Here is a 138,799-nt window from a genome sequence, read left to right as displayed (position 1 = left end):
CAATACTTACTAAGGGTGTATCACTTTGTTTCCCTTTGCAGAATAAGTTACTGGTATACAGACAAATAATTCAGACACACTTGCCTCAGATTCAAATTCATGCCTCTGCAAAATTAGATTACCTTCAGGCCACCCCCCAGAATTCTACATCCAATGATAAACAGCTACACAGTGTTGCCTGTCACTGGTATATTCTTGCCTTGATAATTCTTTCAAAAAAAGAAGTCACTCTTCCCATGAAGTCTTACTAGAAACTTAACTATTTACCAGCCAAATAGTTGGAAAGAATTATCAGTTTAAGAAAAAAAGTCTCAAATCAATACAAGGCTTTTATTGTACATCTTTATAGTTTGACAAATGTGGCAAACCATTCGGCATCTCGGTGTTTCTATAGCTGGACAACTGTAAAAAGAAATAAAAATGTCTGTAAATCTTCATCAAAATCCTTGCCCAGAAAGTTCTACTCTAAATATAAAACATAGATTCACATTTTAAAATGTGAATGCAATTTCATTTATTATCTGCCAAATTTACTGTTTCAGATTGCAACTCATTTCTGCCAGTGTAACTCATTAAGTCTTAGTAAATTAAGATACCCCCCAAGTAAAGCAGTAATAAAACCTCAGACACTGTAAGAACCTACCTTAGATCTTATTCATCAGCCTGCTGAACTGTTCCTTTTTCAGAAACATAGATACCATCCAAAAATTTCCTGATATCCTTGTTTTTAACTGTTGTGGCTTGCTGAATCAAAGCAGCTGTAAGAGATAAGGCAATTACTTTACCAGCCAAACCCATTTAAAACCTGAGTATTTTGAGGAAAGCTTTTAATTTCCACAATTAAAAAAAGCTCACCAAATGAACAGAAAACCACATATTCAACAATAATAATATTCAAGTAGAAAAAAATTATAGGCATAATAAACATACAAACCTGAATTTGATACAAGTTCAATGTCATTTCCTTCAAGAATCAACTCATCTTTCTGGGCTTGAGATACTGAACAAGCAACGCCTAAAAGGGGAGAAGGTATTTGCATAGTGTCAACGTATAATCAGATGTGCAGAGAAAATATTTAATTTAAAAATATTTAAATCAAGTAGCAATTTATTCCATTTAAAATCTTGTTTGTGTATCTGCTTGAATGAATCTCTCCCATAGTAGTTACACACTGATTCAATTACGGAGTAGAGAAGATGACATTCAGCTAGTACATTTTAGCTATAGAAAACTTGTATTCCCATCCCTCCAGACCCCAATGGAATAAAAAGTACCGAGAGCTTATAAGCTTTAAAATTTTCTACACCCTATCCAGTGTGACTCAGTGGTTAGAGTGTGGATCCTGAACAATAATGTGGGGTTTCCCAGTCAAGGGCACAAGGGAATGTACCTGGTTTGCTGCAGGTTCGATCCCTGGCCAAGTCTAGTCAATTCAGGAAGCAAGCAATCAATAGTTTTCTCTCTCTCTCCCTTCCACTCTCTTCAAAAATCAATAGAAAAATTATCTTTGGGTAAGAATTAACACACAATTCTCTAATGCTTCAGTGTTTATGTATCAGGCAAGAACTGCTCTAAATGCACTTCAAATTTAGCTAATGAGATGTTCCCAATTTTACAGATAAGGAAAACGAGCTACAGAGACAACTGGCCCAAGGTTGATTGTGAGGCCTCAGAATTGAACCTAGGCATTCTATGTTATTAACTGCTATCCAAATAGTCTTTTTTAGGATTTCAGTTTGCAAAGCGAATTAAACACAACTACCATGCCCTGCAAACTACTCCAATGCAAAAGCCTTCAGGAATTGCAATTGGTATAAAGCCTTTAATTAGCACCAAGAGTTATTATAAGCATCATCAAAACAGACAATTCTGAAATATATTTGGTTGTATTCATAGCTAACCCAAACTACCAGCCTTCACAAGTACAAAGGAAATATTTCTGAACCATCAGAAGGTATGCACATACCTGACCTCATCCGAACTCTGCGGATGTATTTTTCGCCCAAGAAATTTCTAATTTCAACAAGAGAACCATTCTCCTGAATAACGACGTTGATGGGGAAGTGAGCGTACACAGACCTCATCTTGTAGCGGAAGCCCTACATTAAGTAAACAATTAGCAATGCTGAGAAATTTGAAAGACAAGAAACCGTTTTAAAAATTTGTAGGATACTTATAATTTAAAAATAAAACAGTCCTCACATAGCATTCGTCAAGGTTTTATAACTGTCACCTGAGCCAAGCCTTACAAAAATTTGATACACAAACATCTGTTTCAGTGTCTCCTCACTGGACTGTAAAGCTCCTTAGGGAAGCATTATGTATTTTTTCACTTGGAGTTTACATACATATTATTTTGTCTTAGTTTCACGTGGACAACATAGTGGTTAGACAAACATATACTTTACAAAGGGTCCCCCAATATTTCCAGTACCCACCTGGCATAGTTACCACATTACTGACTACATTAAGGAAGCATTATTTTACTACCGCCTGTGCCCACAGCAATCAATGCTAGCTTCTTTTAATAAGAAACCCCAAGTCCTTTCTTTACCTTGGACATAAGACTAACATTTACTGAGTCACTAAGGTAGGATAGATGGCAAGAACTGAGGATATTAAGACAAGCACTCTGCCCTCAAGGAACTTATTGGGTTGGGAGCAAGGGGTAAACAAAGGGAGACATGGTAAGATAGGCTTATAATGGAGTCCAGTACAAGTTGCCATTATCAGGTGTACTCCAGGACAGACTTTTAATTAAAAGAAAAGCATTTCAGCAAAGACAGAAGCATCAATTTTATTTTAAAGGCCAGGGAGAGGGATTTGGAAGGAGAATAGTGATATCAAATATGCCTTTAGGGAAATGAACAGGGAGCTCAGAAATCAGATCCATCTTTTCCTATCCCTATCAAGAGGCCTTGGTGATGTGAGGCACACCATAAATGAATCAAAACCTACCCGATGTGCTACAATTTGCAATAAAAGCAAAACAAAACACACCCTCAGCCCCACTAAGACCATCGGGTCTTTCCTTGCATCGATCACTTAATGCTAAACACTTAAAGGAGACCCTAAGCAAACACTTTTACTAAGATCACCTGTTCCCACATTCTAGAGCTCAGACATTTCAGTAAATCACATGCATAATTTATTCCCTACAGTAGACACTTCCGCTGCCTAAACTACAGCCACCCCTTAAAGAGTTGTCTGAGGGATTTGCTTACCAGTGTAACGCCCTTGATCATGTTCTGTACATGACTGCAGATGGTGCGAACTGTGGCCAGTTCCTTTCTATTTCCCCACCATTTGTCAACCCGGAGCTGTAACAGAATAAAAACTTTAGCAGATTCTTTCCAGTAATAAGTAACTTGGAAGAAAAGTCCATGTACCTAGAGAATTACACTACATTCTAACATGAGGCCTAATTAAAGCACATGCTTTTCAACTGGAAACATGTAACCACATGTAAAGCCCCCAGTAATGAACAGCTATCACTGTTCATCACAGGTACACAGTTTTACAAAGGAACGACAACCCACTTCACTCCTAGAAAGCTAAAATGCTAAGTGTGAAGAAGCCTACTGCCCGATTCCGAAGACTCTTACAAAAACAATCCCGAGGAACTTGCAACAGTTAAGACCTGCCACTACCGAGGGCTACAGCATGGAGCTTTGTTGATAGTCCCCTCTTCCGGAATTTGGTTCTCCAACTTCGCTAAAACTACCTACAGTTTTTCACACCAAATTTTCAGCTAAAACGTTAAACCTCAGTTCTGTCCTTTTTAAAGCAGCCAAATACGATGTTATTAAAGCACAACCTTCCAAACAAGCAATGAAGGTGTCACACACACACACACACACACACACACACACACACACACACACACACACAACCTTACCCGCTTCTTCTTCTTCCCGAGGAGACTGAGCTCTACATTGATGTGGTTGAAGTCCCTCCGCAGGGTGCCCCTGGGGCCCTTCACGATCACCGTGCGCCCCTTCAGAGTGATGTCCACTAGGAAAGAACGCATTGGTGAGGCGGCGGAGCCGGGGGCAGCGCGCGCAGGAAAGGCGTAAGAAAAAGACTAACGTCAAGTCCCCTACCATTTTCGGGGATGTCCACAGTCTGATTGCTGAGAATGGTCTTCATTCTGAAACACAAACACTCGGGATAACCAGAGACCCGAGCAGGGCCACTTTCCGCCCAAACTACCCTGCCCCGGGTGTCACATCTACCGGAGACCGGCAGGCAAAAATCCCGGGGAGCTCACGGGTGGACCCGTCGGGAGAGCGGCGCCCCGTGCGTGCCGGCCTGCGAGCAGCCAGCCGGTGTCCCGAGGCCCAGCGGACTAACTCCGACCCGGCGCCACCCTGGGAGCCCTATCAGCGAGGCGCCATCCCGGCAGCGCTGCGGGGCGGGGGTAGGCCCAACAGCCCGGACAGAGCTCGAATCCCAGTGCCGCCAAACCCAGATAGGGCCCGCCGCGCGGGGGAACGGCCAGGATAAAGCCTCCGAGCGCCATACCGGCGCCGCTGGCTTTCCCAGAGCCGATGGCTTCAGATTCCCAAGGCCCACCGAAATCAGACATAACCTCACCTCGCAGTAGATGCGGCAAAGAGGAAGCGTCTTTCGTCATCACGTTCTTGTAGCCGTAAGGGCGCTGCGTATGACGTCACGAGTGCGCGCCGCCACTCGGCTAAAGCAGCCAATCGGGAGCCAGCTTGAAGTTCCACCGGTTCAGTGGTATTTAAGGTCAGCTGTCATAAATACCAAGAGGATTTTCTACCTGTTTTTTCCTGGTAACTGGATCCCGGGACCCTGCTGGAAGACGGAAGAGGGAGATGTCTCTACGATGCGGGGTAGTGGTCCGCACCGTGAGACCCCAGGTGAGCGGCGGGACTTCAGGGTGCGGGCGTGGGGTGGGGGGCTCCATTCTCTTCAGTGCGCCCAATAATAAGGCCAACAATTTCTGATCATTTACTTCTACCCAGGCACTGTTCTAATCTTTTTTCTTTTTTTTTTAATGGAAGCAACAAATTGCTCTATTCTCGTGGCCTCGGGGTAACGTGTGCTGCTTTTTTTTTTAAAAAAAATTATTTTTATTGATTTCAGAGAGGAAAGGAGAGGGAGAGAGAATCATTGACTGGCTGCTTCCTGCACCACCCTCCCCTGGGGGTCTAGCGGAAAGCCCTGCTGGTGCCGTAACCGGGAATGGGCCCGCCCCACCACTGACTGAGCCCTGCCCGCGGGGCTCTAACCTTTTTTCACGTGGTGTCATTTAATGCTCCCAACTCCCCTGTGTGGTACAGTCTCTGGTATTGGTTTCTTTGTAGGTTCTCTGGCCCACGCTGAGAGCTTTTCTCTCTGTTTATCACTGAGTTGAACCCTGCACTTTTTGGAGCATTTATAGGAGCACTGTGTTGAGCACCCCTTATTATTTACTACTATAGGCCCAGTGTGCGAGATTCTTGCACTGGGGTGGGAGGTCCCTCAGTCCAGATTGTAAGAGGGCACAGGCCAGGCCAAGGGGTGCACATTGGGGCCAGGGAGGAATCGGGAGGTTGGCCAGCTGGGGAGGGATTTGGGAGGGCTCCAGGGCCTGGCAGGCTTATCCCTGATTGGCTGGACCCCAGCAGCAAGCTGTGCTACAGGTTGGAGCGTCTGCCCCCTGGTGGTCCGTGCACCTCGTAGTGAGTGGTTGAGCGGCTTTAGCATATCATTAGCATATTAGGCTTTGATTGAACAGATGACCGGACACTTAGCCTATTAGGCTTTTATTATATAGGAAGCATATCAGGCTTTTATTACATAGGATAGGATGTACTAGACACCACTCTGGAGGCTGAACACACAAACCTGTGCTGTAGGCTTTCCCGGAGACAAGGACAAGTGCTGTAGCAATCGTGCAGCACCATTAACAGAGGCTCTTCTTAAATTGTTGAAGATTCTTTTGCGGTAGATGTACTGACTAACGACTTTTGCAGTGTTTGGGCTATCTCCTCACCTTCGTATTCACATCTAGAAGCTAGGGGTTTCTTATGGTCAACAAATGTGCAGTTGACCCTTGAACGACAAGGGTCTGAGCTGCAAAAGCCCACTAATGAGGTGTGTTGTTGTTTTCCCCCCTGTCTGCATTTGGGAGTCCCGATGGGAAGGTAGGATTGTACGCGTTGATCCAGTTCGTTTTATACAGGGGATGTGAGCATCCTCAAATTTTGGTATCTGCAGGCAGGTGGGGAGAGGGGGGTATTAAATGGTAAGTAAATTATTCCAAACCCCACTAAATAAATGTCATAACGAACTCTTTAGGTATTTGGAAAATATTTGTGCAGTCCAGTCAGAGCAGTCAGTTCCTTGCCAGATAAAAAAAAGGAATTTTTACAAAATGGACCAGACCTTCAAGATTTTGTGTCTGGTGATCTTGCCGACAAGAGAACCTGGGATGAATATAAAGGAAACTTAAAGCGCCAGAAAGGAGAAAGGTAATTGAAATTTTGAGATCATTTTAATGTCCAATTCCTTCATCTTGCATTATTCTAAGATATAACCAAACCTTAGCGCATATTTTTAATCAGACTTGTTAAATTTAGCTTAAAATCATTAAAAGGAAGTGATAACAGACATAGAATAGGTAAGTAGGTGAAATTGTTGAAATGCTTTTCTCTGTGCTCTTCGATAATTTTCCTTCAACCTTTCTAGGGTGAACCGTCCTACACCTCCATCTCCTTTTTTCTATTCATCATCAAATTTCTTCAGAAAGTGAAGGTTATTACCTTACTACTAATCTATTAGACCTTGTTAAGTTTTTCATTGTAATTGGTTGTTTATGATCTAACTTGTGCTTCTCGAAGTCTATGTACATATGACCTATGGATATCTTGACTTAATTTAAAAGAAGGGTGAGAGGATTTCATGCAGAGGACAAATTGTTTTGCTGATACTTTACCCAACAACTTCTAGATCCCAAGTGGGTGGAAGTCAAGAGGAACCTGAGGATACATAGTCTTCACTCCAAATTTCAGATTTTTCTCATTTAATAATCAATAGAAAAATCGAGAATATAAAGTACAGCAGAAAATCCTCCTTAATCTGAAAAAATGTAGAATTTTTTCATTGGGAAATGAGATGTTCAAAACTTCCTCACTCTTTTTTGTTAGGATGGTGTTATTCTGTGCCTTTGAAAATGATAGGCATGAGTATAGTGCCCTGTTAGACACAAATATCAGTGTTTCCTAAAGTGTTTGAGCAAGCCTAAATTTGAATCTCTGTTCTTTCTTCTATGGCAAAAATTACAAGTTAATTCAGAATAATGGGGGGGAAAACCTCTTAATCAGGAATTAATAGATCAACATTTTATTAGATGAATTAATAGATCAAAGCTGTATGATTATTTGGGGATAAATTTGTTAATGGATAGTTTTCATTTTCCTCAGGTTAAGACTACCTCCATGGCTAAAGACAGAGATTCCCATGGGGAAAAATTACAATAAGCTGAAAAATACTTTGCGGAATTTAAATCTCCATACAGTAAGTTGTCAAAGTGTTAAATATGTCTCTTAACCAAAAGCCATACATTTTCTACATGTGTAACTTAAAAATTAATAAACTACATAGCAATAACAGTAAGTAAAGTGTTTAGGATGCATTACTATTAATAATGGAAATAAATTTTAAAATTATTTTCCTTACAAAAGAAACAAAAAGTAATTGAAGCCCTAGCTGGTTTGGCTCAGTGGATAGAGCATCAGCCTGTGGACCAAAGGGTCCCGGATTCGATTCCAGTCAAGGGCATGTACCTCAGTTGCAGGCTCCCCAGCCCGGGCCATGGTCAGGCTCATGCAGGAGGCAACCAATCAATGTGTTTCTCTCACATCAATATTTCTCTTTGCCTTTCCCTCTCTCTTCCACTCTCCCTAAAAATCAATGGGAAAATATCCTCAGGTGAGAATTAAGCAAAAAAAAAGTAATTGAATTTCTTAGCTTCTCATTTAATAGTAGGGGGAAAAAAGATTTTCCTGCATCTTAGGAAATGAGGGTTTGTTTGTTTTATATGACAAGTTAAGAGCTTGCTTGTAGGAAAGAGTATAAAGATAAATGTGAAACCTCATTTACATAATCCCAAATGTTAACTATACCACTTTGGTAACTGTTCAATATATATCCTTACAAACCTTTTCTTTGCACATATAAAATGTATACATTCATACAGTTTTTAACTTAATAAAGATACAGTTTGGCAACTTAACAGCATTTTTAAATAGTGAATTTCTTCATAAATATGTTGTAAAGATGTACAGGTAAAATGCCTAGTCACTCATTTGTTCAATTGGTAAATATTTTCAACCTGGTTGTACTCAGTTCCCTTTTGCTCACAGGTGTGTGAGGAAGCTCGATGTCCCAATATTGGAGAGTGTTGGGGAGGTGGAGAATATGCTACTGCTACAGCCACAATCATGGTAAGGCCAGTCTCAAATTCTAAAGCTTTAGTCTAGAAATTGAAAGGAAATGTTTTATGTCTTTCTCCTAAAAATATGCATTATGTGCCTCTGATCAGATTTTTCATTTCACATGGATTTTTTCGAAATGCATAAAAAAAACACCTGACAAAATAAACCAGCCTGTTATGATCTCTCCCTTCTCTGAATAAATCTCTGAATATATTATTGATTTTTCCATCTGTCTGACAATTAATCATGTGTTGTCTTGAGCTATATCTTCTATTAAGTTTTGGAACTGTTACTTATGGTACTGAACTTCTTTTTCCCCCTAAACAACAAGAATTTATTTTTCTCATGGGCTTTTGGTTGGCTGGGGTTCCACTGACCTTGACTGAGCTAAGCTGAACTCCAGGAAGTAGGTTGGGTTCAGGTCTGCTCTACAGAGCTTTATTTACCTTGGACCAGCAGCTCTCCAGGGCATATTCTTATGGAGAATGGAAGGAGTACAAGAGGGCAAGCCAACCACCTATGCACATTTGAGCTTTCTGCTTGGTCATGCCTGCTATCATTCTATTGGTCAAATTAAGTCATATGGCCAAGCCAAACATCAGTTGGGATTGAACATAAACTCCTCATCCAGTGTGTGGGGATTGCGGGGGGGGGGGGGGGGGGGTGTTGGGGGGGGGCCTGAAAGTTACATGGCAAATGGTGAGATGTATAACCTTAATTTGGTTGCCTAAAAATTTGGATTAACAGTGCAGTCTACCATATTTATCCAGAGGAGTGTGGATATAGAGGTATTGAGGTTAACCTGTATTATGTGCAACTGAGAATTCATGCTTGTCTGGAAAGGTCTGATAAACCATTGCATTGTACCAGCTGGAGGCTATTCACTTGAGGAAGTGGGGATTCTTATGAGATAGAGCTCCTTCTTACAATGCAGAGCCAACCAGGAGCTTATCCAAGTCACACAACCTCAGTTCTTGGAGGAGTCATTCTGAATACTCCATGATGGGGATCTCTGGTTCCACCCCTTACCAGGTCCCCTTTCCCACTGTTGACTCATAACTGGTTCCTGGGGAGAGTTCATTGTTTCATTAAAACTGTGAGACATTGGGCCAAAGCATCGTTGCTGTGAGTCCCCTCTGAGAGGGTTAAAGGGGGAGAGGAGCTCTCTCCTCAAACTACAACCCCTACAGAACATCTGCAATGGCTGTGCTTGCAGGGGGTAGACATGGTGGTGACCTGTGGCAGCAGCAGCAATGTCCTGGAGAAAGCGATACCCACAGAGAGCAGATTATTAACTTTTTATATGTTTTCTGTTTCATCTATTTAACAAGAAGGAGCTGTGCCTTCTATTTAATTTCCAGAGACCTGCATATTGATGTTCATTAAATATTTTATTTCTTTTAAATCATTTTATTAATATTAAATAGATACAAAAGAATCTCTATAACTTATGTGTAAGAATATCAATATAGCAATTAACCTAATAGCTCCAGTTTGAGAGTAGAACATTAGCATTATCTTTGAACCCGCCTATGCATTCCTTGCGGATCGCATCTGTTGGCGTCCAGCCCCAGCAGGTCCAGGGGTTCCCAAAGGTGTGGATGGAGGCAGAGTTCAGTATGATCATCATAGCTAGGTTCTCTTTTTATTGTCCTGTTACATCTGTATTTATATCATTTGATCCTATAAGCATATAATCACATCATGGTATGTTTTGGGTAATCTTCTACAGTTCCTTGTTTCATTTCCATAGTTTCTTCTCTGATCTTTACCAAAAATCCTGTTTCTATCTAGTTCTGTTGATTTTAATCTTGTCTAGGTTAACCTCTGTGTTCCATTATAAGGGCTATTCCAAGGTCGCTGCTCTACTGATAAGCTACAAGGAAGTGACAGAAGGAGATTATCCTACCCAGTAAAGGTTATGTCCTCCCAGCCTCGATGCTTGCCTTCCCTGGGACTGCCCTGTGTCGGTGGATCTCCAGGGGTATAGGCTTTGGTGCTTTCCCTGGTGGGCAGACCCCTGGGGATGTGGGCCCAACAAATCCCAAATTTATTGCCAACAGTCTTAGTCCAAGTTCTTCATAAGTAGTACATGGTATTTCTGTAACACTAGGGGGATTTACTGATTTATTCTCTTCCTTAGTCCTGTTAATCCCTAACCTGGGGAAACAACCTTTCTCGGGAGGTGGTCCTGTTTAAAACACATAGCGCTAAGAGGGGGAGCAAACCATATGCCATATACGCCAGGTCCCTTGAAACATAAGCTGTGCAGATGTTTCTTCCTTGCAGCGACTGTGTCAAGCAGCAAGGTTGGACCGGCTTCCGGCACGCATCCCCTTTCTTTTTCCCTTAACACCATTCTTAATCCTGAGTTTATCACTTTCTGTTTTTTTCTCCTTTTACCACATTATATTTGTGTCCCTTAACTATATTGCTTAGCTTTGAATGGTTCAAATTTCTTATAAACAGAGTCAAATTGTATTCATTCTTTGTAACTTTATCCTCTCAATATTATATTCTTGAGGGTCATCTGTCTACTTGATTGAAATGGTAACATCTCTATTTTAGTTGATGGGTGATACATGTACAAGAGGTTGCAGATTTTGTTCCGTTAAGACTGCAAGAAAGCCACCTCCGCTGGATGCCAATGAGCCCTACAATACTGCGAAGGCAGTAGCAGAGTGGGGTCTGGATTATGTTGTCCTGACGTCTGTGGATCGAGATGGTTAGTGTCATTATTACCTCTTCTGGAAATTGGCTCTTACTAATTTGTGGCATCACCTTGAGCAGTGGGCTCTCTTGTTTCTAGATTTGCCTGATGGAGGAGCTGAACACTTTGCAAAGACTGTATCATACTTAAAGGAAAGGTACTTGTGTAATTTAAGGACTTTTTTGGTCTCATATAAGTTCAGTATGGTCTTTACTTCAAAGCAGTGGTATTAACCTTTTTTTAAGGGGGGGAGGGGTGTTATAAATCCCTCTGATAATCTGCTGGAAATTATCTGCCATAAAAAAGCATATGTAAACATACAGATACATATTTGCAGAGATTTTAGGGATTTGGAGACACGAGCTTATCCACGAACCTTTGGTGCCCCTGCTTTGTATTTGAGTGCTAGTCTAAACTTCCTTTGAGTAATTTTAAAAGAAGTATAAAGCTGCAGTCTCCCTAGCACTGATTTTGAATAAATCATCATCTAGAAGGAATAAGGATGAGATAAGCTCCCACATTGTAAAAATATGTAAGTCTTGATGTAGATTTTATCTGTATTTATATGTCCTTGGAATTTTACCCATAAACCACATTTTGCAATTTTAACCTCATCCATTTAAAAAGATTTAAAAAGGGAGTTATGCCTATTTCCTATAGCTCAGTGCTAGTCTAGCACCTACATACTTAGTAAATGTTTCTTCAATGATTCTTGTAATATTTTCTACTTAATATATTTTATAATTCATTAAAAAAAATTTTGTTTGCAACCCACTAAATTGATTTCACAAACTACTAATGGGTTTCAACTTGCAGTTAACAAACAGTGAGTTACAGGATGTGTTCTTTCAATATCTTTTATATCCATGAAAGGGCATATTTTTCTTTACATCTGTTCTCTTAGGAAACAGCTCCCAAAACTTTACAGTTTGTGGAAAAATTTGTCAGCTGTCCTGGTTATTTCTGCTGCTGTCAGAGAAAGCAGCTCTATGAGCTAGTTCACATTTCAATGCTTGAATGTATAGATATAGCCAATATAAATAGAAAGATTAATATTTAGCTTACATTCTATTTAAGCAAAGCTCAACTTGATTCAGCAACTCAGAATAGCTTTTAAAGCCCATAACACTTGTGAAATATTTGCAAGGACAGTCCTATTTGATGAATTTTAAAAGAAATAAAAATCAAAGCAATCAAATAATGTTTACATTCACATAGAGATATCCCAATTTACTTTCTAAAAAATAAAAAATATATTTAACGTTGTAATACTTATATTTTAATTCCTAAAAAAATACATATTTTTTATATGCCTTCTTAGTAATGCTTAAAAATCTGCACAGTCTCAAAATGTATCCTGGTTGTCCTTGGCTTACAGATGTGTTTTAGCCACTGTGTACATATTATTTGATGTTCTGGATTTATTTTTTCATTAAACAGTTCAGTTATAAACATTTGTATGTTCATGCTTTTTGGGGCAGGATTCTAAAGATTACTGTGTTGAAACTGATACAGAATGTGTAGGGTGATTTCTGTTTTGAGCAGCAGTTATGTCAGTTCTTCTCAGTTTAATGCTTATCTTTTTTTCCTTTAGGAATCCAAAAATTCTTGTGGAATGTCTCACTCCTGATTTCCGAGGAGATCTTAAAGCAATAGAAAAAGTCGCTCTGTCAGGATTAGATGTATATGCACATAATGTAGAAACAGTTCCAGAATTACAGAGGTGATTACACATACAGAGTAATGTTGGAATGTTTTCTCACTTTTTTCAAAGGAGAATTTTGTAATAGACTTTTATAAAGTGAATTTTTTTAAACAAAAGCAACGTAAATAAGCCTGTTACAGAAAAATTAAGATAATATTGCCAACGAAAGAATGTGATCATCACCCATAATATTTCTACCCAGTATCAGTTTCCAACATCCAAGTATAAATATCATATTTATGCATGTGTATGTTTTGTTATACACACATAATGAGCATCATTTTTTCTTTTTTTGATACTATCTTATTACAAGTGCCAATGAGTTATTTTTTCAAAGAACAGTGTTAAAAAAATTACACAAGAGCAAATACTTTATAATTCTAAAAAAACAAACAAAAAAGACTATAAAATACATTTGGCATTAAGATATGCAATAAATGCCGAAACTGGTTTGGCTCAGTGGATAGAGCATCAGCCTGCAGACTGAACGGTCCCAGGTTTGATTCCGGTCAAGGGCATGTACCTGGGTTGCGGGCATATTCCCAGTAGGACATGTGCGGGAGGCGGCTGATCGATGTTTCTAACTCTCTGTCTCTCTCCTTTTCTCTCTGTAAAAAATCAATAAAATATATTTAAAAAAAAAAAGATATGCAATAAATGATGCCAAAGAAAAACTGGTATTCCGATGTATTTTAAAACCTCTTTTAAAAAGTAGACACTATATTTCTTTACTTTTTCAAAAAATTTTAGTGGGTAGGAATAATTATAGATTGTTATTCCACATTATGACTATGCTCATATTTCAAAAAAATAAAAATTATTTTAACCTTTAACATTCATTTTTATTAATCTTAGTAAAGTTTTTAATAATGGTCTTGTTAGTTTATAGACATTATACTGTGTTATAGAATTTGAAAGAAATATGATAAAGAATAACCATTTCCACTAAATCATAAACATTAGGGAGCATAATTTAAATTCAGTGGAGAAGTACTTTCAGAAAATAATGACTTTCTGTATTACCAGTTTTGGGGTTATTTTTTAACTCATTAATTGGTTTCCTCTCTTCTCAGTGAACTGGTCTCTGGTTAAAAATAACCACAACAACAAATCAATTACCCAAAAATAAAGGTTGCTTTTGATTTCAAATGAACGCTGGTTTAACATCAGCAATTTAAGAAATATATATTTTTATTGATTTCAGAGAGGAAGGAAGAGGAATATATAAACATTAATGATGAGAGAGAATCATTGATCAGCTACCTCCTGCATGCCTCCCACTGGGGATTGAGCCTGCACCTGGAGCATGTGCCCTGACCAGGAATTGAACTGACTTCCTGGTTCATAGAGCCACACCAGCCAGGCTAACATCAGCAATTTCTATCCATTGGGCCTTGTCCCAATTTAAACCATGGTTTGGCCCCTGTTGAAGTCTGGCACACAGCCTGTTCCAACCCTGCCCTATCTCATCATACCACCACCGGTGGGTGCCAATTTCCCTGTTTTCACTTAAGAAACATATCCTTTCCAGTGAAAATTCCAGAATCCTGCATTTTTTTAAACTAGGAGATGTCAATGTTGTATACTCACCAGCAGAGGGCAGCTCAGTCTTTTGAAAAGAAATTATCATAAAAGTTTCAGCCCTGAAATGCGGGTTTAAGTTAAACAGTTTTTTCTTTGTTCAATATGAAGATTTTCTTCCACGCTTTTTCCTTTGTTTCTTGACTACCTCTTATAATCACTCACTCTCAGCTTCAAAATTCTAGCTTCTCAAGTACTTCATAAATTGAATTACTTTTCTTTGCCCCAGACTTGAAAGGCCTTAACAGTCAACAGCTAGGGCGCCCGGCAAAGCCTTATTTTCTATCCTAAAGTAACAGTTAGACATCGGTGCACAAATTCTACCACTGAACCATAAGATGTGACGTAATGTCCAGAATGTACTTTTCTGGTCTTTCATGTTGCTTCCATAATTATGTGCTTAGTTGAACTTGTGGTTATTCTTGCTGACAACAGCCCTGCTGTTTTCAAGGAAAGTTCGTGATCCCAGGGCCAACTTTGACCAATCTCTGCGGGTCCTGAAGCACGCCAAGGAGGTTCAGCCTGATGTCATTTCTAAAACATCCATAATGTTGGGTTTAGGCGAGGATGACGAGCAAGTATATGCAACAATGAAAGGTAAAGGAATTGAAAATTAAAACTCTTTCCCATTTCATTTGAATAATAGCAGGAACCTCACTTTTTTATTGATTTTAAAGAGGAAGGGAGAGAGAGATACAAGCATCAATGATGAGAGAGAAGCATTGATCGGCTGTCTCCTGCACACCCCCTACTGGGGATCGAACCCACAACCTGGGCACGTGCATTAACTGGGAATAGAATCGTGACCTGCTGGTTCATGGGCCGATGCTCTACCACTGAGCCACAGTGGCTGGACAGGATCGCCACTTTGAAGGCCCCATTATGATTCCCTCCATAATCTCAGCGAAAGTTCCAAGAATTAAGTACAGTATATGTTTAGAAATAGTAACATAAAAAGGGAAGGATGTATGTTCTCTTAGAATTTTGTGGAATGATATGCAGGAAGGTCAAGATATGAAATTTGCATCCCATTTTATTTTCTACCCTTGTATCAAGTAAAAACATGATTTTGTCCACTTTTCTTGTTCAGTTAGACAATTTTTGAGAGCCATCTAGGTGTCAGGAGCTCTGGCCAGCACTGACAGTTCAAAGATGAGTAAGATGAATCCAGGCCTCTGAGAAAGAGCTTACTGGCAACATTGTCACATAACGTGATATATTTTGGACTTTGCTAACCTTAGTCCCGTAAGCCCATTTGCTTTGTGATTCTTAGGCTTTTTAAATTTTTAAACATAACAGCTTTTATTTTACCTGAAAGCCCTTGGCCTTCTTGTAGCTATTTATTGTTTCAAAGAGTAATGAGTTCAAATAGTAATTAAAAGCTTCTCTTTTCCACAGTTCATAATCTTTTACTAGAAAGATTCCAAAGTCAAAGATCAAATCACATCCCCAGTGCATATCTTGTACATTTACCTAAAGCCTTATATAGCATGTCTGGTCTACAGTGTGGGTGTTTTGGGGCCTTTGATATACTGTTCTCTTCATCTTTTCTGCCTAACAGACTCCTTCTCTAGACACTTTCCAACCCTATTTTAGCATTTATTCCATAGTACTGGAGTCATTCATCTTTATTTTTTTTAAATATATTTTATGGATTTTTTACAGAGAGGAAGGGAGAGGGAAAGGGAGTTAGAAACATCAAGAGAGAAATATGGATCAGCTGCCTCCTGCACACCCCCTACTGGAGATGTGTCGGCAACCAAGGTACATGCCCTTGGCCAGAGTCAAACCTGGGACCCTTTGGTCCACAGGCCAACGCTCTATTCACTGAGCCAAACGGGTTAGGGCTGGAGTCATTCATCTTTATATCAGCCCCCATGATTGTCTTAATCATTCCTATGTTTTCAGTCCTTACTATATCTCCTGGCACATAAATACCTTTGAATGAATAGGTACAGTCTTACTTTCCAACATCAGGATTATAGGCCAGGATAAAGTTCACACTGTTCTATAGTGAAATTACTTTCTGAAAAATTATCCTTAAATGTATAATTTTAGCATCACAGAAGCATCTGCTAATGTGTTTTTGTTTTTTTTCTCTAGCACTTCGTGAGGCAGATGTGGACTGTTTGACTTTAGGACAGTATATGCAGCCAACAAAGCGCCACCTCAAGGTACAGCTACCATGAATTGCCAAATGTTGGTAATTTTAATTAAATTTTTATTTTCCACAGGTAAAATTACAAAGCTGCTGGCTTTTCTTTAAAAATATTATTTTATTGATTTCAGAGAGAGAGGAGAGAGAGAGAGAGAGAGAGAGAGAGAGAGAGAGAGAGAGAGAGAGAGAGAGAAACAACAATGATGACAGAGAATCATTGACTGGCTGCCTCCTACACACCCCAAACTGGGGATCAAGTCCACAACCATTTATATAAAGCTCTAGAAAATACAAACTAATTTATAGTGACAAAGCAGTAAGTGGGGAGGGGTGGGAAGGAGGGATTGAGAAAACTTTTAAAGGTGATAAATACGTCCATTATACTGATTGAGTTGATGGTGTTTCACAGGTGCATACATATGTCAAAACTTCATTTAAACTTGTGTAGTTTATTACCAGTTATACTTCAGTAAAGCTCCTAAAAAGCACCAATATTTTCAGAATCACTTAAGAATGAGATATATCACAAGAAACAAAAGTTTGTAACTATGTATGGTGACGGATGTTAACTAGACTTACTGTGGCGATCATTTTGTAATATATATGAATATCAAATCATTATGTTGTGCACCGAAACTAATATAATGTTTAATGTTTTATGTCAATTATACTTCAAAAAAAAAAAAAAAAAAAGGACGAGACAGATAAGTACTGCCTTATTGACAGGCCACTACACTTTGAGTTCTTACTTCAAAGTGCCTGTGGCATAGTGGAAAGAGTACATTTCCCACTTGCTTGTCCAAGTTCCACCTCTGTCACAAACCTAAGTGACCTCAGTCGTCAGTGTCCGCATCTCTAAAACGTCCCTGCTTATTTTGTGTAGTTAATGAGGTGAGTGCCATCAGGCTTTATAATGTTAGGTGTCATGCAAACGTACTGTATTCAATATTATTAAATTAGCACAAAGATTGATATTTTCAACTTATAAAGTCTCTCTATGGCAATAAGCATGCTTTAAGACCTGCTCTTTTTAATAAACAATTTAATGAGAGAAAATGGAAATAGTGAATCATTGTTCTTCTCATGTGGAAAACAACACTTTTTCTACCAACTTTACTGAATGTAGAGACTGAGCAAGATAACAGGTATGAAATGCTTTGAAAAATCTTTGAAAACGTTTTGACAAATATTAGATGCTATTACTGTAACTATGCTTTATGTCCATGTGGCTAACATAATACTTAGAGGTACAGGGTAATGGTGGTTCAAAGGACCAAAACACTGGTCCTCAGTATTCCTTTAATTTTAATACTTACTAAATGCCTAACTAAACGTAGGCACTGGAAATCTAAAGTTGAATGAGGTATCTTATATTCGTCATCAAATTAAGTCCTTAAAGCATCCAGATAAGGAAAATGAGACTTCGAGGGGTTAAAGAGCAACAATCAAGTAAAAGAACAAATATCGCCCTAACAGATCTGGCTCAGTGGATAGAGTGTCGGCCTGTGGACTGAATGGTCCTGGGTTCGATTCTGGTCAAGGGCATGTACCTTGGTTGCGGGCTCAACTCCCAGTAGGGGGCATGTAGGAGGTAGCTGATGGATGTTTCTCTCTCATCGATATTTCTAACTCTCCTTTCTAAAATCAATAAAATATATTTAAGAAATACAATAAAAATCTACCTATAAGTTAAAAAAACACCCTGATATTTAAATCCATATATTCTACACTCAATAGTTTGCCCTTTTTACTGTACTCTCAAAATTGCTTATAATCACAAAAGCACTCAATACTAACAAATCATGCCACCTATGTGCTCTACATATATTTACTTATGTCTATTATATAATATGTAATATATGTAATATATAATATGTATGTAATATATAATAAATACAGGTGTCCCAAAAATATGTATACATACTTTAAGATCTGATAGCTCAGTTGTAAAAATGAAATGTATTTTAATAAACACTGCCTTTATAATTATTCAAAGTGTGTGTGTATAGTTTTCAGGACACACTATATGTATATACATATAAAATATATTACAAAGTAAAAACTAGAAATTGCCCTGTGCTCTATATTAAAGAAGACAGTACGTACATCTGTGCCGTAGATGAGGAAGTCACCAGTTAAGGCATGACATAAAATCCGGCACTTATCATCCACTGCTGGGAAGAGTCGAGTCTCACGCTCTTCTTGAGTATCCAAGAGTTCACTTTCTATCTAAAACAAAGAATAGCAGTGGCTCGTAGGGGAGGATCTTTTCCTTAGGTTCAGTTAAACATTCAGACTCAGCAGACTGCATAGGCCAGGTTACTCAGAAAGGCGTCAGACAGGAAGCACGGCTTACGAGCAGGGCAGCATTAGACCCCCCTCTTTAGCGGGAACACAGGCTCTGAAGTTGTCTAGTGGCTAAGCCCTGGCTTCCCAGAAGCAAAGAGCCAAGAACAGATGTGGCAGATGCCCTGGTTTGGAAGCCCCACATTCCAGGGCCAGTATCTCTTGGACAACTCAAGAGGCCTAGTTTCAAGGACCCCCACAAGCAATGTGCCTAACTGTACGAGTCAGTGCACTCCAGGGGGCCCAGATGTGTGGCATTCCCATCAGCGTTTATAGTTCATTTACGGTTTCTCCATGCAGTTACCAACAGGGTCGTTTTTACCATGAGCACTGTTGGAAGCAGCACAGTTGATAAACTGGCAGGTTTCTTGCCAGAGCTAGAAAACTAACTGACTATCTCCTGCAGAAGGGTAAAGGTTTTTGTCAATCCTTTATCCAGACCTGGCTTTCTAGCTAGTCTGTACAAGGTTGCTTCCAGAACGAAGTTTTTAATAAGACACTAAGTTAACTGAGCAGGCCTCCAGGACCTCAAAGTTATACTTACCAAGTGTAACTGGACTTTGCCTTCAAAAAGAGCAGCAGCGTAGTCTGAATGAAGGCAAACACTGGCTACTGTCCCCAGATACTCCACATCTTTCAATTTTTTCACACCTGTAGCAATTAAAACAAACAACACATTAAAATATGAATAAAATTATATAAAGATTTGCAAATAATGTTAACCTTTGCAAGGATGTTCTGAGCCTAAAATTTTTATTTTGGCCATGCTAAAGGAAATAGTTGCCATATAAATTTGCCTTTCAGAATTCTATAATGGTTCCCATGAAACAGAGTAATCGAAAATAAAATTACATGCAAAACAAATATTAAACCTTAGTGACAATAAGCTTAATGGTGTCTTCTATCTGAGAATAATTCTCAGGCTTGTTCTATTGCTGAGGGATATCTGACCTCCAGTGAGGGAAGGGACTGGATAGGGTGGGGAAAGAAGGAGGGGGAAAGCAAGGCTCCTTCAGATGCTAATAGTCATTATCCAAACAATAAAATCAGGGAGGAAACCAGACCAAGGAGTCACTGTGCAAAGGTAGATCCCACTTTTTATTATTTGTGTATTTGTTTGTTTGTTAATCCTCATCTGAGGATACTTTTCCATGGATTTTAGAGAGAGTGGAAGGAAGAGGGAGTCAGAGAGAGAGAGAGAGAGAGAGAGAGAGAGAGAGAGAGAGAGAGACATGCTCTTGACCAGAATCAAACCTGCACAATTTACAACAGTTAAAGTCCCAAGTGCCCATCAGTAGACGAGCGGATAAAAGAGCTGTGGTACATTTATACCTTGGGATTCTATGCAGCAGTAAAAAAGAAGGATCTCTTACCCTTTGAGGCAGCATGGAGGGGCCTGGAGAGTATTATGCTAAGTGAAATAAGCCAGATAGAGAAAGGTAAGTATCACATGATCTCACTCATATGTGGAATCTAATGAACAAAATAAACTGATAAACAAAACAGATCCAGAGACACAGAACCATAGAATGGACTGCGGAATCTCGGAAGGAGGGGAGGGTCGGTGAGTGGGAAGAGATCAACCAAAGAACTTGTTTGCATCTATGTATCATCTATGGACACAGACAATAGGGTGGTGGCTGGCGGTGGGGGCAGGCTAGAAGAGGTCAATGGGGGAGACGAGGGGATATATATAATACTTTCAACAATAAATAATTTTTTATGAAACCACCTTGAATGCATGGGTATCAATTTTCTGTAGAATCAAAATGATTTATGGAAATTCTAGAATCAAAATTAATTCTTTAAATCTAGGTTGAAGAATACATTACTCCTGAAAAGTTCAAATACTGGGAAAAAGTAGGAAATGACCTTGGATTTCATTATACGGCAAGTGGCCCTCTGGTGCGTTCTTCATATAAAGCAGGTGAGGTAGACTGTGGGATGGTTTCATGTAGGCCATAACTTTCCACATTTACATTTTAATAGTTGTGGTTGTCTTTTGTGAAGAAGAAAAAAAGTGGGGAGGGTTTGGGGGAACTTCCTTAGGAGATTTGTTTCATAAGGGTCATATTGAGGGAACATTTACTCTTAGTTGTTCATTTGTTAAATAAAGAATCCTTCCCTTCCCTACCTTAATATGTAATAGCTCAGCTACTCTGATGAAAGCAGAAGTAATCAGTTTATTCTATGCTTGGATATCAATAGTAGGTTACTCAGAAATGACAAAGATCCATCAAGCATATAACATGGTTTTTTGGAAAACGTAGTTATTTGACAATGATGCCAGTTGTTTCTTCAAACTCCAAATTTTAGATCAAACTAAACCCTTAAAAGTGTTTGACAGCATTGCTGCCTGCAACATTAATAGCTTTGTGTTTTTCCTCCCAGAGGCAACAGAAAAAAATTCTTAAGATTATTTTCCCTATAAACATTTTTTGTTTTTACTTGCTACATGCAATTTTTCACCTTTGTAATTTTAGCTCTTATTTTGATCCATAGTTTGAGCTGACTAGTGAAAATAAAAGCCTTTTCCAAGAGATTAAAAATCATGATAATGGCCATTAAAAGGTTTGTGAGAACATATCTGAAAATTTAATTTAATCCAAGAGATCTTTATGGTGTTTGCCCTGTCGGTTAGACTTAATTATAATTTTTTGAAGAATAAACAGCTAGTTATTTTTTGGATGTGTCTGAGCCATGTTGTTACTGTTAGTGATCTTTTCTTTTTATTTCATTTTATTTTTTAAATACTTTTATCTGCTCTATCCCTTTTATTTTTTTTTTTATTTTTAAATCCTCATCCAAGGATATTTTTCCATTGATTTTAGAGAGAATGGAATAGAGAGGGAAAGACAGAGAGAGACATCAATGTGAGAGAAACACATCAGTTGGTTGCCTCCTGCAGGAGCCCTGACCAAGGCCCGGGGCTGGGAAGAAGCTAAATTTGGCATGAATTATATTTATAAAAATTATACAAAGTATAAGTAATATTTATTGTGTTCCTGTAAAGAAATTAAATGAAGTAATAATAGCTTATCCTAGTTACAAAACCCAAGAGTTTGATTGACTGCATTGACAGAATGTGGGGACTTTGGAAACTTATAATTACAAGTGATTTATTCTTCAGGCAGTGCTAGCAAGCTAACACTATATGTAAAGAATAGAAAAATACCAGCTTCCAAAGTGGTTACAGTAGAGTACTGTCATTTGAAAGGAGTTTTTATTTTGTTGTTTTTGGTTTTGTGTATGTGTGTATGTTTTTAAGGAAATTTTCTAACATAAGGAAATTAATTACAAATATTTTAATGCTTTTTAAATTACCAGTAAAAGATCAAATTCTGGTTATAGAGCATTAGATTCAGACCATGCATTAGGATCTGATAATAACATTTGTTTCGCTCCTATCAGATTTAGATAGAGGTATGGAGCAGCAAGGATTGTTTTCTCCATTACTTGGCTAGTTTATGAGCTTTGGGATTCTTTGTGATTGTATACGGAAGGTTGCAATTCTAGTATACGGAAGGTTGCAATTCTACTCGTATATTTGGATGACAAAGAGACTTGATCAGACTCCTCATAAAATCAGACCTGCAGCTCTGAGCTCTGCCAATAAGCATTGAGCTGTGCTGTCACAGTGACAGACACACCTTAGGGGGTGGAGAAGAAGCCATTATAAAGGAAGAGCTCTTGCTTCCCTAGAGGGGAATGAGCTAAAGAGATTCCATCAGATGAGTCTGCTCAACTGAAACGAGGTCTGTTTTATAAACATCACATCTAGGCTAATAATGTAGCAGAATTGCTCTCTGAAAGGAATTGTGCCAACAGCAATACCTTTGTCAGTGATGAGGAATAGATAGTACACATAGTGTGGAATAAATGTACAGAAGACCCATAGATACAATAGGGTCATCCTTTTTAATACTGAGTTACTAGAAAGAATAATAGTAAATTATTTCATTCATATGTGGAATTTAATGAACAAACGGAACTAACAAGCAAAATAGAGACAGACTCATAGTGAGAGAGCAGGCAGACAGCTTTGGTGGTGGTGGGGGGGGTTGTGGGGGATGGAGGGATTGAACAAAAAAGAAAAAACTCATGGATACAGGCAACAGTATGGTGACTGCAGGGGAGCGGAAGGTGGGTGGAGGTGGGAGAGTGGTGATGGAAAAAATATAATAAAGAGGAAAAAAAACAAGAATAATAGTAGAGATTGTAGTGATCATAAAAAAATTATTTTAAGAATAATGACTAATCATTGTTGGGGAAAGAGCCAAAGATATAGGAGATATTGCCATTGAGAAGCGAGAAATGCCAACAAACACAAAAATCTTCTTTAAAGGGAAACACTGAAGTATAATTATTCTGACATTGACTTTAAATTGATACTAATCTATTTTCATTTTTCCTAAATAGGTGAATTTTTCCTGAAAAATTTAGTGGCTAAAAGAAAAACAAAAGCCCTGTAACACTTAACAAGACATTCAAGATCACAGGAATTCTAGAATTGGATTCCATTTGCTAACAGAGGTGGTGGCAGAATGCCTATGCTTCACTGGATGAACCCAATTTTTGTTTTAAGAAAAATGTCAATAAGTTGTGCATATTTTAATTATAGCAATTTATTTGCCTTTTAACATATCTTTTTTGTCCCCCAATAGACAGTTGCTTGCTGTGATGTAATCATAAAACATCCTGTAAGAGCTTACTGTTTTATAGTATAATTTAAAAATACATTGAAAACTTATAGCAAACCTTAAGCCTCTCTTACTTGTGCATCATTGATGCATTGCATTTCTGATAAATAACATACTGTGATGAAACAGGCAATATAGCTGGAGACTCTGATCAGATTACGTGTAATTAGATTTGTTCTTCACATAACAGTATAACATCATTGGGATGATTTAGAAAGGCTTAAGAGCTTGCATGTTGACTTTTACATTGGTGTGACCACTTTAGTTGGGCAAAATAGTTTTGCATCGGTTACTTGTTTAGGGCCTCTGTGAAACCAAGACCACGATGTTGTCCGAGACAGGGAAATGTGATCTAAGGGTAGTTTGCTATCACCATGCACTGTCCCTTTTATTCCTCACATTGCTCTGAGGAGGCGGTTGTATGCATAATAGTAGTGATCTGAGTAAGGAATTTATTTCCTAAGTACCAGGAACTTTTGACTGAATCTTGTCTTTCTTCTACATCTCACAAAGGAAGTCTTTAGGTGGCTATATTGTAAAATATGTAATGTGGATAGCCAGTTCTGTTTTGAGTTTTAAAATGTGTGAACTAGTATTTTTAATAAAAATAATGCATAACTTTGAAAATTAGTACATTTTAATTTCACTCACGGGAATCAAACATACTTTGATTCACTTTCTTTAGAGATCCTAGTAAATTTTGCCGTGTAAAATTAACTCCATCACTTTAAATGTAAACATCTCTGACAACCATCCTCCCTAGAATCTATTCTTTCACGGGAATAATAGATTAGATTTTAATGTTTCCTAATTTTGCACTATGGATGCGAATGGGAATGAAACATTTTAGCAGAAGAATCTTTTTGTCAAATGAAATTTAATGGAATCCAGTGTAAAATAATTAAAATGGCATAACTAACCATTATACCATGACTAAAATCCATGACCTAATGCCTGGGTCTTGCTGGACATTTGGATGTGATGAACATATACTGTAAAGGTATACTCCCTTGCACACCTGTAACAGACATACAGGCTTGAATTTTTAAGAGGCCAGGGCAGAGCTTTGACCTTCCTAAACAATGATGCATTAATAAGAAGTACATTTCGCCCCAGCCAGCTTGGCTCAGTGGATAGAACGTCAGCCCAAGGACTGTAGGGTCCCAGGTTCGATTCCGGTCAAGGGCATATACCTTGGTCGCAGGCTCGACCCCAGGTCCTGGTCAGGGCAAGTCCGGGAGATAACCAATCGATGTGTTTCTCTCACATTGGTGTTTCTCTCTGTGTTTTCCCCCCTCCCTTCCACTCTCTAAAAATCGATAGAAGAGTATCCTCCGGTGACAACAACAAAAAAGTACGTTTAAATGCAGAGGCACGGCAGGAGGTCTCTACAAAAATTCTTGATTGGGCAGCACAAGTTAATAAATACATCAGTGTTCTCCCATGTGTTACAGTGTGTTATGTGCCCATTTCAGTATGTCTGCTCTTTTTATTTATGTAGTACAGATGGTGTTTTTAATAAAGTGGAAATGATAAATGCACATTGTTGTTTTTTTAAGAAAACTAGCCCCTTTCCATCTGAGAAACCACCTCCTGTAACCCACTTCCTGTTTGGCGAGATAATAAATGTCTTTATTAATGAAACTGGTTTACTAGTAAATAGGAATTTCTCTTCCCTGAAGCTGGAAGCATTGTAACTTTAGAGGTATTATTACGTTAAGAAATGTGAGCACCAGTGGCCATAGGCAGAAAAATGGGGAAAACACCACAAAGAAAAATTCAGAATGTAAGTAGAGCAAAATAGCAGGAGCAGCAGCTGAGAGGGGTGTGAGTGGTCCTTCACCCCCTGGGGATTCCCGGCCAGTGCTCAGAGCCACACCTCCACACTGTAACATACATTTATGCTAATGATATACCATTGTAATGTATTTTACATTGGGCTTCCATGGAGATTTCATATGCCCAGGGTTCTCTTGCTAAAATTGTGTCCACCACATTTAAATTTTCAAGAGCTCTTTGATTATCCAATATTTTAAAAATAGCATCCTGTTCTTGTTTCCTAGCTGCAGTTTCTACCAATTTTCTCTCTAAAGATAGCTAGTGTTTTTTAAGTTGGAGTTTTCTGCATTGAGCATTGTCTGCTTCCTTTGTCTTGGTCTCTGCCCCTTGGGTTGAAGGCTCCCCTCAAATGCCTGTTGATCCTTGGCTCTCCATGCATACTAAGGGCTAAGACACTCTACAGCTAGCTGGAAGCTGGGGTGGGGGGAGCTATCAGCCAGTCAGAAAGACAATACCATATGATCTCACTTATATGTGGAATCTAATGAATGAAATAAACTGACCAACAAAATAGAAACAGGCATGGACACAGAGAACAGACTGACAGATCTCAGAGCGAAGGGGGGACTGGATGAATGAAGGTGAAGGGATTAGCCAAAAAACGTATACATAACATATAGACAGACAAAAGTGTAGTGATAGCCAGAGGGAAAGGAGAGTGGGGACTAGGTGGAGGCGGGCAAAGTGAGGGCAAATGGGGATGGAAAGAGACTGCTTGGAGCACTGAGCCCATGATGCAGTGTGCAGATGATGTTTTACTGAGTTGTACACTTGAAACCTGTATGGTTTTGCAAACCAATGTCACTCCAATAAATTAAATTTAAAAATAAAACTTTACTATAGGGTGCTGTGTGGGGGAGGGTTTGAGCTGGATTTTTTTTTTTTTTAAATCTTCACCCAAGGATATTTTTTTGTTTTGATTTAGATTGAGGAAGGGAGAGAGACAGAGACAAATATCAATCAGTTGCCTCCAGCACATGCTCCAACCGGGGATAGAACCCCCAACCTAGGTATGTGCCCTGACCAGCAATCGAATCTGCCACCTGTCTGTATAGGTTGATGCTCCAATCAGCTGAGCCACACAGGCCAGGGCAATGAACTGGTTTTTTCAATGAAGAACTCCCAAATGTCAGGATTATTCCTCTAAAACCAATCAAGTTATCTTTCCTTGAGGGTTATAAACGTGGGTTATAAACGTGATTTGTGTTGAGGGACCCCACTGGTGCACAAGTCCATGCACCAGGGCTCCAACACTCCTGAGGGGTCCCGGATTGTGAGCGGGCACAATCTGTGCCCCGGGCCTCTAGTCCTATCTAATAATAGACAAACATGGTAATTGACCATACCTTCGCTACACCTCCCATTGGCTAATCAGCATGATATGCAAATTAACTGCCAACAAAGATGGCGGTTAATTTGCATACATAGGCTCCAAGCGGTGGAGCGAAGCCTGACGTTTCTGGGGCTGGTGGAGCAGCGAGGCCTCACGGCCCCGGGGCCGGCGGAGCAGCAAGGCCTGACATTTCCGGGGCCGGCTCCGGCCAGAGCGAAGGCCTGGGCCCCAGGTGCTGGAGGAAAACCGGTGCCAGCAGCCAGGGGAAAGGAAGGCCTATTGCACGAATCTCTTCATGCAACAGTCCTCTAGTATACATATAAGATCTTTGGTTAATCTCTTCCCACACTCCACCCTTTCCTCTGAGATTCATCAGTCTGTTCCATGTTTCCATGCCTGTGGTTTCCGCTCCCGTGTTGAGCATCTGCCCTCTGGTGGTCATTGTGCATCATAGCTACTGGATGGTTGCCCGGTCGGCCATTCGCTTATGCTTTTTTTTTTTTTTTTTAATATATTTTATTGATTTTTCACAGAGAGGAAGGGAGAAAGCTAGAAACATCGATGAGAGAGAAACATCGATCAGCTGCCTCAGCTGCCTCCTGCACATCTCCCACTGGGGATGTGCCCGCAACCCAGGTACATGCCCTTGACTGGAATCGAACCTGGGACCTTTCAGTCCGCAGGCCGACGCTCTATCCACTGAGCCAAACCGGTTTCAGCCGCTTATGCTTTTATATATATAGATTTTGCCTAAGGCCATAGGTACTCATATTAGTACCTCTAAAATTAGGATGCTTTCAACTAAGAAAAGCTCCTATTCAAACAGTTCTGACTTGAGCAAGTTATTAATCTTTCTAGCCTTCTGCCCTTCATCTGAAAATGAGGATAGGACTTATATCTTAAAGGAATTATGTGAGAAATGGATGAGAAAATGCACCCAATGGGCTTAGCACAGTGACTGTCCTGTAATGCTCAGTGTTACTGTTCTTAAGGATTCCAGAACCTAAATGTGGTTCTGGTTCAGTGGGACCAGCTCATCATGGGTTTAACAGGAGTGCCCATCACCTGCCAGCTACTATGCTAAGATCTTTGTGTGAACATTTATCTCATGAAATCCTTATAACAATTTTTTGTTTTGTTTTTTAATTATTTTTTTATTGATTTCAGAGGGAGAGAGAGATGGAAACATCAATGATTAGAGAGAATCATTGATCAGCTGCCTCCTGCACACCCCTTACTGGGAATCAAGCCGGCAACCCGGACATGTGCCCTTGACTGGAATTGAACCCGGAGCCCTTCAATTCACAGGCTGACGCTCTATCCCCTGAGTCAAACCAGCTAGGGCTTATCACAATTTTTTTGAGTTAGAGATGAATTACCTTTATTTTACAGATGAGGAAAATAAGGTCTGCAGGTAACTTAGCCAAGGTATTACATGCTAGTAGATAATGCATTAAAAATGTAAAGCCGAGCCGAAACCGGTTTGGCTCAGTGGATAGAGCGTCGGCCTGCGGACTGAAAGGTCCCGGGTTCGATTCCGGTCAAGGGCATGTACCTGGGTTGCAGGCACATCCCCAGTAGGAGATGTGCAGGAGGCAGCTGATCAATGTTTCTCTCTCATCGATGTTTCTAACTCTCTATCTCTCTCCCTTCCTCTCTGTAAAAAATCAATAAAATATATTAAAAAAAAAAAAAAAAAAAAAAGTAAAGCCGGGCCGAAACCGGTTTGGCTCAGTGGATAGAGCGTCGGCCTGCGGACTGAAGGGTCCCGGGTTCAATTCCGGTCAAGGGCATGTACCTGGGTTGCGGGCACATCCCCAGTAGATGTGCAGGAGGCAGCTGATCGATGTTTCTCTCTATCTCTCTCCCTTCCTCTCTGTAAAAAATCAATAAAATATATTAAAAAAAAAATTTAAAGCCGGAAATCTTTTTAAAACGTATTTTTATTGATTTCAGCTTTGTGCAGTGGCAATATTGTAGCCAATGAGTTTTATCCGAGGCATGATTATTGCTAATTGAAAAAAGCATATATGTGTGTGTGTGTGTGTGTGTGTGTGTGTGTATTGATTTCAGAGAGGAAAGGAGAAAGGAGAGGGAGAGAGATAGAAACATCAATGAGAGATAATCATTGATCGGCTGCCTCCTGCACACCCCCTACTGGGGATCAAGCCCGCAACCTGGGCATGTGCTCGAACCGTGATCTCCTCGTTCATAGGTTGATGCTCAACCACTGAGCCACCCCGGCCAGGTTAAAGTTTAAAGTCTTAAGTGGAATAATAGATAATTTCTAGAGAGTACACTGTGGGAGAGAGATTTTACTTTTTAAAATATTCTTCTGTATCTATTTGATTTTTTAAAACCATTTTTATGTATGATTTTCTGTTTTAATTATTGGCTAATCATCTCACCAATATACACTGGCCCCACCAAAAATACTAGCTAAGAAAAATAGAAACCACGTATCACATTTTTTTTAGTGGTCTTTAATTTTATTAGGGGAAGAAAAGGCTAACCGCATTCTTGCAACTTTTCACACAAAGTTCTCAAATAGCTGTGCTAAGTTACCTCCCCAGTTGCTTTGTTTTTTTTTCCTCCCACAACAAACATCAAGTTTACAAGGCTCTATAAGCCATCTATTGCCCATTTTCCTCCACTTACCAATTCTCTTACCTTTTGATCAGTATTTTACACTTTTTTGTTTTGTTAATCCTCACCTATTTTTTTCCATTGATTTTTAGAGAGAGTGGAAGAGTGGGGGGGAAACAAACATCTGTGCTAGAGAGACACATTGATTTGTTCCCTCCCACACCCCAACTGGGCAGGGATTGAGCCTGCAACTGACCTGAATCAAACCCAAGACCCCTCAGTCGCAGGCTGATGCTCCAATCACTGAGCCAAACCAACTAAGGCAGTATTTACACACATTTTAAAAAACCAATTCTAGGCATTGAAGCATGCTACAAGTAAAAACGAGTACCTAATTCTATCTGCTTTAGCAAGACGTTTTTGGGTTATAATCCCTTAACTAGAATATAAAATTATTAAACAGAATACAATATTTTCAAGCAAAAATGTAAAGCAAATTCTAATAAATAAGCTCATCCTCACTTTCAAGTCTTGTGAGGGCTCATCTTTTTTATTTTTTTGAGAAAGAGAGAGTGCAAGGGATTGGGGGGGGGGGGGCGAAGAGAGAGATTGATTGGTTGCCTCCTGCACATGCCCCAACCAGGGAATAGATCTGCAACTGAGGTATGTGCCCTCTTCAGTCTACAAACCAACGCTCTATCCACTGAGCCAATCAGCTAGGGCAGGCTCATTTTATGTTCAAACACTCTGCTGTTTGTTTCTTTCAGGAGTCTACAAACTTTTTATTGAAGAGCCAAATAGCAAATATTTTAGGCTTCTCGAACTAAGGGGAAAAATTGGAGACTTATATAACCATTCTAAATGGAATTACGTAAAAATGTAAAGAACATTCTTAGCTCACAAGCGGCTGGCCAAATTTGGCTCATGAGCTAGTTTGCTGATAGCTGGTCTATTTGCTACATTCCCTCCATTTCTTGCATCATCTGCAAGAATGATGTAATGGCTTTTTCTCAAAAAAGAAGTGATATTTTCCCTTTCTAATGTCAGACTGTCATAACTCATTAGTTACTTGCACTGTGACAAAAATACACCTACACAGTTGTTTATGCAGAATATTTTATTTATGTATGTGATATCTGTACAGATATCTCTGTCCTTATCTCTATATTTGTCTCTGTGTTCTTACTGACCAGCATTAATTCCTCAGGGATAAGACCTGTATCTGTTGAGCTCTGTACCCCCTTAGCAGAACATAAGCATCAAATGGACATCTGACACATTTCAATAATAAAGCAGAAAACAATCAAACATAAGTCAACAAGAGATAAAAAAAAAGCATGTGGAAACATACAAAAATTCTTATGTTAGAATTAAACTATCCATAATTTGTAAAATCTACGTCTTTAAGTTTATACATGAGATTATATCCATTTTCCTACTTAAAGAAAAAGTAGGAAAATTGCAACAAATCATAAAAATAAAAATGCAAAGTCAAGGTAACAAATATTTTTGGCTCTCGAACTAAAAAAAGAATCATCAGTGAGGAAAAACGAGAAGTGAAGAGAAATTATATAGATCATACCACTGATGTTCTCTTCATGTTAAAAAAAAAAGGCTTTTTAATCTTATTTGGATTGATTGGAAATAAGCAGTGATGACCTTTTCATATATATATATATATATATATATTTTTTATTATTGATTTTTTTTTACAGAGAGGAAGGGAGAGGGATAGAGAGCTAGAAATATCGATGAGAGAGAAACATCGATAAGCTGCCTCCTGCACACCCTCTACCGGGGATGTGCCCGCAACCAAGGTACATGCCCTTGACCGGAATCAAACCTGGGACCCTTCAGTCCGTAGGCCGACGCTCTAGCCACTGAGCCAAACCAGTTAGGGCAGTGATGACCTTTTGGGGCTTAAAAATCAATGACACAGCTCATTAGACAAAAGGATTATTTCTAACACAGAAGCACAGGAAAAATATTAGAAGCATAATAAAAAGAAAAAGCACAAAAGGCCCCATTCTGCCCATTTTATACACCCTCCTCCTAAGAAACGGTCATCGAGACAAACGGTCTGGAAAGCACTTTCCCCAGTGAAGCCAGAACCTCTAAGTCTCCACAACACTGTCGGAAAGGTTAACCGGGTTGCCCAGTAATTAGCATAGCAATTTTATGATTTAAAATACATATTTAATGACAGGTCATCAAACCAATAATCAGAAAAACTGAAGAGTGCTTTCCCTTTATAATACGACATTAAAATGCTGCCTATGGGTATTTTGTAAAGTAAAAAGTGTTTGAAGTTTAATTTTTGTTTTACAAAAACCAACACCATTAAAGCCAACATGATCATTTGCCACTCATCCAACCACTGAGGTAACAATATTATAAAAATATGTAAAAAATATTCTAGATTCATAATTACTAGATATGCTGATTCCCACAGAGCTAATATAAATTGATTATTAAAAAAATAGTTTTCTTTCCTTAAAAACACTTGGTTCATTTACCATTAAATATCAGGTAGATATTTGCTATCCTGAAGTACCAAAAAATTACAAATAAAAATGACAATGTTTAGACTCTGGGTTTCTTGTTAGGTGGATCCTGAAGACTAAACTTTGGGATTTCACCAGAAGGAGCATATGGAATTCTCTTTGAAGACACCTTTTTCCCAATTGTTTCAATCTAGAAAAAACAAGGTGGGGGGGGAGATTTTAGAAAGAAAACTAGCAAGTATAACACATAAATGTAAAAACTCTGTATTGAAGTATAATAAGGAGAAAGCAGAAAATGTTTTCCAAGTTGTCTGAGTTGCTATGAAAGATCTTTGGTTCCTTGCCTATTTTTTATGTTTCTCAATCCCATGTATACTCCACTTTCATAGTCATATCTAGATACTCCATTATCTAGATACTCCAGCCAGTCCCAACAGCAGACATCCCCCCTCTCTCCTCCCCCCGCCTCAAACAGAGCAGAGAATCATATGCTGCTTTTGTTATGGTAGCACATATGGAAGCAATTAAGACACTAGACTCCAGTTAATTCAAATTCTCTCTCATACTCTGTTTTCATGCTCACTTCCCTTATTCTAAAAATCTTGCAGAAGCTCTATTAGCATTGTTTTTGGGAGTTCAGGCTCTAGAGTTTGGAGGGCCCAGTTGGAATCCTACTACGTTACCTAAGCTCTCTAGGTTTTTCTGCGTTATTTATAAATGTTACTACTACCACCTGCCTCAAAGGGTTGTGGTAAGACTTAGATTAAGTGCTCAACAGTGTTTGGCATACAAGTCAACCTTCAATGAATAAAGTCAAATTGTATTTTGGATATTACATTTTAAACTCTTTTCCATATATTCAAAATCATCAATCTTAACTTTAAAGACATTGCTTCTTTAATAGTCATAAGTTTGCCCAGCCAGTGTGCCTCAATGGTTGAGTGTCGACCTATGAACCAGGAGGTCATGGTGTGATTCCCGGTCAGGAATAAAAGACCTGGCCTCTGAGGGGTAAGTGTATGTTTTTATTAGGAGCCCCGGCTGGTTTGGCTCGGTGTATAGAGCATCAGCCTGCAGACTGAAGACTCCCAGATTTGATCCCAGTCGGGGGCACATGCCCGAGTTGCTGGCTCAATCCCCAGTGGGGGGCGTGCAGGAGGCAGCTGATCGATAAGTCGATAAGTCTCTCTTATCATTGATGTTTCTGTCTCTCTCTCCCTCTCCCTTCCTCTCTGAAATCAATAAAAATATATTTAAAAATAAGTAAATAAAATAAAATGCTTACTAGGAAAAGTTAACTTATAAGAACTAAAACTCATTTGAAACAGATACCCTTTACACATCTTCTCCCTTACATGAGTTCAACAGGAATGAGAGAAAGTCTGTCTACTCTATGCCTTGCAAATAATCTTTAAAAAATAACACTGCTGAGTTCAGTAAGGACTGGGAAGTCATGTTGTTACTCAGTAAGGAGGGGTGGGAGAGAAGAATCCCAAGGTCCTTGATGAAATGTTAACAGACGAGGCTGCCATCTGATTCTTGCTGCAAGTGAATCTCTCATGAATGAGAAACGAACACAATTCTAAATAAGAAAGAGCTTCAACAATTCGGTGAAGGTTAGGACCAGATCTGATATTTTAACAGGAGATGAGGCCTTCTCAGCACACAGCCAGCTCTGAACTCTGTCCGCTTCCACTCTGCTAGGGGCCTATGCTGGCAGCAATCTCCTGGCACATTTCTTTATGCGCCCCACCCCTGGCCTCCCGCCCCCTATACACTGCTGTGAGGAAACAGAAAGTGGCTCCTTCTTACTAATCTTAGGGCGCCTGGTAGAACTGAAATCAACATATGGACGTTCTGTTCTGGGCAGAGGTTTCTGTCAGCTCTCTAAGCATTCCACAGTTAAGTGACAAACTGAAGAAGCAGAGGGCCAGGACCACTGAAGCTCCCTCGTCTCCTGCAGGCCTCTCTCAGCACTAGGACAGTTTCAGAATTCAGATGGCATAGATCCTATACCAACACGGGGCAACTTCATTGCATTCTGCGGTTTTCCAGTCATTTGTGCAGGAATGAAAGACCTGGCCTCTGAGGAGTCAGTGTGCTGCAGACAGTTTAGCAAAACAGCCTTGGCAGTTACAGGAAAAATTTTTTTATATCTTTTCATGATCTTTATGATACAAGGTCAGGCAGGGCATATTTTGTCCCTATATGATAGGCAACTAATGACTTTATCTAGCTACTATGTAAGGGAGACCAAGACTGAATGACCTTTAGATCATAAACTTTTTTAAAATATATTTTTATTGATTTCAGAGAGGAAGGGAGAGGGAAACACAGACAGAAACATCAATGATGAGAGAGAATCATTGATTGGCTGCCTTCTGCATGCCCCCCACTGGGGATCAAGCCCGCAACCCAGGCATGTGCCCTTGACTGGAATCAAACCCAGGACCCTTCAGTCCTCAGGCTGATGCTCTATCCATTGAGCCAAACCGGCTAAGGCTAGATCAGAAATTTAAGGAAGGTACAGAATAGTTACAAAAACCCCATAGAGACTTCCCGGAGAACTGCCCTAGAGTCATGTTATTGTAAATGAGAAAATATTAAAATACTAAAACGCAACACCATTGGAAAGCAAATGGCCAAACAACGTAACACCAGTCTAGGCCATGATTACCTGGAAGCCAATGGTTTGCAGTTCATGGTGGAGCCCATCCAGGACACGCCGTCCGTCGAAGATGAAGGCTGGCTTCAGCATTTTTTTGTGAATACGTTCATAATCTAATTCCTATAGAGACAACCAAAGGAGCAGTCAGAATACACGCATGAGCACACGTTCAACCCCAACTGGTCCTAGAACACCTCTAAAATTTTCCCCATGCCATTTCGCCACCTCACCTTAAACATGTCCCACTCGGTGCAAATAACGACAGCATGGGCACCATCACACGCTTCATATGGATCCTTAGAAATGGTCACAAGTTGAGACACTATAACAACAAAAAATTGGCAATAGGAAAGGAGTTATTTAAAACTGTGCATTTTAACACTAGGATTGCAGGAGGAGTTGAGGGCCTGAAAGAAATGGAATGGTCTGGTTGAAGTGTGAGTGAGGGGAATGAGGTGGTCATGAAGCATCTCCTTGGAGCCTCTGGGCTTTTTAGAATATGTAGGAAAAATCATTAGAGTAACCCACAACTCACTACTTCAAACTGCAGTTGACAAAACTACCTAAGGTTTCTTTTTATTTTTCCATTGATTTTTAGAGAGAGTGTAAGGGAGGAGGGAGGGAAGAGGGAGGGAGGAAGGGAGAGGGAGAGATAGAGATAGAGACATCGACGTGAGAGAGACACATCAAATGCCTCCTGCAGGAGCCCCCGACCAGGGATGGGGATCAAACCTGCAACCAAGGAACACACCCTTGACCAGGAATAGAACCTGCTCTAACCATTTAGCAAACTGGCCAGGGCCTAAGGGTTTCATTAGAGAAATGACGGTGAAACAGGCCTACCAATGATAGAACCTGAACAAAGGTTTCTGGAGAACAAACAAATTTTGGGACCATACTCAAAGTGATACATGAGACTCAAAGCCTTACCTTGGTCATCCTCTGAAACTCCTGGATGAGACAGATCCACCACTATTTGTTCCCTTGGCACTTTTGGGTCATATATATGGAGGTGTGCACCTTCGTCCATCAGATATTTGCTAATATATATACTAGAAGATTCTCTGATAAAAAAAAAACAGTGTTGTTAAGCTTTTTAAATGGCATATATTCTCATACCTTAGGCATTTAATATACAGAGCGGGGCAAAAGTTTACAATTTTGAGTATAAGAAACAGAGCTTATTCTTATATTTTTTCCTTTTTAATGAATTTATTGGGGCAACAACTGGTTAACAAAATTATATGGTTTCAAGTGCACAATTCTACAACACATTACTGTACACTGTATTCTGTGTTTACCACCCCAAGTCAAGTCTTTGTCTATCATTTACGCCCCCTAAACTGTTATGCACGTCTCTCCACTGCCTTTCCCTCTGGCAATTACCACACTGCTGTCTGTGTTCATGAGTTGTTTTTTCTGTTTTACTCAATTCCCCTACCCTCCATATTATATTTATTAATTATTGTATTATTTTCCATATGAACAACTGTAAACCTACTTTTGCCCACTCTGTACAGGTAAGATTCTATATTTTGTGAAGATATGGATGTTCACTTTATTTTTATTCTTTTTTTTTTTTATTGCTTAAAGTATTACATACACAGGTGTTTTACACACTCATCCACCAAACACCAGGATAAGATAAGGAGTTAACACTCTCAAAGGGATTGAAATATTTTAAAGAACTAATAATACCTTGTATCACCAGTGTCCTTTTTGAATGCAAACCCCAAAATAGCTATCTTCTTATCAGTCACTGTATTAAACAGACCATCTATAATTCGGGAAGCAAACCTCCTCCTCTGGTAGTCATTTATATCTATGACCTGGAATTACATGTACAATTATGCAACAACTGAAGAGGTACCGCTTGTGCCAAACATTGCTTAGTTTTATGATGCTAACTGTTGTATGAATCCAAGGCTTATTATAAATTAACAGGAGACAAAGATTAGCCAACCGCTTTAGTATCTACAGATTAAAAAAACAAAAACCCCCGCCCCCTCTTTAAAGCCATACTAAAATTTGTATTTTTCGCCCTGACTGGTTTGGCTCAGTGGATAGAGCGTCGTCCTGCGGACCAAGAGGTCCCGGGTTCGATTCTGGTCAGGGGCATGTGCCTTGGTTGCGGGCACATCCCCGGTGGGGGGTGAGCGGGAGGCAGCTGATCGATGTTTCTCTCACATCGATGTTCCTGGCTCTCTATCCCTCTCCCTTCCTCTCTGTAAAAAATGGATAAAATATATTAAAAAAAAAAATTTGTATTTTTCATTTGGCTTATCTTTCCATGCATCAGGCTGGGATGGATGTAAAGGTGGAGAACACAGCATTTGAGGTCCAGCTATGAGGCCAGCCTAAATAAGCACATAGCAGCAGTGTTCTCGTTAGCTAACTTCTCCAAACCCTGTGGAAGGAGGGCTGTAAGCAATCAAACCCCAAAGTACTTCCTCATATGCTTACTCCCACCCCTCACCACAATTGAGTGTGAATAGAAAGTGGACAGAGGACTGTCAAACATTGTGCAGGGTTACAGCTGTCTCTGGATGAACTATAACACCACGAGCATTTGGCAGTTTTTAACTAAATGTTATGGGTCAAAGTCTCTGATCACCTAATTGTTTCTCTCCTAAAAGTTTATAAACAAGACTTCGACCAAATGAAGGTAAGGAAAGTGTGTGTGGTTTTTTTGTTTTGTTTTGTTTTGTTTTTAAGGCTCTAAGCTTCAAGGGGCTGTATCCTGAGAACGAGAAATGAGCCCAAAGTGTTGGAAAAGCAAGCCTTTATCTGCATTTGCCCCCCAATGGACAGTAAGATAAAGCTATCATGTGGGATCGAGTATACATTTCCATTTTTTAAAATGTGTATTTCCTTACATTCCTACCCACTGCTGAAATCTGAAAAACTACAAACTTGGGGGGAAAATATCTGGGAAAGGTACATATACTGGCTGGTATCTTGGATAAATTACTTAACATCTGTAAGTTTCAATTTCCTCATTATAAATGAAGGATAATATTAGGACTAGGCAAAGCACTTATAAATATAGGCGGAGCACTATAAATGAGGACTAGGCAAAGCACTTAAAAAAGAGTCTGGCCCAGCTGGTGTGGCTCAGTGGTTGAGCATTGACCTATGAACCACGAGGTCACAGGTTCAATTCCTGGTCAGGGCACATGCCTGGGGCTGCAGGCTAGATCCCCAGTGTGGGGTGTGCAGGAGGCAGCCGATCAATGGTTCTCGCTCATCATTAATGTTTCTATCTCTCTCTCCTTCTCCCTTCCTCTCTAAAATAAATATATGTTTGTTTGTTTTTTTAAAAAGAGAGAGTCTGGCACAGAGTAAGGACTCAATAAATATTAACTCTATTTCCAATTTGAGAAGGTCTCCAATTTTAGCTCAAAGGGACAGGACAAATATCAGCCTATGCAAACCACATGAAATCATTATAATACAGATCCTTCCTTTATTTTGATTTTATGCATTTAATGATAATTACAATTTAGAGTAAACAAAAACTTTGAGCAAGTTCTTGCTTTACTCTAGGAGCAAATTTAGTTATAAAATTAGAAGAAATAGTCCTTTATCAGAAACTTCTATCACAGTTGATTAGCAAGAGACAAAAACACCGAAACCCAGTAAATAAACCTAAAATTTAAAAACTGAATATAGTAATAGTTGAGTTCCTGGAATAAATAAATCCTATCAAAAACATTTCACAAAGGGTGACATTTTTAATTAGAAGTTAATCATAAGTTGTTGACTATAAAGATCAATACCTGTTGCCAATAATGAGCTACTTCAGGCAGATTCAGAGCCTCACAAAGATAAACCAAATTCAGAACATCCTTTTGAAAGCAGCTCCCACCAAAACCTAGAGAAAGAAAAAAGAAAATGACAATATTTTCATTTAGGATACCACAAAACTGAATCGTGACAAATTTGTCATACTAAATCAGAGGACCTATGCTGGGATTTTATGAGACTGACGCGCTACCTACTGCGCTAACGAGGCACCTTTTGCTGGGATTTTAAATACTAAAATTTGAATACTGGAAAATTAGTGGGTTTACAAATTGTGTAAAACTTGCTGGCAACTAATCAATTCTATAAATAAACCCCAAATAATTTTCTAGCTAAAGTTTTATTATTTTCATATTTTCTTTTTTTCTCTCAGTCGTCTAACTGCCCCGTATAATCTAACTTTAGCACAGACAGAGCGGCAAACTTTTATGAGCCAGTAGCAAATATTTAAATCTTTGTAGGCCATACAGTCTCTGGCACAACTTTCTTTTGTTGTTAATCCTCACCCGACAATATTATTTCCATTGATTTTTAGAGAGAATGGAAGGAAGAGGGAGAGACAGAGAGAGAGAAATATCAAAGTGAGAGAGACATATGGCTTGGCTACCTCCCACACATGCCATTGAACAGGAATGGAACTCATGACTCTTCAGTCCGCAGGCTGATGCTCTAACCACTGAGAGTACCACCCAGTGCTCTGACATAACTCTTCAACTCTGCCTTTGTAGCTCAGAAACAATCATAGACTATATGTAATAAAATGGTTGGGGCTATGTTCCAATAAAACTTTATTTACAAAATAAACTGGGCCGGATTTGGCCTGAAGGCCATATTTTGCCCACCCCTATTCTAGTGCAATGCCGTATACAGTGAGGGATGGCATGAGCTCTGGAGTCAGAAACATCTAGCCACTCAGTAGCTGTATGACTTTGAGCAAGTTGCAAAATGTCCCTGAACCTCAATTACCTCTATAAAGAAAATACCAGCACCTTTGTAACAGGTTGTAAGGATTAATAATGAGATATATAAAGTGCTGGTTCTGAAGTTGGTGCACAATATGGCTTCAGTAAATTGCAGTTATTTTTATTAAATGGTAGCTAGAAGAAAATATCAGAAAGATACAAAAAGCCAGGGAAACCAATATTGGAAAATGGCATAAGGTCCCGGAAATACAAGAAAGGCTGCCCTATGGACCAATGTGTAAAAGGCTCTGTTTACGCCCTGGCCAGTGGGGCTACAGGTAGTGGGTTCAATTCCCAGTCAAGGGCACATACCTGGTTGCAGGTTTGATCCCCGGCCCTCATGCAGAAGGCAGCTGGTCAATGTGTCTTTCTCACATCGATCTTTCTCTCTCCCCCAACATCCCCTCTCTCCCTCTTCCTTCCATTCTCTCTAAAAATCATTGGAAAAAATATCCTTAGGTGAGGATTACAAAAAAAAAATTTTTTTAAAGAGGCTCTGTTTACTTTTACATCAACCTTATTTACTTATATCCAAAAATACAATCAAATCAGTTCTCATTTTACTTGGTAGTTATGTTCTATCGATTGCTGAATTAGCAAATACTATAGCACTGCTCCTAAATGAAATACAGGTTAGGTTCCTATGAGCTTCTGGTCACATTTTCATCAACCAACCAATCAATAATCTTGTTTTATGTGTTTCTGTTTAGAGACACCTTATTTAATACATATTATTGATTCATTAACATTGAACTCATAGCCATCAGCACTATTACGCATGCAGGAATGAAGCTTAACCACATGCATTTTCTCCTGGATGCATTTTAAACAGTGAAACCATAACCAAAAACCACAAAAATGCAAAACCCTTGGAACTTAATAAACCACAGAAACAGTGCATGTTTGCAGTATGAAAGCTGAAACAGGAAGGCAAGAGCACTGCCTTATTCAGCTCTAGCTGGGAATGTATGTCAGGTGACTCAAATTTTTTGCTCCTCTGTTCATTTCTGCAAAGGACCACAAAGCACCCGGAGGATTGATTAGGAGGTTAGAAATAAACTGTAGTGAGTAAGCTAACTCACAAATATGGAATCTGGAAATAATGAAGATCAAAGCCAGATTTCTAAAAGTATATTCCTAAGAAGAGCAAATGATAGCAAATTTTTGCTACTTGCTTTGGATATTACTTGAGGTTTTTTTTTATGTGGTCTCCCAAACTTATTCTTCTTAAATGTTCTTACTGAATACCAATTTATTCCTTCTAAAACACTGAAGTATGTTTATATCCTACAAATCGGTCAATAATTATTAAACAACATAAGTAACTGTTACCTCACTTAAAAAGTCCCTCATAGCCCTGGCTGGTTTGGCTTAGTGGATAGTGTTGGCCTGCAGACTGAAGGGTCCTGGGTTTGATTCCGGTCAAGGGCACATGCCTGGGTTGTGGGCTCGATCCCCAGCCAAGGGGTGTGCGGAGGCAGCTGATCAATGATTCTCTCTCATCATCAATGTTTCTATCTCTCTCTCCCTTCCTCTTTGAAATCAATAAAAATACTTTATATAAAAAAAAATTCCTGATAGGCTGAAGGCTACATGTATAATGGAATGATTATTTTAAGGGCATTAATTTAAAGACTTCCTTAAATGTATTTTTTTTAAAGTAGATTTTTATTGATTTCGGAGAGGGAGAGGGAGAGGGAGAGAGAGACACCAATGATGAGAATCCTCGATCGGCTGCCTCCTGCACGCCCTCTACTGGGGATTGAGCCAGCAACCGAGGCATGTGCTCTGACTGGGAATCGAACCATGACCTCCTGGTTCATAGGTCGACGCTCAACCCTGAGCCACACCAGCTGGGCGAGACTTCCTTAAATTTAGAGACCCAGCTAAATGAACCCACTTTATGTGCTGAAATTTTCAGCTTACCAACACTGGCTTTCAGAAACTTATTTCCAATTCTCTGGTCCATTCCAATGGCTGTTGCCACCTCTTCTACATCAGCTCCTGTTGCTTCACAGAGGGCACTTATAGAGTTAATGCTGCTGATTCTCTGGGCAAGAAACGCATTTGCTGCCTTAAAAAATAAAAGGAAAACTATGATAAGCTAAAATAGCAATTTTATACATCTGGATTATATTTCATTGTGTTGATGCAAATTACTGAGGGAGATATAAAAGTTACTGATGGGCTCAATTTGAGGAGTCAATAGATAGGTTGGTAAGGGAAAATGTCTTAATTAGAAAAAGAAGATTGTGAAAAAGGGTAAAAGAAGGGAATGACTTTAAAAAATACTTTTATTCTACCCTCCATTTTCTTAAATTTTATTAAAATTATAGAATTTTCCAGAAAATTTTATATAAGGGGGAATATTTAATCCCCCTTGTGAAAATTATTTCATAATGTGTAAGAATATTATCTTCAAAACGATACCTTTTGTTAATATTAAGAAAGTAGCTGTGTAACCTAACAGTTTATAAGAGAAATAAATCTTTGGCCTTAAATTAATGGAGAGTTGAATGCTATGTACCAACCAGTTTGGAAAGTTCTGAAGACCAAGTGTTAGTGGTGAGGATCTTTTCTTTTGGAACCCAGTGCTGATACACAGCGCAGAGTGCCTGCACAGCTCTCTGGCCCTCTGGGGTTTCATCCCCTCCAATCAGTACTCTGTCTGGGTTCTTTAGGTCCTTGATGGCCGTTCCTTCTGCCAAGAACTCAGGGTTGGACAGAACCTAGAATCCCAATGCAAAGGAAGTTTTAAGCTAGAGTTCACTGTGAACAAATTTAAGACATCAATATTTACATATGAAAAACCAGATTCTAATGCTTCCTCTTTTTTATACCTGTAGATTCAAGTTGGGTTTTGTGTTTGCATCAAATATTTGCCGAATACTTTCTGCTGCCCTCACAGGAACCGTGCTTTTCTCCGTCACAATTTTGTACCCATGTGAGTTTTGTACAATGCGTCTAGCACAGGCTTCAATGTACTTCAGATCTGCTGCACGGCCCTTCCCCATTCCGAAGGTTTTTGTCGGAGTGTTCACCTGGTGAAAAGTATCCGGGATTAAGAACAGATTATCTGTGAGATACTCAGCGATTTCAAGATAGGCCATGGACCATCAATTAGCTAGTCAAGTGGGAAGTTACCCTGACTTTAAAACTCATATGCTCCTCAAAAACAATACATTTTATAAATATAATCACCAGAAGAAATAGCTTGAAGCTTCTGGAGAATTCATTCAATAAATTTCTGTTGAGAACTACCATAAATGTGTCAGACACCAAGCCAGGCAAGTTCCAAGCTAAAAAAAGTGCTAGAGCTATAAAGATGAATGAAACAGTTCTTATCTTAAAGGACTTCACAATCTGAAATGAAATGTAAATTTTCTCTTCTTTCCTCTCTTCATTGTATGTAATATATTATCATGGTCTTTAAATTCCTTTCTTACTACCCTTCTTTATAGACCACTATCAATAGCTTTTAAAAATGTTTACAGTATCATTCACAAATACCTTCTTGGCTCATTAAAGCTAAGAATCATTTAGCATTTTCAGCATACACAATACTACGTAGACAAAGACTATCAAACAGAAAGAAAAATAAATCCTGAGCTCAGAGTCTAGGCATTTAGTTTTGGCTTAGTTCTATTATATAACCTTGGGGAAGTGTGGCTGCCTTTGCCTCAATGACCTCATCAGGATAACACACTCTTGAAAATCTAACACACGAGTTTTATAACATTCTGATAAAAATGAAAGTACAAGAAGAAAAAAATGGAAGTACACTGAAAATTATAAAATTCTAATCAGGAATAATTTCTGAACCAGGAGGAAGAAGCGCCAATTTTCTTCTCTTGACAAGCTTATAACCTAATGGAGGACTAAATAAAGAAATCAAGCCAAAATAAATCAAAATTTGAGGATTGAGTTGAGGAGTGAAAAGCAGGAAGAAAAAGTTCTTTATATGTATAGAACAACTTAGGAAAAGAAGTAGTCATGAAGCCACGGTGCAATGGAGGAAGAAGGGAAATGATGGCTGGCTAATGGATAAGGCGAAACATGCCAGAGATGGGAGATGATCAGATGGCTTCCCTCCTGCAAGCTTAAGTAGAGGATGGGTAGGTGAGTCATAGAAGCTGCACCAATTGCTCTGAAGTAATTAAAAAGGCCAGAAAGGGAGAGAGATTGGCTTCATTACCACTTTTTTTCTGGAGTTCACATACCTTCACAGTACTGCTTCTGTCTCACCAGTCAGAAAACACCCTTTCTTTAACCTATAGTCATTAACAACATGCATAGAGGGTAGATGGACCTCATGACATTTCTTCCCTTTATCTCAGGGGACCCAGTCAAAACTCACGCCACTGGCTTCACCTTTATTCTATAAGGCCCTAACGGTCTGGAGTCCTATAACATCCTAGCTCAGACACCAATTGGTGATAACTATACCCGCACACACAGAATATGTGAGTAGATGGTTACCAGGACAGCAAGAAATAAGTTACCTTGGTTCAAATACTGGATTATCAGAGTTTACTCCCAAGCATTGAATCTATTTTTTTTTTAATTACAAAAAATGAGCTGAAGGTGTCTGTAGGCTAGCCTGACAACCTAACCAACAGATGCCAAGTTCCAAATTAATTTAAAATGAGTTTTGGAACATAATTCATCTAGCTAGGAGATGCCTGTAAGTTTGCAAGCAAACTTCACCTGATTCTCTTTACCTCACCTCCACCAACCAGAGGGAGGGAAAATGATGAAATAAAATACTATCACCATACGTGCTCACACATTACCAGCACTTCCTAATTCTAGATCTCAAACTAGAACTTTCTCTGAATTTATTTGTTAAATGATCTAATGACGTATTTGACCAAATGATTATAGGGTTTGGCAAGGTGTTGGACAAAGTCAGTGACAACCAAAATTCAACTGGATAATGCTATCCTAAGCAATGCTGTGGCTTACTACACTGCATTTACTATTAAAATAAAATGAAACATCTGTATAGACAAGAATACATTAAAACACACACAGCAAAGGAAAATACTTACAGAAATAAATACAAGATCAGCTTCTTTAATGGCATCATCAATATTGGTAGAAAAAAATAGGTTTTTTCCTCGACAGGCTTCTACCACTTCTTTTAGTCCTGGCTAAAAAGAAAAAAAGAAAAGGAGCTGTACATACTATCTACCAGTTATATGAGATAACTTAAGAGTATAGAATTACATGTGTTAAAGAAGCAGAAGTTTATATTGTAAGTTAAAGGTCTAGACTCGCTCTCAAATAACACCTGTGTACAAAAATCAAGGATCATACACCACAAGCCATAAAGTGTACATTATTTAACATTATTCAATAAAGCAAATTAAACCTCCCACAATTAAAGCAGCAGCTTATTTTAATGCTTTGTCATTGTTTACCATGTGCCAGATTATTTCATAAGAGTTAATAGTTAACTCTTGAGTATCAACACAATTATCAGGAAATTCAATATCTTCTGTGAGTTCAAGCAAACATTTGATTTCACATTATCATTATGAATATAATATAGATTTTTACCCCAAGAATTTAGGCCATACAACTGGTTGTGAAAGTCACTATTTACAAATACATTAATATATTTTTTCTAAGTCATACTGTAAGAAACACTTCTAATGAGAATTGTTACTTTTCTCATATTTAACAGATCTAATAATGTTAAGAATATTAAGCTGTGCTGCACCACCTAACAAGTATTCCTGCCCCCCTCCAAAAAAAAACAAACAGAACTAAATCTGATCAGACCAGTCCAATAAGCAAAATCCAGACTGAAAATTTCAACAGGATAAACAACTTGGTTTCTTCAATAAATAAACTAAAGAGAAAAACCGAGAGAGAAAGAGATTAAAATACTGTGGTCTTGAAAGACACTTAGGTGACACGAATATGTTGGGATGTCTGGATCTTACTTGCACTCTGATTCAAATTAACTATGGGAGGAAGAACATGTATAAGAATTCTTGATATTAAGAAATTGTTTAAAATTTTATCAGTAATAATGGTGATGTGCTTATATTTAAAAAAATTTATTTTTAGAGATACATAATGAAATAAGTATAGATGAAATTATAAATAAACAGGAAGGTGGTATTTGGGAGAGGGGACTGGGCCATGTTGATAAATTGTTGAAACAGGGTGATGGGCATATGGGGATTTATTACCCTATTCTCTCTGCTTTTAATACATTTTAAAATTTCATAATAAAAAGGAGGGGGGAAAAGACTAAACCACTGACACTTACTTTTCTTGGCAGAGGTTCAAACAATGCCCACAATATTATGGATGTTTATAAAACTATCTGCGTATATAGCAAAGTAAAAAGCCACTTCAGGGCTTCAGGTTTAGAGTTATATCCAGAAGCAATTTACTTTTCTTCATGGTTCGGAGGCTTTTGAAAATAAGCAATTAGAGGAAGTGTTAAATGTAAATTCAATTTCCATTAGTTTGACTAAAATATATACTAGGACCAGCAAAATACATGAACCACAACAACCATAAATATAGTGTCATCAATCAGTAACGTTTCTTTGGTTATTTTGACTAGATTCTGGAAAATCAGACTAAAAGTTTATGGGATTTTGCAGAGGAATTTAATTCAGTCCTATGTACAATCTCCTAATACTGTATTTAAATTAACTTAAAATTAGGGCAATGCAGAATTTCTTTAATATGTTTTTTTAATTGACTTTAGAGAGAGAGGAAGGCAAAACACCCACGCAGGGATGGGCGGGGGGTGGGAGGGAGAGAGAGAGAGAGAGAAACATCAATGTGAGAGAGACACATAGATCGGTTGCCTCTGGTACACACCCAGACTGAGGACTGAACCTGCAACTGGGTATGTGCCCTGACCAGGAATCAAACTAGCGACCGACCTTTCAGTGCATAGGATGATGCTCAACCAATTGAGCTACATGGGCCAGGGCTTTTTGTTTGTTTATTTGTTAATCCTCACCCAAGAATATTTTTACATTGATTTTTTTAGACAGAGTAGAAGGAAGGAGGAGAGACAGAGAGAGAGAAGTATCCATGTGAGAGAGACACAGTGATTGGTTGCCTCCCGACTGGGGCCGGGGATTGAGTAAGCAACCGAGGTATGTGACCTTGACCAGAACGGAACTCGCGCCCCTTCGGTCTACCCACTAAGCCAAACCAGCTAAGGCAATGCAGAATTTATACTAAGCTTCAATAAGACCTCAAAATTAACAACTACATTACTCTGCTAAAACCAATGGGATATTTGTAGATCTGCAGAAGTGATGCAGAAGCAATTAATAATATAGGTTCTACCTCTTACTAGAGTCATTATGTAATTATCATAATTAGTAATTAGAATTTATATAATACTTTTTATGAAAAAAACTCAAATCCTTTCACAGGATAAAATTATCTTTAATTTTACTCAGAAAAAGAAAAGCAAATTATTCATTTTGTTTTTTAAAAAGTAGTTATTAGCCGAAACCAGTTTGGCTCAGTGGATAGAGCGTCGGCCTGCGGACTGAAGGATCCCAGGTTCGATTCCGGTCAAGGGCATGTACCAGGGTTGCAAGCACATCCCCGGTGGGAGATGTGCAGGAGGCAGCTGATCGATATTTCTCTCTCATCGATGTTTCTGACTTTCTATCTCTCTCCCTTCCTCTCTGTGAAAAATCAATAAAATATATTTAAAAAAAAAAAAAAGTAGTTATTAATGCCTTAGCTGGTTTGGCTCAGTGGATAGAGCGTAGGCCTGCAGAATGAAGGGTCCTGGGTTCAATTCTAGTCAAGGGCACATGCCTGGGTTGTGGGCTCCATCCCCAGTAGGGGGTGTGCAGGAGGCAGCTGGTCAATGATTCTCTCATCATTGATGTTTCTCTCTCTCTCTTTCCTTCTTCCTTCCTCTCTGAAATCAATAAAAATAAAAATAAAAAGTAGTTATTATCTTTATCAAATTACAGAATCAATAAAACATTAAATTTAAAATGTAGTTATTAAATTATTTTGATGAACAATGTTAACGAAAAAGGCAGACTATTCAATAAATATGGTAACACAAAACAGAATGTTTTAATTGCTAAATATTAACAGTATCTACCACATTATTTTCTGAGTAAAAACTTAAGTAACTCAGTACCACATTTTACATTAGAAATCATTACTATTTCTCATGGAATAAAAAATGACTACTTGTTTATTAATATAGTTTTGACCCATAAAATATAAGCCTATAAGCCACAGTAAACTTAAACTCCTGGGCTTTAAGTATATTTCGTTGGGTTTTCATTGTGGCCTGATAAATCTTTTTTTTAGAGAGAGAGAGAAAGAGAGAGAGAAACACTGATTTGTTGTTCCACTTATTTATGCACTCATTGGTTGATTTTTGTATGCGCCCTGACCAGGGTTCAAACACGCAACCTTGGCTTTTCGGTACAATGCTCTGACCAAGAGAGCTACCTGGCCAGGACTTCACCTTACAACTTTTTGACTGAACAATGATGCAAAAGCGATATGAATTCAGTAGAAACTGTGCTTCGAATTTTGATGTCTTCCCAGGGTAGCAATACACTTTTCAGCAGCAGTGACCATGAGAGATACTCTACAGTGTAACGTGTTCACCAGTGTTTTTTGGATATTGTGTTTTGCATCCCATCAAGTCTACAAAACATCTGTGTTTATTGTTTCTGGTGAGAAAAGGAAGGCAATTGCTCTTGAGATAGAACTCGAGATAACGGTCCAACTATAAGCTAATGTAAGTGTTCTGAACACGTTTAAATTGGGCTTTGCTAAGTTATGGTGTTCAGTAGATTAGGTATATTAAATGCATTTTCGATTTACAAAAGTTCTAACTTATAAAGGGTTTACCTGGATGTAACCCCATTCATAAAACGAGGAGCATCTGTACTGCTCTTTACTATTCACAATCCTTGACCCAACACTATCCCTTTTATCTTCTTCAGAATATTTTACCTCTCAATTCCAGACAATTAAGATTACCAATGTCAGTCATCTTTATTTCAGGTCCTCACCAGCAAAACTGTCTATATCAGTGATGGCGAACCTCTGACACGCGGACTCATTTTTTTGGTTGATTTTTCTTTGTTAAATGGCATTTAAATATATAAAATAAATATCAAAAATATAAATCTTTGTTTTACTATGGTTGCAAATATCAAAAAATTTCTTTATGTGACACGGCACCAGAGTTAAGTTAGGGTTTTTCAAAATGCTGACACGCCGAGCACAATAGGTTCACCATCACTGGTCTATATGTTTCTCCATCCTTGTTTGCTTCCCTTCAGTCTCCAAGAAGCAATTTTTAAGGCTAATCCCTCCATTTGTGCTTTTGATCCCATCCTTCTGCTCTGTCTACATTATTCCCTCAATTAGCCCTTTCTTCTTACGCTTTTGACTATTCCTTCTCTATGTGATTTGTCTACTTTAGTTTGTTAACGTGCTCAATCATCAAATATAAATAAAATCATTGCATTTACCCTGTGCCCCTCTTCAGTGACCACCCCCTTCTAAATTAGAGTCTTACTTTTCTTTTCTACACTTTCACCCTCAAGCTCCTGTCATTTGTAATTATTCTTGCAAAAGTTATAATCCCCTCCATCATACAAAATTTAATGAACATGTCTCAGCCCTTATTTCTCCTGCATTTGTTATAGTTGATAGCTTACCAATTGATTCAGCAAACATTTATTGAACACTTACTATGTGCTCTTCACTGTGTTAGTCACTCATAACCAAGACATGCATCTCTATGGCATCTGCACTATTAAAACTCTTCTGGTTTGCCCTGGCTGGTTTGGCTCAGTGGACAGAGTGTTGGCCTGCAGCCTGAAGGGTCCCGGGTTCGATTCTGGTCGGGGCACATGCCTGGGTTGCAGGCTCGGTCCCCAGTAGGGGGCGTGCAGGAGGCAGCCGATCAATGGTCACTGATGTTTCTATCTCTCTCTCCCTCTACCTTCCTCTCTGAAATCAATAAAAATTAAAAAACAAAACAAAAAAACTCTTCTGGTATTTGGTTTACCTTCTCTGAAATTCTTCATTGCTTCTCTATGGCATTTCCTCCTATACCTACAATCATGATTTGCTTTATATAATTAGGTGCTTCTATGTTGGGGACATAAATGTTTACAATGGTTATATCCTCTTGTTCGATTAATCCCTTTATCATTATATAATGTCTTTCTTTGTCTCTTATTATAGTCTTCATTATAAAGTTCATTTTGTCTGATATAAGTATTGTTCATTTGCATGAAATATCTTTTTCTGCCCTGGCTAGGTAGCTCAGTTGGTTATAGTATCATCCCGATATGCCAAGGTTGCAGGTCCAATCCCAGTCCCTGGTCAGGGCACATACAAGAAGCAACCAATGAGTGCATAAATTAGTAGAATAACAAATTGATGTTTCTCTCTCTTTTTCCTCTCTCTCTCCCTGCCTCTCTCTAAAATCAAGAAATAATAAAAAAAGGGCTTCTGTCGTGAGTGGCACACATAGAGCAGCTTGATTGCTCTACGTGCGGAATCGACATCAAGAGACTTCAGAAACATAGTTTTTTGGTACTTGGGCAGCTGGTGATCGTTGGTCCCGGCCTCCCGCAATAACTAAATAAATGAATAAATAAATAAATGAATGAAATAAAATCAAGAAATAAAAAAAACATATATCTTTTTCCAGCCCTTTGCTTTTAGTCTGTGTATGTCTTTAGTTCTGAGGTGGGTCTCTTACAGACAGCATTATATATGAGTCTTGTTTTCTTATCCATTTAACTACCGTATGTCTTTTGATTGAAGCATTTAAGCCATTGATATTTAAAGTGGTTACTGATAGGTACATATTTATTGCCATTTTTTCTTTATTGTTCCCCCAGTATTTATATATAAAAATACTGAATAGAAAATGCTACCATCAAATTTTCAAACGCTTCCCTGTTGGGCTTCAAAATCATTATCATGAATTCATTTAGAATGAAATAATTTTTAAAAAGGGATGCAGAGAGCTTAATAAAATAGTTAAAAGCATATTTTCTTAACTATAAATTCTCTAAATTCAGAAATTTTGAAATTCTAATTAAACAAACTTGTGATACTAAACACTAAATATGAAAGGCACCATTTACCAATCCAAGATTTACCTGATATAAGTACAATAATCCGAGAACTGTAACAGACATATATGAATTAATATTATAAACATCCATAGTTTTGTATTTCCTGAATACCACTTTTTAATTTTACTATTATGTTATGGTAGCCATAGTAAAATTAGAAAGTAGCGAAAAAAATTACCCATAAACTCACTGCACTAATACAACCATTATTAATATTCTAATTTACTTCTTTCCAGTCATTTTCCTGGTCATACTTGACATAATTGTAATTATAATGTCCACAACACTGTATATCTAAATTTTTTAATTTAATTTCCTATCAGTTTCGATCATAGATTTTTTACATCAATAGTAAGTTATTTCACAAAACCAGTAAGAAAACAAAGAACATAAGAACAAAGAGTTGTACAATATGGTTTACCTCATAAATAGGCAGCGTAGGAGAGTTCCATGCATTGATTCTTGATTCATTGACATCAACAACCGTTACCTTGATTTCAGGGCACATCTGAGCTATGACACTACACGTGGGTCCTCCAACATAGCCCGCACCGATGCAACAGATCTTCTTAATTTCAAACATGACTGTACTAGAAGAGAAACAGTGAGACTGTTCTACTATTGAAAACAGAAAATTTGAAATAACTTTGCTTATTCATCACACAATAAAAATTGTCAAGGTGCCATATCTGGAAAGATTTCCTACATTCACACTCATTAAGAATTATGAAAATAGTGATAAAAAATAACATTCCACTTGGATGACCAAACCTGTTCTCAGCTGCACTAGTATGAAACATAAGGAAAAAATTACAATAACTGGTAATACTGGAGAAGAGCCACAAAGATTATAATGACCCAATATTTAGAAACTCAAGAAGCAAAATAAAACCTTACTTAGGCCTCTTAATACACTAGAACAACTTTGATTGCGGAGGTAAAGTTCAAGGGTGAAATACCAGTGCAATTCCTGCTTAAATAAATGCTGGTATACAAAGGTCGGCCTTGAGACCGGTTTAGACAAACACAGTGATAGTAAGATTAGTTCTGCCGTCCAGAATTATTGGCCTCTGAGATTATACTCTCTACCCAGTTTGGCTTCAGTTTACTTTTAGGTATTTGACGATGATCTTAAACTCAATTTCAAATTTAATCAGAAACCATGAGGTAGTTAAAAGAAAGAAATTTCTGTAGTAACCAAAGCTGTTAACACAGGTGTTTTTTTTTAATCCTCACCCGAGGATATTTTTTCCATTGCTTTTTAGATTGAGTAGAAGAGAGGGAGGGAGGGAGGGAGAGGGAGAGGGAGAGGGAGAGGGGGAGAGAGAGGGGGAGAGAGAGAGAGAGAGAGAGAGAGAAACATCGATGTGAGAAAGACACATCGATTGGTTGCCTACCACATATGCCCCAATGGGCCGAGGATCGAATCTGCCCTTGACCACCAGGAATTGAACCAACAACCCTTCCGTGCACAGGCTGATGCTCTAACCCAGCCGTGGGCAAACTACGGCCCCGAGGGCCGGATCTGGCCCGTTTGAAATGAATAAAACTAAAAAAAAAAAAAAAAAGACCGTACCCTTTTATGTAATGATGTTTACTTTGAATTTATATTAGTTCACACAAACACTCCATCCATGCTTTTGTTCCGGCCCTCCGGTCCAGTTTAAGAACCCATTGTGGCCCTCGAGTCAAAAAGTTTGCCCACCCCTGCTCTAACCACTATAACACCGGCAAGGGCTTGACTGATTTTCAAAAACCATTTGTTAAATTGATTTACACTAATCAAAATTACAAAAGACTAATTTATATATAAGAATGTCAGTTTATTCATTATAGTGAGAACAAAAACTATCAAACTGATAAAATTCTCAGAATTTTACTCCTTGTCAAGAATGCAGACATCTAACTCATGGATTCCAAAGTAAAGAAAAATGATAATCAGAGAATTCAGTAACTTTTTAGTATATTCCTACATGGATCAGAGAAGGCTGATCTCATTACAATGCCTGCCAAATATATCCCTAATCTTCACTGGTTCTCTGGGTAGAGTTCCCTACTGGAAACGAATGAGCTGACCAAACCATAAAAGCATCCTGGTTTGTATTATTAACAATTAACCCTGGCTTATAAATTGATCGTCAGTGGTCATAATTAGCAGATATCAACTCATAGAGCAGTGGTCCTCAACCTTGTCTGCACATTAGAATCACCTGGGAATCTTTTTAAAATCCTGATTTCTGGACCTCATCCTCTGGATATTCTGTTTCTTTGTTTCTAATGTTGTGGCCCCACCCCATAACAAAGAAATAGATTTCCGGAGGATGAGGTCCAGATATCAGGATTTTAAAAAGATTCCCAGGTGATTCTAATGTGCAGCCAAGGTTGAGAACCACTGTCATAGAGTCTAATCTCTAATGACTTTTTAAAAGTGTATAAAGAAACAGAATTTTAGTAAAACAATAAATATGAGCAGAAAGCAATACTCTTAGTGATATACATACAAAGATATTTTTTAAATTTGTTTTTTGTTTTGAATAGGTAATGCATTCATATGGTTCAAAAATTAAATCCATATAACAAGGTACAGGCAGTCCTCGGGTTATGTCGAACTCGACATACCTCGTTTTGTGGTTATGTCGCCATCTCCCATTTATTTATAAAAAAAAAAGTTCCGTCATTTTGACGTATGTACATATGTGCTTTATGTTTTTTATTATTTATTTACCACAAGGTCAGGAATTATATTTCTTTTAAATTTGTTTTTACTGTTTCACTTCATTACTGCTGTGTGTGTGCTCCATGTGAGTGGCATAGGTGCTTCCGTAGGTGGGTTCCGACTTACGGCGAAAATCGAGTTACATCTCGCTGTAGGAACGGATCTCCACGTAACCCGAGGGCCTACTGTATATACTCTAAGAAGTCTCATGACTACCCCATCCCTATCTACTTTGTTCCCACAAGCAACTCCTTTATTAGAATTTTGTGTATCCTTCCAGTATTTTTAACTCAAGTAAATATATAGTAAATTCTAATCATCTTTTCTTCCTAAATTCAAATGACAGAATACCATATGCACTATCAACATTTGTTTTATTTTCCACTTAGTGCATTCTGAAGTCCTATCCATTTCCTCTCCTCTCTCTTTTAAAAAAAAGTCATACTGTATTCCATTGTGTGGATGTACTTACCAATGCTAAATCTGGTAGATTCTCTCCTTGATAATCTAAATGGATTAACACTTAGTTTCCTATCATGTGAAGCCATAAAAATATGATATTCTTGCCCAGCTGGCATGGCTCAGTGGTTGAGCACTGATCTATGAGCCAGGAGGTCATGGTTCGATTCTTGGGCAGGGCACATGCTGGGTTGTGGGCTGATCCCCAGAGTGGGGTGTGCAGGAAGCAGCCAATCAATGATTCTCTATCATCACCGATGTTTCTAGTTCTCTCTCTCCCTCTTCCTTCCTCTCTGAAATCAATTAAAAATATTTTAATTGATATTCTTATTAAACATTTAGGATTACAAGATTCACCTCAGCAAAAATTCAAAATTTACTTTTGGCAACCATCCATCTTTCATTTCTTCACCCTTCTACTTTTCAGTTCTGCTCTTTACCATTGTCCATGCCTCAAGTGTCCTATACACCAGGAGAAAGAAAAACTACATGGGAGGAAAAGACTGCATTGGGGTAGCTAACTGGCTAAAGCTCCCACCTGTGAGAACGGGCCTTCTGATTCTGGAGCAGGTTTACCAAAAATGTGTCTCCAGCATTCGCTGCTGCTCTTCCTACCTCTACAACAGAAAAGGCTCAGCATCTGTTTTCAAAAAAATTGCTTCAAGCCCTAGCTGGTTTTGCTCAGTGGATAGAGCGTCAGCCTGCAGACTGAAGGGTCCCAGGTTCGATTCCGGTCAAGGGCACACATGCTCGGATTGTGGGCTCCATCATCAGTAGGGAGTTTGCAAGAGGCAGCCGATCAATGAGTCTCTCTCATCATTGATGTTTCTCTCTCTCTCTCCTTCTCCCTTCCTCTCTGAAATCAATAAAAAAATATATTTTTTAAAAATTGCTTCAACTTAGTTCAGGCCTATTCCCATTTTCATCTTCATGAAAAATTAGTATTTCCAATGTAAGGGTCTACTGTGTAGGCATAGCAGAGAATTTGGCCATAGAGGGATACAGGAACTGACACTCTGGTATTTAACAATTTATTCTAGGGAATGATTCAATTGAAAGACATTAAACACCCTACTATGTAACAACCACTACTGGTCTATGTACTATGGATACATAATACTAGTAGTGAACATGAAAGCTACAGTTCTGCCCTAACCGGTTTGGCTCAGTGGATAGAGCGTCGGCCTGCGGACTGAAGGGTCCCAGGTTCGATTCCGGTCAAGGGCATGTACCTTGGTTGCGGGCACATCCCCAGTGGGGAGTGTGCAGGATGCAGTTGATCGATGTTTCTAACTCTCTATCCCTTTCCCTTCCTCTCTGTAAAAAATCAATAAAATATTTTTTAAAAAAAAGAAAGATACAGTTCCTACCTTCATATGGCTATATTCTAGGAGAGCACACAGACAAAATAATGGCAGTTGTGACACATCCTATATAATAAAAGCCTAATATGCTAAGTGTCTGGTCGTCTGGTCAACCAATCAAAGCATAATATGCGAATGATATGCTAAGGCTTCTCACCAGCTCGCTATGATGTGCACTGACTACCAGGGGGGCAGATGCTCTGATCGGTAGGTTAGCTTGCTGCTGGGGTCCTACCGATCAGGACTGAGTGAGTCAGGCTGCACACACCCTGGAGCCCTCCCCTGGTCCCTCCCCAGCTGGCCAACCTCCCGCGTCCCTCCCCAGCCCCGATCATGCACCGGTGGGGTCCGTCGGCCCGGCCTGCACCCACTCGCAATCCAGGACCACTTGGGGGATGTCGGAGAGCCAGTTTCGGCCTGATCCCGCAGGCCAGGCTGAGGGACCTTACAGGTGCACAAATTCATGCACTGGGCCTCTAGTTCCATATAAAGGAAATAATCATGTAGGAGACAGGGCGGGAGGGAAAAGCTGTCTGTGGAGAAAGGACTACATTAGATAGGGTAGTTAAGGAAGGACTCTCTGAGAAAATGACTTTTAAGCTGACTGAAAAGTTGAAAAGTTGCTAGTTGCACCCAGATAACATGGCTAAATTATACAAGGCAGTATAAACAATAAATGACAAAATGAGTGTTAAAGTCTATGGCGGGGGGAAAGTCAAAATAATAAGGCATCTACATCAAGGCAAATGTAAAATCTAAGCTTGACCTAAAGAATGAGTAGGATATAAAAAGTATAGATTAGTGGGAGAGGACATTCCAGATGAGAAGAAGAGAATAAATAAGGACTTACAGAGAGAAATGAGTCCAAAGAAGTGAGATCTGCCTCGCTGGACAAAAAAAGTGGATGTTAAGAAGTAGTGAGCAGCAATAATTGTCTCCTAGAATGGAAATGAATTGAAAGTGGGTCTTGAATGCCTCTCTCAGGAAAGCATGGCCATAACAATCCATGGGACTACAACTTAATAACTTAAGGTAACATGGCGAAAGTAACCTAAGAATCAATGGCATTGATGTAGCTAAAATCTAATAATTACACAAAAAAAAGGGGGTGGTGTGTGTGTGTGTGTTGGGGGGAACACAAAGGGAATGATCAGTCTGGAAAGAGGGAGTTAAGAACAAGAATGACATTGTTTATTTCAGTCCTGTCTACATAACAGTACACAGAATCTGGAAGTCAGAAGTATTCTGATTCCAGAGAATAGGGCAAAAACAGGCTTTCCCAATGCTTGGATGGCATATTCCCCCAAGATTCTTTGTTCTGATTCCATGCTGCCATACGAATTCATATTTCCAGGAACCATAATACTAGAAAGTGATGGCCTGGATTTGAGACACAAGTATTCTAGGCACTGGAATAAAATTTCTCTACTGTGATAGCAAAGTTCTATTCTAGTTTATTCATCAGTCTCTTATGAGCTTAATCATCATAAGTTAACATTTAAAGCCTCATTAACTTTGGGTTCATGGAGGTGGGGGGGTGGTACTACCTTCCAGATATGAAAGGCTGAAGATCAAGTCCTGAACTGTAATGAACCTGAAGAACTACTACACTGTAACACCCTTACTGGACAGCTAGCCAACCTCTCTCTCTAAGTAAAACCAATAAATCTAGAATACGTAAAAAGTGTCATCTCAAAGTATTTTTGGACCAGAGGATTTCTTTGGGTTACCACTTAATCCCATAGTTCAGAGGTTAATAGGGAATCCTATGCCTTCAATCTCAAGCAAAACAGGTGCTGGCTGCACATGCTTAAAAATGCAGACGGTAATGCTGAACTTGAGGGTTTAGATGTAGATTCTCTGGTCATTGAGCACATCCAGGTGAACGAAGTTCCTAAAATGCAGCACAGAACTTACAGATCTCATGGGCAGATTAACCCACACAGGAGCTCTCCCTGCCACATGGAGATGATCCTACTGAAAAAGAGCAGAGTGTTCCTAAACGAGAAGAGGAGGTTGCACAGAAGAAAAAGATAACCCAGAAGAAACAAAAAATTATGGCCGGGGAGTAAATTCAGCATAAAATAAATGCTAATAAAATCAAATAATAATAATAATAATAAAAACATGGATTGAATGTGTTCATGAGGCAACTTGAGCTCAAGAAGTTCATAGTTTAATAAGCTATTCCCAGTGCTTATCTGTTGCTATTCGCCTCAATACCTAGAACAGTAGGCTCTCAATATATATTAATTGAATGAATGAGTAACTCTCCATGAGGGTCTACCTTTATAAATGAAGACTATTATTTTAATATCTTTAGCTTAGATGGCTGATCATAGTATTTTTGCAGAGACTGCCCAGAACCCTATCTTCTCCTCTTTAGATAGAACTTCAGTATGTCTTCCCAGTTATTTCTTAACTACCTTGATTGCAAAGCTGTATTCAGCTTGTCTCATGTACAACAGATGGAGTAAACGACTGATAGCAGGTGGACCTGTATTATAGAATTACATTATGTTTCTGGGGTCCCTGCATTGCTATTTCATAAGAAGTATGGCTGTAAACGACAGCGGGAAAATTACAGAAGTAAATCCAAATAAATTATCTTTGGAAATGTCAATAAAATTTTCAATACGCTTTAATATGGATACAGTGTTAGCTATATACTTTCCCCAACACAGATGTCTTCTGATTCCATTTCCTACTTCTACTTTTATGTACCTTCTGACCGTCCCTACTGGGCTGTCAGGGAAATGGGCATGTTTGCTTTATAAGTCAGTTTGAAATGAGTTTTTTACCTCTGTATTTTGGGAAAGTCACAACAAACCAGGCGATTCCAAAAACACTCTTCATTTAAAATTTTACAAATTGAGGTCAATATTTCTACCTAGAATATGTGGCTAACAGATAGGGAAGGTCCTATCATAATCTAAACTAAATACAATCCCCCCCGCCCCCCCTCTTCATATATTCTGCGCAAAGCAATGGACTGACTATAGCTGGATATATCAACTTCACAAATCATTTTAGTCATTTTCAAAAGTTATATCCTAACAGATGCCTGACCCAGGAAAAGTACTAATCAGTGAGAGAGTGCTAATGTTAAATCTAAAGGGTTTCTTTAGCTGTGGAAATAGTGAGAGACTGGATGGAATATGCTTCTTAGCTGTAGATTTTTTTAAAATATATATTTTATTGATTTTTTTACAGAGAGGAAGGGAGAGGGATAGAGAGTTAGAAACATCGATGAGAGAGAAACATAAACATCCATGAGAGAGAAACATCGATCAGCTGCCTCCTGCACACCCCTAACTGGGGATATGCCTGCAACCAAGGTACATGCCCTTGGCCGGAATCGAACCTGGGACCCTTCAGTCCGCATGTCGACGTTCTATCCACTGAGCCAAACCGGTTAGGGCTTAGCTGTAGATGTTATGTTAGAGAAAGAAGTACAGCGGTCAGAGAAGAAGTGGGATCCTCCCAATCAGGACTGTCTACCACTTACCTTTAACTAGCTGCTGGGTACTAACAAGCACATCTCAGAGCAGACAGTAAGCTCTTTCATTTGCAGAACCCCCCTGAAGAAACAGACCGGACTACTGTTCTCTATTTCTTAGGGGACTTGAAGAAACTCAAAGACTCACTGTGTCTTTGAGGGCAGTCAATGGACAGCCCTCCTCTGTACATATATCCATAAAAAGCTCCCTACCAGTGAATCCCTCTTTTCTCGATTCCAGAATTCTCAACCCTACTCAATTACCTTCCTATAGAAGAGGTATAATTAACCAAGGTCTCACGCAAACATGATCTCCTAGAGCACCCACGACAGGCCTCCCCTGACATGAAATAAAAACCATGTATATGGTGTAGCGGCAACAATGCATTCCAGGACAGCCCATACAGATGCCACAATAGAATGCCTTCGGATTTCGCCCTCAAAGGGGCTTTCTGGCTTCGTATTCTCGTTGGTTTCTTAAGAAGAGCCAATAGAGTGAAGAAAGCAGCAGCCCCCCGGTAAGCAGACTTCACACAAACAAAAGACCAGGCGTGATTCTGAGGCCAAAATGGGATCCCTAAGCAGAGGACCGCTTCCTTCGGGGGGCGTTCGGCTTTCTGAGCGGCCGGGGAAATCTCCTTTATTTCAACTCAGAAAGTGAGAAAAAGCAGACAGAGATGCGACGGGAAGACTCGCGAGTCTGGGATAAAAAGCCCAAGCAATACCATCCCCAGGGCAGCAGACCCAAAAGGCGATTCCCGCCCAGAGCCTAGAGGAGGAGACCGGGGTCTGGAGACAGAAAGCCCGGGACTGAGCGCTGGGAGGGACCTGGAGCAGCGCGCACACCCCCACCCCGCTCCCTGCACACGCCGCCGGGACCCCGGAGCATCCCGACGGGGCGGCGAACCATCCCGGGAAAGGTGCTTACCCACTTCCAAGCACCGAGCGCGGCTTCCGCTCCTGTCCCCGCGGCGCGGACAACTCCTCCCTCCGGGCCGCACTGCAGCCGCTCCGCCAGGTCTCCTCTCACTGCAACGAGAGTCCCGGGCCTGGGCCCGTATTTAAAGGCTTCTGCCCGAGAAGGCGGAGGCTTCATTCCCCAGTTGCCAGGCCCTCCTGGACTCCTCTCTCCGCCGCAAGCCTGCTCCTCCTCCCGCCACACCAGGCCCGGGGGCCCGCCCCTATTTCCTGCGGGGTCCAGGGGCGGGGCGGGGCCAGTCGCGGCTGGGAGGATCAGGCCACGCCCCGGTCGAGCCTGGGCCAATCCGCTCTGTCCAGGTAGGCGGCCCCGCCCCTGCCGCGAACACCTCTGGGCGGAGCTGCGCGCGCAGCGGTCCTCTAAGCGGGGCTGGGGCCCTGGCGCGTCCCCGCCTTGGTTGTCAGAGGCACTGGGACCACGGTCGCGTCCCGCTTCCCTCCCGGTCACCGGGTGCTGGCTAACTGTCCGCGCCGAGGTGCTGCCGCATGCGCACCAGGTCCGCCATGCTCCGGGGCTACGAGTGGAGAGACTGGTCCCGCGGCAGCCCGAGGGGACCGGAAGGTCCGGGCCCCCCTTCCGGTCTCCCCAGGAGCCCGGAGGGCCGGCCTTGTCTTTGGCCCGCTAGACAGCGGGTCAGACGGGGCCGGCGGCTGACTCCCCTCCCACGCCCTCCAGGCCCCTGGGGCCGCCTCACCCTGCGGGCTTGCGGCCTAAGGTTGAGTCAGATCCGGTCGGACCCGCCGCTTCTGGGAAGGAGATGCCTGACGTCTGGAGGATGCTGAGTCCTGTCGTGACTGGACCGCTTGGTGCCCCCGCCCCGATCCCTTGGGAGGAGAAGCGGGACACCCACGCCCTTCAGAGATGTTTTCTAGAGTTGAAGCTCCTGCCAAACGCAGGATCTGGGGTGTCTGTGCATGAGACTTAGCAGAATATGGCACATGTAAGTCCCGTGCATGGGGGAGGGTGAAATTAACATATGGAGCCTGCCCACGTTTAATGTGGAAGGCAGTTCTGTTTCTCTTTCCCCACCCCACGGGCATGTCAACCTCAAATAAAGGCAGTCATGACATTTGGTTTCCCTCATTGAGAATTACATCAGGGGCCCTAGCCGGTTTGGCTCAGTGGATAGAGTGCCGCCCCGATTCCATTCCGGTCAAGGGCACATGCCTGGGTGGTGGGCTCGATCCCCAGTAGGGGGCGTGCAGGAGGTAGCCAATCAATGATTGATGTTTCTATCACTCCCCATCCCTGCCTCTTTGAAATCAATAAAAATATATTTTAAAAAAAGAATTACATCAGGTAACAATCTGTACTAGAAGTCAAAGCATTTTTAGATACATCATGAGGAGATCCATTAGGTTATAAAGACCTTAAAATACCGCATAGATGATCGTTTTCTTGATAGGATCATGATGACTTTTAAAAAGCTGTTGAATGTTGACTAAATAAAATAATTTGCTGTGAATTGTATAAAGTATGATAGTATATGTAGGCGTTGTACATTCTATGCAGTTAAATTCTATCACCCATCAAATATTTAGTGCATTAGACATTATCCTAGAGACCAAAGATGCAAAATGAATCAAGGCCCAATTCCTTCTTCCAAACTCACAGGCTAGTAGGAGACATGAACACATAAATAATTGCAATGCATGTGAGTTATACTATAATAGGGGGTATCACTTTTAACTTGGCATGTAGATTTGTTACCTATTACAATTGGTTTTCTAATAAAAAATAAAATAATGTACTTTTTTATTCTTCCCCTACTTATGAATTCAACATTTTTCTACCTATTATTCACTTTACAGTCTTTGTTAGTATTTTGATAATCATCACAATCTTCACAGCAATCAGTAAAATCTCAGAAATTAAATCAGAATATCAATATTAGCTAGAATGGACCTTTGGATCTAGGATAGCCATTCTCAAGACGCACTGACAGTCTTTGAGACCCTTTTAAGGGATCCAGGGGGGTCAAAACATTTTCAAGATAAAACTAGCCCTAACTGGTTTGGCTCAGTGGATAGAGCTTTGGCCTGCGGACTGAAAGGTCCCAGGTTCAATTCCGGTCAAGAGCATGTACCTTGGTTGCAGGCACATCCTCAGTAGGGAGTGTGCAGGAGGCAGCTGATTGATGTTTCTCTCTCATCGATGTTTCTAACTCTCTATCCTTCTCCCTCCTCTCTGTAAAAAATCAATAAAATAAAAATATAAAACTAATGTTACTTGCTTTATTCACCCTCATTCTGTTACTAACATATTGGAATTTGCTAGAGGCTCATTGGCATTGTAATATATTGAATGCAGACTTTTAGATTTACAAAACTGTCAAGCACGACCTGGCTGGTGTGCTCACTGGGTAGAGCATTCAAAGGGCCACAGGTTCAATTCCCGGTCAAGGGTATGTACCTAGGTTGCAGGTTCCTTCCCAGCCCCAGTCGGGGTGCACAGGAGGCAACCAATCAATGTGTCTCCCTCACATCAATGTTTCCCTGTCTCTCTTCCCTTTCTCTCTCTTCCACTCTCTCTGAAAGTCAATGAAAAATAATATCCTTGGGTGAGGATTTTTAAAAAGTCAAGCAATCCCAATCTTACTAATTTTTTATTTGGCAATATAGTAATTTTTCATTAAAATGTTACTTATGTTAACATGTAATTATTAGTCATTTTTAAGAAAATAATGTATTTTTCATAATTTTTCAGTTTTCATTTCTAATAGGGTAAATACCAATAGATATAAATCAACATGAAAAAACTTTTGGTGTCTTCAAATTTTAAATGTTTAAAGGAGTCCTGAAAACAAAGAGTTTGAGAACTTCTTGATGTATTTTCAAATTATGTTTCACGAATTCTAAGTTTCTCTGGTGGTGTGTCAGTCTGTGAGGAGAGAATAAGTGGGAGGTTAAAACAGGCCAGGTTCTGGGTTTCCTATGTCTCTCTCCCTTCTTCAAATCAGAACAGTTCTACTGTTATCTGATTTCTACATCAATTTTTATGTAGCATTTCAATTTATAAACAGGTTCCTCTTACAATTTTAAAACAATTCCTTCTGCCCTAGCTGGTTTGGCTCAGTGGATAGAGCGTCGACTTGCAGATTGAAGGGTCCCAGGTTTGATTCCAGTCAAGGGCACATGTCTGGGTTGCAGGCTCGATCCTCAGTGGGGGATGTGCAGAGGGCAGCCAATCAATGATTCTCTCTCATCATTAATGTTTCTCTCTCTCTCTCTCTCCCTCTCCCTCTTTCTGAGATCAATAAAAATAAGGAAAATAAAAGCTGTTGAGCAAAATATGTTACTTAAAAAAAATTTAAAAAAATAAAAACACTTCCTTCACGGATGGGTTCAGGCACATGCTCAGGTTGTAGGCTCCATCCCCAGTGTGGGGGGTGCAGGAGGCAGCTGATCAATGATTCTCATCATTGATGTTTCTATTTCTTTCTCCCTCTCCCTATTTCTGAAAAATCAATAAAAACATTTAAAAAATAATAATTTTCATACAGCTTGAAGGGCATGATCTGAAAATCTATTCTCAGAGATATGTAATTTAAATCAGAGTCCTTTCCATGGATCTCTCAGAAGATGTAACATTTTTGCAAAAGCATTATAACAAAACAGTGACTGTCTCTAAATGACAAGAAGAAATTTAAAATGATAGGGTTAATCAGCTTAACAATAACCCACAACTGTCAGACCAACTAAAATGATAGGATTATGGATCTGATTATAATGCAGTTGACATGGAACCTTGTCCTTCCTGTAAAATACAATATTCTAGAATAACAGAGTTACAAATGAAAGTACATTAGAACTTATAGATTCCTAGAGATTTTTAGATAATCTCCAAAACATCCATTTTAATAATATGCATATATAAATAGTTATTATTTCTTCATTTGACAAAATTTCCCATGTTTCTTAAGCATAAAAATTTCCTTCATAAGGAGAGAAAAAAATCCTTGAGGCATTCCAGGGTCTATTGGAAGGACCTAAAGCCAATTATAGGTCAATAAAAAGTTTCTTTATTAAAATATATTTTTATTTATTTTAGAGAGGGAGAGTGAGAGAGTGATAGAAACATCAATGATAAGAGAATCATTGATCTGCAGCCTCCTTCACGCCCCACACTAGATATTGAGCCCACAACCCAGGCACATGCCTTGACCTGGAATTTAACTGTGACCTCCTGGCTCATAGGTTGACGCTCAACCACTTTGCCACACCCACTGGGCAAGTTTCTTAAAATTCAAACCCTGGGAAGGTTGTCAAACATATTTGACCAAAACATTTATTATTATTACTAGAGGCCTAGTGCACGAAATTTGTGCATGGGTAGGGGCCCTAGACCTGGCCAGAGATCAGGGCCAATTGGGGCCTTACAGCTGCTGGGGCATCCCTTCAAAACAAAAACAACTCCTAAAGTAAATAAATGAGTACTCTCAAAAGGGGAGACTGGGACATAACCCTTAGAATCTTATCTCACACTAACCCAGCAGAGCAAATGACCTTTGGTCTGAGTGGTGCAAAGTCCAAACAGCAGAGACACAGGGTTCCGTGTTCATAAAATGGTGAAGAGCAAACTAAATCTCCAAAAGATAAGAAAGAAAGCAACGAACACCTGTAACCAAAGTTGCATTACAGACAGACAAGATCTCTCACTATAGCTAAGTGTTTCAGGCAGCTAATGCCTTGAGAGGGAGGCAGGGAGGGTCCCCAAGATTAAGAACTCTTGGCAGCGACTGGGAAGTCCCTGCAATTCTTGCCCCGGGTTCAGCCCACCATAAGCAGCTGGGGACCCCAGCAAAGTGGGATATGCCCTCATCTTTAAAACAAATTAAACCAAACAACAAGGAGACACAAAAGAACAATCAACAGAGACACTCTTACGTACAATATTTACAGGCCCACACAACCCACAGACAAGAGCTTTACACTGTGCTTATCTGTCCAGCCACAGAAACCTCAGATGTCCTGTGTTAAACACACACACACACACACACACACACACACACACACACACACACACAACAAAATGGAGGAGAAAAAACCCACTGATCAGGCTTGCCCAGAGGAGAGGCCGCAAATGCTTCTCATGTTATACAAAAATGCTTAACTTAAGTGAAAGGATGGGAATTGCCAGGCTGAGAGTGGGACTCCATAGGGAAATTCCTGGCCATGCTGCAAATAGCGTCCCGAATTTCAGCCCCAGGAACCCCCAGTCCAGGCAGCAAGTGGATCCCCAGTAATCACCTCAGAGGAGTCCCCCACTTGTAATCCCACCAGAGTCGCCAGAAAATGATACTGAACAAATGGGTCCAGGCTGCCTATCACTACTTGAACCAATTAAGCAGAGACAGGGTTGAATCATATGAGCATTTATTCCAATAATGCCAGTAGTATGGGAGAGCAGCAGGTCATCCACAAAAATCTGCTCTAACACCTCCTGCTAGCTGGCTGACTATATAGAGATAAGGAAGAAATGCTGCAAGCAGCGGGTGTGACTGCAGAGTCTGTGGTCCGTGTATCTTCTTCCAGAATTTTGAATTCTGAGAGATAACAAGATAGTCACTTTTCAATGGTATTAAAACCCACCTTCACCAGCCAGTCCCTGGGACCTGAGGATGGTCAGCATTCCTGAGGCAAACTCCCAGAGCGGGTCAGGGTCTAGGCCAGGGGTGGGCAAACTTTTTGACTCGAGGGCCACAATGGGTTCTTAAACTGGACCGGAGGGCCGGAACAAAAGCATGGATGGAGTGTTTGTGTGAACTAATATACACTCAAAGTAAACATCATTACATAAAAGGGTACGGTCTTTTTTTTTTTTAGTTTTATTCATTTCAAACGGGCCGGATATGGCCCGTGGGCCGTAGTTTGCTCACGGTTGGTCTAGGCACAGCAACCAAATCAAAGTGAATCTTGTTGCCCTAACCGGTTTGGCTCAGTGGATAGAGCATTGGCCTGCAGACTGAAGGGTCCCAGGTTTGACTCCAGTCAAGGGCATGTACCTTGGTTGTGGGCAACATCCCCAGTGGGGAGTGTGCAGGAGGCAGCTGATCGATGTTTCTAACTCTATATTCCTCCCCCTTCCTCTCAGTAAAAAATCAATAAAATATTTTTTAAAAAAATTTAAAAATAAAAAAAATAAATTTAAAAAAACCCAAAGTGCACCTTGCCCTTTGTCTGTTCTCCAAATGCATTTTCTTTTCTGAGAAGTGGACCCATCTGGGTCCCAAGATGTCTCTTATCTTTTTACACCTGTTTTTCTTCTGAGAATAAGGACACTCTGGCCATATAAATGATAACATTGATTCTTTTAAAAGTAACTTGAATATTATACAATACTATTAAATTTTTCTAGAGAGGCTGGATAAAATTGACACAGATAAAATTTACAAGATTTATTCAGTAAAGTACTTCAACTTAGTTTTATCAAATCTTATATTTTCTTTTTTTATAATATTTTTTTCTCAGAATGCTTCATGAATGTCTTTTATTATCATTATTATTGATTTTTAGAGAGAGAAAAGGAAAGGGATAGAGAGAAACATCATTGATCAGCTGCCCCTTGCATGCTCCCTACCAGGGATTAAGCCTGACACCCAGGCATGTGCCCTCACTGGGAATTGAACCAGCAACCTCCTGGTTCATGGGTCCATGCTCAACTACTGAACCACACCGGCCCAGCAAATCTTTTATTTTCCACGCTGTCTGATCACACTGACTCTAGCATTCTGGACAGCAGCTAGGATTACAATTATCTTAATGCTTTGGAGCTATCCAAGTCTTGCCTGCAATTCCTGCAAAATCTCTTGTAGTTTCTGCATTATAATCTTACTATCACTTAATGGCTTTACCCCAAAGATTGTATTAAAATAAATGGATACTGTCAAGGCATAGGATGCTCAAAATAGCATTAGTCTTTTAATAATTGAAAACTAATATACATACAGTTTCATAAGAAGGGAAGATACTGCAACATTAAAATGTGGAAGTAAAAATGATAAACCAGTGTTTTTCTATTAAGCCAGCCATTAAAGAGATTTGCAAATTGTAAAGCAGTGCCACTCTTCTTACTAAGTTCTCATTTTGGAAAAAGGTTATTTTTTTATTTAAAGCATTTTATTATATTAACATGTATTGGGTTTATTATTTAAAAATATTTAATATTTTAAATGTTTTAATTTGGGATACAACACAGTACATATTGATAGACATACCCATATAAACAAAAGCTATTTGGAGTCCCCAAACCAGTGTTTGAGAATCATTGTAAGCTATCACTAAATGCTATAGCCTCTGTCATATTTTTTTTAGTTTTGAGAAAAGCTTAAAATTCGAATGAATTGCTTACCTTAACATTAAGCTGGAATCAGACAAAGCTACTTTAACATTTTTCCCCCAAGGCTAAAACACTATTGACAATACTAAATATTCTTACTTAGCACACAATAAGACTGCTGCAATAAAAATAGAAGTTTGAGAACTGGGTGAAAATTAGAGTGATTTTAAAAATTGTCAGCCATCTTTCTTTAACAAAAACACTCTTTGAATATCTGATGCTTTCATGTATTAGCACAAAAAATTATTAATATGAGAGGGCAAAGGATTTCAACCTTAAATGCTGCCAGTTTACATCTATGTGACTAAGTTATTAAAATGTTGTGACAATAAAAAAAAATTGCTTGGATGTTGTAGAGGGAGAAAATTATCAGCCCTACCCATTCTTTTTAAAAATATATTTTTTGGAGAGAACCAAGATGGCGGCATAGGTAAACACCGGAGAATGCTGCCTCGCACAACCACTTCAAAAATACAACTAAAAGACGGAACGGACATCACCCAGAACCACAGGAAAGCTGGCTGAGGGGAAATTCTTCAACTCAAAGGAAAGAGAACAGCATACTGAGACTCAGAGGAGGCGCAGTGCAGAAAATACAAAGGTGTGGAGGTGCGCGCGGAGCAGGCTGGTGGCTGAGGGCGAGGTTGTCGTTTTCAATTGGAAGGGAGGCTCAGGCCCTGAGCTCTAGTTCTGGGCAAGTCTCTAGAGACCCAGACTCAAACGGGAGAAGCAGGACTGTCTGGCATCGGTCGGAACGCGAGGGCAGCTTTCTCTCCGAGGTTTGCAGCGGTTGCTGGGACTCTGAGAGGCAGAACCTCTGGGGACGGGACTGACAGCAGCCATAACTGCTCCCTCTGCCCGCCCTGTTGATCCCGTGCGACCCGCCCCGCCCAAGCCCTGCACAGAGCCATTTGCCGGATAGCCTCAGGCAAAGGCTAGATTAGAACCTCCCCAGAGGACAGAAGTTTTCCCACTGCAGACACAGCTGACTCTCACAGCTAGTTGGCCTGGAGGTCAAATACCCCCAGTATTAACTACAACAATCAAGGCTTAACTACAACAAGACTGCGCACAAAGACCACTAGGGGGTGCACCAAGAAAGCATAAAAAATGCGGAGACAAAGAAACAGGACAAAATTGTCAATGGAAGATATAGAGTTCAGAACCACACTTTTAAGGTCTCTCAAGAACTGTCTAGAAGCCGCCGATAAACTTAATGAGATCTACAAGAAATCTAATGAGACCCTCGATGTTATGATAAAGAACCAACTAGAAATTAAGCATACACTGACTGAAATAAAGAATACTATACAGACTCCCAACAGCAGACCAGAGGAGTGCAAGAATCAAGTCAAAGATTTGAAATGCGAAGAAGCAAAAAACACCCAACCGGAAAAGCAAATGAAAAAAGAATCCGAAAATACGAAGATAGTGTAAGGAGCCTCTGGGACAGCTTCAAGTGTACCAACATCAGAATTATAGGGGTGCCAGAAGATGAGAGAGAGCAAGATATTGAAAACCTATTTGAAGAAATAATGACAGAAAACTTCCCCTACCTGGTGAAAGAAATAGACTTACAAGTCCAGGAAGCGCAGAGAACCCCAAACAAAAGGAATCCAAAGAGGACCACACCAAGACACATCATAATTAAAATGCCAAGAGCAAAAGACAAAGAGAGAATCTTAAAAGCAGCAAGAGACAGTCAGTTACCTACAAGGGAATACCCATACGACTGTCAGCTGATTTCTCAACAGAAACTTTGCAGGCCAGAAGGGAGTGGCAAGAAATATTCAAAGTGATGAATGCCAAGAACCTACAACCAAGATTACTTTATCCAGCAAAGCTATCATTCAGAATTGAAGGTCAGATGAGGAGCTTCACAGATAAGGAAAAGCTAAAGGAGTTCATCACCACCAAACCAGGATTATATGAAATGCTGAAAGGTATCCTTTAAGAAGAGGAAGAAGAAGAGAAAGGTAAAGATACAAATTATGAACAACAAATATGCATCTATCAACAAGTGAATCTAAGAATCAAGTGAATAAATAATCTGATGAACAGAATGAACTGTTGATTATAATAGAATCAGGGACATAGAAAGGGAATGGACTGACTATTCTTGGGGGGGAAAGGGGTGTGGGAGATGCGGGAAGAGACTGGACAAAAATCGTGCACCTATGGATGAGGACAGTGGGTGGGGAGTGAGGGCGGAGGGTGGGGTGGGAACTGGAAGGAGGGGATTTATGGGTGGAAAAAAAGAGGAACAAATGTAATAATCTGAACAATAAAGATTTAATAAAGTAAATAAATAAATAAATAAATAAATAAATAAAATATATTTTTTATTATTTTCAGAGAGGAAGAGAAAGGGGAGATAGAAACATCAATGATGAGAGAAAGTCATTGATCGGCTGCCTCCTGCACAGCCCGTACTGGGGATCTAGCCTGCAACCTGGGCATGTACCCTGACTGGGAATTGAACCATGGACTTCCTGGTTCATAGGCTGATGCTCAACTACTGAGGCACACTTTCTGGCTGGGCCCTACCCATTCTTCAATAGAAAAACGATAGTTTTCTTTTTTAATTTAAATTTATTGAGGTGACATCCTATATAATAAAAAGCTAATATGCAAATCAACCCAACGGTAGAATGGCTGGTCCCTATGACGTGCACTGACCACCAGGGGGCAGACGCTCCCCCCTGATGGTCAGTGCACTCCCACAGGGGGAGCGCCGCTCAGCCAGAAGCTGGGCTCACGGCTGGTGAGAGCAGTGGTGGTGGAGGGAGTGCTAAGGATGTACAACTGATGGCTTAGCCCGCTCCCCACCTAAGCTGTCATGTCAGTCGGACATCCCCCGAGGGCTCCTGCACTGCAAGGGGGTACAGGCCGGGCTGAGGGACTCCCCCCTGAGGGCATGATTTTTGTGTACCGGGCCTCTAGTTGGTTGATAAAATTATATAGGTTTTAGGGGTACAATTCTATACAATTCATCATCTGCATATTATACTAGAGGCCCAGTGCACGAATTTGTGCATGGGTGGGGTCCCTCAGTGTAGCCTACTGGGATTGTGCCAAAACTGGCAGTCCAACACCACCTGCCACTCCTGCTCATCCCGGACCCACTGCTCCGAGTCAGTCCTGATTGGGATAGTAGGCTCACCAGCCATGAGCCCTGCATCTGGTGCCCATCCTGAGGGGAGTGGGGTGGGGGAGGGATGCGATCAGCCCTCTGGGTGGGCGGTGGGACGCCCTTGCCATCCTGGGATCCGGATCTGTCCTGCTGACATTCATGCCTGTTGTCAGGAACCACCTGGCAGATGCTTTTATATTGCGTCTTCCTTGCAGAGCATTTAGGGAGGGGAAGTGGCCGCGATGCCCAAGGATGACTTCCAGGAGGCCGGTGGTGCTGTTGGGATTGTGCCAACAGTGCTGGTCGTTGGTGCCTGGCCCATTCTCCGCAGATTGGACCTGCAGAACTACTGATGGAGTGAGTGGCTGCCACCAGGCTGGTGGGCCACCAGGATGGGTCAATCAGCTGAGCAGCACTCCTGCTGTGGGAGTGTACTGACCACCAGGGGGAAGCTCCTGCATTGAATGTCTGCCCCTGGTGGTCAGTGCGCATCATAGCGACCGGTCAACTGGTTGTTTGGTCGCTTAAGCTTATGTATCTATAGACTAGACATCTGATGCATGAAAATTTGTGCAAGAGTAGGCCTTCCTTCCCGTGGCTGCTGGCATCGGCTTCCCTCCAGCACCTGGGACCCAGCTGCTTCCCTCCTCCTGCCGCCCTCATAATAAAGGGGGTGGGAAATACCCTAGGAGTGTCACACAACTATATCAGGGGCCTGGGCTGGCTTCCCTCCAAACCCGGCTTCGTTAGGAAGGATGTCTGGAATGATGTTCAGTCTAATAAGCATGTTACCCTTTCATTATTATAGATTGTGTGTTCACCACCCCAAGTCCATAATTTTCAATGCTACTTAGCTGCCCAAGATTTTGTTAAGACTTGTATTTTCTGATTTGGCTTTGGCTAACAGAATCATGCTGGATTGAAGCTTAAGACTGCCAGCTTTCAATAGGCTGTTGCTAGTAAAAATGGTAAAGTAACAGAACGTTGACAAAGGTGCAATGGGAGACAAACTAAAGTGTAGTCTTTAAGATTGTTAGATAAAAATGAAGACTGAGAACATTTGCAAGGATAAATCTTAACCCTTTTATTGGGGGTGTATGCCCTGGTGTTAGATTTACATCTGTTCTGTATGTTGTAAACAAAAAAATTGTACTTGCTGGATTAATTGTAAGGCCCCGTACTGCTATTATAATGTTAATGTATTTCTTATAACCTAAAGTTCTCTTTTAGGAAAGTCTTTTTTAAATATATTTTTATTGACTTCAGAGAGGGAGAAATAGAAACATCAATAATGAGAGAGAATCATTGATTGGCTGCCTCCTGAACGCCCCTCTACTGGGGATTGAGCCCGCAACCAGGCAGGTGCCCTTCATGGGAATCGAGTCCAAGACCCGTTAGTCCTCAGGCCAACGCTCTATCCACTGAACCAAACCGGCTAAGGCAGGAAAGTCTTTAGTTAGGGGTAAAAAGGCTTACAAAGAAACTGTTTAATAAAGGATGTTAACATTTTACTAAGCAGAAGATACTTGGTTCTCTTCCAACAAAAACCAAACAGAAAACAATGAGTGTTACTAACATTTTCTATTTATTCATTAATAAAAAGTGCATAGTACAAGCCCTTTATCCCAATCCAAGTACTCAGTAAGAGATTACAATAAACTCTGGATGGCACAGACATGATTTGTTTGGCATGATTAAACATTTAAAAACAGCAATTAACATTTAGCATAGCATATGGCCACTTTCCTTTTAACAAAGTAATCATCAGACATGGTAACAAATACATGATTTTTCATTTAGAAATATTATAATGTTAAAACTAAACCTACTAATTCAACAACAAAAATTTAACTCATTAACTGTAAACTCCCATTTCTCCTTCAAGTTGTTATTTTATGTCTTAAGCTGAGCTGGTCAAAGTTTAGCACATATTCATTTAGAGTGACGACTTTCATTCTGAGTGAAAAATTCCCAATGTTCCTTTGAAATGTAAGAATTTGGTTATTCCATAAACACTATCATATTACATACCACACAAAGACACTAAAGGTAACTATGGAATAGCTGAACTTCATAGTTACTTTGGAAAATCTCTACAAGTTGTTTAAAATATGACTTGCTGACCAAGGGAACAGTGCTAGGATATCTACATGATAAAATCTTTTACTAAAAAGAGTTCCAATGTTAACTTTTTTTCCAAATGGAAAGCAAAAAACAAACAAAACATTATTTTGCATAAAGGGACATTAAATGGCTCTAAAAATAAATTCTGAATGGCATTTGTGGAGTGTTTTAAGAGCCTGCAGTGATTAAAATGTGAAGATTTATTTTTCTTTTTTCCAGATTATTTAAAAATGCTTGTAGCCATAATTCAGGTGAATGTTTACAAGCCAAGTAATGAATAAGAGTGTGCTTAATAAAAAGGCCACATGTGGAAGCTTTAAGAATTAAAAAGAATATAAATTACTACTTAGGTTAATAGGAATACTTTATATGTAGTAGCACACTATGTTTTTTTAGAACTGCAGATATTTTACAAGCAAAAAACCCAAGACTAAATACTCCACTAAAAACTTTTCTTACTAATTAGATGATCCATACAGGGAAAGGTTAATATTCTAGATGTTCTATCAATTAAGTGGATGTGACAGAAATGAAGAACTAGGAATAAGAATCCAGATTTCCAGGTCTCTAACACTAGACACTGTTTCCATGTCACAGCCACATCTTCTACCAAAGCCAATTCTCAATTACTTGTGAGCCGTTGATTCAGTGAATACATCAGGATCCCTGCCAGGATTTCTAGCAGTTTAGAGAACAGACTTAGGATGTATGTGTAAGCCTTCAAAGTTCAGGGGGGCAAGGGCAGAAATAGGAATGCTTATAGGCATTTAGCTCCATCTTATGCCATTCCTGCCTGTTCTGCTTTAAATACGATAGTAGCTATAGAGCTGGGAAGGCTTCCAGTACGCCACAGCAAGAGGAAAAACCGTAAGTCTGTGGTATTTATTTATCCAGGATTTGACTTACCTGTGTTACAATACCCTTGATTAGACAAGTAATTAAGAATAGGTTATACTACTTCAAGAAGTTGAGCACAAAGCCAAGATGCACAGGAGGAATGCAAGCAGTCAATATTGGATAATATAATGAAATGAAGCCCTTACAATGTTCATGGCCCAGAATATAATCATAATAAAGGGGGGGAAATACCCTAGGAGTGTCACACAACTATATCAGAGACTCTTAAACAGTACAATGATTTTGAGAAGTTTATTCAATTCATACAATTTCTCAGATCAATACAGTGAAAAGCTAGACAAGTCTAGCGGGGGGGAACTCCTTACATTGATAGCAAAATTTCTTCTAGCCCCCATAAATCCTCTGTAATCACTTGCTGGAAAAAAATTCCATAACCACATAGGTGATGCCTTTTTGAAATGCCATTTGTATTCATTTTCTTTCAAACTAACCAAAACAATGCAACCTTTTACTTTTCATACAGTTCAAAATTTTGCCTATATTTCCCCACCCCAATCCATTCCATTACCAAAATAAGAATGAGATACAGGGTAAGAAAAAAATCCTTGATTGTTCCTCATTTTTCTCCTTTTCCCTTGGAGTAAACCAAGAATTTATTAAATATTTTTAAAAGTCAGAAGGACCACAAAATACTCAAAATTTATTTTTCTTCAAAGGAAAAGAGAGTAAATAAGCAAATCGCATTCAAATGTCAGTAAGCAAACAGGCTCCCCATACAGTTAGCTTTAAGAGTTTCATTTAACAGGGAAGTGTCTGAACAAAAAGGAAGCTTTCTGAGAGGCACTCATTTAAGAAATAAATTACAGATTAAATTATTACTGAATAGATTATACCTGGCAAAGGCAAAAAGAATTAACTATTTTCCTCCTTTCATGAACCTTGTAAGGCTAGTTAATATACAGTGGCTTCATATGTCATATAATGGACTGAAAATCATCCACCATATTTAAATCACGTTTATTTAAAGTTTTCTTAATATTAGACATTTTTATGGGAATGAAAACCTTAGTAAACAGTTATATAATTTATTCTCTCCTCCTTTTCTAGTCACATAAGCCAGTTGTAATGGATGATGCAGATTTCAGCTGTAACTTGTAAAAATTCCAAAGGCTGCCACAGTCCCAAGAACTGCTACCCACACACAAACTACCAAGGTAAGTAGAAATATAGTGTGGTTTAATTTTCTTTCATAAAACCTCAGACAACCCCAAATAACTTTATAAATAGCCTATGAAAAAAGCAACCTTAAAATCTATCAAAACTATTTAAAATATTTAAATGCAGAGATCTTAAATTTCCTTCAATCAGGCCAGAAATCATCACCAAAATTGTGATCACAGTTACAAATAGAATGAATGGAATGTTTGAGTTTAGGGTAACCAAAAAGCCCATGTAATTTTTTAAAAATATAATTATTTGCTCAAATACACCATGAATAGGAATGGTGATAACACAGGAGGCAAAAATAAGCTTGCAAATGAAATGTCTAGAAGCTCATGAAAACAATACCATTCCATATTGCAGGTGCAAAAGGAAGAACAGTTCTAATGGGGTTAAGAGTACTCTGGTTATCTTCGTTCATTTGGTCGTGCAAGGTGTTAACTATTTTCACTTCCCATATCGCAAAGTTAGTCCACAGGAGGGGCTGGTGGATCTTGTCCCTGTATTGGAGAAAAATTATAGAACTGACTTCTTAAATCCCAGTGCAACCAATCTAACACATTTAGTAAGAAATGAGCAGCAGTGTCCCCCAACTTCCCATCTCAAATCATATCCTTACTAGGATTTTTTCATACGGTTTTGCACAAGGGAACACTAGATTACTAGTGTTTCACCAATGTTTGTCTCATTCTTCCCTGTGCTATGGAAGAAAGGAAAATTGTTTAACAGTGGTATGTTTTGGATGAAACTTCTCTCCCTAACAGCTCCAGAAGTGATATTCAAACTAATAAAGGTAGTCTCTTCTCTCTTGCTAAGGTGATGGATTGAGTACAGTACAAAATGAACTCGAGACTTGTTTCTCACTACAGAATGTCAATGAGGATGCACATGGCTCCAGATGCTATTGGCAGCTATCTAATGAGTACAGAGGGAGCCCATCTTGGAGTGAAAGAATTGTCTTTGATGGCACTGTTAAACTTTCTAAATCTAAATACTGACTCTACCTCTGGATTTTCTGATGTGTAAACCAATAGAGCACTTACTTAAACTAGGTTGAGCTGATTTTTGTAACTTGCAATAGAAAGCACCTGAACTGTAAAGGGAATATCAGCACTTCAGGAATCTTCAGGAAGATTCTATGTATTTACTCTGACATGCTATGAGGCCCGAGGAGAGGGTGGTCAATTTTTCTACTTGGAATTATTCGATATGTTTTCTTTTCTTTTTCTTTTTTTTTTTTAATATATTTCTTCTTTGATTTCAGAGAGGAAGGGAGAAGGAGAGAGAGATAGAAACATCAATGATGAGAGAGAATCATCGATTGGCTGCCTCCTGCACACCCACCACTGGGGAACGAGCCCGCAACCCAGGCATGAGCCCTCGGAGGGAATCGAACCCGGGACCCTTCAGTCCGTAGGCCGACGCTCCATCCACTGAGCCAAGCCGGCCAGGGCGATATGTTTTCTTTTTTCTTAGAGCAGTGGGACTACTACTACTAACAATGACCTAAGGCTCAGAGGGCTGTAATCTTGTCATTTTTAATGGCTTCTAAATTAGTTTATGAAATTGGATTTCTTTAGCTTCAAGCGATGAGGAGGTAGATCTTTGATATAAAATAAAAATGTATATAGAAAGAAAAAGGGCTAAGGAGAAAGCAATTTATCAAGATAGCTGTTTAATGGCTAATCCCCTCTCCAAGACAAAAACAAAAATAAATTTAAGGCTTTTTCAGATAGTGCTAATGAGGCCTTCTTTCTTAACTGAAGTCAGCATGTTATATATCTAAATGTTCTAATCCTAAAAAAACTAAAGCACTGACCAATTAACATTGCACATTTGCTTTCTCTTACATAAGAAATTAGGTTATCTGAACTTTTTTATATTAACAACACAGGATTAAGGAAAAGAAGCAATTATTTTAGGAATTCCACATGGTGAAGGTTGAAGGAATGTGTGGGATAATTTGATGTTCAACAAATGAATCCATCACAGAAATATTTTAAATTGAATGAAAAAAAAAATAAATAAATGCTGGTTCTAAAAATGATGAAAAGGGATCCTTTAATGGAGGTTCTAGTAAAGACAGTACTGAGAACTCTGTACTGGGTAGAATTCTAGTAGAAGTAGGATTATGAAGTATTACATTTTCAATTTCCCTTTCCTCCTGTGAGAAAACATGATGAAGTGATGTCTTTCATATAGAAAATTCTAAAAATGGCTGTAATCATGACTATCAAAATTTATCAACATGGGTGATTACTACCTCTGCTTTTGCCCGCTCAGTTGATTATTGTGATGCAGAATCAGAAAAATGAGTTTGAGAGAAATAGGATGGGAAAACAGGATTTAGCCAGGTAGACTCAGTGTCTTTACTGTATTTAATAGCTAGAACAGAGGGGAGAAAATGGAGTGTGGGTTAAACCATTTCAATTGCAGCTAGTAAGAGAATTCAGGGAGCTGGAAACATGACAGGCAAAGAATCAACTAAGAGGTGGATAGAACTGGGGAAGAGGACTGAGATCTGAGAAATATTACTGTAGATTATCATAAGCTGAATCATTTTTAATGTTTCTCGTGTGAGTGAAAATTGGAATTTATTTTAAATTATTTTTGGGCTACTATGCTTATCTCTGTATGTAAACGCTATGAACACTAAGCCATTTGAGGTTGCAAGATTTACTAGGATGACAAAGGAAGAACTTTAATTTATTCTATGAATTAAATCTTCCTTTTGCTAATTCAGATCTTTCAGTCAAAACAAACTCCCCCCGCCCCCTTTTCATGCCATTACTCCCCTGACCCCACCTCTTCAAAAGGGTTTCTAATCAACAGCACTTACATTATGAGGACTGGTTGGCTTCCCAGTGAGATTGGATCCTCGAAGATTAGGAGGTCTCAGTAGAAACAAGATCAATGCAATTACCATCCAGGCCATTAAGATCATGGTAATACTGATGCCATTATCACCAGAGGGTCCTGGTACTAAAGACAAAAAAAATATTTGCAACAAAAACTGCAGCATGATTATAATATTGTTAGATAAATGTAAAAACAATTATGTTTAAATGCTAACTTCAAAAACTGTAGTCATATAAAAAACTGTACTCATAATTTAGAGAAGTAGAATTATGAAGTATTACATTTTCAATTTCTCTTTCCTCCTGTGAGAAAATCTAAATGGTAAATTGTATAAAATAGTCAAAAGCCAAAACCTACTAAATGAAGATTTTATTTTTTTTAATATATTTTATTGATTTTTTACAGAGAGGAAGGGAGAGGGATAGAGAGTTAGAAACATCAATGAGAGAGAAACATCAATGAGCTGCCTCCTGTACACCCCCTACTGGGGATGTGCCCGCAGCCAAGGTACATGCCCTTGACCGGAATTGAACCTGGGACCCTTGAGTTCGCAGGCCGACACTCTATCCACTGAGCCAAACTAGTGAGGGCTAAATGAAGATTTTAATAGTGTAGTTCTTAATATCTTGGAATAATAGAATCCTTTGAGAACTTGATAAAAATTAAGGGGACCCTCTTCACTGTAAATATCTATGTATACAAATTCAATAATTTTGCATATAATTGTGGAAAGTTCATGGTCCCACAAAGCCCTTAATCCAGATATATTGAAATCTATGGAACCCAGGTTAAAATTATCTGATATACAATAAAGACACTTACTTTTGGGGAAGGAGGAATTCTGCATTTTAATTACAGAAGCAGCAAGAAAAAAATAACAAAGCTTAAGGAAAAAGGAACATCTGAGTTATATAATATATAGATTAAAGATCTCTTTAATGATATTCTCAAACAAAGAGATATTAATTTGGCCTTTTTTTGCATAAATAAGTTGGATTCAGATCTAGATATTTTAAAGTCTATGCATTTAGCCCTAACCGGTTTGGCTCAGTGGATAGAGTGTCGGCCTGCGGACTCAGGGGTCCCGGGTTCGATTCCGGTCAAGGGCGTGTACCTTGGTTGCGGGCACATCCCCAGTAGGGGGTGTACAAGAGGCGGCTGATCGATGTTTCTCTCTCATCGATGTTTCTAACTATCCCTCTCCCTTCCTCTCTGTAAAAAATCAATTTTTTATATATATATATGTACACACATACACACACATATATATATATATATGAATTTAAAGTCTATGCATTTATCAAAAGAAATGTCAGCCCTAGCCAGTTTGGCCAGAGAGTCGGCCTGCGGACTAAAAGGTTCCAGGTTCAATTACGATCAAGGGCACATGCCCAGGTTGTGTGCTTGATCCCCAGTAGGGGGCGTGCAGGAGGCAGCTGACCAATGATTCCTCTCATCATTGATGTTTGTCTCTCTCCCCCTCTCCCTTCCTCTCTGAAATCAATAAAAAAATAAAACAACAACAAAAATATTCCACATCTTAAAAAAAAGAAATGTCAGGTGTGCGTATGTATATATCATTTTTCTCTGCTCCTTGAGGCAGCCATATTTTATTTCATTCAAAATAACAAGTACCTACCACAGTGCCTGGCCCATGGTATGAGCTTCAAAAACTTCTAATAAATGAAACAAATTTTTACTGTACTATATTAGAAAATTCAATTATCAGAAATGAAAATTACAGAAGATTGAATTTCTAAGCATAGTATCTCTAGTTGGTTATTAAAATAGGCTGTCAAGACTATAACTGTTGCCCTAACCGGTTTGACGCTCTAACCAGTGGATAGAGTGTCGGCCTGCGGACTCAGGGGTCCCAGGTTCGATTCCAGGCAAGGGCATGTACCTTGGTTGTGGGCACATCCCCAGTGGGGAGTGTGCAGGAGGCAGCTGATAGATGTTTCTCTCTCATTGGTGTTTCTAACTCTCTATCCCTCCCCCTTCTTCTCTGTAAAAAAATCAATAAAATATATTTTTAAAAAAGACTATAACTGTTTGGTTTTGTTCTCCTTGCCTCAGGAAAATGTAAAAGAAATCCATGCAAGATGCATTGCAACTGGGGTCCGTGGGCCCAGGACTCACTCCCAAGAAAGTGAAGGCCATGAGAGGTGGCATTGCTGAGGCCACAAGATTAGTGACCAAAGGGGACAAAGTCAGGCAAAGGGTTTAGCTAGCCCAACAGCAGGCCGGATAGGAATGTAGCCTCGGTCTGTTCCAACCCCAATCACTTCCCCAGACACAGCTAACAAAGTATTCAGTCACCAAAACTGCATTGCTCATCACACAATGAATCAGCAGGTTTTTTTCTCTATATACATATCTTTTCCTTGGTTCCCTCCTATTATACTAAATGTGCCTCTTTTATAACTAAAACCAATTTCTCTCCACTTGAGCTTTGGATCCCATTGCTCTTACAGAGGATCCACTATCTTCTCTCTTGTGTATTCAACACCCCTTTCTCCATTGCAGCCAACCCAGAATCACTTAAATGTGAGCAAGTTTATCCCATCTTAAAAAAAAAATCCTCATTTCCCCTGTCTTAACCCCTTTCCCTGAGCTAATATCTTGAGAACTGTCTACATTTCACTACCTCCCATCACGGCTCTGGTTGGTATCCACCTCCATTGTCATTTGAACAGCTTTTCAAAAGGTCACCTATGACACCGCCATCAAATGTTCTTAAACTGTGGTATACATCAGAACCATTCAGCAGCTTCTTAAACTAAAATAACAAGCATTTCCCCTGTCCTACCTTCTCTGTCCCACCAAACTGGGTCTCCATTCATTCAGCCGCCTTGGCCAGAAACCTATGAGAATATCTTTTGTTCTCTCTCAATGATCTATTTAACACATCATGAGTTTTCTGTCAATTTTACTACCTCAATAGCACTCAAATCTGTCCAATTCTAGCTCTACTCCCACACTTGCTCTAGCTACCTTCACTTCTTGTCTGGTCTATTGCAATGGCCTCTCAGCAGATCTCCCCATACCTACTCTTGCCTCCTCTAATTCTGTGCTATATGCTGATCCAACAGTGATTTTTAAAAAGCAAATATTATTTATTATTTCATTACTAAACAGCAAAAATTTCAGTGGTTACTTTGAACCAAGTATTATCTCTCTTAATCCATTTAACAATTTTATTTTATGGTAGGTACTATCATATCTTCATTTTATAGATGAGGACACTGGGGGAAAAGGAATTAAATCCCAATGTCATATAGGTGGTATGTGGCAAAGCTAGGACTTCAATACAAGTATTCTCATTCCAGAACCTGTGCTCTTGACCTCTTTTGCTATGTCATAATCTCTGACAATATCACATAGTGAGGCAGACCTCTGAAAATTATTAGAACTGTAGGTAGTAAAACTGGAAAATACAGATTTAAAAATAATTTTTTATAAGAAAGCTTATAACTACCTGTTAAGTAAAACTACATTTAAAGTTAGCCGAAGAAAGATAGCTGTACATTATCACCTTATAGTGTCCCTCTCAGAAATAAAATATTACTTAATTGTATAAACCAGAAGTGTAACTCCAATGCCAATTCTTATTTTATTCAATTTGAAAAATGAATCCTTTACTTTTTTATATTATATGTAAGTAAAAGATTCTGAAGCTTCAGAGTTGAACCTCAGACCACAAATTTACTAATTAATATTTCTGGACCAAGCAGCCCTGACAAAAGGCCCACTCCTTTTTAAAACTCTCATAGGGATAATATGACACTTGGTTCCCTGTAACTGTCTCATAGCTTGGTTCCTATTACAGCCTTTCCTTCCTGCATTTTGCTGCCAGAAAACTCTGCTCTTAACACATCTCTGCTGACCAACCCAGTGACTCACTCTGTTGCTTCCACTCTGAACTCTTTCAGCCTGGCCCTTCCTAAGATTTGACCTATTCATCAATATAAACTCTTATCATTTCTCAGAAAAAGCATCCTTTGTCAACCCTATACCTTCTCTTTAGCCAGTGGTTCCTAGTCTGCCTGTGCATCAGGATAGCCTGCAACAATATCAACACCACAGATTCTAATTCACACCATCTAATTCAGAAGCAACTCAGGGGTGGGGTAAGGAACCAACGATATTTTCAAAGCTTTCCAAATGAATCTGATGCAATAGTTCAATACTAGTTTGGCTGACAGCATTTGCCAACTTTGCAAACTCAGCCTTGGGGTACTCATTATTTTTCCTGTCTGACATGTTCTTATACTAGTATACAACCTCTATTTATTCTCTTCTATCCTACATCCCTCTCTCTCTTCTGTAAAAATTTCCATTTTCTCTCACCACTCTTTCCTTTCTGCTCTGGACTAGTATAGCATTTCTAATTTAAAGAAATGGTTTCCTATTTCTCCTAATTAAGTCATTAACTTTTTAAGAATTGAGACCACCTCTTAACTATGTAATCCATGCCTCAGTTTCTTTAGCTGTGAAATGGAAATACTACCATCATCTCAGAGAGTTGTGAAGGTTGAAATGATCAGTACACGGAAAGCAGTTAGCACCATGCCTGGTGCACAATAAACATTAGCCATTACCAGTACTAAGGTCAACTACAGCACAGAAAAGACCGAGTGCAGATGGATCCTAGTGGGAATAACTAGCCTAGATAAGATGGTGAAGTGGGAATGGAAAAGGGTCAAATACAAATGGTATTAGGATGGAAGAAGTACACTTGGTGACTGACTAGAAAGGTGGTAGGAGGAGGAAGAAAAAGAAGTGAAGGATGCCTCTAGACAAGGGGTGGAGACCTGCCCTCAGAACATGTAAGGCTCATGGAATCACTGGGTCTGGCCCTGCCATGGCATGAGGGGTAAGTCAATGAAATGTCTGACCAAATATAGCAGGCTCATTTTTAAGTTGTTAATTTTGTAAGGCCCATGAATGATGTTATAAATATACAAACGGGACATTCGGTAGAACCAAGATGGCGGCATAGGTTAACGCCGGAGTTTGCTGCTTTGAACAACTACTTCAAAAGTGAAACCAAAAAACGGAAGGGACATCACCCAGAACCACAGGAACGCTGGCTGAGTGGAAGTCCTACAACTAGGAGGAAAGAGAAACGCACACGGACACTCAGAGGAGGCGCAGTGCTGAAGTCAAATTCTGAGGTGCGGAGTGCGCGGAGCGGGCTGGTGGCGGAGGGCGCGGTTGTTGTTTTCAATCAGGAGGGAGTCGCAGACTCTGAGCTCCAGATACAGGCGAGGCTTTAGGGACCCAGACTCAGGCGGGAGAGGCGGGACTGTCTGGCTTCGGTCAGAGCGAGTGCAGCTTTCTCTCCCAGCTTTGCAGCGGGTGCTGGGACTCAGAGAGGCAGAGCCCCTGGGGACAGGACTGAGAGCCGCCATAACTGCTCTCTCCGGCCCACCCTGTTGATCCTGTGTGACCCGCCCCGCCCAAGCCCTGCACAGAGGCATTTGCCGGATAGCCTCAGGCAAAGGCTAGATTAGCACCTCCCTAGAGGACAGAAGTTCTCTCACTGCTGACACAGCTGATTCTCATAGCCACTTGGCCTGGAGGTCAAACCCTCCCTGGAATTAGCTACAACAATCAAGATTTAACTTTAAGACTGCGAACAAAGACCACTAGGGGGTGCACCAAGGAAGCATAACAAAATGCGGAGACAAAGAAACAGGACAAAATTGTCAAAGGAAGATATAGAGTTCAGAACCACACTTTTAAGGTCTCTCAAGAACTGTTTAGAAGCTGCCGATAAACTTAATGAGATCTACACGAAAACTAATAAGACCCTCGATCTTATATTGGGGAACCAACTAGAAATTAAGCATACACGGACTGAAATAACGAATATTATACAGACGCCCGACAGCAGACCAGAGGAGCGCAAGAATCAAGTCAATGATTTGAAATGCGAGGAAGCAAAAAACATCCAACCGGAAAAGCAAAATGAAAAAAGAATCCAAAAATGCGAGGATAGTGTAAGGAGCCTCTGGGACAGCTTCAAGCGTACCAACATCAGAATTATAGGGGTGCCAGAAGATGAGAGAGAGCAAGATATTGAAAACCTATTTGAAGAAATAATGACAGAAAACTTCCCCCACCTGGTGAAAGAAATGGACTTACAGGTCCAAGAAGCGCGGAGAACTCCAAACAAAAGGAATCCAAAGAGGACCACACCAAGACACATCATAATTAAAATGCCAAGAGCAAAAGATAAAGAGAGAATCTTAAAAACAGCAAGAGAAAGAAACTCAGTTACCTACAAGGGAATACCCATACGACTGTCAGCTGATTTCTCAACAGAAACCATGCAGGCCAGAAGGGAGTGGCAAGAAATATTCAAAGTGATGAATACCAAGAACCTACAACCAAGATTACTTTATCCAGCAAAGCTATCATTCAGAATTGAAGGTCAGATAAAGAGCTTCACAGATAAGGAAAAGCTAAAGGAGTTCATCACCACCAAACCAGGATTATATGAAATGCTGAAAGGTATCCTTTAAGAAGAGGAAGAGGAAGAAAAAGGTAAAGATACAAATTATGAACAACAAATATGCATCTATCAACAAGTGAAGCTAAGAATCAAGTGAATAAATAATCTGATGAACAGAATGAACTGTTGATTATAATAGAATCAGGGACATAGAAAGGGAATGGACTGACTATTCTTGGGGGGGAAAGGGGTGTGGGAGATGTGGGAAGAGACTGGACAAAAATCGTGCACCTATGGATGAGGACAGTGGGTGGGGAGTGAGGGCGGAGGGTGGGGCGGGAACTGGGAGAAGGGGAGTTATGGGGGGGGGGGAAAAAAGAGGAACAAATGTAATAATCTGAACAATAAAGATTTAATTTAAAAAAAATAAATAAATAAATATACAAACGGCCCTTGGCAGAAAAAAAGATTCCCCACCCTTGCTCTAAAGGATAGTAGTATGCAGTCGAATTTCTCCATTTAAAGGGCTAAATGGATATAGGTTTTCTAACCTCCAAGGTTTAATAAGATCATCTCTTGTATTTTCCACTAACTGAAAGACCCTCCTAGGAGTAAAGGATAACAGATGAACCAGCTGTAAAACCTCTTGATCATAGTCAATGTTTTTCATTTATAGCAGTCCTACAAAATTAAGATTCGCTCTAGAATTTACTTTCACATGGGCATACCGTGCAAGGTTATTAACCCTTTGAGTGCCAACCAATATCCTAGGAACTATGCTAAAATTGCCAAGGCATTTTTGCTGATTTTACAGTTTAGGAAAAAAATTATGAATTGCAAGTAAATGAAGTTACATATTCAAAAACTTAAGGAAACCTTTACTACATTGACATGTTTAGTAATATCATCATCACTAATAAAAGCAGACTTAGAACTGGACGCCATTTCGAAGCTTTGATAGCGCTCCGGGCACTTTTGGTAAAAGACAGGAGGAGCGCGATCGTGCTCCCCAGCACTCTAGAGGTTAATAAGAAACTAAAACAAACTAAATGTCCATCAAAAGTGTCTGATTAATAAATTATGGTATATCTGTATAATAAAATACTTTAAAGCTGTAAAAAAAAAGTTGAAGTTTCCATGAGATATGCTATTTTTTGACAGAAAAAAAGCAGAACAGTGTGTCCAAAAACAAGGGGCAAATACATATTTTGCTTGTACATGTATATGAAATTCTGGGAAGATATATAGAAGGCTAATAACATCTAGAGATTTGATCTGGGTAGATGGGAGAATGAGTAGGATGACAACTTTTTACTTCATGAAGTCTCAGAACAGGTATGGTATTCAAATCCCCTGACCCTATGCAGGTAATACAAACAAATGTTAGGAGCAGTTATTTTAAGGTCAGTATGGAGAGGTAAATGGACCTTTAAATGACCTGGCCTCTGTGCTTTTCATTGTTATAACCTTTAGGCACATATGAATAATAAGGGGAACATCAAGTGGAGGTTATAAAACCTGTTCCCTTACTACCTGGAAATTATTTGCCATAAGAGGGTAAACAGCCCTAGCCTTTTTGCTCAGTGGTTAGTGTCGGCCGGGACTAAAGGGTCACGGGTTCAACTCCAGTCAAGGGCATGAACTCAGTTGCAGGCTTGATCCCTAGCCTCGTTGGGGCTGTGGGAGGCAACCCATCGATGTGGCTCTCTCTGTCTCTTCCCCCCCTTCCACTCTCTCTAAAAATCAATGGAAAAAATATCCTCGGGTGAGGATTAACAACAACAAAAAAGAGGGTAAATACTTTTTAGTCCGGGCTGGGTAGCTCAGTTGGATGGAGCATCGTCCTGATACTCTAAGGTTTCAAGTTCTATCTCCAGTCAGGGCACATATAGGAAGCACCTAATGAATGCATAAATAAGTGGAACAACAAGTCTCTCTCTCTCTCTCTCTCTCTCTCTTTCTCTCCCCCCATCTCTCCCCCTCTCTCCCCCTCTCTCTCCCCCTTTCTCTCACCTCTAAAATAAACTTTTTAAAAATGAGGGTGAATGCTTTTTACTCTATGGTCTGGAAAGATGTCAAATCATAAAAATGCAAAAGAACTTTGTAGACCAAAATAGAGTGTTCTGTTTTCCTTAAAAGCAAACATGAGTATTATAAAAAAGATGCCAGTCCGGCGACAGTGGCTCAGTTGGCTGAGTGTCATCCTGTGCACGGAAGGGTTGCCAGTTCGTCAAGGCACATGCCTGGGTTACGGGTTCGATCCCAGGTTACGGCGTGTGAGGAAGGCAGCTGATCGATGTTTCTCTCTCTTTCTCTCTCACTCTCTCTCTAATCATGTCCTCAGGTAAGTGTTAGGGGCAGAAATAGAACAGTGGGGACTAGCTATAATTATAAGAAATATTAATCATCCTCTGTTAATTGTGATTGTTCTGTATTGATTAGAGAAAGCACATTCTAACCTGGCTGAGAGCTGTACTCTAGCCAACATCAGAATGCAGTCCATCCTCCTCTTCCGAGAACGGCCCATCATCATGGAAAGATTAACCACCTTGTTGCTGAGACAATCTGGCTCTAGAGCAGCCGTGGGCAAACTACGGCCCGTGGGCCAGATCCGGCCCGTTTGAAATGAATAAAACTAAAAAAAAAAAAGACCGTACCCTTTTATGTAATGATGTTTACTTTGAATTTATATTAGTTCACACAAACACTCCATCCATGCTTTTGTTCCGGCCCTCCGGTCCACTTTAAGAACCCATTGTGGCCCTCGAGTCAAAAAGTTTGCCCACCCCTGCTCTAGAGGTACCGACCTTTGCCTGCCCTTTGCACCCCAGCCCACATGGCCTGTAACCTGTAACCATTACACCTTGCCCACTTCCCATGCCTGCAATTCCTACTTTCCCATGTAATCTTTCTCCTTCTACCCAATATGAGCAGCTGGGATATGGGAAGGGGTAGAGCAGGTTTTTTAAAAAATTGATTTCAGAGAGAAAGGGAGATGGAGAAAGAAGCATCTGATGAGAGAGAATCACCAATAGGCTGCTTTCTGCATGCCCCTGACTGGGGACCAAGCCAACGACGCAGGCACGTGCCCCTAGTGGAAATCAAACTTCGATCTCCTGGTTCATAGGTCGACGCTCAACCACTGAGCACACCAGGTGGGCAAGAGCAGATTTTTGTGGATGACCTGCTGCTCTCCCATACTGCTGGCATTATTGGAATAAACGCTCATAAATGATTCAACCCTGTCTCAGCTTAATTGGTTCAAGTAGTGACAGGCAGCCCAGACCCATTGGTTGTCCAGTTTCATAAGAATTAAAGAAGAAAAATAAAAAATGATGCCAAATGGAATATTACAAAGAAGCTATTAATTTAGCTGGACACGGGAAGATGAGAGAGTAGAGAAGGAAGTCTATGAGGTGGCAGAGCCTAAGGGATTATTTCTGTAGACTTTTATAAGTTTTCACTGGAAAAGTAGAACTACAACAGTGAAAGTGGACAAAGCACCAATAGGCTTTAAGCCTGTAATTGTGGGGATTATATACAACAGCAATTTTTAACTGGTGTGTCGCAACAACTTTTAAAACATGCAATACCTGACTATTTATTTAGGGACACTGATCTCTATTCCCTTAGATTGTCAAATAAAAAAATGACAAGAATCAACACAAAAACAATAGCCATCCAGTGTGAATCAAAGTTATACCTATTTTTTTGTCGGAATGGCAAAAAATACATTTTTTTTGGTGTACCGCAGAATTTTAGCAGTTTATGTGTGCCACGAGATGAAACAGTTGAAAATAGCTGGTATGCAGTAATTACATTATCCTCAGTACAGCTACCCGTTTTCATGCTGATTTACTTTAACAGTAAGTTAGTGATAGAGCTGGTTGCCATACATCTCTATCTCATAGGCAGTCTTTCAGAAGAGTGAGCAGATTTGTTCTATACTATTCTAGAGAGCAAAACTGTGGGTGTACATCACAATAAAGTGAAATGTAGCTCAATATAAAGAATCACGCAGCAACTAGATCTGTTAACAGACTGCAACTAGATCCCGCTCCCACATGAAGTAATGAGCTCCCTATTCAACTACATCATCTCAAATATGCAATTCTACGTGGCAGGCATAACAGGTACTGTGATATTGTGATATAATTCAAAATATATATTTGGCTTTCATCCTGGTTCCTGGAACAGAGATCTAAAATCTTGGAACTTCCTGAGTGATTGGGGTGATAGAACATCATTTGTTATTCATAATTAATCTCTTAAAGCTATACCTGAGTTTATGCTAATGAGGTGACTCTTGGTGGGCCCCTAGCTTCAGGATAGGGGCTAGTTGCCCAGGGTTTAGACCAGGTGATTAGAGGGTTGGAACTTTCAGCTCCACTCCCTGACCTCCAGGGAGGGTAGAAGTTAGTCACCAGTGGCCAATGATTTAATCCTTCCCGCCTATATAATGGAACCTCCATAAAACAATGGGGTTCAGAGAGCTTGCTGGCTGGTGTTCACATCAATGTGCTGGGAGGGCACACCAGAAAAAGACATGAGTTCTGCACTCCCCCCCCCCCCCCCCCCGCCCCTCCACCTTGCCCTATGTATCTTTTCCATTTGGTTGGTAATAAACCAGTGATAGTAAATTACCTGTTTTCCAGTGTTCTGTGAGGCATTTTAGCAAATTATTGAACCTCAGGAGGGGAGTCATGGGAACCCTTGATTTATATTTTATGAAAACAGCAAGAGCTCACTAGGGAAAATTTAGAATAAACAGAAAAGTGATTCTATTACCCAGAGGAAACAACTGCTTAAACCATTAAAAAATATGGCTCTCAGAAAGGATTTCCAATAAATGCTAAAAGAACTGGTAGGAAAAAACTGGCAAATATGACCAAATTAATACTCAAGGACTAGAGCTTGCCTTTATATTTAAATTAAGGAAGTGGCCCTTGCAGGTTTGGCTCAGGGGATACAGCATCAGCCTACGGACTAAAGGGTCCCAGTTCCGTTTGGCCGGGGGGGGGGGGGGGGGGGGGGGGAGGGGGGAAGCGGACATGCCTGGGTTGCAGGCTTGATCCTCCCAGTGGGGGGCGTGCAGGAGGCAGCTAATCAATGATTCTCTTTCATCATTGATGTTTCTATCTCTCTATCTCCCTTCCTCTCTGAAATCAATAAAAAATATATATATATAAAAATAAACTCCTGCCCTGACTGGTTTGGCTCAGTGGATAGAGTGTCGGCCTGCGGACTGAAAGGTCCTAGGTTCAATTCCGGTCAAGGGCATGTACCTTGGTTGCAGGCACATCGCCAGTAGGAGGTGTGCAGGAGGCAGCTGATCGATGTTTCTCTCTCATCAATGTTTCTAACTCTCTATCCCTCTCCCTTCCTCTCTGTAAAAAATTAATAAAATATATTTTTTAAAAATAAACTCCTGAAGGAAAGGGAGCTTGTTTAAAAAAATAATAATAAAATAAAATAAATTAAGGAAGTGAAAATTTAACTCACAGAAATAAGAGTGTATCTGTTTACAGGTGGGGCTGGCTCAAAGGTCACAAATACCACAAATGTAATAAACACTAGTTTTCCTGTAAGTTCAGTAAGATTACTTTCAACTAGAAGAACAAGTTTTAGCTTTACCTGCTGAGTCAAAAAACTGAGTTGCTTATCAGAAGGCATAATGCAGATTAATAAATGCTATTAAAGAAGCAACATAAAGAAAGGTGAAGTGAGAGAACCACCACTCATCATCCTAACAACTTAACACATCTGCACAGTACCATTACCTTCTCTCCAGAGGCATAAATGCTTACCCTGCCGCACCAATGGACTACGTTTTGACAAAATTCTTACTTTGGACGAGGCACTGTACCAGCTCCTATAAGTTGTTATATTTATAGAATTTGATGAAACACCCAGTACCCACCGCAAGAACAACAATTGATCATGTAATAACAAGCCCCTTTATAAAGGTACTTTACTGTGATTTGTTTTACTTCATATGCATAATAAAGTGGAGCTCAGCTTCAGAGATGGGTAAATATAAACAACTAGCCTATAAATAAACACAATTTAGCATTATGTGAAAAGCCCTAAAATGTACATACAAAGGATGTTTAAGTATTACTTATAAGGGCAAAAGATGTTAATCCTCAATTGAGACTACTTTTTCAAAGAGGGCGAAAGGGAGGGAGGGAGGGAGGAGAAAGAGAGAGAGAAACAAGGATGTGAGAGTCACACATCAATTGGTTGCCTCCCAACCAGGGCTGGAAATTGAACCTGCCACCCAGGTATGTGCGCTTGACTAGGAATTGAACCTGTGACCCTTAGGTGCATGGGCCGTTGTTCTAATCACTGAGAATACTGGCCAGAGCAGTTGGTAAATATTTTTAATATAGATATACTGATATTTTCATAATACAGTAGTGAAAAACAATACCAAGTGATCCCCCTTTTGTAAGTGTATATGAAAACTAATTGTGTCTGTGAGTGTCATACTTCCATTCTATAACTGTTGAATTAATATAGCACAAGACTGGACTGACTTAAATGTTAGTTATCAGTTCCCCCAAAGTATCCTTCAAGTTATTTCTGTCCTGAAAGAAAAGATACTTAACATAATGGCCACCAAGTCTGCCAGCTGCATTCCCATGCAGGATCCACCTTCCTGCTGAATCTCACTTTACTGTCACCACTGAGCATAAATAGACACAGACAGAGAAACCTTCCCACTGCTCATTGCTCTTGGGAATGCTAATGTCAGAACCAAACGAATGACTGCACAGGCTCCCAAAGCTTCCAAACCTTGGGAAAGAATGGCCTCTTCCTTTACTCAGAAGTTCTCAGAGCTGCCAATGGATGAAAACAGATGCTAAGCAAAGAGCGAGGGTTTGAGCTAGCAGCCTCAACGTTCCAGTTCAACCAGCCAAAAGTGCCCTGTTACACATATATTTGCCAAGAAAAGGCCCGGAAGGGTTTACACCAAGTTAGTCAACAGTGGTTATCTTTTAGTATTCTGGGAGTTTTTCCTTTTCTTTTTTCTTCTTTGTGAATTTTCTTCAATGAACACAATTTGTTTTTGAGGCAAAAAAAAAAAAAACCCCAACCAAACAAACACAAAACCATACCATTTTTTCAGTTAGAGATGAAATATTTAAGTAGAAATACATTACTGAGGACCATTTTCTTAAAGAACAAACCAGGAGTAATTTCTGACAAATATGCCCAGTCATCTGGCCTCTAATTCTGCCCTCAATGTCAAGCCTCCTCCTGTCCCATCGTTACTTACATTCTTGGAGACATTCTGTGTCTGTGCAGTAGGACTGGGACTGCCTCAACTACAATGAATAAGAAGAAAGGAAAGTTAGCCATTGGACTTCACCAAAAATGGATACTATTCATTAGAATGGTCATGTTTTGTTATTTAATGAATGCTACCACCGTGTATATCGTATCTTCAAAATCAGATATAAATGCAGAACACACTGAGGGGCTGTTCTGTTTTGGGGGATTTTTCCTACTTAAAGTAATTTTCAAATATACTGTGGTCTACCACAATTCACCTATTTAAGTTAAGGAATTAGAAAACGCACAATATGACAGGAACTCCTGCTCCCATATGTCATTAGACTTCCCAAAGAGTTACAGGAGGGGAGGGGGGCTTATTTCCCCTAGTTGTCACTGAGCGTGGGATTCTTACGATTTCCTGAGAAAAGGAATTTTTTGAGACTCTCATTTTTATTTGTGCAGAATTAAATTTCTGAGTTTTCAAAGTCCCATTTCCCTGTCATGTGGTACTAGTCCACAGTAACTAAATTTTACTTCAATGTTCATTTAAATTGAGTTTGCTTCACCTTAAAAAATTTTAACCCCACTCCAAAACAAAAACAACAACAACAAAAACACACATAAATGAGAAAGAATGAATTCATGGCCTCAGGAGGTCTGATTAAATGGTTATATTTAAAACTTGGTTACCCATAGATGAAACATTTTACTTTGATTGGACTAGATTCAGGAAAGGGGGGAAAAGTCCTGCCTGTTTGTGCAAATAAATCTGCTCAAAATTATCACTAATATTTTCTTAAACCAAACTCCCAAACCAACAACAAAAAAGTTCTTTCAAATCAATGAATAAGTGTCCAAGTCAATGTCCTCTCTGACCAGACCTCACACAGCTCACAGTCGTAACGTTGGTATGAAAATATCTGAGTGTAAGACTCGTATGGCTTTCCTCAAAACATACATAAAGTATCCATTTATCTGACAAATATACTTTTTAAAATTTTTAAAAAGTTGATTTGAGAGAGAGAGAGAAGGGAGAGAAACATCAACTTGTTGTTCCACTTATTTATGCATTCATTGGTTGATTCTCATATGTGTTCTAAATAGTTATTGAACCTGCAACCTTGGTGCATTGGACAACACTCTAACCAACTAAGCTACCCAGCCGAGGCCTATCTGAAAAAAATTTAACAAGTGCCTTCTATGTGCATTTTGTTAAAAAAAGGTTTTTAAATTTTAAAAGTCTATTTGCTATTTATTTTCAAATTCCTCAGGAATTCATGTCAACTTTATTTGCAACAACTCAATTCACTGCCAGCTTAAAATCAAGCTATTTTTGAAAATGAAGATGGAAAATAGATGTGCCCAGTTTAAAATATTCTAAATCAAGCATGTCAAATTCACAGCACAAATATTTTTGTGGCCCAGCCAATATAATAGTATGTAAGAAACATTTCAATAAAAATTTCGTAGCTTAATTTTTACAATATTCTGAAATACATAATGGTATCTAATAAAAGACAAAAGGGTAATTAACCGTACCTCCGCTGCTCTTCCCATTGTCTAATCAGCGAGATATGCAAATTAACTGCCAACAAAGATGGCGGCTGACAGCCATGCAGCTGAAGCAAGCAGGAGGCTTGCTTGCTCCAGTGATGAAGGGAGCCAAGGTTCCCCGCCTGCCGCAGCCTGGCTCTAAGCTCCGAAAGCAACAGTTCCAAAAGCAACAAAGTTTCAATTATAGAAGCTAAACAAACCCCAGATACCTGCTTTTAGCCAGCCATGGCCTCAGAGCTGGGAGTGCCAGTGAAGGCAACAGAGTTTCAATTATAGAAGGTAAATAAATCCCAGAATTAAAAAAATAAAGAAAAAAAGGAGAGGCTAGGAGCTTCAGTTGCCGGCCAGCCTGAAAACAGCCCTCAGCCCCTCACCCAGACTGGCCAGGCACCCCAGTGGGGACCCCCACCCTAAGAGGGGAGCAGGCAGATTGAAAACAGCCATCAGCCCCTCACCCAGACTGGCCAGGCACCCCAGTGGGGACCCCCACCCTGAAGGGGGCGTGACCAGCTGCAAACAGCCATCAGCCCTTCACCCAGGCTGGCCAGGCACCCAAGCGGGACCCCCACCCTGATCTGGGACACCCTTCAGGGCAAACCAGCCGGCCTCCACCCGTGCACCAGGCCTCAATCCTATATAGTAAAAGGATAATATGCAAACTGACCCTAACAGCAGAAAGACTAGGAATGACTGGTCACTATGACACACACTGACCACCAGAGGGCAGATGCTCAATGCAGGAGCTGCCCTCTGGTGGTCAGTGCGCTCCCACATGGGGGAGCTCTGCTCAGCCACAAGCCAGGCTGATGGCTGCCAGTACAGCGGTGGTGGTAGGAGCCTCTCCTGCCTCCTCAGCAGCGCTAAGGATGTCTGAATGCAGCTTAGGTCTGCTCCTTGTTGGCAAGTGGACATCCCCCGAGGGCTTCTGGGCTGCCAGAGGGATGTCTGATTGCCAGCTTAGGCCCAATCCCCTGGGGAACCAGCCTAAACCAGCAGGTGGTCATCCCCCGAGGGGTCCCAGACTGAGAGAGGGCACAGGCCGGGCTGAGGGATCCACCCCCCCCGAGTGCACAAATTTTTGTGCACCAGGCCTCTAGTTATTAATAATGAACTACGTTTGCTAATGACTGATTACTATAATCGTGCTGCACTAATTTCCCTTACACGCTGGTGCACCATTTCTCTACACTAATACTAGCAGCGAATATTTTAGCAGCTGACTGCCATGTCATTAGTCTTGTACTGACTTGTTTGGTGTGCACAACAGGAAATATTTTGCTTTCAGAGAAAAGAAAAATGGGTTTATTTGCGTTACGCTTATTAACTTGTGCAATTATTCAGTGTCTGGTAAGTTAATGTTCAAGAAAAAATATTAATTTTTACTAAAATGTTCTATTGTTTTATGTTAACGATTACTCATTTATTTCAGCCCTTTGTATTCAGCATGTCTCTATCGAAATAAACCTACGTTTCTATGAAAATTGAAGCTTTTGTTTTTTTGTGGCCCACATAAACTTAAATCTTGTTTATTTGACCCATCTTAGCCTTTGAGTTTGACATGCTTGTTTGAAATGGTCATCAATGTCAGGTCATGGATTTCAATTTGGGATTTAGGAAACATAGCCATATAAATAGACTCTACATTATGGATCTGAAGATGTGGTAGAGAATCTCACATAGAAAATAAAAACATAAAGTCTCTTAAACAAACAAACAAACAAAACAGGCCAGCTGGAGTGGCTCAGTAGTTGAGAATTGACCAATGAACCAGGAGGTCACAGTTCAATTCCCAGCAAGGCACATGCGGGATTGCGGACTTAATCCCCAATAGAGGGCGTGTAGGAGACAGCAATCGATGATTCTCATCATTGATGTTTCTATCTCTCCCTCCCTCTCCCTTCCAATCTCTGAAATAAATAAAAACATATTAAAACAGTGACTTTAAAAAATTTTCCTACAATCCGATGTTGCTCAGTATGTTCTAGTAGTTAGTCGGAATAGAGCAATAAGCAAAATACACAAAATCCCACCATCCAATGATAACCATTTTGTTAACATTTTGGTTAAATGTGTTCCAGACATACATTTTTGTAATATATATATGCATGTACACATAATTTTATAAAATAGAACACTTCATGTTATTTTGCTACCGTTTTGCCATACTCAACAACTAGTTGCAAATCTTTTAATGACCAAACCCAATTCTATATAACTTTTAATGCTGCGCAGTATTCCATTTAATTGCATCATTCCCAAATTTGTATATGAAAACAATGCTGCCCAGCTGGTGTGGCTCAGTGGTCGCAGTTCAATTCCTGGTCAGGGTACATGTCCCGGTTCCGGGCTCCATACCCAGTGGGGGGTGTGCAGGAGGCAGCTGAACAATGATTCTCTCTCATCATTGATGTTCCTCTCTCTCTCTCTCTCCCCACCCCCCCACCCTCTTCTGACAAAAGAAAAACAATGCTATGGTGAATGTTCCTATAAATACATTTCTGCATACTTCATTAATCTTTTTAGGATAAGGCATATAAAAATTACTAGAATACTAAAGGTATGTGCATTTTAAGTTTTGATACACTTTCCCCAATTACAGGTTAATTTTATTTTTACTTTTTGATTAATCCTCACCCAAGGATATTTTTCCACTCATTTTTAGAGAGAGTGGAAGGGAGAGGAAGAGACAGAGAGAAACATCGATGTGAGAGATACACATCAAATTGATTGCCTCCTGCACACACCCTGACCAGGGCCAGGGAACCTGTAACCGAGGTATGTGCCCTTTAACGGAATTGAACCTGGGACCTACAGTCCCCAGGCTGATACTCTATCCACTGAACCAAACTGGCTAGGACAACAGGAGGGGAATTTTTTTTTTTTTTAATCAGGCTGCTCTACGTGTGCCACTCACGACAGAAGCCCTTTTTTAAAAGGAGGGGAATTTTAAAGAAATGACAAAGTACATTCAATTCAAGTATTTCTGCATAATCACACCACTGCGGAAGTTCAGTGTTTCAAAGGGGAGATCAGCTAAAACCTAATGTTTCTGAGCACATTTAGTCCTTAATGATTAAGCAGCATCTCCATATATTTTCCTTAAACATTAACAAACATAATTTTGATGGACCACAATAATATATTCACATTTAAGCCTCAAGGCTTCAAATAATCAGGTAAAGGCAAGACTGAATATTTTGAAAATATTTTTTAAATGTCTAACACTAATAGGCTGGGCTGCTTTGACCATATGACATGCACATACTTTCCCTAATCCTACAAAATACTATCTGAATTTGAGTTAATTTACTGAACCAAAAATCATCACACAATTTATGGGCACTGGTAATATAATAGTACAATTTATATGCTACACCCATATGGTACAGTTTGTTTTTATTATATATAAAAATATATACATAAATACATAGGTATATGAAAGTCCACAAACTTAATGCAACCTCCAGCCAAGCAAGCAATTGAGGTCATGAGGTGGGATGGAGGGAGGGGGTGTGGGCAATAGGGAGAGGGACTTTGATATTTTACTCTATATTTCTGTATCGTTCCATGCGATAATAATTTAGATATTCACATATTTTATGTGTTATTAAAAAGAAAGGCCAAAAAAAAGACACACATACACAAAAAAATGAGCCTGACTTTGATTTGCTGTTTTGGACTGAATGTGTGGTCTCCTCAAAATTTGCATGTTGAAATCCTCACCCCCTATTGGGAGATGGGAACTTTCAGTGGTGATTAGGTCATGAGGGTGGAGCCATCATGAATGGGATTAGTGGTTTTATAAAAGAGCCCCCAGAATGCTCTCTCACCCTCTTTCCACCAACTGAGGATGCAACAATAAAGTGTCCATCTGCATCCTGGAAGAGGGTTCTCACCAGAACCCAACCAGGCTGGCACCCTGATATTGGACTTCCAGCCCAGAACTATGAGAAATACATTTCTGTTCATAAGCAGCCTGAACTAAGATATTGCTAATATGCAAAGACATATGAAGTGGGGGGGGGGGGGGGGAGTTGTAGAAATGTATACATACTATCTCTCCTATATAAAACAATTTTCTAGAAAGATATACGTGGCAGGTTATATTTTCTAAAAATAGCCATAGCACTATTACCAGTCACACAGTCTTCCAGAATCTTGCCACTCCCCATCAAGAAATGAAGTCTATTTCCCCTACTCTTGAACCCAATAGCAAGCTTGTGACTGTTACAACCATGAGTTTAGCAGAAGTGTTGTATGTATGTGACTTAGGCTACATCGTAACAAGTTGCCAGCTGCAGCCTGGTTCTCTTCCCCCCAATCCTCTTTGGAACAAAGCCACAATGCTGTGATGAAGCCACACAGCCACTTGAAAGGACCATATGTAGGTGTTCTTGCTGACAGTAATAGGTAGGGTTTCAGCCGCCCATGAGCATCAACTGCCAGACAGTGAGTGAGCAAAAGCCTCCAGATGTTTCCGGCTCCCAGCCTGAGTCTTCCAGCTAAGAATCCAGATGCTGTACAGCAGATAAACCACCTCCATTGTGCTCTGTATGAACTCCTGACACACAGTTTGTGAACTCCATAAAAGGTAGTTTTATGCCATTAAGTTTTGGGATACTTATTTATATAGCCATAATAACTGGAACAATATAAAAGAAACTGTTAATAGTTCAAATTTAATAAAGTGGCAATAAGGAGTTGGGGAACTCGGGGAGACTTTTTGTCTTTCCCTTTCTACATTTAGCACTGTGTGAATTTTGTGCCATGAGGACACACAATAGTTATCCTATCTAATAATAAAAAAACATGGTAATTGACCGTACCTTCACTATGCCTCCTATTGGCTAATCAGCGTGATATGCAAATTAGCCATCAAAGATGGCGGCTATTTTGCATACTGCAGGCAGGTGGACAGCGCCATCCCGCTTACCCTGCCGCCATCCGGGCCTGCTATCTGCAACTCGGGGCTGAGGGCATCCCATGTGAGACCCAACCCGGGGCGGCCGGTTGGGGCAGCAGTGATCCACCGGCCCACCCGGGCATCCCGTGTGCGACCCAACCCAGAGCGGCGGGGTGGGAAAGCGTGGCTCCTCTGTCACCCCAGCTTCCTCATCACAGCTCCCTTGGGGGCCTAAGCCTTTAGTCAGCATCCCCTGAGGGCTCCCTGGATGCCAGAAGGAGTGGGCCTAAGTCGACAGGTGGACATCCCCCAAGGGGTCCTGGACTGCAAATGGGCGCAGGCCGGGCTGAGGGACCCCCTCCCCCAAGTGAACAAATTTTTGTGCACTGGGTTTCTAGTCTTTTAAATAAAACAAACTCTACCACAGGAAGAGTATCTAGTTTTCCACTGCCTGGATGATAGTGATTAAAAACATTAAGATTTAAGAAAGAAGTCTGTAGGGAGCAGCTATAGGGTTAAGCCTTGGCAAAGCCACAAACAAGTCCCAGCTTAGAGGGCACAGCCCTCTTAGCATAATTAGGCTTGACCTTATGACGCCCCTAGATCTTACCTGGGTAGCTAACTGGGCTGAGGGAGATACAGCAAGTGCTGCCAAAACAAGTGAAACTCACAAGAACATTGTAACTATGGTGACCACTACCTTGTTTACTTCTGGCTATAAAATAAAGGCTCAGCTTGCCTCTGGATCTCTCTTTGTGGCCTCAGCCAGGCACTAGACCAGGGGTGGGCAAACTTTTTGACTCGAGGGCCACAATGGGTTCTTAAACTGGACCGGAGGGCCGGAACAAAAGCATGGATGGAGTGTTTGTGTGAACTAATATAAATCCAAAGTAAACATCATTACATAAAAGGGTACGGTCTTTTTTTTTTTTTTAGTTTTATTCATTTCAAACGGGCCGAATCCGGCCCCCGGGCCGTAGTTTGCCCACGGCTGCACTAGACCCAGCTTATTCTCTTTGTCTGTCTTTTCTACATCCTTTGCCGCACGCCGCCCCCCCCCACACACACACCCCCAGGTTCACTGAACCCTTGGCTGTGCTGGCACAGCTCCAAAGTCCAATAAAATTTCCTTTACTGACTAAAATAAAGATTAAGTTGATCATATGATTAAAAAGACTCTGTAGCAACATGGGAAATGCTAAATACTATTACTGAATTGGGGGAAAGTTTACAAATATATATTTGTTAAAAAGATCTGGGAAAATGCATACCAAATTCATCTAGAGAAGCAGGAAATAAGCCAATTTGGAGAAGTGACAGAGGAGTTCAGTCTTACTTTCAATACATTGGTTGCTTTTTTTCAAAAGAACATATTCATATATGGTTTATATCAATTCTTATATTTTACAAAAATTAAAATATACTAGTAGTAGATATATTTGCTAGATAGAGAGGTTTCTTAAGATTTTCAGGCCCACATCTTCTTCCAGGTAAAAGCCAATAGGTCTTTAATATGACTTCTTTAAGTACAGAAAACATTAGTCACAATTCACAGGGCTGTCAGGCCATATAGAGGAATCTGTCCAAAGATCTCCCAGATCACATGCTTATAGGACTTCAATACGGAAACAAATTTAAGTAAATTAAAGATGTAGAAGTTTAAATTACACTATTTAGATTAGAGCTGAAATAGAGCTCAAAACAAACAAGCGAAAAAAAAAAAAAAAAAGGATTATCTGCATTCCAAATCTTAGATTACAACAGAGAATAGGAAAAACAGAGCATAATTCAAGTTCACATTTCTAAATCCATCTGTTCTCTCTTTCTGAAACACCTATCATTATAGAAGAAACTATATACTAAGAGACAGCCAGTCAGGAAAACATGAGAAGGAAGTGGTGGCAAGGGAGTAGGAAAGGATGAAGCCAGAATAAGTTTACAAATGGCTTCAATGGAAATGGGAGGAAAAAAAAGAAAAGAAAAGAAAAGCCCCTCTCCAGGCAGTTTGTATGGTTTAAGGAAATATGAGTATTTTAAAACAAACAAAAACTAGCCCAATTGGCATGGCTCAGTGGTTGAATGTGAACCAGGAGGTCATGGTTCAATACCCTGTCAGGGCACATGCCCGGTTGCAGGCTCCATCCCCAGCGTGGGGTGTGCAGGAGGAGGCCGATCAATGATTCTCTCTCATCATTGATGTTTCTATCTCTCTCTCTTCCTCTCTGAAATAATTTTTAAAAAAATAAAAACCCCAAAACTAGATACAGTAATTATAAATACCTCTTTTTTTAAAAAAAAGAGTACTGACTTCAGATGGGGGACAAAAAATACTAGACAACATAAAAGAATAACTTATAATTAGATTATGGTTTTATGTTGGCATCTTACTACATATTCTATATCACTAAATATCCTTATTTTTATCACTATGTATATTCCCATATTAAGTCAAGTAATAAAACACAGAATTATATGTAACATGACAAAGATATCTAATTTTAATTGAGACAGACTTACTATATATTCATATCTACCTCCTTTGAGTCCTATTAGGCAGTATTTGAAGAGTATCAGACTAAGAAAAATCTCCGTAATGTCAGATAATACCTCAATTTTTTTAACATTTTTTTTTTTTTATTGATTTCAGAGAGGAAGGGAGAGGGATAGAGAGATAGAAACATCAATGATGAGAAAGAGCCGAAACCGGTTTGGCTCAGTGGATAGAGCGTCGGCCTGCGGACTGAAAGGTCCCAGGTTCGATTCCGGTCAAGGGCATGTACCTGGGTTGCGGGCACATCCCCCGTAGGGGGTGTGCAGGAGGCAGCTGATCGTTGTTTCTCTCTCATCGATGTTTCTAGCTCTCTATCTCTCTCCCTTCCTCTCTGTAAAAAAATCAATAAAATATATTTTTAAAAAAAAAAAAAAAAAAAAAATGATGAGAAAGAATCATCGATCGGCTGCCTCCTGCATACCCCACACTAGGGACTGAGGCCGCAACCGGGGCATGTGCAAGACCGGGAATTGAACCATGACCTCCTGGTTCATAGGTTGATGCTCAACCACTGAGCCATGCCAGCTGGGCAATACCTCCATTTTTAATGTTTTTGAACATTCCTGAGACAAACAGAAACATACATGCACCCAGCAAAATACTACTGCATTAAGACCAGTCTAACACTTGTGTAACTCAGTGATATAATTAAATCACAGGAAGGAGACATGCCAAGAGGGTAAGTAAAGCTTTGTCACCAGCACCCCAAATTGGGCATTTTCTGTACTGCAGTGTTATCAACCTTGAACTTAAATGCTGTTTATAATGTATCATTTTAAAACATTCCCATAAATATAGTCAGAGATACAATCATTTACTCGAAAGTCCATATTGCAGATAGACAATACAATGAATGAAAATCAGATTATATTCTTTGTTCTGGTATAGCTCACTTTAAGTAATCAAAACGTATATAAGTACTGATGAGGCAGTAGAGAAGAGTCTGAATTGCTATTTGTATCACTGAGCCTTAGGAGACATACACATTTTTTCTATTTTTATATGTATGTTTTACATTCTGATGAGAAAAAATTCTACCAGTTCAAAAATTAAAAGAAGGTCAAAGAAGATAAGAAAATCTTATTAGAATTATTGAAAAGCCAAACATTGTAAAATATAGTATTTTCTTTTCAAATCACCTAAAAGTACATTCAAAAATTTTATTCTCCAGTGAAAAGAGTCTGTAATTACAAATTTTTGTATATAACTGTACTGCTTTTAATACCTTTGAAGGTGCTTACAAAGTTTTCTTTTTAAATTAATTATTTGAATAGACAATACATTCACACAGCCTTTTGTTTTGTTTTGCAGGTTTTTTTGTTTCTGTTAAACTTCATCCAAGGATATTTTTCCCTGGATTTTTAGAAAGTGGAAGGGTAGGGGAGAAACATCCATGTGATAGAACCATTGATTGCGCTGAAACCGGTTTGGCTCAGTGGATAGAGCGTCAGCCTGCGGACTGAAAGGTCCCAGGTTCGATTCCGGTCAAGGGCATATACCTGGGTTGCAGGCACATCCCCAGTAGGAGATGTGCAGGAGGCAGCTGATCGATGTTTCTCTCTCATCAATGTTTCTAGCTCTCTATCTCTATCCTTTCCTCTCTGTAAAAAATCAATAAAATATATTTAAAAAAAAAAAAAAAAAAAAAAAGAACCATTGATTGGTTGCCTCCTACATGCACCCCGACCAGAGCCAGGAATCGAGCTTGCCACTGAGGTATGTGCCCTTAACCAGAATCAAATCCAGGAGCCTTCAATCCGCAGTCCAAAGCTCTATCCACTGAGTCAAACTGGCTAGGGCAGTGGTCAGCAAACTCATTAGTTAACAGAGCCAAATATCAACAGTACAACGATTGAAATTTCTTTTGAGAGCCAAATTTTTTAAACTTAAACTATATAGGTAGGTACATTGTTATTAATTAGGATACTCCTAAGGCTTAGGAAGAGCCACACTCAAGGGGCCAAAGAGCCGCATGTGACTCGTGAGCCGCAGTTTGGCGACCACGGGGCTAGAGCATATTCACAACTTTTTAAACATCCTATATAATAAAAGCCTAATATGCTAAGTGTCTGGTTGTCCAATCAATCAAAGCATAATATGCTAATGATATGCTAAGGCCGCTCAACCGCTCACTATAATGTGCACTGACCACCAGGGGGCAGACAGTTGACCAGTCAACCAGTCGTTATGACGTGCACTGACCAGCAGGGGGCAGATGCTCCGACTGGTAGGTTAGCTTGCTGCTGGAGTCTGGCTAATTGGGACTGAGCGAGAGGGGCCGGATACACCCTGGAGCCTTCCTGCAGTCCCTCCCCAGCTGGCCAACCTCCCGTGCCCCTCCCTGGCCCCAATCATGCACTGGTGGGGTCCCACGGCCTGGCCTGCATCCTCTCGTAATCCAGGACCCCTTGGGAGATGTTGCAGAGCCGGTTTTGGCCCATCCCGCAAGCCAGTCCAAGGGAACCCACTGGTGCACGAACTTGTGCACTGGGCCTCTAGTAAAAAATACAATGAAGAGTCTTTTTCCTCCTACTTTCTCCTATCCTTCCACTGCCCCTTTGGTTTTTCTTTTTTCTTCTTCTCTTTTCTCTTTCTTTCTTTTTTTACATCCCAGGACTTATTTACTTATTTTTAAATTTATCTTTGTTGTTGAAAGTATTACAGCTGTCCCTCCATCCCCCCCACCCTTGATTTCAAGTATAGTGCTTTTTAAATGCCTGAAGGAGATCAACAGGCAGTGGAGCAGAGCATGGTACTAAAGCAGCAGGGCAGGGCCTGGAGCTAAGCTGTCAGATTGAGCATCCCCTGACACCCACTAGTCAACTCCAACACCTGGGAAAAGTGACTTAACCTCTCTTATCTCAGTTTCCTCACTTAAACCTACATTAGATGCTTCTATGGACTTAAAATAGTACCCGACTTCCTTCAAACTCTCCCCAATGTAACTGTTAGGAGTCTGAGGTATATCCCTTGGAACCGCTTCTATGTACTTACAAACATATATACTGACCTGCACACCTCTCTCTCTCTAACCTGCAAAGGCATCCCTATGGCTTTCACTAGCATTTCTCAGATACTTCTAAAACACTTCTTTTTGTATTTCTAGTAGTTTTTGCATTCTCTGTTTTTCAGGACATAAAGGTTTATATCTTTTTGATGAATTGGGTTTTTTTGGTCAATATACTAGTAATTCCCATGTCCCATTTCATTGTTTTGGCTTTAAATTATATTTTGTCTGAGATTTAGAGTATCACATTGTTTTGGGATTTTTCCCCACTCCTTTATCATTTATCAAAAATAGATCACTTTGGCTGCTGTAGTGAGACTGAACCTGAGGGGAGTCAGGTACGGCAAGAGGAGACCTATAAGAAGGCTAATTTCAATAATCCAGGCAAGAGATGATTTAGATTAGACCAGGATGTTGCACTGAAGGTGTGAGAAATGGCTGGATTCTGGATATGTTTTTAAGAATATGTTTTGAGCTTAAAGGATTTGTTTCTGCATTAGCTAGGGGGTTGAAAGAGTAAAAGATGACCTAAAAGTTGTTCCTAATATCACAGTAACTAGAAAAAATGTTTGCCTTATATTTGAATTTAGAAATAAAAATTATCAGCTCTTTAACTTCATGAATACACAGGAGAAAATATTTTTAAAAATATTCTTTCCTCAGACTCATCTATTTTTATATCAAGTTATTACAGATATGACATTGCCATTATATTTCCACAAGAGTAAGATTTAATTTATAAGTTCTTAGTTTATTGCTTTCCCTCTAATGCATTCTTGAGGATCATATGTCTTAGTATATGCTGATTCTAAAAGAAATATCATTTACAAGAAATACACTTCTGATCACTATATATAGACACCGAGTCAGCAGAAAACCTTATTAACTACCATCAATTCAAATATTTGAGCAAATGTTGGTCCCTGTCTTTAACTGGCCAATGACAATATACCTCTGTACAAGAGTATTCTAAAACAACAAAATGTTATAATGTATAACATAACAATATGCTTTATTGTTAATAATGGTTAAATTTCTCCTTTTGTACATAAAAAGTATAATGCATAAATAGCCCCATACTTAAGCTTATAGATTAGGGAAATCTTAAAAACACCACAATTCAAACCTCCTTCAAAGTCTATAGACTACTATCCAAACAAAGTATGGTGGTCAGAAATCTGCCTCTGTTAAATAATTTGAATTTTTAAATGCTTTACATAGAGATTTTTATTGTCATGCCATCTGAAGGAGTAGGATTTGAACTATATCATTAACAGAAACTGACTTCACAGCAACTTATCAGGTAAACAAGCTCCATATAGTTAACAACTATAGGCAGAATGTTACTCAACAATGATGGGGAATTTCACTAACATAAATAAATTTGTTTTTATCTTTAATAAAATAATTGCTGGTAAGTATTTTAACCATAACTTAAACCACGGTGGAATTTCAACTAGGAAATAATTTTAGTGACCATCAGATGAAAATCTTTCCGTAACATTTTCACAAAAACAGAGCAGAAGCAGTACAGTTCAGTTCTGAATAGGACTGTCCTGTACATCTCACCAGATTGATCAGCCTTCTCATCGCATGCTCATGAGAGCAAACACATTCACAGGGATCGAATCCTCCTTCTGCCATGACTACCCAGCTTGATTTAACTTGACTGTTTAAATCTAGGAGAAAGGAAAAAATATTGTAAGACTATCATTCAGAGTTACTTTTTCTCTTGAGCTATGAAAATTTCATATATTGTACAATTCAAAATAGTCCTTTTTAGTTCATATTTATTAATAACCTATATCTATGAATTTAGTACTAACATTATATGAATTCTATGCCAGGTAGCTTACTCAGGATGTCATCCCGATACACCATGGTTAAGGGTTCAAATCTTGGTCAGGGCACATACGAGAATCAATAAATGCATAAATAAGTGGAAAAACAAATAGAAGTTTCTCTCTCAAATCAATAAATAAGGGAAAAAATTTTAATGGTAATGCTAAGTGTTCATCCCCATGGTTCTGATTAAATAAATGATAGTATAAGTACATCCTTTACAGCTGCTGAAAAGTATGAGGCAGATTTCTATATGATGATTTGGGGAAATACCAAGTTAATACTGAGATGAAATCAAGTTGTAGAACAAGCAGGGCAACCTACTTCCCATCCGTTTTCTGAAGTAAGGGGAGGTAGGGATTGAAAGGGTAAGTGGCGTTAGAGACAACCTGAGCTGAATAGCCTAACTCTCCAGAAGCAGGAAACACCAAATATCAATTCTGACTACTTCCTAGTTCTGTCTGAGGCCACTCTGTGTCCACACCTTTCTTTGAAAATTGATTAGCCTTCACGTTAGAGAACTGACTATATATATCCAACACAGAAAACCCTGAAAGTAAATATAATCCACCCTTATACATAAAGTTACCCTTGAAAGCCTGTTTCTCAACTGTCTTTTCAAATTGTCCATAAGGAAAAAAAGGGGCTCAGACTGCTGGTATGACATAAGCAAGTGTCCACTTACAAATACTGGTCCTTCCTTCCTCCCTATCTGTGCCTCCCTAGGCCAATAAAATGCCAGTTAAAATTAAGGATATTTTACTAAGATTTTAAAAAATGAAATTCAAATACTAAAGAGTTTAATACCGCCCTAGCCGGTTTGGCTCAGTGGATAGAGCGTCGGCCTGAGGACTGAAGGGTCCCGGGTTCGAATCTGGTCAAGGGCACATGCCCGGGTTGTGGGCTCAACCCCCGGTTGAGGGTGTGCAGGAGGCAGCTGATCAACGATTCTCTCTCATCATTGATGTTTCTATCTCTCCCTCTCCCAAATCAATAAACATTTAAAAATAAATAAATAAATAAAGGGCTTAATACCTATCCAGTTCTGGAGCCTCTAAACACAGAAATGCTAAGAAAGTACAGTAGGTCCTCCAATAACAGTTGTTATAATGTTGACGAGAAGAAAAAAATTGATCCCCAGCAGGGCCCACTGTCTGTCTGGAGTCTGCAACTTCTCCCCATCTCTCCATAGGTTTCCTCCCACATCCCAAAGATGTGCATGTCATGTGAACTGGAGTGTCTACATTTTCCCAGTCTGAGTGTATGTGTGTGTGTGTCCGTCCCTGAGATGGAAGGGTGTCCTGTCCAGGGTGGGTTCCAGCCTTGCACCCTGAGCTGTGGGAAGAGACTCTGGACACACACCATCCTGAAGTGGAATAAGCGGGCTAGAAACTAAAATTATCTTATTTGTTTTTATTCATCTTTCTTTTTTAAAAAAATCTACTTTTATTGATATCAGAGAGGAAGAGAGAGAAAAGAGAATCCATCATAGAAACATCAATGATGAGAGAGAATCATTGATTGGCTACCTCCTGTACACCCCCTACTGGGGACCTAGCCATGTGCCCTTGACTAGAATCGAACCCAAGACCCTTCAGTCCACAGGCCGACGCTCTATCCACTGAGCCAAACCAGCCAGGGCTATTCATCTTTCTTAAATGTCTGTATAGCTCACATTTATTTCAATGTTTACTATTAGAAGTGTTTTGGGTCTTTATATAGCAGTTTGGTCATGTTTCTGTGACCAGAAATATGCCATAGGAACTTAACTCTTATTTATATGTTAGCCTATGGTAAAATTGGTTTCTTATACATCACTTCGCTGACAGGCACAGTTTCCAAGAACCCATCAATGATATTAAGTGAGGAATTACTATACTAGCAAACTGACTTTTATAAAGAAAGGGAGACGTGTTTTTATCACCCATTTAAAAAAATTTATTTTAAACCCACACAGTTTAAGGGCAGGAACCCATCTTAGTCATCAGTCTGTCTGTAAACACCTCCCTCATTGAGTAAGCCACAGGGATGAATAAATATTTACTGACTTTTGCCAAGGTTGACTTTCTCTGTGTCTATATATGCCAAGAGCACATAAATCAACTAGAATTTTAAAGTATACATGAGTTTTAATTAGCCTCTCCAGTAAAATAAGAAAAAATATTCATAAATAGGGCATTCCTCAATAGTGTTACTCTTCTATGGAATTTTCTTCATGTAAATTTGAGCTGTTTTAAGTATTATTCAGTTTTCAGTTAAGAGTTTCCACTTAATAGTACTTGTTTAAAAAAAAAAAATAGAATGGAAACAGTTCTTTTGGCTAGGACCTCAGCACACCAGCAGCTAAGCAAAAAGCTTAACCAATCCCACCCCACATTTAAATCCCTTGATGTCCAGAGACATTAAGAAGCTACTCCTTAAAAAAGAGAGACAGAGAGAGACAGAGACAGAGAGAGAGAGAGAGAGAGAGAGAGAGAGAGAGAGAGAGAGAGAGAGAAAAGAAGCTACTCCATCCAGGGCAAGACCGAACTGAGTTACTCAATCAGAATCCCAGTAAATCAGCCTAGAAGAGGCCTTGGACAGAAAGTAATCTAAAACAATGCTTTTGCTCTGGCCTGTGTGGCTCAGTTGGTAAGTACAGAAGACAGACAATCGATGTTTCTCTCTCACGCACAGGAGGCAGCTGACTAATGTTTCTCTCTCATATCATATTTCTCTCCCTCTCCCTTCCTTTCTCTCTAAAATTAATAAAAAAAACATTTAAATAAATAAATAAATGCAATGCTTTTGCCTTTCACATTCCAGAGGAGTGTTCACCTCCCCAACATATATCCCTAATGTAAGAACAATCCTACATAATAAAAGGCTAATATGCAAACAGACCGAGCGCCCAACAACCAAACAACCAGTCGCTATGATGTGCACTGACCACCACGGGGCGCGAGCGGAACATGGTGGGCATCAGCAGCAGGTGGCAAAGAGTGGAACATGGTGGGCGTCGGCCGTGGCGTGATGGTGGAGCAGGTGAGCGGGGGCGCCAGACCAAGCCGGAGCACTGGTCGCTGTCATCGAGGCAAGCCTCTGGTGGTTACTGAAAATTCTTTGCTTCCGCGCACTGCGGTTCCACCTAGCGCTCACACCTGCTGCTGGCACTGGCCCCTCTCACACCCACTGCCGGTGCCGAAGCCACTGCTTGCACCCGCTGCCGGCACCTGGCGCCGGCCCTGATCACTTGGCACCATCAGTGGGTGCGAGTAGTAGCTGCTGGCCCCCATCGACCCTCAGGGCTTCTCCACCTCCCCCTGGTCCTGAGGGGCGATGGGGGCCAGCAGCCGCCTCTCACACCCACTGCCAGCAACGGTCCCACTCACACCCATTGCCAGCGCTGGCCCCGCTCACACCCGCAGCCGGTGCTGGAGCCACCTCTCACACCTGCTGCCAGCGCCTGGCAAAGGTCCTGATCGCTTGGCGCAGTGAGCAGCGGATGCTGGCCCTGATCGCCCCTGAGGGCTTCTCCACCTCCCCTTGCTCCTGAGGGGCAATCGGGGCAGCAGCCACCATTTGTCCCCACTGACGACGCCAGCCCTGTTCATGCCTGCTGCTGGCGCCAGCCCCAATCACTCCACACCATCAGCGTGTGGGAGTGGCAACGGCAGAAGCGGGGCTGCCAGCAGATGGGGGACCAGGGGCTTCGGTAGGAGGGGCTGGGGGGGGCGCGAAGCATGGGCCGAGACCTGCCCCTGTGCCCACCGCAGGCTCGCAGCCCACAGTTCCTTTCAAGGTGCACAAATTCGTGCACTGGGCCCCTAGCATTAAATAATACCAAAGGCATGGGCTTGACCCTTGAAGACAACCATCTTTATTACTATCAGTTACAAAAGGCATAAATCATAAAAATATGAAACATGCACTGAAAAAAATTCAAAATTAAAAAAATCCAGGAGAGGAAGGAGTGAAGTAAATATGGGCACAGATGATTATTGAAGTTAGGTAATAGGTATAAATATATATTCCTACATAGTTTTACTTTGAAAATTTCCATAACAAGTATCTAATTTATGCATCAGTATTTTCCCATTATAATTAATATGTGTGATACCAATCTGATTCTGGGCCTAAATTAAGCAACAGTTTATAGGTGATTTATTAGGCAGCATAAAGCACAAAATAAGTGGATACATTTAAATCTCTCAAACCATCCACTCCTAAACAACTCTCAACCCAGAAAAGTAGTATAATAGTGCACTCTGTATGTTGAGAGGACAAATACAATTCCCTATATCCCTCAGATCTGGGTCATTTTCTCCATCCACTACAACTAACAAACCTTTCCTGGTAGAGTTCAGCTGTAATATGTCAGTCGAGTCATCCAGTTTCTATATGCGCTGAGGGAATTTTCCAATGTTGTTAACTAAGTTATTGTCTGCTGTTAGAACCTTAAACACTTCAGCTCATGCTGGGTGAGTTTAATTTACTTTATATCATTCATCACTGGGGAATCAAATTTAATTGCCTGCTTATAACTTTGGAAGGGGTGAAAAAGTAGATAATGTAGTTTTGTTACAGTGTGCTTTCTAGAATTATGCCGTGGAACTACGTGTTTATATAGAGAATTGATTCCTTGGGAAATAGACTTCTTAAAAGTGGTTCTTAATTAGGCCAAATCAGGGGTGGGCAAACTTTTTGACTCGAGGGCCACAATGGGTTCTTAAACTGGACCAGAGGGCCGGAACAAAAGCATGGATGGAGTGTTTGTGTGAACTAATATAAATTCAAAGTAAACATCATTACTTAAAAGGGTAGGGTCTTTTTTTTTTTTTTTAGTTTTATTCATTTCAAACAGGCTGGATCCGGCCCGCGGGCTGTAGTTTGCCCACGGCTGGGCCAAACCCTCCTAGTAGGAAATAGTAAGATAGCAACATTATCAGTGATGTATATCTTTATCAGATCACTTGGAATCAGTGGCATCCCCAAAAGCACACAGAGTAATATGAAAAATGTCAACCTTCCCATTCCTCTCTCCCCCCAACTTTTCTTCCTTTCCCCAAAGGTACCACCCCAGTTAGCAATCTGTTCTGAATAATACCAGGTGATTTTTATATGTAATCACACCCTTAGAATTATATATATACATGTATCATCCTGGTGGGTTTTATGAGATTATATTACACATGTTCTGCAACTTGCTTTTTCCTAACGTAAAAAGCTTTAGAGACCTTTCAATACATAAAGCTCTATCTCTCATTCTTTTTAATACTCCAAAACATGTACATACAATTTTAGCAAATCTTTAGTAGAGATTACTTAGGGCCTTTCCAATTTTTTGTTAATATAATGTTATAAAAAAGTTTATGTGCCCATATTTCTGTACAACAAAATTAAATCTGTATAGATGTAAAGGCGTTCATTGGAAGTCTTTAGCGATTTTAATTCTATCAACAGCACATAGTACAAATTACAAATTGTACAGAATAGTAATTGCATACAGTATCACTATTACTATCACTAATAGTAATGTATATATGGATATATTAAAAAAAAAATTTGTGCCCTGGCTGGGTAGATCAGCTGGTTAAAGTGTCGTCCCCATGTGCCAAGGTTGCGGGTTCGATCTCCAGTCAGGCTTTCTCTCTGTCTCTCTCCACCCCTCTAAAATCAATTTTTAAAAAATGTTCTTGCTAGGATGTCAAGATGAAAAAATGTATTTCATTGACTTTACTTCCTAATTCTAATAAAACTGTACAGCTTTCAAGTTTATTGGTATTTATATTTCTTATTTTTGACTTTTATATGACTTTTACATTCCATTACATGACTTTTGCCTAAGATGGCCTTACTTGCTTATTTCTTGCTTCACTAATGACTAGTAAATTTCCTTTTGTTTTATTGATTTTAGCTCTTTATACTATTGAATATTAATCCATTGTTATATCATAATAAAATTGAGAACTTTTTATAGGTTATTTTCTTGCCTTCCTTATAGATGGCGCCAAAATCAGATTAATAAGCGTCTGTTTTCACACATCTTTTTACTTAACTATCTTCTCAGACTAAAGAGTTAATACAATTGCAAACCACAGAAAAATACATCTAAAATCCCAACAGGGCAAGTGAAAATAACAATGATAATATAACGTATTATTTGGAAAGTGTTTTCATTTTCTGTAATGTTTTAACACACTGATTTTTTCCAGGAGGAACTGAAGGATAGTGACAAACCCTGAATTTACTTCAGCTCTTTTATTTTGGAGCTATTTTTTGTTGCCATAGTTGTTAAGGACTTACATGTAGAGGGGGAAAATGTCTTCCAAACCATTAAAGATTTAGGGAGAAAGTGTTTATATGTTTGTGTGTGTGAGAGTTCACTTTGGTTCCTTGTATTACAGAAGAAATATGTGGTTTGGGATATATGCTTTTAAGAAGCTATTATATTCTAAATTTCTTTTCTAAAAGAAGGTATATTTTATTAATAACTAGGGATAATAAAATTCCCAAAATATAATGTAAACATATATCTCAAAATTATAAAAGTAATTTTCAAGCAGATTAGCTATTTTTGTAACACATTTCAAAATAGTATTTTAAAGGTGCTGTTTGTTATTGTTGTTAATCCTCACCAGAGGATATTTTTCCATTGATTTTTTCGAGAGAGTGGAAGGGAGGGGGAGAGACAGAGAGAAACATCGATGTGAGAGAGACACATCTAATTGGTTGGGTGGGGATTGAGCCTGCAACCAAGGTACATGCCTTTGGCCAGAATCAAACCCGGAACACTTCAGTCTGCAGGCCAACACTCTATCCACTGAGCTCAATGGCTTGGGCTAAAAGTGCTTTTAACACAAAATTCTTGGGAGAATCAGTCATGAATTTTTTAAAACAAAAAATCCAAACATATGATAGATTAACCCACAATAGTTCTCACATGAAATTTGTAATGGAACTACCATTACATGACTTTTGCCTAAGATGGCCTTACTTGCTTCTTTCTTTTTTTTTTTTTTAATATATTTTATTGAGTTTTTACAGAGAGGAAAGGAGAGAGATAGAGAGTTAGAAATATTGATGAGAGAGAAACATCGACCAGCCGCCTCCTGCACACTTCCCACTGGGGATGTGCCCGCAACCAAGGCACATGCCCTTGACCGGAATCGAACCTGGGACCTTTCAGTCCGCAGGCTGACGCTCTATCCACTGAGCCAAACCGGTTTCGGCTACTTGCTTATTTCTTGCTTCACTAATGACCAGTAAATTTCCTTCCAGTAGCTAAATATAACAGAAGGAAGAAAAAAATTAAAAGACTACAATAGGACTGAGAATGCTATGGTAGTGAGATTTGAATAAAAGACAAGACCATGAAGATGATTAAAAATTAAGGGCTAGTAAGCAAAATGTAAATAAATCTCAAGTGTCTCAGAGACATAAGAGTTAAGATAGCCAAGAAAGTATATAACATTTTTTTGAAATAGGTAAGGCCCAAGGAAACAGTGATTCCCAAAAGAGGAACTATAGCTAATTAAGAAACTTTTTTTAAAGGTAACCGTAAGTCATCTAAAACATGCAAATTAAAATGTGAACTTTCACCTAAAAACAAAACAAAGTATAATGAAAGTTTCATCATACATTCCTAATTCTACAGTTAACTGCTACAACCCCTCCGAAATGTAATTTTTATCAGGAATTATAAAAATGTTCGTATCAATGTATGTTATATGTGGCTTGCTTTAAAATATTCTAAGACAAGGAAAGAGATACATCTTCCTTACAGAATTCCAAATACTAATAGGTTTATCTCCTCCCCCAACCTTGAATGAGGATGGTACTTAGTGACTCATTTCTAAAAGGCAGAATACATAAAGAGAAGGTAACTACAGTAGAGAAACCTAGCAAACAATCTTAACCAAAAGATTGAGGTAAACTTCATTAGTGATGTTATGTTCATATCATGTACTCTTTGATATGATGTGATGAGAAGGGCACTTCACCTCTGTGGTATTCTTCTCAAAAACCATAACACCAAGTCAAATTATGAGAAAAATCATCAAACCCTAATTGAGGAGAATTTTACATTTAACCAATGGGCCTCAAAAGTGCAAGGGCATCAAAAACAAGGAAGGCCTACAAAACTATCACAGACCAGAGGAGTTACAAAGCACACCACTACTTCTTCCAGGTGATCCTAGAAAAGTCTTTATCTATATACTAGAGGTCCGGTGCACGAAATTTGTGAACAGGGGTAGGAGGTGGGGAGAGGGGGGTCCCTCAGCCCAGCCTGCACCCTCTCTAATCTGGGACCGCTGGCTCCTGACCACTCACCTGCCTGCCTGATTGCCCTAAATGCCTCCACCTGCCTGCCTGATCACCCCTAACTGCTCTCCCCTGACAGCCTGATCGCTCCTAATCGCCTCTGCCTGCCTGCCCGATGCCCCTAACCATTCTCCCCTGCCAGCCTGATTGCCCCTAACCACCTCTGCCTCACCACCATGGCTTTGTCTGGAAGACGTCCAGTCTATCCGGTCTAATTAGTATATTACCCTTTTATTAGTATAGATATAAAGCTCTTGCTGGCACCAATCGCACGGGTGTGTTTCAATCTGTCATTGTTGATCGTGAATTTGGTTGACACTTCTATTATAAAGGGCAAATAGTGATATTAAAATATTTCTTCTAATTAATTTCCTTTCAATGTGCACTAATTTGTGCACCAGGCCACTAGTAAATGATAAAAAGAAGTAAGATTACTACTGACATTTTACTTAAGTCAGTAATACGGGGTAATGTACCATTATCATCCATTATTCTCCAGAAACTTCTGGAGATTGCCCTCCCTGTGAAACTACCAAGAGACCTAGAAATTAATTTTTATTTGAGGGAGAGATAGGCATTTCTGTCCTTCCATGCAAGCATTCAATCCCTTTACATTTTATGACTTGGAGTCTCTGGTCCCTGTTGCCGAAGCTCCCTGTGGTGTCAACATAAACTGAATGCAAGACTGGAAAAGGTCTTTTCCTTTCTTTTTAAAAAAATCCTCCAATTCCCACCTCAAAATATAACAAAATGGCAGCTTATCCTGTACACACCTCCGATCCATTCCTTACTAAGAAAAAGAGAAACAGTCAGTTCTAAGAACCCAAAATCTGATTTGTCAACTTGATTCCTTTATTTTTTTCAGAGTTGAATAATAAAAATATGTACCCTTATTTAACCTCCTCACTTTTTTCCCCAATCTCTAGTTTCCTCTCTTCAATAAAGGTTAGTTCCCTGCTCCTGGTTCCAAGAGCAATATTACTAAGAAATTCATTTCCATCATAAGCAATGAGTCATAGAATCAGTATGCTCGATGTGAAATTCCTGTGGTTAAGGGAGAAAATATGTAGAATTACTATATGCCCAAAATTTAAACCTATATTATTCTTTATTAATTATTCTACATTAAAATGATTATACTGATTCTGTTAAGGTAATCAGATGATGTGTTTTCTCCTTGTTTTCTTAATTGTGTATACTACATTTTACTTTATGAATCAAATTATATATAGGGTGTGGTAAAAGTAGGTTTACAATTGTGAGTACACAAAACAGTTTATTCTTGTATTGCTATTTATTAACTACTAGAGGCCCAGTGCACAAAATTCATGCGGGGTGGGGGGGGGGTGGGGGGGGCGTGTCCCTCAGCCCAGCCTGCACCCTCTCCAATCTGGGACCCCTTGGGGGATGTCCGACTGCTGGTTTAAGCCCGATCCCACACCTAAACCGGCAGTCGGACATCCCTCTCACAATCTGGGACTGCTGGCTCCTAACTGCTCACCTGCCTGCCTGCCTGATTGCCCCTAACCGATTCTGCTTGCCAGGCTGATCGCCCACTAACCGCTCCCCTGCTGACCCGATTGCCCCCAACTGCCCTCCCCTGCCGGCCCGATTGCCCCCAACTGCCCTCCCCTTCCGGCCTGTTCGCCCACAACTGCCCTCCCCTGCCGGCCCGATTGCCCCCAACTGCCCTCCCCTTCCGGCCTGTTTGCCCACAACTGCCCTCCCCTGCCGGCCATCTTGGGACAACATGAGGGGGGGGGCCAACATGTGGCGGCCATCTTGTGATGAAATCATGTGCGGGAGTGACGCCACCTAGGCTTTTATTATATAGGATTGTATTATTTCCATATTAACAATTCTAGACTTACTTTTGCCCCACCCTTTATTTACATGAGTATGTAAATTTATAAATATGTGCAAACATGTATACATGTAAACAAAAGGTTCTACACAAAGTAAATACTAAAGGTTGATGCCCAAACTTCCACAGATGAAAACTTAAACATAAATTTTTACCTATGGAGAGATGCTTGCAAATGGTCTAAAACATTAAGGATTTCGTATTTAAAAATAATTTAGAATTGGTTGCCTCTGGAATGGGGCTAGGACACAGAAGTAGTAATGAAACATTTCACTGCACACCATTTGTATCTGAACTACTTACTAACTTTTTAAAAGAACAACTTCTTTTATTTTTTTCTTTCTCTCTCTCTCTCTCTCTCTTTTTTTTTAGAGACGGGGTCTCGCTATGTTGCCCAGGCTGGAGTGCAGTGGCTATTCACAGGCTCGATCCCACTGCTCACCAGCACTGGAGCTTTGACTTGCTCCATTTCCAACCTGGGCCAGTTTACGCCTCCTTAGGCAACCTGGTGGTCCCCCACTCCGGGGAGATCACCATATTGATGCCAAACTTAGGACGGACACCCGATGGGCATAGCACACTATAGCCCAGAACTCGTCAGCTCAAGCGATCTGCCAGCCTCAGCCTCCGGAGTGGCTGGACTACAGGTGTGCGTCACCGCACTGGCAAGAACAACTTCTAAAGTAAGCTTCCTATTCCCCTTCCAGAAGGGACAAATAATTACATTTAAATTTGCTCTTGTAAAGAATATGATAAATTATCTTAACCCTCTATCTGAACCTCATTCCTGACTCAATTTGTTGGCTAGAGGTAATATGGTAAAGCAGATATCTTCAAAACTCTCTAAGTAAATGTGTAATAAAATGAACCAAATCTCATCATCAATGAGAAATGACCAAATATAAACAGACCATACAATGGAAACTTCTGAAGTCAGCCTTTGTCCTAAATCTGAGGTAATCATTCTTTGCAAAATCAATTTTCAAAGTGTTAGGTCTGACCAAATAATCAAATCAATAACCCCTTCCCTGGGAAACTGACCTTTACTGATTTCAGAGAGGGAGAGGAAGAGAGAGCTAGAAGCATCAATGATGAGAGAGGATCATTGATTGGCTGCCTCCTGCATGCACCCTACCAGAGATCGAGCCCGCAACCTGGGCATTGCCCTTGACCAGAATTGAACCCAGAACCCTTCAGGCTACAGGCCGATGCTGTATCCACTGAGCCAAACCCGCTAGGGCAGAAACTGACCTTTAGATCATTTCGCAACCAACATTCCCTTTCACTTACATCACATTCCATTTGCTAAGATCAGTATCTTTCCCCTCTGGACTTGCCCAAAATCCAGCCAGAAAAAGCCTGCCTGGAGTCCTTTAAAATCTCTGACTCCCAGTCCCTGGGTGCTGGCGCCATTTTGGGGCTCAGCCCATCTGGTCTCCAGATGACCTAATAAATTTATAATCCCTTATCACTTTGGCCTGATGCATTTCTCCTTCAGCGACCCTAATATTTGGTGCGGAAAACCCAGGGGGTTCCACGGAGAAGGGGAGCCATCACCCCGTCTTCAGTCACCCCGAGTTTGCTACTCAGAGAGCAGTAGGCAGCGGCTGCTCGACCTGGGCTTACCTCCAAATCCTACTCGGGTGACATGATCGCCAGCCTGGATTAGGCCTCCCTCCCTTATAGCCCTCCCGAACCAGCCAAGGAGGATGCGGGATGGGGAACCCTCCTTCCCATTGCTGATCCCCCTTCCCTGCACTCAACACCAGCTCATTTCATCTCCGGTAAATAACAATTACAATTATCTTCTATTGTAATACTGCCTGGCCACAATATAAATTAGACAGTGACTCACTGGCCCGAGAATGGAACTTTCAATTTTAAGTCTCTGGGACTTAAGACAATTTCTGTCACTGCAATGGGAAATGGTCAGAGATCTCCTACACTCCGCAATCATCCTTCTCTCTGTCAAACTTGCTCTACTTATCAAGTCCTACTTCTCCACTCAAAGCCCCCTTCTGCTGGACCTTTCCACCCTGAGGCTTCTGATCCTTCCTTCTCCGACCTGCCAGGTCGCTCAAACCCTCCCTTGCACCCTTCCCATCACCTGCTTCTGTTCCCCTATGGGTCCCCCGAATCCACCTCATGTCCCTCCTCCAACTGCCCCGCTGTCTTCGGACTCCATCTCTTTGTCCACCTCCTCAGCCTTCTTACCAAGCCCCCTTCTGACTCATTCCAAGGCAACCCAGCCTCCAGCTCCCATCCTACCCTCCCGAGAGGTAGCCCGAGTCCTGTCTGAGTACACATTTTCCATGTCCAACCTCGCACAGATTGAGAGATGTCTTCGGTCTTTTTCCACTGACCTGACCACCTTTAATAAGGAATTTGGGTACCTGACCCCACCCTATAACCTGACCTGGCACAACATCTACATCATCCTGTCCTCTCTAACCCCAGAGGAGGAGGAGGAGCACCTCTGGCTAGCAGCTCAGGGCTATGCCGATGCCCTCCATAGACAGGACGCGGCGGCAAACCAGGTTGGTGCTGACGCGGTCCCCTGAACTGACCCGAGATGGAACTATCAGGTCAATTCTCCAGGGCGCCGGCTCCGTATCCATGATCACCTGTTTCATTGCCAGACTCAAAAAGGCTGCCTATAAGGCAGTCACCTATGACAAACTTAACAAGATCACTCAAGGTTCTGACAAAAACCCAGCTCTCTTCCTCTCCCATCTCACAGAGGCCTTGCAGAAATTACCACCTTAGACCCCACCTTCCCAGAAGGAACCCTTCTTCTGAACACCCATTTTATATCTCAATCAGCCCCTGACATACACCACAAACCTTGAAAAACAGACACAGATCCACAAACCCCTCAAAGAGACCTTGTAACCTGGCCTTTAAAGTCAAAACAAAGGCAAGATCAGGCCAAGACTGAGGCCAGAAGGAGGCCTTTCAGCTCCTAGCCACTACGCTCACAACCCCAAACCAAGTGCTGGTCCTCCAACCAAGGGAGGGGCTAAGCCTCCTCCGGGACAATGCTTCAAATGCCACACAGGGCCAAGTCCTGCCCAAACCTGAGACCCTCACCTGGGCCCCGTCCAAGGTGTGGAAGGGAAGGCCACTGCAGATCAGACTACAGTCTGGCCTCTCCAGGTCAGACCTCAGCCAGTCCAGCAAAGCCGCCCTCTGGATCTCCTGGGAATGGCCACCGCAGACTGAAGCCGCCCAGGCCCTGACAGGGCCTCACAGACTTACATCACTAGGACAGAGCCTCAGGTAAGGACTGTGGTGGCAGGTGAGCCGGTCTCCTTTTTAATTGACATGGGGGCCGCTTATTCTGCCCTCCCCAAGTTCACTGGGACCCTTGTCCTCTCCTCAGTCTCGGTTATGGGGGTTGGCACATTAGTCTCACAGCCATTAACCACCTCAGCTCTACACTGCATCTTACTAAATACCCGCTTTATCCACTCTTTTCTCATTCCATCCCAATGCCCAACAGGGCTACCATGCATCCCCCCATAAAGCCCAGTTGTCCCAAACCACAGTCACCTACCTCATTCCACTCTCACCCCACAAAGTCGAACCATTACCTTAGGCCATAAACACCTTATCTCCTCCATGACTATCCCCTCCTCTAGACAAGATATAGTTTCCTTTCTCGGGCTCACTGGGTACTTTCTTCTCTGGGTTCCCAACTTTGGTCTTCTCGCAAGGCCCCTCTATGATGCGTGAGAAAGGGACCCCACACTGAGCCTTTAGATCCCAAGGCCAGCATTCTCATCCCCTTTAATGCTCTAAAAAACTGCTCTCACCTCAGAGCCTTCTCATCCCCCCTTTCCAAAGAACAACTTTCTTTACTGTAAAACTGCAAACACTCACTTAACAGTCTTGCTACTATCAGAAGCTGAATTCATTATCACCGAAACCTTAGCATGTTATCTCTAAGGAAAATATGGCAGTTTTAAACCCAAGTAGCTGGCAGCCTGGAAACTACAGTCCTAGAACAGGCTGTGGTGCCTGCTTCTCCCCCATCCCCGCCCCGCTTTTTCTCCAGCCTCATATGCCTATACATACTTTTCCAAAGTCTTTGGTAACTTAAAAGCTTTGACGCATTACTGGGTTAAATCACATACATCTAAATATAGCAAGTTTTAAGTTCACCTTTTGTTAAAGAAAACCCATAAAGTAGATTTGGAACTGTTAATGTAATGTGCTTTGTTAAAGGTGTGTTTCTTGAAAGTGAGTGTGTTCATAAATGTCAATCTAAGAAATGCTGGTTGTTTACTTTTTGGTTATCATTGGAGAATTAAGGTTACTAAGAGTTAAGAATTATAATTAAATTGGAAAGAAATTGTATGGGTTTGGTAATAGAAGGCATGAGGCATAGATACGCATTATAAAGGAAAAAGAAAGTACGTTAAAATTGTAAGAAAGTTTGTGAAAGTTGATAAGTTTGTGAAAGTTGTAAAAAGGTTTGTAAAAATTATAGAAGGTTTGTAGAGAGAAATGTTAAAGGGAAGTAATATAAATGACACAGGCCAGTAAGCTAGGACAAGCAGAATAGGGAAACTGTGATAATTAAACAGCAGTTTGCATCCATCTAGAAAATCTAGATGCCAAACAATCTGCAATCATCTAGTAAATCCTATCTTCCCTAAACCAAGGACAGTTAAGACATTTATGGTTTGACCCTGGCCATTTTGGCTCAGTGGATACAGCGTCAGCCTGCGGACCGAAGGGTCCTGGGTTCGATTCCAGTCAGTCAAGATCATGTACTTCGTTTGCAGGCTCAATCCCCGGCCACAAGTCGGGGCCATGCAGGAGGCAACCAATGGATCTCTCTCTCTCACATCAATGTTTCCCTCTCTCTAAAAATCAATGGGAATATATCCTCTGGTGAGGATTAACAACAGAAAAAAGAGTAAATAATTTGCATTTTTCCTCCCCAACCACAGGGTTAATAGCTTAAATCAACCTATTCAGGGAGACAGATAGTACAAATCCAATTAGTGGCATTTGCCAACCACACCCAAGTACAAGTAAAGTTAAGAGAATAAACCTTATTTTGGTATATTAAAACAGTTTAATAAATTATGAATTTTTCTCCCTACCTTATTTATCCCTCTAGAATTTGGCAATTCTTAATGAGTGAATCATGGCAATACGTTTCTTTGCATGAATTCAATAAGACCACTTTCCAATTGTTGTTTTATTAACCAAGTTTTTAACTGGAATGCCATGCCTGAAAAAAATGTGCCTGGATTTAGGGCACCACAAGAAAGCACTCTCAAAACTGATTGAAGCCAGTCAAAAGCCACTTGCAAGAAAAAGCCTGGTACCTTGCTTGATCATGTGGCTCATAACTGTCTTTTCAGTCTGGCCTAGTCAGGGATGCCGCCCAAAAATTAACAGAAAGAGCCACAAAGATTAGAGAACATTCATCAAATTCATGGGACTACTGGCTAAATATAAATTGGACCACTTTTGAACCTTCACCAATCAGTCTCTCAGGGAAATCATGTTGTTACAACCCCTCACTCCAACCATGAGGAATCTATACAGTGTTCCAGCCAACTACAATCAAAGTCCATCTGCTTATGATCTCAATGACCCCCCTCAGCAGGAAGTACGGAAGAAATGACCTCTGACCCTACTCCATAAAATCAAAAGGCTGGAATAGGTCTGATCAAATAATTGAATTGACATCCCCTGTCCTGTGAAACTGACCTTTAGATCATTTCACAACCAACCTTCCCTTTCACTTAGACCACATTCCATTTGCTAAGACCAGTACCTTCCCCTCTGGACCTGCTCAGAATCCGGACCCACCCAGAGAATTCTCCGCTGAGAAAAAGCCTGCCTAGAGTCCTTTAAAATCTCCGACTCCCTGTCCCTGGGTGCTGGCGCCATTTTGGGGCTCAGCACATCTGGTCTCCAGATGACCTAATCTATAATAATAAAAGCTAATTAGACGAGACAGCCGAACGTCCTTCCAGACAAAGCCATGGTGACTGCGAGGGCCAAGGGCAGGGAGCCACGCAGCCAGCAGCAGCAGCAACGGCAGGGTGATGGGGACGGCACCTTCCCCTAATTGGCCCAGTCGCCTCCTGCAGAGAGAGGCCAGAGTGCAGCTTAGGACATCCTAAGCCACCAGTAGGACATCCCCTGAGGGCTCCCAGACTGTGAGAGGGGGCAGGCTGGGCTGAGGGACCCCCTCCAGTGCACGAATTTTCGTGCACCAGGCCTCTAGTAAATTTATAATCCCTTACCACTTTGACCTCATGCGTTCCTCCTTCCAGTGACCCTAACACAATTGCACCTTTCCCCCTTCCCCTATTCACCCTCTGCTGGAAGCTTTAACAATTAAGAGAATCAAAATAGTAAAACAACAGTGTACACAGCCACTATTAATGTTCCTATAATATTTTATCAAATTGAGTTTAAAATAAAGGCAAATGGTAATACATTTTAAAATTCATTTTTAAAATACACACCAAACAGAAGGAAAAAAACAAGGGCTAACACAGGTTTTGTTTTATGTTTTTTCCCAAGGCACATCCAGAACCAAAGACACTGGATGCATACTATAGCTGGGATGGCAAACAGAAAAAAGGTGAAGAAGGATAAGAGATAATAAATATTACAACCCGACCCTAACCGGTTTGGCTCAATGGATAAAGCATCTGCCTGCAAAATGCTCTATCGATTCCGGTCAAGAGCATGTACCTTGGTTGCGGGCACATCCCCTGTTGGGGGTGTGCAGGAGGCAGCTGATCGATGCTTCTCTCTCATCGGTGTTTCTAACTATCCCTCTCCCTTCCTCTCTGTAAAAAAATAAATAAAATGTATTAAAAAATAAATAAATATTACAACCCAGTAAATAAGATATTAGTTCTTCTTTCTAGAACTTTCTGAACATCCCAACCATAATTCCACCTCTAAGGTTCTATTTAAAAAAATCTAAGATGTACAAAAGTGGTTATCATCCTATCCAATAAAAGAGAAACATGGTAATTGGCGTACGACCGATACCCTTTTCATTGGCTAATCAGCGAGATATGCAAATTAACTGTCAGCCAAGATGGCGCCGGCAGCCAGGCAGCTTGAAACTAACATGAGGCTTGGTTGCCTCAGTGACGGAGGAAACCAACGTTCCCCGCCTGCCTCTGCGTCTGAGCCTGCAGTTTAAGAAACATTGTAACAAATACGCCCAACTTCAGCCAGCAGATTCGCAACATTGTAAGCAAAGGCCAGAAACCTACTTTCAGCCGGAGGCCTAAGAGCTGGAGCCAAGCCTCAAGCTAAAGCTGGCCCAGAATTAAAAAAAAAAAAAAAAAAAAAAGGAAAAAAGGAGCGTTTGGGAGTTCAGTCACCCCCAGCCCGAAAACAGCCCTCAGCCCCTCACCCAGACTGGCCAGGCACCCCAGTGGGGACCCCCACCCTGATCCAGGACACCCTTCAGGGCAAACCAGCCGGCCCCACCTGTGCACCAGGCCTCTACCCTATATAGTAAAAGGGTAATATGCCTCCCAGCACCGGGATCAGCGTGACAGGGGGCAGCGCCCAAACCCCCTGTTCGCCCTGCGGCTCTGTGACAGGGGGCGGGGCCACAACCTCCCTATCGGCCCTGCTCTGTGCCTGATAGGGGGGAGCTCCCCCCCCCACGGGCCCTGCTCTGTGTGTGACAGCGTGCGGCGCCCCAACCCCCGCGCCCCCGGCCCTGCTCTGTGTGTGACGGGGTAGAGCCATAACCTCCCCATCAGCCCTGCCCTGAGTGTGAGAGTGGCGGCGCCCCAACCCCCTGATCCGCCCTGCTCTGTGGGTGATAGAGGGCAGCATCCCAACCCCCTGATGGGCCCTGCTCTGTGCGTGACAGTGTACAGAGCCCCAACCCCCCTGATGGGCCCTGCTCTGTGCATGACAGGGGGTTGCTCCACAACCTCCCCATCGACCCTGCCTTGAGTGTGACAGGGGATGGCGCCCCAACTCCCCAATCGGCCCTGCTCTGAGCCCGACCAGGGGCTGCACCTAGGGATTGGGCGTGCCCTCGGCCACCCGGGAGCAGGCCTAAGCCAGCAGGTCATTATCTCCCGAGGGGTCCCAGACTGCTAGAGGGCACAGGCCAGGCTGAGGGACCTCCCCTCCGCCCCGAGTGCACAAATTTTTGTGCACCGGGCCTCTAGTAGTTTTATAATAGTAAAAAACAGGAACAAAAGGAGTTCCAGTCAGGATGATAGCGTAAGAATTAAGAAAAACAAAATCTAGAATAATCTAAATGTCTGGCTAAAAAGGAATGTTTAAATTGTAATATATACTATGATGTATTATGCAGCCCTATGTTTCATTTTCTTTCACGACATGGGGAAATGATCACAATACAATATTAAAGTATACTAAAGATAAAAAAAAATAAGCATAGCCCTAGCCAGTTTGGTTCAGTGGATAGAGCGTCAGCCTGCAGACTGAAGGGTCCCAGGATCGATTCCGGTCAAGGGCACATGCCCAGGTTGCAGGCTTGATCCCCAGTGGGGGTTGTGCAGGAGGCAGCCAATCAATGATTCTCTCTCATCATTGATGTTTCTATCTCTCTCTCCCTCTTTCTTCCTCTCTGAAATCAATAAAAATATATTTTTAAAAAATAAGCATAGCACATGCACATAAGTATAAAAAGCACAGAAAAACACACACTTTAAAAAGTTGAAAGAAAATATAACCAAATTTTAACACTGGTTATGACTTGGTGACATGATTTTACTTTATACATTTTATCAAATCTATAATAATAAAAGCACACTATGCTAATTAGACTGGACAAAGCCAGGGCTGCGAGGGAAGCCTGGGTCCCAGCATCAGGGGGAAAGCAGGCCTACTCTTGCACAAATTTCGTGCATCAGGCCTCTAGTATCATATAATGATCATATATTAACTCCTATAATCAGAAAAATTTTTTGAATGCAGAAAAATTAACTTCGATGTGTTCTTTTTTTTGTTAATTAACTTAGATATGTTCTTTTTTTTGTTAATCCTTTTGTTATTTTCCATTGTTTTTACAAGGTGGAAAATAGAGATGCTAGCCAGTGAAATGGGGAACTCAGAAAAAGCATCAATTCTATTGATGAGAGCTCCAGAGTTGTAAAACCACAAAAGTGAATCATATGTCAGAAATTGCTGGAACTGCCCCCAGGACATTCAGGGAGCCTGTTTTCTCTCACTTGAGTTTGCTCTCTATTCTTTAACCTTATTCTAAATTACATTGCAGAGGTAACTACTCACCTCTAAAAATAATGTTTTTCTAGAAACAACTTTCTGACCCTAAGATTTTACCCAGTAGCCAATTTAAAAACTGATCAACCAAATGATCAGGGCTATCCCAAAACTCTGGCTACCTTGCATATTAAACAGGGAAAACAAAATATTTGTCTATTAATTCCAATATGATATTATACTATATACTAACATATAGTTGGGATTACTTTTATCAGATGACCCAGCATCTCAATGTAATAAGGAGCTCAAATTCACCCACATCCAATGCTTTGTGAGGCCTATAAAGACAACTTGTGAGCAGTACAGAAATTAAACCATATTTTCTCTTAAACCATATTTACATCTCTGATGGGCAAGGAGAGGATACCGACTCAAATTCAAATCAAGCAATCATTATTTATTAAAAACTGTACTAAAGCTACATATGGGAGAAGTTAGAAATTTTAAAAATTTACATGTTGAAATGAACTCCATTATATACCCTAAATATCACAGTTCTCTGTGCTTAAGAACTCTCTGAATTCTATTCTGAGATTTTAAAAAATTCAAATTAACGGTCAAGCAATTACAGTTACAAATTTCTTATATATTCCTTCTACTGATCCAATAAAGTGACCATACATTGTTCCATCTATAAATAGCTATTTATAAGAGAAAAATATAGTGAAAACCACTTCTGAAATTCTTAACATAAAACATGTTTACAGTTCTGCTCAGTCGATAGAGCGCTGGCCTGCAGACTGAAGGGTTCTGGGTTCGATTCTAGTCAGGGGCACATGCCTCGGTTGCAGGCTCCATCCCGGTCCCAGGCAGGGTGTGTGTGTGGAGGTCGACCAGTAGATGTGTCTCTCTCACATCAATGTTTCTGTCTTCCCCACCCCCTCCCTTCTATTGTCTTTAAAAATCAATAGAAAAATATCCTTGGGTGAGGATTAACAAAAATAATTTTTTTTATATAGGATAACAAAAAGCTTAAAGACACTCTTTCAGAGGACACACTATTCAAGAGGAAGAGACTAGAGCAAGCTTAAAAAAACAACAACAGCCCTGACCGGTTTGGCTCACTGGATAGAGCGTCAGCCTGGGGACTGAAGGGTCCCAGGTTCGATTCCGGTCAAGGGCATGTACCTTAGTTGCAGGCACATCCCCGGTGGGGGGTGTGCAGGAGACAGCTGATCGATGCTTCTCTCTCATCAATGTTTCTGACTCTCTATCCCTCTCCCTTCCTCTCTGTAAAAAATCAATAAAATATACTAAAAAATAAAATAAAATAAAAATAAATAAATAAAAACGTGTAAAAAACAACAGTCCTAGCCAGTTTGGCTCAGTGGATAGAGCGTCAGCCTACAGACCAAAGGGTCCCAGGTTCAATTCCGGCCCAGGGCCCTGGTCAGGACTCACGTAGGAGGCAATTAGTTGATGTGTTTCTCTCACATCGATGTTTCTCTGTCTTTCCCTCTCTCTTCCACTCTCCCTAAAAATCAATGGAAAAATATTCTCGGGTGAGGATTAGAACAACAAAAAAGAAGACAACAAAATGTTTTCTTTCCATAGAGAAGAATGGGAATGTATAGAGAAAACAAGGTCAGCATGACTAGGAAGCCTGTGCACGGTTTCACTGCATAGATCACATGTAGATTAGAGGATGTCAAATCTTCATTTATTCAGATTCTACAAATGACAACTTGACAAGTGCTACTATTAAAACTGTGGGGATGCAGCAGTTCTCAACCTCTCATTTAAGGAGGAAAGAACTGATGCTCATGAAGCTTCAGTGACTTACTCAGAGTCACACAGCGAGGTGGGATTCAAACCCATGTCTTCTCTCACTTCTCCTTTCCTGAAAAGGATATTGCTAATAAGTCCTCAGGGGACTAAGTAACTGGCAGGAGAGTTCTGAGGATATAGAAAACATAAAAAAGCCCCGTCTTCCAAGAGCGCCAGAGTAGTAGAAATACTCTGAATTACATATGATAATAATATAATTATACACCAATATCATTAGCCAACATACATGTCACAAATGACTTCTGTGGTAATCTGGAGAAAGCTCAAGTTCAAAGAAAAGGAGAACTATTTCTCTCAACCTTCTATCACACTGATATTAAAGTTAACTCTTCAAGGTCATCACGAATGTTCTTAGCTCCATGTCACTGCAGCACAGGACTCTATTAAAGGTCCGCCTGGGGTTGCCGCCACTCTTCTAGAAATTCCCAGTTACTACGACCCTATTTTCCTTTCCTTTCTTTCCTCAGTGACCCCTTTTTTCCTTAGCAGTATTTGATCGTATTCTAGGAATTACCTTAGGGAACACTTGCTAAAACATCATGGGACCACAGAAAGAAAATCTTAGATAAATGATTCAAGTTATGGCACTACTACTGAGAATGGATAAATTACTCAGTCTCTCTGTGGCTTCAGTTTCTTTAACTATAAAATCAGAGTGTTAACTGAAACTATTCATTTTAAAGGGTCGTTGCAAGGATCAAATGAGAATTTGTAAGAGTGCTTTATAAACTGTAAAATGCGCTGGGCCAATTCAACTCTAAGCCCTTAGATTTGAAATGTATCTTCAACCCTCAGCCAAGTTCTCTGTATTCTGCTTTAGAGCGTTTGTATTCCCCTGGGGCTCAGCTATCACTCTTGGGCATAAAAGAGAAAGGGAAGAAAGAAGTCTCTGTTCTAAATCTTGGTCTCTCACCTGAAAACTTCCTATCCTTCCCTGGCTATTCCTTGCTCCTGTACAATCCCAAACATTCTCTCAAGGTCCGGGAGTAAACATTTATTATAAGTAGCTAAATAAAGGAAAACTTTTCAATTGAATCATCTTTGTTTACAGTCAATATCATAACCCAAAGTGTCATAGTCAGAGAATGTCTTCTAAATTTCTACTCAAGAGTATTCAGTAGTCAAAAAAAGAAAATTACATATGCATTTCATAAAATAAAAAAATAAAAGAGTACTTAGTAGAAATACTCTGAATTGTAAGATTTAAACTCAAGGTCTATTTTTCATAAGGTAAAAACAGAAAAATTCAACAGATTATATAAAAATTCCATACTACTACAAATCACAGTGTATATAAATTGCTCATAAATGTTAAGAAAGCACTTTTCAACAGCTGTATTACAAAGTACTAGTGTCTTCTGAAATTGTGAGGTACATCACAAGTAATGTTACAAGTTTATGCCTGATTTACATCATTCAGATAAATTAGAGTAGAATCTATTCTCAGTATCATTCTCATTCACTTGCTTGCCTACATGACTTTTTGAGCAGAAGGAATTATGGCTACTGCTCTCCCAACTCCTGTAACTTACATCCTCTCTCAACCATGCTGCAGCCTAGAAACTTGAATAAACACCAAAGATTTCAAAATGTCAAACAAGTCAATTTCTTCCACATTACCTTTGCTAAGAGTAACAAAGCAAAAAATACATACTATGTTAAATTAACTTGTTTTTTAAAAAGTATATTGTGAGCTAAAACAAGATAGCAGCCAGACCACTGATCTCTAGGTCTGGGGCATATACCACGAAGAAGACGCTTACTGAATCCCTAACTTGATTTAAAGAACCTTTATTAGCTGTCAAATTTTGAAAAGTGCTGCACCTGTTACACTCCTCAATGAGTGCGGTCAAGTAAAAACCAGCTTCATCCTGTATTTTTACAAAGCTGAGACTCACATCAATGCTTTGACCTAAGTTTTAAAAAGGAAATGAAAAGTCAATATGAAAATAAGCAACAGAAGGTAACTTTCCCCAGAACAAATGCATTGAAGTTTAAAATGTTATAAACAAAATATAAACACTACTATACACCTAAAAATTTTAGCTTAGAAAAAATAAACACTTTTCCAGAGTTTAATTTAATTTTAAAAGCCATACACATTTATAGTTTTAAAATTCAAACACAAAAAGGTTTAAAAAAGATAATAAAACTGCAAAAGTAAAAGGTACTCTCCTTTCCTCAGAGGCAACTTCTAGGTATTGCAAGTATATGCATGCTATATATACTTGTTATATTACTATTAAAATCACTGCACTTCAAATCACTACAATGTTTTAAATATGACTTATTTTGTATTTAGACTGGTTGCTCTAATTATTTAGAGCTTGGGTTAACTACTTAAAGCCATGGTTCAGCACAATATTTACTAGTATAATGGTGAAAATTAGAAACTACATTAATGTCCATAATTTTTTTTAAAAAACCCACTTTATTCAAAATATCTTATAAAATACGGCCAGTTAAAATCAAGCTTAGAAAGTTTCGAAGGCCATGGTATAAAACTCATTAAGTTAAACAAACAAGAAATTAGGTTACAAATCTATGTGAATATTATATCTCATTTACACCAAAGATGAATTTTTAAAAAATAAAACACTGGAAAAGAATATGTGGAGATGATTTTTGAATGAATGGATTATATTTTGTTGTTGTTGGCTTTATATATTACTATCCTTTGTAGCTTTTCAATAACATGTCTCTTGTTTAAAATGGTGGGGGAAGGGCTATTAGAAACGTGTAGCCAATTTAAATTTAAATACAACAAAACGATTCATGAAAGTAGTGCTAGTAGCATATTCAGATAGCTAAAACAGGTAGATTTATTTAAGACAACTTCCATGATTCTGTAAGTCAAAAAGACTAGTCAATACTGCTGTAATATAAGGAGGTACGTGAGCTTTGTGTCAAGGGAAAATTGGGTTTGAATCCTGACAGTACTAGTAACTTTACATTGGGCAATTTATCTAAATACCCAGAGTCTGTTTCCTCCAGTGTAAATTAGGGATAACAATATCTGACTTGGAGGGTTGATATGTCAGGTAAACTTAATATAAAGGAAATAAAGGGACTGGCATATATATTCCATGAACAGTAAATGCCATTATTATTGATATTCAGACAGGTAATTGTTTTTTAATGTCAGACTCAAATAATTTTCAGCCCTCTTTCAGAATGGCTTTCAAAGTGCCAAACTGTTCTTTACCTAACTGCAGTTTCTACTGATACGTGCCCAACTACGGAAACAAACATTCAAATGGAACAGTACGTTCAAGAGGAATACAGACATATTCACCAAGTTCATGCATTCAACCAACATTCATTGAGTACCTACTATGCAGTGAAAAGACAAGACACGTCCCATTTTCAGAGTTTAATTTCTAGTGTGGGAGACTGAATATAAAAAAAAAAGGAAATTCCAAATAGTGACAAATATTATGCAGAAAACAAGAGAAGTCAACGCAATGCAATCTCCTTGAAGAGGCAACATCTGAATCAAGAGCTGAATTATATCATGGAATTAGCAAGATCTGGGATAAGAATAGTGAAGCCGTAGGGTACAAGCAAGTGCAAATGCCCCAAGGCAGGAGCATGCCTGGCAAGTTCCAGGAACACTAGTGGGGCTGGAACAAAGGAAGAAACGGATGTGGCCAGGCTCCATCACGCTGATCTAGTGCCAAACAGGTAGTGCCTGACAAGCTTCAGTGAGGAGTTTGGATTTTATTTTGAATATGATGGGAGGCTTTCAACAAAGGGACAACAAAATCTGATCTACATTTTAGGATCTCCTAGACCTAGACTGTAGTCAGGGGAACGAACCATAAAAAGCCAAAGTGGAAGCAGGGAGACCAGCAGGTTACTGCAGAAGGCCAGGTCAGAGATGGTGATAGTTGGCAAAGGTGGTGGCAGTAAAGGTGGGAAGAAGTGGATAAATCTAGAATATATATTGAACACTATAACTTAAGGCAAATCAAAGAAAAAGAATTAATCAGATAATGAGTAATTAGCACCTGGGACTGATTTTACTTACCCAAGAGATACAGAATGAAAATAGAGGCTTAAAGGTTTTAGGTAAATTTATGACTAATGGAAACCAAAATTATCAGCATATTTAGGGTACTTCACAATATGTACTTATCCCTTGAAGCTGAGGTGAAGAGGCCATTTCCTTCTCTTTTGGCACCACCCATAAAGCACACATCCAAGATTCAATGTCAATAAAGCATACTTAGTATGACTCATAAAGTAAATCTTTCAGGACCTTACTGCTGCAGGCCTGGACAGCTGGTCAGCATTGGGAACACACTGTGACTATGAAATAGAACTAAACCTCTACCTGAATCAAATCACTAAAACAGCAAACACTTTTGAAACTTCCATATTGTCAACTCAAGTTATTCTGTGCTTGTTCTTCCGACAGTTAAACTAGAAAGGCCTTACTTTGCCACACAACGCATACTAATTTCTTAAATCTTATATCATAAATATTTGGGAGGAAATCTTTTAAAACCCTCATTTTTATTGTTATGGTCTGGCAAACATACAATGAATAGTCCTTAAAAGTTAAGGTCCAAAAACCCACATCTGAAAAAGCAGGTGACAGCTTTTCCTGTAAACCATTTCTGTATAACATATATAAATTCCACCCAGGCTGGGTAGCTCAGTTGGTTAGAGCATCGCCCTGATATGCCAAGGATGTGGGTTCGATTCCCAGTCAGGGCACATAGAAGAATCAGACACAAATCGAAGTTTCTCTCTCTCACTCTTTCTCTCTTCCTCTCTATCTCTAAAATCAACAAATAAATTTTTTTAAATATATGTATAAATGCCAAAAAGAAGTCTGAAAGGATATAAACCACAGCTAACATTGGTGATGGCAGGAATATTGATGACTTTTTTCTTTTTCTTTTTTGTTTATATGCTTTAATCAACATTTTTCCCAACTATTACAAATTATTTTGTGTAAGCAAAAATATTCAGTTATGCATTAGCATAAAAGGTTAAAAAAGAACTGCAAGAAAACAACTAATTCAACAGGATTCCAACTGTGGTGTTAAGAAAAAGATTTCAGCCCTGGCCAGTGTGGCTCAGATGGTTGAGCATTCTCCAGAGCAGCGGTTTTCAGACCTCAGGGACCACCAGTGGTCCACAGACCATCTGTTGCCCACGCTGCTCCAGAGCACCAAAGGTCATGGGTTCGACTCCTGATCAGGGCACATGCCCAGGTTGTGGGTTTGGTCCCCGTCCTGGATCTCCCAAGTTTTTCTCTTCCTCCTTCGCCCGCTCCCGCTCGCTCCCTCTCCCTTCCTCTCTCTCTACAATCAATTAAAAAAAAAAAAAAAAAAAAAGAACGAAAAAAGATCTCAACTGCCCTCGCAGGAGGAAGACATTTGTTAAGAAGAGGTCCACACAAGAAGGTCCCCTGCAAGGTAGTCCTCTAAATTCGTAAGCACTCTTCCCGGCTTTGATAAGGGACAAGCAATTAGCACATACTTCTGTTTTTCTTTCTTATTGTTTACCAAAGAAACACCTCAATTAATGAGTTGGAAGGGGGGGGGTGTTCTTTTTAAAAAAACAAGTTTGGACAAAAAGGAGGTTTGGTCTTCAGGTCTCCTTGGTGTCGTGGGGGGCTGGCTGCAGGCTACGCTGGAGGAATCTGCGTGGCCAGCCACCGAGGTGGAACACACGCGTGCAGCCTCCTCCACAGAAACCGGCAGCCAGACGCTTCCTCAGCCTACGGGCTCTCAAGACCAAGCCAGCTGAGACAGTCACTGCCCTCCTCCAAGTTCCTGCAGGCAGAGCTGCCAACGATTTCTGACAATAACCCCAAAACTGGACGGTCTCCCTTCAACACCACACACAGGTTAATATGTGCACAAAGCTCACCCGACTCTCTTGAATGCAAACCCAAGGTATGAAGGCCACAGCTTCGACTCTGCCAACTAGGACAACCAGAAACATCCTGTGGACTCTCGCCGGCTAAGCAACATCGTCTGGGCGAAAATCTTCACACACAGAGACACAGCCGCTTTGGAAAACTTTGGCTTTCAACGGCAACATGGGATCTCAGGTGCTCCTGCCATCAGTTTATCGCGCACAACCTGTGCTACCTCTTGACTGTCAGCTCTGGTTCCACTTATTGAACAAACAGGAAAAAAAGGGGGGAAATCCTTTAAATTCGCAACACAATGCAGGATAAAAAGCTCCCGCTTTCTAGATGGCAGCTTTCCTGTCTCATCGATCCCAACAAAGGACGCATCTGGGTGCCTGCCTTAAACCCGGCAAGGGCTGAAAACCAGAGGTAAACGACATAGTGTGAATTTCAGGATTTGTGGGTCTCTCCTACCAGCTACGTAACGACTCCCTCTTTTACTCCATTATACGCCTCCACCCGAGTTAACTGTCTCGCCCTAAAAATAAAACCACCCGGGGCCATCGTCCACTGTCCTGCCATAGCCCCGACTATGGTTTCCTGCAGAAAAGCCAAATCGCAGGCTCTCTGCCTCGCTCCTCGCGGGGGGGACCAGGGCTCGACAGCAGCGGGGTTCTCCCGGGCAGACCCGCCAGCCCGGCCGGGAACCACCGAACCCGAGCAGCCGTCCCGCTCTGTCGTCGCCACCGCAGCCCGCGAGAGCCGGAGGACCCCCGGGGTGAGGAGAAGGTGGGCCGCCGCAGGGGAGACACTCACCCGCCCAGAAAACAACCGACGGGGCGGGGAGGATGGGGGCCGGGAGCTCGGCTCGGCAGAAAGACCGCCTGGGGCTTCCGGAACGCTGCGGCGGCGGCGGCTCCTGGCCTCGGGCTTCCTCCCCACCTCTGTTTTGGTGCGACTGCCCACGTCACTATTAGCCACGAGACCCGGATCTGCCCGCTTCCGCGGGCGGCGGCGCAACAGATTGCAGCGGCCCGCGACCCCGGCGGCTGGTCTGCGGAGCGTGCGCGAACGCCGCGCCTGCGCAGTGCGTCGGCGGAGGCGGGACGGGCGCGGGCGTCGCGATATTCGGGGGACGGATTGCGGCGGTTGCAGTTCCGGTTGACTGGGGCGAGGCCTCGCGGATGTTAAACTGCCCCCACGTAGCCTCTGCTTTGTCCGGGATGGACTGTTTCCTCTACTGGGCGTCCCTGTTTGCCCAAACGGATGGCTGTCCCCGACTGGAGTCTTTAGAATAGCGGGGGTGGAGGTGGGCGCAGGTTGATGTCCGCTGGGACAGGGTACCACTAACAGACATTGTTTTTGATCAAAGCTCAGGGCCAGGTGAAAATGGGGCAGAGAGGATTTTGTCTTAAGTACAAAGGGACGTTGAATGTGACAGCTGTTGATCCCCTTTACCCTAACATGTTTGCACTCAGGAAGCCGGCTACAATTAAGCTCAAAAGGAGTATTGCAAGGAAGATGTCGCCAAAGACGACTTGCTGATCGAGCGATGGGGGGGGAGGGGGGGTGTGAGACTGGAAGAGAGAAGCTGTGAGGTCGAAAATAGGATCCTATTCATTTAAAATGAAACCATCTAAGATTGTTAGGCAGCCAGCTTAAGCCTTTGTTATTTTGACCTTAGGTGCTGGAATAAGGATACTATTTGTGGAGTTAGGAATCGTCTTTTTAGACCAAGTTGGTGCTTCCTACTCTGGCCCCCTTATTAGTCTCACTGCTAAACGTTTGGGGTCCAGGAAATCTCCCAATTTGGCAAAGTTTAGGGCTACTCTATTGTTTTCTTAAGGTCCATGCGTTGACAAACTTAATTAAAATAGAACCAGTGGTCCCCTGTCTGGCTTCGCTCAGTGGATAGAGCATCAGCCTGCGGGCTGAAGGGTCCCAGGTTCGATTCTGGTCAGGGGCACATGCCCGGGGTTGTGGGCTCGATTCCCAGTTGGGGGGCGTGCAGGAGGCAGCTGAACCATGATTCTCTCTCACCATGGATGGTTCTATTCCCTTCCTCTCTGGAGTCAATAAAAATATATTTAAAAAATAAAATAGAACCAGTGGTAAAAGGAGTTACAAGAAAGATTTCACAAAGGTGCCTCTTGGCCTGTCCTGCAGGCGAAGTGAAAGGTAGCTGTCTTCCTCACTCTGACTTGGTGACTTTTGCGCCTACCCAGACTTCTACCTCAGCCATTTGGTTAATCATCTCAACTACCTGAGTCACCTTCAGAAAATTAGTATGATTAAGCGAGAGCTTTTAATTAAAGTGTTTGAGCACCGGTAAAGGTTTCTAGAAAATTAAAGGTTTCTGGCAAAACTCAAAAGTGTTTCCTAGTTAAACAACAGATTCAAAGTACAAGTCAAGCGTCTTGGCCCTTAATCTGCAATTCTTGAACTTGACTCAAATTCAGGGAGTTTGAAGTGGAATCTAGTGCCCCAAGAAGCTCCTGGGCTGACCCTGCAGCAGAGGGCCTTTAATCTGTGGGACAGAAAGTCTTGTTTGCTTGAGTGCACCATGCGCACATACGTGACAACACAGCTGTGTTTAAGGAAACAGTATGGTACAAAACTAGACTTGTACGGGTTATTGCAAAATTATCAGGACTTGCTTTATAAATTACTGGAAAATCGAGATGTTAGGATCCCTGGTGGCTCTAAGATTGCCTCTGTAGTCTCCTCCAGCCCTTTGAATGAGGGGCACGCTGACCTGTAGAACACAGCTGAAGGTGGGTGACTTCTGAAACTAGGTCATAAAGACACTGATTGCTTGCTCTGGGGGAAGATAGTCTCCATGCCACTCTCCTCAAACAGCCCTGTGAAGAGGCCCTTGTGGAGAGGAACAAAAGCCTCCCCAACAGCCAGCCAAGCACCAATTTACCAGCCTGTGGGTGAGCTACCTCGATGGGGTTGATCCTACAACCCCAATCAAGCGTTATATTAGAATGCCTACCGACCCAACATCTGCTTGCAGTCCCATGAGAGAAAGGGTCACCTCTTCTAATTAAATGGAGTTTGAAAGGAATCCAGCTCATTATTTAGGTCAGAGGTTGTTTCATTTTAAGGGAAATAAAATCCTGTTTTTGAGCTCACAACTAAGAATACCTGGTGCTAATAACTACCTTCCCCTAACCTGTTGTATGTTTGAAGAAGCATGGGCTTTTGGAGTCGATCCCTTCCTCACTGGGTCTAGTGAAAGGTACCAGTTAAGATAATCAGCACTACCACCATCATTATTCCCTCCCAATATAAGGGGAAGACAGGAACAAGTGAAAGGTATCTTTTGGGGAGAAGGCAGTGTTCTTAAGGTAAAGTTACCCTTTGGGGGGATTGCAGTGTTCTAAATAAAGAGGGTATTCTCTCTCCTGTTGTGAGGGAGGGTAGAGAATTTTCCTTTTCCCCAAGATGGGGGAGGGAGTCACCAAAAGAATCACTCAAAGTAGGGGTACTTGAACCACTGAATTATTAGATGCCACTAAGTTGAGAATTGGTGATTGCCTCCAGTCTAAAAATTGCCAAGCAATTCGCCTGGTACTGCTAGGGAATAGAAAAAGAGACATGAGAGGGTAGGTAAAACTGAGAGAGGGAGGTGTTAGCTGTGTAGTGGGACAATCTGTATTTCTACTGTTGGAATGGTAAGAAGTTTCCCAAAAATCAAGTGGTACTACATGGTATAGCAGGGCCCTAGATAACTGCTCCATCACCACACACACACACACACACACACACACACACACACACACAAATGCACATGCAATGCATAGCCACACCAACTATATATTATCTCCAGTCAAAAGAAACTCAAGTTATTAAATTTAAAAAATCTTATCTTTAGAGGTACATAGTGATGTATTCAAAGCTGAAATGATAAGAGTCCTAGGATTTCCTCACATCTAGTAGTAGAGGTAGTGGGTGTGATTGTATGTTATATTGTTGAAGCTAAGTTCTGTTGTACAGTTTCCTCTACTTTTGTATATTAATTTGAATTTTTAATACAAAAAATTTTTTTAAATACCTTTGGGCACAAAAAGCTTTTGTAAAATAAATCAATTGAACCAATCACAATTTATAGACTTTATTTGGATCTCTATTTGAAAAACTGTCAAAAATTATAAGACAAGCCCTAGCTGGTTTGACTCAGTGTATAGAGCAGCCTGTGGACTGAAGGGTCCTGGGTTCAATTCTGGTCTATGGCACATGCCTGAGTTGCAGGCTCAATCCCCAGTGGGGGGCGTGCAGGAGGTAGCGGATCAATGATTCTCTCTCATCACTGATGTTTCTATCTCTCTCTCCCTCTCCCTCCCTCTCTGAAATCAATAAAAACACATTTTTTAAAAAAGTATAAGACAATCAAGAAAGTGAACACTAACTGGGTATCTGATGATATTAAAGAATTTCTGGCCCTAACTGGTTCAGCTCAGTGGATAGAGCATCGGCCTGCGGACTGGAAGGTCCCAGGTTCGATTCTGGGCAAGGGCATGTACCTTGGTTGTTTCTAACTCTCTATCCCTCTCCCTTCCTCGCTGTAAAAAATCAGTAAAAATATATATTTTTTTTAAAAAAGAAAAAAATAATTTCTGTTTAATGTTTTCTGTATGGTAACACTAAACACTATTGTGGCTATGTTTAAAAAGAGTTCTTTTAGAGCAGCGGTTCTCAACCTGTGGGTCGCGACCCCTTTGGTGGTCGAATGACCTTTTCACAGGGGTCACCTAAGACCATCGGAAAACACATATATAATTACATATTGTTTTTGTGATTAATCACTATGCTTTAATTATGTTCAATTTGTAACAATGAAAATACATACTGCATATCAGATGTTTACATTATGATTCATAACAGTAGCAAAATTACAGTTATGAAGTAGCAACGAAAATAATTTTATGGTTGGGGGTCACCACATGAGGAACTGTATTAAAGGGTCGCAGCATTAGGAAGGTTGAGAACCACTGTTTTAGAGAAACAATAAAATGTTACAGATGAAATATGTTATATTGGGAATTTGCTTCAAAATAATCAGGGAAAGGAAAATGGACAGTGGATTGGATGAAAGAAGATGGACCATTATCAATACAGATTGACCATGTATTGATAGTTTTTAAACTGGTTCATTATTATTATTTACTAGTGTCCTGGTGCACAGATTCGTGCACATTGAAAGGAAATTAATTAGAAGAAATATTTTAATATCGTTATTCGCATCTTGCTAATGCAAAGAAAATAGGATTCTACCAAGTCTCCTATCTACCTATTCCAGAACTTCTGTGAGGATCAAATGAGATGAGGCATGAGAAGACATTTCATAAACATTTGGTTAAACTGTAGAATGTTTGCACCTGGCTATGAAGCAAATTGGGTTCCTGGGCTGAAGAAACTCCAAGGAGGCTAGTCGCTAGGGAGAGAAAGCTGGGCGTTGCTATGTGATTACCCGGCGCCCACAGTCACTGTTTCCGGGCTGGGCTGGGCTGTGGGCCGTATTTTGTGCCATGAGGTCTTGGCAGCGTTGGCTGTGATTTGGTGGGGTGTTGCTCCAGGGTGGTGGTGGGGCTTGTGTCCCACTTGGGGGAAGCTGAGTGTTGGTTTGTTGACAACAGGTCCACAGTGCCATTTATTTTTTTAAACTGCCGGTGTGTGTCATGGCTGCTCCTGTGTTGAGCATCTGCCCCCCTGGTGGTCAGTGTGCATCATAGCTACCGGTTGGATGGACGAACACTTAGTCTTTTATATATAGAGATAGATTATACTTTTCTCTTTACATTGGTAAAAATTGATCCATAATATATCTCCTCAAAAACATATTTATGATATTTTAAAATTTATTTAACCTTGCTTTTTACTCCTCTATGAAAAATTCATTGTTGCCCTACCCAGTTTGACTCAGTGGATAGAGTGTTGGCCTGGGGACTGAAGGGACCCAGGTTTGAGTCAAGGGCACACACCTGGGTTGTGGGCTCAATCCCCAGCAGGGGGCGTGCAGGAAGCAGCCAATCAGTGATTCTCTCTCAAAAATTGATGTTTCTATCTCTCCCTCTCCTTTCCTCTCTGAACTCAATCTATATATATATTTTAAGTTTAGTATTGAAAACAAAAATGAAAAAGTTCATTGTTAATCATTCTAATATGCAAGTATTCAATATATTACATTTTGTCTAATGGTCAGTAACTGAATCAGAAGTTTTAGAAGTTCCCAACAGTGTTTCAGAAAATACATGTTGTAACATTGTAGATCTGAATCTATTGTCTCTATTCTTTTCATGCACCTTTTAAACTTACATTATCAATAATTCCTGTGCTGGAGCCAGCTCATACTTGATCCTTCCTTACAAGAGTCAATTGTGCCCATCTGTTCCCAACTTCAAGTACAGTGATGTCATACTGGTAGCTTTAAATTGCCATGGTAGGAATATTTTACACCATGGAAACTGGCAAATGTTACAAATTAAGGGCTACTCCCCTTACCCTCATCCCTAGAAATTTATTAAATATCTGCCATGACAACACTGCCAAAAAGTTCCTTTTTGTCATATGAAGTAGATATTTGTTAGGCATTCATAGTGCCATTCATACAAAGGTGCCCTGCTTGAAGGAAGTTTCATATACTAAAAACTAAATGTTGCCCTGGCCGGTGTGGCTCAATTGGTTGAAGTGTCATCTGTATTCAGAAAGGTGGCAGGAGTCTCTCTCATCCATTGATGTTTCTAACTCCCTCTCCCTTCCTCTCTCTGAAATCAATAAAAACACATTAAATAATATAGGAGGAAAAAGAAGAAAAAAGAAAGGTGGTGGGTTCAATTTCCAGTCAGGGATATACCAGATTTCAGGTTTGATTCCAGGTCAGAACACAAACAGAAGGCAACTGGTTGATGTTTCTCCCTCTCTCCCTCTCCCTATCCTTCTCCGTTTCTGAAATCAATAACAACATACCTTCAGGTGAGGATTAAACATAATCATTAATTTAAAATGAAATTTTATAAAACTTACGAAAAATAATGATTACACCACAAAAAGAGTTTTTAGTGTAAAATA

At 40.4% G+C, this 138,799-nt stretch overlaps 4 protein-coding genes, 2 long non-coding RNA genes, 1 other non-coding gene and 1 pseudogene across 10 annotated transcripts; 3 read left to right on the top strand and 5 right to left on the bottom strand.

Annotated features, from left to right (window-relative positions):
• Positions 1 to 311: 311 nt before the first annotated feature.
• On the bottom strand, positions 312 to 4,668 carry RPL9 (ribosomal protein L9). Its single transcript, XM_059673177.1, has 8 exons — positions 4,598 to 4,668; positions 4,105 to 4,151; positions 3,900 to 4,015; positions 3,226 to 3,321; positions 1,968 to 2,100; positions 935 to 1,015; positions 644 to 758; positions 312 to 402 (listed from the first exon to the last, which is right to left on the bottom strand). The coding sequence occupies exons 2-7, from the start codon at positions 4,148 to 4,150 to the stop codon at positions 652 to 654; spliced, it is 579 nt and encodes a 192-aa protein (XP_059529160.1). The 5' UTR covers position 4,151; positions 4,598 to 4,668; the 3' UTR covers positions 312 to 402; positions 644 to 651.
• Positions 4,669 to 4,711: 43 nt separating this feature from the next.
• Positions 4,712 to 25,189, top strand: LIAS (lipoic acid synthetase). The gene is made up of 11 exons (XM_059673176.1): positions 4,712 to 4,887; positions 6,311 to 6,483; positions 7,435 to 7,528; positions 8,377 to 8,457; positions 11,017 to 11,173; positions 11,258 to 11,315; positions 12,753 to 12,881; positions 14,896 to 15,041; positions 16,548 to 16,618; positions 20,764 to 20,875; positions 23,368 to 25,189. Exons 1-11 carry the CDS (start codon positions 4,843 to 4,845, stop codon positions 23,418 to 23,420), a joined length of 1,119 nt encoding a protein of 372 aa, XP_059529159.1. The 5' UTR covers positions 4,712 to 4,842; the 3' UTR covers positions 23,421 to 25,189.
• LOC132220253 (uncharacterized) lies at positions 16,177 to 20,121 on the bottom strand. Its single transcript, XR_009449749.1, has 3 exons — positions 19,493 to 20,121; positions 18,709 to 18,831; positions 16,177 to 17,077 (listed from the first exon to the last, which is right to left on the bottom strand). It is a non-coding gene; the product is annotated as an uncharacterized LOC132220253 (long non-coding RNA).
• Positions 25,190 to 28,774: 3,585 nt separating the features above from the next.
• LOC132223322 (U4 spliceosomal RNA) lies at positions 28,775 to 28,844 on the top strand (annotated as a pseudogene).
• Positions 28,845 to 30,505: 1,661 nt separating this feature from the next.
• On the bottom strand, positions 30,506 to 59,708 carry UGDH (UDP-glucose 6-dehydrogenase). Of its 4 annotated transcripts, none has more exons than XM_059673152.1 (12): positions 59,450 to 59,705; positions 50,901 to 51,069; positions 44,396 to 44,497; positions 42,185 to 42,385; positions 41,876 to 42,073; positions 41,271 to 41,418; positions 38,358 to 38,452; positions 36,277 to 36,407; positions 35,509 to 35,642; positions 34,809 to 34,900; positions 34,588 to 34,698; positions 30,506 to 32,100 (listed from the first exon to the last, which is right to left on the bottom strand). In XM_059673152.1, the coding sequence occupies exons 1-12, from the start codon at positions 59,611 to 59,613 to the stop codon at positions 31,990 to 31,992; spliced, it is 1,656 nt and encodes a 551-aa protein (XP_059529135.1). In that variant the 5' UTR covers positions 59,614 to 59,705; the 3' UTR covers positions 30,506 to 31,989. The 4 variants fall into 4 exon arrangements, with proteins under 4 accessions (XP_059529135.1, XP_059529144.1, XP_059529154.1 ...); XM_059673161.1 differs by having other exon boundaries at positions 59,446 to 59,587; XM_059673171.1 differs by having other exon boundaries at positions 50,901 to 51,064; positions 59,446 to 59,585.
• On the top strand, positions 49,834 to 49,967 carry LOC132224999 (U11 spliceosomal RNA). The gene has a single exon (XR_009450783.1). It is a non-coding gene; the product is annotated as a U11 spliceosomal RNA (small nuclear RNA).
• Positions 59,709 to 71,533: 11,825 nt separating the features above from the next.
• On the bottom strand, positions 71,534 to 132,678 carry SMIM14 (small integral membrane protein 14). The gene is made up of 5 exons (XM_059673131.1): positions 132,542 to 132,678; positions 104,355 to 104,464; positions 90,772 to 90,820; positions 77,010 to 77,152; positions 71,534 to 74,670 (listed from the first exon to the last, which is right to left on the bottom strand). Exons 2-5 carry the CDS (start codon positions 104,427 to 104,429, stop codon positions 74,638 to 74,640), a joined length of 300 nt encoding a protein of 99 aa, XP_059529114.1. The 5' UTR covers positions 104,430 to 104,464; positions 132,542 to 132,678; the 3' UTR covers positions 71,534 to 74,637.
• On the bottom strand, positions 84,227 to 89,283 carry LOC132220173 (uncharacterized). Its single transcript, XR_009449704.1, has 2 exons — positions 85,949 to 89,283; positions 84,227 to 85,388 (listed from the first exon to the last, which is right to left on the bottom strand). It is a non-coding gene; the product is annotated as an uncharacterized LOC132220173 (long non-coding RNA).
• Positions 132,679 to 138,799: the final 6,121 nt, after the last annotated feature.

The sequence above is a fragment of the Myotis daubentonii genome, chromosome 1 (assembly GCF_963259705.1).
Source record: "Myotis daubentonii chromosome 1, mMyoDau2.1, whole genome shotgun sequence".
In the NCBI taxonomy this organism is placed as follows: Eukaryota; Metazoa; Chordata; class Mammalia; order Chiroptera; family Vespertilionidae; genus Myotis; species Myotis daubentonii.
The sequence above is the reverse complement of the archived record's forward strand: the minus strand, read 5'-3'. Positions and strand labels throughout refer to the sequence as shown.

What these genes read in the sequence shown, in the direction of transcription:
- RPL9 (XM_059673177.1), bottom strand. Translation starts at nt 4,150, where the DNA reads ATGAAGACCATTCTCAGCAATCAGACTGTGGACATCCCCGAAAATG. An exon ending in TCGGGAAGAAGAAGAAGCGG is followed by an intron (nt 3,322 to 3,899) that starts GTAAGGTTGTGT and finishes ATTCTGTTACAG; the next exon opens with CTCCGGGTTGACAAATGGTG. An exon ending in CAGAGTTCGGATGAGGTCAG is followed by an intron (nt 1,016 to 1,967) that starts GTATGTGCATAC and finishes CTCCCCTTTTAG; the next exon opens with GCGTTGCTTGTTCAGTATCT.
- LIAS (XM_059673176.1), top strand. Translation starts at nt 4,843, where the DNA reads ATGTCTCTACGATGCGGGGTAGTGGTCCGCACCGTGAGACCCCAG. An exon ending in AAGCGCCAGAAAGGAGAAAG is followed by an intron (nt 6,484 to 7,434) that starts GTAATTGAAATT and finishes CATTTTCCTCAG; the next exon opens with GTTAAGACTACCTCCATGGC. An exon ending in AGTATATGCAACAATGAAAG is followed by an intron (nt 15,042 to 16,547) that starts GTAAAGGAATTG and finishes TTTTTTCTCTAG; the next exon opens with CACTTCGTGAGGCAGATGTG.
- UGDH (XM_059673152.1), bottom strand. Translation starts at nt 59,613, where the DNA reads ATGAAGCCTCCGCCTTCTCGGGCAGAAGCCTTTAAATACGGGCCCAGG. An exon ending in GTTTCTGAAAGCCAGTGTTG is followed by an intron (nt 38,453 to 41,270) that starts GTAAGCTGAAAA and finishes TTCTTTCTCTAG; the next exon opens with GTTTTGGTGGGAGCTGCTTT. An exon ending in AAGGACACTGGTGATACAAG is followed by an intron (nt 35,643 to 36,276) that starts GTATTATTAGTT and finishes TTTTTTTATCAG; the next exon opens with AGAATCTTCTAGTATATATA.
- SMIM14 (XM_059673131.1), bottom strand. Translation starts at nt 104,429, where the DNA reads ATGGCAGAAGGAGGATTCGATCCCTGTGAATGTGTTTGCTCTCATGAG. An exon ending in TGAGAAGGCTGATCAATCTG is followed by an intron (nt 90,821 to 104,354) that starts GTGAGATGTACA and finishes TATTCATTGTAG; the next exon opens with TTGAGGCAGTCCCAGTCCTA. An exon ending in AGCCAACCAGTCCTCATAAT is followed by an intron (nt 74,671 to 77,009) that starts GTAAGTGCTGTT and finishes TCTCCAATACAG; the next exon opens with GGACAAGATCCACCAGCCCC.